Source organism: Camelus bactrianus, chromosome 31, assembly GCF_048773025.1.
Source record: "Camelus bactrianus isolate YW-2024 breed Bactrian camel chromosome 31, ASM4877302v1, whole genome shotgun sequence".
NCBI lineage: Eukaryota > Metazoa > Chordata > Mammalia > Artiodactyla > Camelidae > Camelus > Camelus bactrianus.
In genome coordinates, this window is record NC_133569.1 from 23,577,410 (window position 1) to 23,713,751 (window position 136,342).

General features: G+C 43.9%; 2 protein-coding genes, 1 non-coding gene and 2 pseudogenes across 3 annotated transcripts; 2 read left to right on the plus strand and 3 right to left on the minus strand.

Moving 5' to 3' along the window:
• Nucleotides 1–10,051: 10,051 nt before the first annotated feature.
• Nucleotides 10,052–36,874, minus strand: LOC105065430 (serine/threonine-protein kinase MRCK alpha). Its single transcript, XM_074355559.1, has 13 exons — nt 36,869–36,874; nt 33,577–33,687; nt 30,803–30,886; nt 29,099–29,204; nt 27,391–27,527; nt 26,610–26,749; nt 24,667–24,748; nt 22,808–23,024; nt 21,604–21,666; nt 18,363–18,959; nt 13,204–13,301; nt 11,656–11,740; nt 10,052–10,304 (listed from the first exon to the last, which is right to left on the minus strand). The coding sequence occupies exons 1-13, from the start codon at nt 36,872–36,874 to the stop codon at nt 10,174–10,176; spliced, it is 1,857 nt and encodes a 618-aa protein (XP_074211660.1). The 3' UTR covers nt 10,052–10,173.
• On the minus strand, nt 35,099–45,401 carry LOC123615544 (fibroblast growth factor 2 pseudogene; annotated as a pseudogene).
• Nucleotides 45,402–59,436: 14,035 nt separating this feature from the next.
• On the minus strand, nt 59,437–59,599 carry LOC123615555 (U1 spliceosomal RNA). Its single transcript, XR_006723212.2, has one exon. It is a non-coding gene; the product is annotated as a U1 spliceosomal RNA (small nuclear RNA).
• A 4,281-nt stretch (nt 59,600–63,880) lies between these two features.
• LOC105065446 (profilin-1 pseudogene) lies at nt 63,881–65,939 on the plus strand (annotated as a pseudogene).
• Nucleotides 65,925–113,045, plus strand: SPTLC1 (serine palmitoyltransferase long chain base subunit 1). Its single transcript, XM_010950524.3, has 15 exons — nt 65,925–66,070; nt 68,622–68,729; nt 71,299–71,393; nt 80,224–80,317; nt 80,894–80,966; nt 87,847–87,979; nt 89,983–90,112; nt 93,552–93,641; nt 98,159–98,266; nt 100,376–100,471; nt 100,827–100,923; nt 102,037–102,091; nt 106,627–106,744; nt 109,771–109,844; nt 111,611–113,045. The coding sequence occupies exons 1-15, from the start codon at nt 66,014–66,016 to the stop codon at nt 111,702–111,704; spliced, it is 1,422 nt and encodes a 473-aa protein (XP_010948826.2). The 5' UTR covers nt 65,925–66,013; the 3' UTR covers nt 111,705–113,045.
• Nucleotides 113,046–136,342: the final 23,297 nt, after the last annotated feature.

Here is a 136,342-nt window from a genome sequence, read left to right on the forward strand (position 1 = left end):
CCCAAACAAACGCCACCATTTCAGGCGACACTGACCCTATGACACATTTTCTAGCTGTCTTTCCACTGCCTTGAGACCCTGTGCCCCGCAAGGAACCCATCTTGGATACACGACCAGCGGGACCCAGCCTTGCCTCACCCACCCCCCAAGGACGCCAGGCTGCTCTTTTTGTGGCCACCTCAGGGGCCAGGATGCCCCACTCCTGACCCCCCACCCCACCCCATCCAAACCTCCTATTTGTCGATTTTATTAAATCCTTATTTAATCACTTTTCCATATTCCCAGATAATTAAGATTCATTACTAATTGCAGTCATAACTCAGGACCTAGACTGAATTTCATTAACGTCCTCTTAGTGAAATAGACCGATCACGTAACAATAGATTCAAAGCACTGAACCGAAGTCAACATTGTTAAGATGCCCACTCTTTTCAGATTGATTTATAGACTCAACACAGTCCCTACCAGTTCCTGAGCGCATTTACAGAAGTGCGGAGAGACTGGTTCAATTTGTTTTCAGCTCAAAAATCAACCACTTTGAGGTTGATTTACATATAATAAAACACACTCACTGAAAGATACGGTTTGGTAAACAACGGTGAATACATACACCTGAGTAACCATCGTATCAATCAAGATGCAAACACTGTATCATCCCCAAAAGTTCCTTGCACTACAGTCTCACCTGCCCCCAGCTCTAGGCAACCACCTATCTGCTTTCTGGTGCCCGAAGTCAGATTTGCCTCTTCTACTTGTATTTCACATAAACGGAATTATATAGAATATACTCTTCTGTGTCTGGTTTCTTTATCTCAGCAAAATGCTATTGAGAAATCTTTTTTTTTCCTTTGTTTCTTTTTTTAACTTTTTTAAATTGAGTTATAGTCATTTTACAATGTTGTGTCAAATTCCAGCATAGAGCACAATTTTTTAGTTATACATGAACATACATATATTCATTGTCACATTTTTTTCGCTGTGAGCTACCATAAGATCTTGTATATATTTCCCTGTGCTACACAGTATAATCTTGTTTACCTATTCTACATTTTGAAATCCCAGTCTGTCCCTTCCCACCCCCCCTCTCCCTTGGCAACCACAAGTTTGTATTCTATGTCTATGAGTCTGTTTCTGTTTTGTATTTATGTTGGGCTTTTTTTAATTCCACATATGAGCAATCTCTTATGGTATTTTTCTTTCTCTTTCTGGCTTACTTCACTTAGACTGACATTCTCCAGGGACATCCATGTTGCTGCAAATGACGTTATGTTGTCGGTTTTTATGGCTGAATAGTATTCCATTGTATAAATATACCACATCTTCTTTATCCAGTCACCTGTTGATGGACGTTTAGGCTGTCTCCATGTCTTGGCTATTGTAAACAGTGCTGCTATGAACATTGGGGTGCAGGTGTCATTTTGAAGTAGGGTTCCTTCTAGATAGATGCCCAGGAGTGGGATTCCTGGGTCATATGGTAAGTCTATTCCTAGTCTTTTGAGGAATCTCCATACTGTTTCCCACAGTGACTGCACCAAACTGCATTCCCACCAGCAGTGCAGGAGGGTTCCCCTTTCTCCACAGCCTCTCCAGCATCTGTCATTTGTGGACTTTTGAATGACGGCCATTCTGACTGGTGTGAGGTGATAATTCATTGTAGTTTTGATTTGCACTTCTCTGATAATTAGTGATACTGAGCATTTTTACATGTGCCTGTTGATCATTTGTATGTCTTCCTTGGAGAACTGCTAGTTTAGACCTTCTGCCCGAGAAATCTTAATGCCCCTGCCTGCATCAGGCATTTGCCCCATTTCGTTGCTGAGTAGTACTTCACTGTGCTGACAGGCCACGCTCTGCTCATCCACTCCCCTGCTGATGGGCATTTGGGTTGTGTCCTGTTTTCATCTGTGACAAATAAAACTGCTCTGCACGTCCACGCACGTCGTCATGTGCACGCACTGTCATCCCTCTCGGGTAAATACCCGGAAGGGAGTGCTGGAGCAAACTCAGGTGGTAGGTTTACTTGCCCAAGAAATTAGCAAACTGTTTTCACACAGTTTATGAAGATGATGAGAAAGACATTGCAGGGAGGGACGAGAGCAGCAGGCCCCCGGGGGAAGGGGAGAGGCCCCACGCCTGGATTCCTTGAGGGGCCTCCTATCTTCCCTGGAAACAGCGCAGGGATCCTGGCACATTTGACCGTCTTTGGCTCCCTCTTGTGGACAATCCCTGCACAGCAAGCATTTCCCTTCAATGGATGCTGACCAGATCCACGATTCTGTTACACAGACAGAAATCAAACGTTTAGGTAAAATAACTATGACTCAAAAAAAAAAAAAAAAAGTGTTAAAAAAAAATCATTTAGGAGGCCAGCCAACAAAGAAAAGTGGGAAAAGGCAGGAATCTCCAGGGTCCAAATGTAACCTTTTGCTCATTACGCCCTCATTTCAATAAAATTAGCCTTGCAGATCAGAGGTACCCATCATGCGCCGACACCATGGCACTTCGGATCCAGACTAAATGAGGACAGAAACCCCTCCTCCCTCTGGGAAGGTGGGGCTAGGATGAAAATCAGGGACTACGACCCCCAGCCCTTCCCTCCCTAATGAATATTCCACCCATTTATTCTGACACCCTGTGTAACCAACTTGCCGAAGAAACTCAGGGCCACCGCTCACCGGAGCCTGCCCGCCCTCCCCCTGAGAGTGTGCTGTCCATCCTTTAATAAATCCCCACTTTACTTTCTTAACCTGCACGTCTCGTCTCTGAATTCTTTCCGGGACGGGACAAGAACCTGGACATCGGCTACATCTGCCGGCGACACGTCGGCTGCATCCTTCCCTCTGTGGAAGTTTAGAGAATATTCCATTGCTACCCCGACAAGAGATTAAAAACATTTATAAACAAGCATTTCTAACTGCTGGCATGCCGATAGGCTTCAGCTTCAAATTTGGAGCCCCTACCCACACCTTCTCTGTCTGCATAGAAGCCAAGGACACACAAAAGGACCTGTCCTCACATGTGCTCTCACGGCCCAAGCTGCCCGCTCTGCTGAGGCCAGTGACACTGGGGCGAGGCCCACACCAGGCCACGGCGGAGTCCCTCAGAGCGCGCAGGCCTTGGGGACGTGCAAGGCAGAACGACTCAAAGGTGCCCTAATCCCTGGAAGGTGCGAATGTGGCATCCTAGGTGGCATATGTGATTAAGGTAAGGGTCTTGTAGGAGACAACCCCCCCGTACCTGGGCTGGCCCCGTGCAGGTCATCAGGGTCCTTATAAGAGGGGGCGGGGGGGGGGTCTGATCACAGACAGAGGGAGCGACATGGACAGAGGGAAAGAGATTTGAGGATGCCGTGCCGTTGGCTTTGAAGGGGGAAACGGACCATAGCAGAGGATGCGGGTGGGCTCTGGCGGCCGGAGGAGGCAAGGAAACCGACTGTGCAGCCCCCAGAGGGAACGCGGCCCTGCCAGCCCATTATATGTATTTGTTTTTTGCTGTTTATTTTTTTTTATTGACGTATAGTCAGTTTACAACGTTGTGTTACTTTCTGGTGTACAGCACAGTGATTCAGTTATACACACATATATATATTCTTTTTCATATTTTTTTCATTACAGGCTATTACAAGGTATTGAATACAGTTCCCTGTGCTGTAGAACCTTGCTGTTTATCCATTTTATATATAGTAGTTAGTATCTGCAAATCCTGAACTCCCAATTTATCCCTCCACCTTCCTCTTTCCCCCTTGGTAACCATAAGTTTGTTTTCCATGTCTGTGAGTCTGTATTTGTTTCATTGCATTTTTTTAGATTCCTCATATAAGTGATCTCATATGGTGTTTTTCTTTCTCTTTCTGGCTTACTTCACTTAGAATGACATTCTCCAGGGACATCCATGTTGCTGCAAATGGCGTTATGTTGTCATTTTTATGGCTGAGTAGTATTCCATTGTGTGTATATACACCCCTTCTTCTTTACCCGGTCATCTGTTGATGGACATTTAGGTTGCTTCCAGGTCTCCTGCCAACCCATTTTAGACTCTGACCTCCATACTGTGAAAGAATATATTTGTCACAGCAGCAGTCAGAACCTAATGCAGGCTTGAAAGGGTTAAATGATGGACTCTCTGTTTACTGAAAGGAGAGAAGGACGTGCTCCTCCCCCACCCTCTCCTTAGGGTGTCTCCTTGAAGACACAGTAACAGCCTCAGTAGGACACCCGACATCCCAGTTCTATAGTTCAAGGTCAAGGCCTCTGACCCTTGGAACCGTGGTCACACACCTCCAAAATTAACTTAGGGTCACTCACAGGTGTGCCAGAGACAAGCAACCACTCGAATATCAAGAATATTTCCACTGTTTTTTCCTCTACTTGTACAAATGTGTGTGAAATTCTCAGCAGACTTTAGAAATCTGCTCACACTCGCACAATAATAAACCCTCCCTCCCTCCCTGTGTCTGCCTCTCCCCACCCGTCCCCCTGCTGGTCCAGAGGACGGGTCTTCTGGTGCTTTCTTCCCCCACCAGGGCCCCATGGCCATAGGATGTCCAATACTCCTGAAGTCACACAGGGCCGGCCCAAGACCCAAGCACAAGGCATCATTTTCAGATTCCCCGGGTGAGAGCGGTTGGAGGTGAGGCCCCCAGGTGTTTCTGCTGGAACTCTAACCTGGCCGTCTGGGGTCCCCGGTGCCTCTCCAGGCTCTGCCAACAACAGGAGCAGAACTCCAGGGAGTCCAGCCTTTTGGGGGATCCCAGGTTCCTAAACTGAGAGAGATGGGTCATTAGGGGGCCTCCGCGTTCCTGCAGTTTGCAGACCCTAACAGCAGAGGGCTGAGACGGAGCGAGCACCTCTCTCTCTTGAATCTGGGAGCCGACAGCCCTCAGGTGGCTCCACAGGCCACGCCCCCAGCTGACGGCGAGGGGTCCTGGGCACTGGGTCCTGAAGTCTGAAGGGCAGCGGGGGCAGGGCAAGCCCAGGGACAAGGCTGGGACGAATGGGTGCAGCCCACAGGCCCGCAGGCCCCTCTGACCCAGACAGACGTGCGGTCGGGACAGCAGCACATTCACCTGAGGACTCAGCACAGGGAGCTCACGGTCCCCCTCAAAGCTGTTCACTGCCACGCGAGTGTGGCTAATAACAGAGTAAACTTGAGAAAACACAGTCATTTCAGCCTGTGAGTGAAAACCATTGCCAGCCACATGAGTAAACAAAGAATGCTGCCACCATCGCGTCATCAGGGGCTACCGCCACCCCAGACAGCGAGCAGAGCGAACTCAGGATGGGGACAGGCAGGCAGCCCGGCCTCTGCAGCTGCCCCAGCGGTGCCCCCGAGGGGACTCAGGATGGGAAAGATCAGGACACTGGCCCTGGACAGCTAAGGGCATATCAGAGGAGTGATTTCAATGAGCCCAGACCTTTGCACCTCCCCATAGGCAGAAAAGTGTTACATTCCTTAACTTGAGATAGCTGGTTTCCTTTAATTAACACTAATCTTTTGATGTTCCGAATACCTGGGCTTTGTTGCAAAAGCTTACATATCCTGGCTTCTCCCTTGCCACCTTGGAACAGACAGACACTTCGAGCGATCTGAGAGGCTGTGTCTCTGGCTTGAGTCCTCAGAAAGTCTGCTGAATAAAATAAAACTCTCAGCTTTCAGGCTGTGCATTTTATTTCAGTCAACAGGAGGGATCCCAGGGGCATATCCTCAAAAAAAAATACATTGAAAACAGGTGTATTGTAGTCAGATCTGATACTGTTTTGAGTGCAGAGGCCCAGGAGTGACCCAACGCGCCCCGCTGCACGCAGAGGCCCCGGGCAGCCTCGTTGGGTGATGACGGTGATGGTGATGATAATGATGACACAGGAGGAGGAGGAGATGATGAGAGTCATGGCATTAAGCGTTGTTGATATCTGCCATCCATTCGCTGGCCCAGCAGGCATCTGCCGATCACGCACGTAACCGGGTCCTGCCTGGGCAGCACGGGCGAGGCGCTGTGTGACACCGCCACCTCGTGGCGAAATGCTTCATTACAAACAACCCAAAATGAAATTCACATTAAAGATCTTCCAAAGAATCGTTAACCATTGAAGCAGCTAGACATACACAACACACACGCAAAGACAGACGGCCTAGACATTTCCATGTTTATAACACGTCGGGTACATTTTAATATTTTGTGATGTGTGGAGCTTTATATTCCCGAAAATCTAAAGCATTCCATTTCCTGGAGTTAAATTCTGACAGGTTTTGAAAAGAACGTGACGCAGAAAAATATCGCACACCTCTTACCCTCCCCACCAGCTCTGCTTTCCTAAGACTTACGGCAGGCTGTGTGTGTGGTGCATTTTAATCACTGTTTTTCTGTTTATAAAAGCCGTACATGTTCATTTCGGAAAATGGCAGAATTTTATTCTTCTGGTTCCAAATCCTCTGGGAGCATTTCCTGCATTGGCGGTGGTGGGAAGGGATGCTTTCAGGATGCCCTGCACACTGGCTTCTCCCTCCCACGTGCGGGTCCCGGGGCCCCGGCTGGGCAGAGGGGACTGGAGATGCTCCCACGCTGGGGTCCAGGGCTGCTCCTCACTCCCGTGCGCCTTCCCTCCGCCACCTGAGCCTGACCCGGGCTCTTCATCAGTGAGGAAGGAGGGTGACTTCCAGAGCACAGGGCGGAGGATGCTTCAACCTCAGCCCGGTCTGAGGGAGCAGGAAGCCAGCTCACACACCGACTCCCTGATGCTAAAAGTGTCTGCTGATTCTTCCTTTGCTGAGAATAGCTTGAACCCGGGGGCTGCGCTCCGGGAACGAGGTAACACACTGATAAGCTCCGAAGACTGGACGGACCCTCCAGAGTCCCAGATTCCTCGAGGTTAAAGGGAATGCTCCACCCTGTAAAACGCCCTGATGGCTATCACCTTTTCTGTTCCATCCAGTTTGTCTGTAAAACCTCAAGACCCCGACCCCAGACGGATTCACAGCCTCTGAGGCATTAGCCCGCTCTGACTCCCGTTTGCCTGGCAAAGCAATCAAGCTGCTCTTCTTGGATTCTCCCCAGACTCTGCCTCTGAGTCTTAATCCATCTTCTGGGGTGCAGAGGCCAGCTTTGAGGCACCTGAGTCTGTGCAATACTCAGAGAGAAAAGCCACAGACCACCGGACCAGAGCTGGCGAGAAACTGAAATGGGGTTCATTCACTCACTCGACAAATATTTGCTGAATTCCAATCCAATGCCAGAAACCGTGTCTAGGACACAGATGGATGGGATGGCTGGAGGTCTAGAGCTGTAATCACTGAGGCGGCTCAATGACACTCAACCACAAACCATCAGAGATAAAGTGAACACTAACAGACAACAAAGCAGAAAGAGAAAGAGATACAAACTCCTGACTGATGTGTGCGAAGCAACACTGCTCAGCGATCGGCGACCTTACCACCGAGTGTCTAACTGCCGTGGAGCATAGCCGTTAGGACGCACACCTACACTTCTACCCGTTCCAAAGTGCATTTTGCTAAAAAAAAAAACACTGCACGATGAAATACATGAATGTTTCATTTTTGCCTGCTCAGGTTTACTGTTTCATATTCATGGGGTGTAACTGTCATTTCCAAATTAAAAGAGAGCTGGGGGGTATAGCTCAGTGGTAGAGTGAGTGAGTGCTGAGCAGGCACGAGGTCCTGGGCTCAAAAGAAAAAAAAGACAAATGAACATAAATACAAAACAGAAGCAGACTCATAGACATAGAATACAGACTTGTGGTTGCCAGAGTGGAGCGGGGTGGGAAGGGACAGACTGGGAGTTTGAAATTTGTAGATCCTGACAGGCATATGCAGAATAGATAAACAAGATTACACTGCACAGCACAGGGAAATAGATACAGGATCTGGTGGTAGCTCACAGCGAAAAAAAATGTGATAATGAATATATGCATGTTCATGTATAACCAAAAAATTGTGCTCTACACTGGAATTTGACACAACATTGTAAACTGACTATAACTCAATAAAAGAAAACTTTTTAAAAATCCCCAGTACATCCATTAAAAGTAAATTAATTAATTAATAAATTATAAATAAAAGTAAACCTAATTACGTCTCCTCACCCCACCCCCAGCTGAGGGCTGGGAAGGGAGAGAGGCAGGGCAGGGAGGCAGGGAGGCGGGGAGGCGGCGGGGGTCAGGCCATGCTTAGCCGCAAAGATCACCCCATGTCTTCCTACTCTCACATCTTGATCCATCTCAACCTATTTGGGTTTTGTTCTGCCTTTGAAAGTATAGGTTTGGGTCTTTAGCGAAATTTGGGACATTTGTGGCCATTGGTTCCTTAAATACTCCTCTAGTCTCTCTCATCCTCTCACCTCCCCTTCTCAGACTCCAATAATATGCACGCTAGTTCTTTTTTTGGTAGCCCTGTGGGTCTCTGAGTCTCTTCATTTCTTACCCCGGTCTGTTTCCTCTCTGTTTTTCAGACTGGATAAATTCTGTTACTCTGTCCTAAAATTAACCAATTCCATCTTCTGTCACCTCCACACTACTACTGGGGCCATCCAGAGAGCGTTTGCTTTGTTTTTATTGCGTTTTTATGTTCTGCAATTTCCATTTGAGTCTTTATTACAACTTGTGTTTTTTTTTTTAATTGATATTTTATTTTTTAAATGTGTTTCAAGAGAATCCATAATTGCTTCTTGAAGTGTTTTTATGATGTCTGCTTTAAAATCTTGGTCGGATAATTCCAACATCTGATTCCTTGCCACGGGGGTGAATAGTGATGGATGGACTTCTTTCATTCAAGTTGTGGCTCTCCTGGTTCTCAGCGTGACTAGTGGCTTTCCATTGTGGCTCGGACATTTGGGGTGTTGTGTTAGAGACCCTGGATGTTATTCAATGTCCTATTTTAGCAGACAGGCCCTACACTGAGGAACAGCATGAGAGCCAGGCAGGTGTGTATGTTCAGCATCCTACAAGGACTTGCTGGCACCACCCGGGCAAAATTGGCACGGTGACTCCCATTGCCATGCTGCTGAAGGGTGGGCAAGATGTCCAGCTCCCTCCTGGCTCTACTGACACCTTCCTGATGGAGGAGGGGCACTCTTTCCACCACCTGTCCCACCTGTGGGCACCCAGCTGGGGTGGATGCTCAGCTCCCCACTGAGCCCCAGGCATCGTTCATAGAAAAAAGTTCCAAAGCGACCAGACTGAGTTACTGCACACACAGAAACACCTCAACATCAAACACGTGCCTGGGAACGAGTTCATGTTTGCATCCCTCGACGTGAGAACAGGCCCGCGTCGGGTGGGGCGGCCGACCCCAGCTCTGCCTCTCCTCTGACGACAGAAGAGGGAAAGGATGGAAGACACCCATTTAGATGAAGACTTCATGAATCCTCGTGCTTGAGACGAGAAAAGCCTCAGCTCCACTTTGGAAAGTACTACTTCCTTAAAAATTATTACTTGAAGTATTAATCAGCAAACCTGCCCCTGCAATTAACTTTAAAAGACGAAGACAAAATGGTGCTGGTGACTTTTTCAAGGGCAGCTGACAGGTCTGGCCAAGTACAAATGTGGTGGCTGGAGAGACGATTCAGTTATTCTACGCTCCCCAGATACTTTTTTAAATTACATATCTTGAAGTTTTTGGTTGAAATCACATGGCCGTTAACCGCCACAGACATCAGAGAAGCTTCGTCCTATTATATATATTTTTGTGTAACTTTTAGAAGATCCAGCATTACTCTGAAAATGTTTTTATTTGTAATCCAAAGAAGGTCAGCATATTTTTCTACCTATTCAGTTATAGAAATTACCACTGAGTGATGGCTCATTAACAAAGGTTCTCTTCAAGTCAAAGGAAGGCACGTTCAGGGTCAGAGAGCAACCAATCCACGTGCAGCGCAAGACCGTTCGTTCCTTTGCAAAGTGACTGAGGGACGGACGCTCTGTTTGCATTAGGCGGCGGCTGACACGCCGAATTTCAATCATTCCACCTTCACAAAGAAACGCACGCCACTTCCATTCATAAAGGTTTTCTTTAAAGTCGCACCGAAAAATAAACACGGCGCTGCTGTGAACAGATGTCTCTGCCCGAGCTCCATAGGTTTATTTCTTTCCTTTTCTTCCAAATTACAGCAGATACCACGGGGCCATCAAGTGGTCCCCCCGGCCCACACACGAGGGGGTGAAGTCACAGCCCCGAGGACGGCTTCGCTTTCCCTCTGGGGACCCTAGAGGAGGAAAGCCGCTTGCCGCTGACGTGTCGGGTCATCTGCTCCTGAGGATTCTCTGATGGTCCGGGGAACACCAGCTCATCTCCATCTACACGTATTTTAAAACAGACAAAACAACGGCCTCCTTTAAACTGTTAAGATGCCTCCCATCCCTTAACCTCACATTTTCTCACATGAATCCCACAAATGCACAAATGTCACACCACTCTGGTTTTTTGAAGTTAGAGATAGATGACTGTGGCGAATGTATCAGGAGTATAAACAGAGCGTCCATGAACAGAATTTCACGTTCATTTTAAGCCATCCTTAAAAACAAATCTAGCGTGACATTTATCTCTAAGACGACATCATGTCACTGGAAGGAGAGAACAGTCGTCTTGGTCTCTTTCCACTTTGACTTGCCCTCTTATTTCTATGCTGCGTTTTTCTCCTACTGGTTTTTGTCACTAAAGGATATCAAAATAGTCTGTTACGTGGCAGGGTAAAGTGTAGAGGGCGATCATTGTGTAGATGAAACTTTTTGCAATTATTGTAACCAAGCAACGCATTTCTCCTGGAGGTGAGAGACTCTGCTCACTGCCTCCTTCCATCGTCTTTAGAACCCACAAGCCCACGACCAGCTCTGCTTTAGGTCTTTACATCTAGAAACCAACAGACCTGCCACTCAGAAACCCGCAAAACTGTCTTACACTCCAGAAAGAAAATAAAACAGCTTGTGGTGGGTTAAATGGTGTCCTCCCCAAAGATTCTGAAGTCCTAACCCCTCCCCTCATGCAAGTGAATGTGAATTTGTTTGGAATTAGGACCTTTGCTGATGGTCAAGTTAAGATGAGGTCATGGGATGGGCCCTAAGCTAATATGATTGTGCCCTTATAAAAAGAGGACATTTAGACACAGGACACACATGAACTTATTTACAAAACAGAAACAGACTCACAGACATAGAAAACACACTTCTGGTTACTAGCGGGGAAAGGGGAGGATGGAGGGATAAATTGGGAGTTTGAGATCTGCAGATACTAACTACCATATACGAAATGAATAAACAGCAAGGTCCTACTGCACAGCACAGGGAACTATATTCAATACCTTGTCATAACCTATAATGAAAAAGAATATAAAAAGGAACATACATGTGTGTAACTGAATCACTGTGCTGTACACCAGAAAGTAACACAATATTACAAACTGATTATACCTCAAATTAAAAAAAAAAAAAAAAGTAACTGGAGTGTGCCACAAGTCAGTGCTTTTATCTACAAAGTTATCCGGGGGTGAAAGAGAGCCACCCTTCGTCACGAGCACATCCCGGGTCTGGGGGTGAAGGGCACAGGTGCCCCTGACAGGCCCTCTCCCCTCGCTGGCTCTGCGGCCCGGGGCCGTCAGCTAGAGGCGTGGGTTCTTAGCAACAGGTCTACTAAAAAGAAATTGTTTCTTACCTGTCTTCTTATTTCTGAAATATATTAATCTAACTGTCTCCAAAAGTAAAATATTTAGGGATCCTTCACTATTCAAGGGTCGAACCTAAAATAACAAAAGACACGGTTACCATCTTAACACAAACTTGTGAAAAATTAAGCTGTGAGACTATTTGCTTATGTATAAAAAATTAAGTAGAAGGATAGTCTATTTAAACTGCCCCCCTCAAAATAACGGTGTCTCAAAAGAAACACAGAAAAATATCACTTAAAGGGAATAAATGGTGTTAAAAACTCACATTGATAAAGTTTCAGAAATTTGAATACCCTAGGTTAAAGAAATTAGAACATTACTGACTTGAATAGAAATACATTTAATTTCCAAAATGACTTTTTAAAAGTTATTAGTAACTAAAAGTTTATCCTGAGATGCATCTGCCTTGTGAATTCATTGTATCAAACAGCAAATGTGACTGATTCGTATTCAGAATGCTGGAAATGTGTATTTTAATGGTGTATACAGTGGGACAGTCCTTACAAAATCTTTTCCCACTGCTGGTGTGGTTCAAAGTGGAGCGGAATCTTCCAGGGCACCTAAAAGGAGGGGCTCCAACCTTTTATGGTGAACTCGGCATAATACTGACACTCCAACCTGACCAAGGTAACATACGACGAAAAGGAAATACGTTCCGATCTCATTTCTAGATATTGATGCAAATAAAACTCTTCCATCAAACGTCAGAAGACAAACTCCATGTGGGCCCTCTGTACGATTTCTCCTCCCCTGAGTCACTGTGGACTCTCAAGTATTAATAAATAAAAACGCTGTCAACTTTGTGTGTATCTCCCTGGGGAAAAAAAATAAAGTGGAGCAAAATCTCACACATAACTTGACTATTTCGTCCATCCTACTCCTGCATCAGCTCCTTCTGGATGAGTCATGCTGTGTACAGGCCACATGTTCCAGAATTTAATTATTCTTAGATCTTCAGTGGTTTGATGAATTCCATTAAACCACTTCAGTTCGCTCTTAACAAAATAGCAGGGTTTTTTTACTTTTAATTTTTTATCTATATTTTAAATTATTTGTGGTAGAGATAGAAATGTTTTTTATTTTATTGTGAATCTGTGAAATCCTGACTGATGATCCTAAAACACAGCTTTGTGTAATATACTTTTCCTGGTTTTTTTGCCAGTAAAATTTACCTTCTCAGGATGCAAGGTTATTCCAAGTGAAAGTTAGTGATACATACAAGCAACTAAACTGAATGTGGGAGGTAACAACCACATTGTATGATGTAAATATTCACCTTATATTATCTGTATAAACAGTACATTTATTTATATCATGACAATCCTACTTTAAATAATGCAACTAAATATTGCAAAATAGCTCTTGTACTAGTAATAAAATTAACCAATTTGATTTCGGTTGGCTAGTTTTACTTTTAGTTAAGCCTCCAAATGACCAAGGACACATTAGCAAGCCCAGCAAATGCACAATTGAGAAGTCCTGCCTCCGTTTTCCGTCTGTAATTCATCAGTCACATGGTCTCAAGGTCAAATCACCTTCTTGAGGGGGATGGTCTGGATCCACTCCATGGAGTTCACATCAAAGACGTCCACCGCATTTTCACTGTACACTGAGAGATACGGGGCCTTGTAACCTGGGAGAAGAGGAGGAAGCGACATCAAGCGTGGGCTCCATGATTCATTTTTTAATTGGAATTTTTATTAGCATAATTTTAGATTCGCACGCAGTTGTAAGAAATAATACAGAAGGATCTCTTGCTCACTCTGCCTGGTTTTCCCCAATGTAACGTTTTGCAAAATGAGCATGCTGACATTGACAGAGCTAATCTATTCACCTTCAGGCAGATTTTCCCAGTTTTACTAGCACGTGTGTGTGTGTGAGTGTGTGTGTGTGTGAAGGTCTATGTGATGTTATCACCTGTGTAAGTTCCTATACCCAGCACCACAGTCAAGATACAGAATAGTTTCAAGGATTCCTAATGGTGCCCTTTGATAATCCCGTCTATCTCCTTTCTATCTCCCCCTCCCTCCTTAATCCCTGGGAATCAGTATAACTTGTACTCATTTCTAAAATGTTGTCATTTCAAAAATGTTCTATAAATCAAATCATACAGTATTTGTGATTAATTATATCTGCTAAGCCCAAATACATTGAAAAAAAAAAAAGCCATCAGGTTGGAAATTGAAGAGACTCTCATTATAATATTCTAATTTTCATAGAGTAGCTGCCTCAAAATCTTTTTTTTTAATAGACAAGGCTGACATTAATAAAAACAGCAAATAAATGATGCACATGGGTCAAATTACAAAAATCTCCCTAACATCTTCATCTAACAGCAGCTTTAAGTCATTTCATAGCATTTCAAAATCTGTAGCAGCTAAACCAGGTCAGCTCACAAGAAGAGTACGGTATGAGATTTAAAAAGTATGTGTCAAAAAAAAAAAAAAGAAGAAAGAAAGAATAAAGAAGGATGAAAATGTGGACATGAAATTATAAAACACAATTGGGAAATTTCTGCTGTTGCTGATGGCTCTTCTAAAATTATATTATGTATATTATAAAATTAAAACATTCTAAAAAATTTTTTTTAATTTTTAAAAAGCATGTGTGGAGAATGAAATTAATGAACAAAACAGTGAAAACTTCCAGCCAGTGACATTTTTTGGACCTTTCTATTTTATTCATAACAACTCTTTATGAGTCCTAAACACTCACCTCACCATGAATATGTCTCCCCATTAAAATAACAGCAGTATAACCAACAAACCTTCCTACGCTCACATGACGCCATCTCTCTCCTTTTTCCTGCAGCCAGTTCTTGAAAGTGTCATTCACCTTTCCTGTCCTCCACTGCTCAGCCCTACCGACACCTCCGTCCATGGCAATCTGACCTGTGCCTTAACGTCTCCGTTGAAATGGCTCTCACTGCAAACCATCAACCATCAATGGACACATTTCAGTCTTTGTCTACTTGACAGCTCAGCGATCCTTGCCTCCCAGAATTCTCCTTCTCAGTTTCCTTTATGGGCCTCTCGCTCTCTGACCATCCTCCTAATATTTGCGTTTCTTGGTCCTCTGACCTTCACCCTTTTCTCTTCTCACTCTGTCTTAACTCTCGCACCGGCAGGACAAACAGCATGTCCAAGGAATCATGCTGACGATGCCAGAAACCAGTCACTGATTTCATTACCAGGAGTGAGATGACCAGACATCGTGTGCCCTGACGTGCTTCCGTGTGTCGTACACAAAACTATTCCTAGAGTATTCCTACCAGAGCCTTCAAAGCTCATTGTCAGTTGTAGGAAACTCAGGATGTCGAGGAAGAAGTTAGAAAGCACCACGAGGAAACAGACAGATCCAGATTGTAGAAAGCCCCACGGAACCACAGATCAGCGGCACAGACCACCGCCCAAGATTATGCGATACTTAAGAGGGAACTACAACATGCACCATATGCACCATTTTTGGATTCCGATTCCAAGAAATGCACTGTCAAAAGAGATGTCTTTGCGATAACCAGGGATACGTGAATATGGACTGTTAGGTGGTAAGCAAGACTCACTGGTAATTTCTTCAGGGGTGATAACAGCAATGTGGTTTTGTGGGAAAAATTCCGTCTGCATTTTCAGAGACGAATGCTCAAGAGTATAGAGCTCAAGTGAATAGACATTATAGAAAAGAATGTCTGGGATTTGTTTCCCAGTACTTCAACAACACAACAAAAGGGGAAAAAGTTAAATGATCAAATCCATTCCCCTCCTGCCCATCTGAATCCTTTCCACCTCGTGTTTTATTAGCTCGGTAAATATCAGTGGCATCCACTCATTTGCTCAAGAAGGAAAGCTGAGAATCACTCCTGATTCTTTCATCCTTGAGCTTCCGCTTCTGATCAAGTGTGAAGTTTTGTCGATTACAGCTCCTCCACATCCCTCCGATTCTCTCCTTTCCATCCCAACTGCCTCTACCGCACGTAATTTTAACCCACAGTTTCTAGAGTGACCTGCCTCCTAGTTGGTCCCTTGGGCTCCAGCCTCACCTGGCATTATCTTTAACCTCACCATTGGAGCCTAGGGATTTTTCTGAATGCAAATCTGTGTCAGTGCTTCTCTGACCTGGCTCACAAGAACCTTTCCACTTGAACCCCACGCCTAAAAGACTCAGTGTTCCTCACAAAACACAGCGTGGCTGGCCTCTTCCAGTTACGGCAGAGTTATCTGCAATTGGACTTACCCTTCCACCATCAATAATTCTAAAACTAGACAAAACATATGAAATAACTGTTTTTAAGCATTAATTCATAGACAGCACAGGGCTGCCATCCTTAAAAGAGAAATGCATGAAGTGGGTTCCACATGCCCCTATTTTTCTGCCTAAGGGAAAATCTCCAAAACAGCTGTGTAGGAAAACGGAGCCTAAGAAGAGAGTTGACGTTTGCCAGACAGAGGAAAAAAAAAATTCTAACAGGCCTGAAATTTGCAAGGCGGAGCACACAGAGGGAAGAGACATCCACACGCAGAAAACATCCCAGAAATCCATGCAGCGCTGCCCTCGAAGTTCCAGGCCAAGTTCAAAGCTCCACGTGGACAGAGCAAGACTCCACGACACCTGCTAGGAGCACTGAGAGATGAACAGAAATTTCACAGGCAGTGCAGTGCTGGAAAGGCTTTAGATTTCTGACCCAGGCAGAATGGAGAGACATGGGTAAAAACCCTGGGCATTCTGCTGAGACCCAGAAAGGCCATTCTTTAGGTGTAATGACTGAATGAAAAGCCACCCCAACAATGTCAAAACCCAAGTCTCAGCCAATCTAAGATAATCCATCAGCCGATCAACTGCCTATCAGAACAAAACACAGAACACTCTCTAGAAGAATATATAACACAATCCAGAGTCCCTATATCATAGCATTCATAACCTCCAGCAATGGATAAAAAAATAAAAAGACATGTGAAAAAGCAGGAGAATAGCATCCTTAATCCAAAAAAAAAAAAAAAAGTTTAATAGAAGCAGACCCACAGATGCCATATGTTGGAATCATTACAAGTAAATTTAGAAACAGTTCAGGACTTTGTGAAAAATATAAACAAATTAGCAAAGAGGAGAAGTTCAGCAAAGAAGTGGAATTTTTTTTAAGCACTTAAAATTGTAGAGCAGAAGAATATAATACCTGAAATGCTGATCAATTCCTGAAAAAAAACAGGGGGAAAAGGTCTGCAGAACTGAAGACAGAGTCAATATCAATTACCCAAACTGAAACAGAGAAGGAAGAAAGGATTTTTAAAAATCAGAGCCTCAACAATTTGTGGAAGAAACTCAAGAGGCCTAACATACATGTAATTGGATCTCCAGAAAAGAGAAAATAAGTTTTTTTTTTTAAGAAAAGAGAATGCAAAAGTGTTTCCAAAATGAATGAGGTATCAATCTTCAAATCCAAAAAGTTTTGAAAACCCCTAGCAGAATATATACAAAGTGAACACATAATTGTCAAATTGCTGAAAACCAAAGACAATGAGAAGATCTTGAAGGCTGCCAAACAGAAAAGACATAAAGGACAGTGAAAACGGTTGATTTCTCATCAGAAGCAACGGGAGTCAGAAGACCACAGAATGACGTATTTAAAGTGTCAAAAGAAAAAAAAACTCCTCTCCTCTTTTTTAAGCCAGCCTTCCCTGACACCCCCAGTTTAGACCAAGCGCCCCTCTTCTGTGCTTCTGCACAATGCTGGATTCCTGGGTCACAACGCTTGCTTAATTACTGCTCTCATATCACGATTGTGATCTCCATGAGGACACAGACCTTGTCTACTTTACCGTGTTTAATATTGCGCCCTTATCCTTTATCATGGTAAACTCCTCACATTAAGTGCTCAATGACTATTCTTTAATTGAATTTTTAAAAGGCTATATTTAACTTATAAAATGATGGCCTGTACCAATAAAATATCAAATGGGTTCAAGTGATCTAGGAGCATTAAATGTATAAGGTATAAAGTAATTTACTTAGTAGCTGTTCCTTATGGTTAATGAATGCCTCTGTGATTTTCATTGATCATGAAGACACCTTTTTAGGAGCTTACAAAAGATAACAACTTTGAGAATATAGTCAAGGTAAACTATCCTATGGATATAGTAAAACATTAAAGGCTAAGGTATTTCACATAGACTTAGATATAACTTCTTTAGAGCTATTCGCCTTAAAAGGCAGAGACAACTTAGGAAACATTTTTAGCAATGCTGTTTTAAAAACTAAAACCCATCATGAGGGAGGGTACAGCCCACTGGCAGAGTGCATGCCTAGCATGCACGAGGTCCTGGGTTCAATCCCCAGTACCTCCATTAAAAAAAATTTAAATAGATAAGTAAACCTAATCACCTCCTCCCACAAAAAAAAAAAAAAAAAAAAAGAAAGAAAGAATTAAGTACATAAAACCTATCATTAGAGGGGGAGGGTATAGCTCAAATGGAAGAGCACATGCTTGTCATGCACAAGGTCCTGGGTTCAATTCTCCAAAAATTAAACACACCTAATTACCTCCCCACCTCTGCCAAAATAAAACAAATAATACAATAATAAATAAATTGAAGACTTTTAAAAAACCTATCATTAACAATATTTGGCCATAGGGTATAGAACTGCAATAACAAGGCTGGAAAGATACAGAGAGACAAGGAAAGAAATTGCAAGGTGGCCTTACGGCAGTAGGTTGGAGCTGCTGGCCACATCAGCTCAGTTGGCCTAGACCTGAGGCCCCTGCTGTCCGTGTAAATTCCAATGCTCTTAAAACATAACAGATACTCAATACTAGAGACCTCAACGGCACAGAGAGCATCCACCGGCTGATGCGCAATAAACGACAGTGTCGGGTCATGCGCATGCAGCATCCTGTACGGAGCTCCTTCTCTCCTCAAGGGGTATCTCAGGAACCCCGACTGGAATCCCACACACAGCTGCTCGCTGCAGATGGCCATCCATTGGACGTTGGTTGGGGTCTGGAGCTCTCTGAATTTCCTGTGAGACATTTTCTGGCTCTGAAACAGTTCATAACAGAAGACTTGGCTTTTCCTAGCTACGCAGAGGCATGTATGAGCCCCCTGGCACACTGTTCCGGAAGTCATGGTCTGGCACCCTCTGGTTTCTGCCAGTTTGTGAACATCAGCCTTTTGTCCATCCAGAGCTGACATGGGAAACAGGTGCACGTGGCGACTTCGCCCCGAGATCACTGCAACCATCTGGCCATGGGGGATGAGCTCAATCTGATGAATCTTCTTCATGTCACCCACTCGAACAATTTCTACACAAATGAACAGATTTGTAAGTAGCGGTCAAATCCGAAATAATTTCTATTTATTTAATTCAGCTGTTCTCCAAGTTTTACCCAAAAGCAATTAAGAAAGATCCCAATATAGACTGGGATTTCAAAATGTAGAACAGATAAACAGGATTATACTGTGTAGCACAGGGAAATGTATACAAGATCTTCTGGTAGCTCACAGAGAAAAACAATGTGACAATGTATGTATGTTCATGTATAACTGAAAAATTGTGCTCTACACTGGAATTTGACGCAACATTGTAAAATGACTATACCTCAATAAAAAAGTTTAAAAAAAAGGTCCCAATAAAAATGATCTGATAAATTTTAATGTCATTAACTTGAGTAATTTCTCTACAAATAAGATGACAAGTCAACTTCAAATTAGCAATGTTTCCTTACTTTTCAAAATTTCCTTATTGAGGTATAATTGACATATAAAATTATACTAGTTTCAGATGTACAACATAATGATCCAATATTTGTATATATTGCCAGATGGTCACCACAATAAATCTAGTTAACATCCAACACCAGACATAACTACAATTTTTTTTCTGGTAATAAAAAATTTTAATATCTACTCTCTTGGCAAATTTGAAATATGAGATAAAGTATTATTAACTATAGTCACCTTGCTGTAGGTTACATACCCAGGATTCATTTATTTTTTTAACTGGAAGTTTGTACCTTTTAAACCCCTTCACCCATTTTGCCCACTACCCCCACCTCTGACAACCACCAATCTGTTCTCTGGATCCATGAACCTGTTTGTTTAGATTCCACATATTAGTGAGATCATATGGCATTTGTCTTTCTCTGTCTGATTTATTTCACTTAGTTTAACACCCTCGAGATCCAACTGTTTTGTCCCAAGTGGAAAGATTTCATTCTTTTCATGACTGACTAATATTCCATACACACACACACGCACATACACACCCCTTTATCTATTCATCCATCAGTAGACACGAAGGTTGTTTCCATACCTTTACTGTTACAAATAATACTGCAATGAACATGGGGGTGCAGATATCTTTCCCAGCTAGTGTTTTTTCAGAATAAAAATCCAGAAGTGGACTTGCTGGATCATATGGTAGTTCCTATTTTTAACTTTTTGAGGAACTTCCATACTGTTTTCCACCTGGCTGCTCCAATATAGATTCCCACCAACAGTGCACTAGGGTTCGCCCTTCTCCACACCCTCACCAACATTTGTTGTTTCTTGGCTTTTGGATAACAGCCATTCTAACAGGTGTAAGGTGACATCTTATCATGGTTTGGATTTGCATTTCCCTGGCGATGCTGTGCACTTTTTCCTGTACCCGTTGGCCACCTGTACGTCTTCTTTGGCAAAATGTCTATTCAGATCCTCTGCCCACTTTTTAATCAGATTGCTTAGTTTTTCTGCTACAGAGTTGTATGAGTTCTTTATATATTTTGGAAATAAACCCCTCATCAGATATATGAGTTGCACACATTTTCTCCCATTCAGTAGACTAGCATTTCATTTCATTGATGGTTTCCTTTGCTGTACGGAAAAATGTTTTCCTATTTTTAAATTCTTTCCAATTATTACTCCAATAGATTTAAGTCCGGTTCTAATAAAATCACAGACATAAACTCAAAGGGTAGGTCTGAGAAGGATAAAAAAAGATACAAAGAGAAGGATAAGAGATCAAAAATCACATGGATTTTAAAACAGGTAATTATTCCAGAGATAATATAATTACCTTAATAATAAAGCACTAAACTTAGTCCTAAGATTCCAGAGAGCAAGATTCCAGATCTCTCAATGTCTGACAAATGGAAACATATTACTTCTTTGAGGAAAAAAGTCTTATTTTTTTCTGGCACTAAAATGATCCTTATTTACACAAATGTTTGTTGAGTGACTGCTATGTGCCAGGCACTGGTTAAGTGCATGGGAATCATTGCTGAACAAAATAGACAAGTCCCTGCTCTCATGCTGGCCCCTAGTGGACCTTCCACGGGCCTCCTCACCAGGACTGGGTCACCCACACAGCATGGGAGGCCTTCAATGGGGACCACAGCTAATGTCCTTCAAATGAGCATTCTTTTTTATCTCACCTACATCAGAATGCCGGACATCCAAGAGAAAAACAGCTATATTAGTATGCCTCCTCTTCATTTCATCTACACCCCCATTTCTCCCTCCAACAACCATGAGATCCTAACAAAAATAAACAAAACACAAACCAAGAACTCTGCTGTCTTCTCTCAGAAATAGCCAATTTCTGGCGTCCCTATTTGTGGTGTCAGCTTACTAACGGCGAGAAGGGGAATCAAGCAGAAATGTGTTATCTTTCATGCACCAACGTGAAGACCATAAACTAAGACCTCACAGTGCACGTGTTATAGGAAATCGCTTGAGAAGCTAATGCAGGCTCTGGGCGGGCTATAGATCTCTGAAAGCACGGAAGTCATCATTTGACTCGAATGCACATCAAACCAGACGTGGAAAATTTCTTTTACAGGAAAAAAGAAAAAAATCTGATATTATTATTATTATTATTATTATTATTATTATTATTATTATTATTATTATTATTATTATTATTAGAGTTTCAAGTTATTCCAGGTCAGTAAAGACTCTCCTTACCGTCTATGGTAACGTGGACAACAAACAGCCCTTCTTCACTTCCCAGAGCGATTCTTTTGCGATCTGTATTTGACACATAGATAAAAATGTCAAGGATTTTGGGGGGCAAGCATTAAGTGAAGTTAATAGGATACACTGGACAAATGTATCGATGTTAAAAAACTTTAGAAGACAAACTGAATACATACATAGCAATATTACAGTGAAAAGAAACATAATAAGAATAATTAACTTGCGCTACGATTTTTCTTTCAGATTACAGAAGTAAGCGTAACAAAACATATTTCTCTCAATTAGAAAGATCATGATAAAGTAATCTTTATGGACACTCAAAAAAAGTATAATATTCAAGTAACGATATACTTTCAAATTTGCTATTAATAAGTGATGTTTCATGAATGAAAAACGTTCCTAAATGAATTTGTCGGTGACCTTGGCCTGAGCCGTCACAGCACAGGGTTGGGAGGTGTCAGAACATAGGGAGAGCGAAAACTTTAAGCGCAAAGGGAGCATTTACCGAGGGAAGGTTCTGAGTCCAAAGCACAGAACTACGTATATTAGCTCAAATCGTCGCCACGACTGAAAAACTGGGATTATCTGCATTTAATACATGAAGTTTAGTAACCAGCTCCATGTCACCCAGGAGGAAATAGCTAAGTGGCCCTCACTGTCACCATTATCTGATGCAAAAGAAATGCTGCTTGAGAAATCCAACTGCTCTTGTTTATTGCTACAAAGTTCAACATTGACCTTAGCAATTCATTCACTGATTCACTTGTTTTTTTTTTTTTGCTTATTTACTGAGTACTGGGCGGGGGCATATGCAAGTCTCTGCCCCCCGGGTAGACAGTTCATAGTCACATTCATGGCCATGATCTTTATGTTTGGGGCCAGATGTGTTTGGGAGCTCAGAATTTTTCAGACAAGAAAGATACGACTGTAGATGAAAGAAACACCCTTTTAGGCAGGGCCTGGGAACCATCATATAATCAAATGCGCTTTTGCAGAGAATCCTACAAGTAGCCATGGGATGGAGGGGGAAGGACCACACCCCCACCCACCCCCCACCCCCACCACCGATGGCCTCATTCCATCAGGTTTTGCTGACAAGTGGGTTGTGAATAAAGTTAAGGGTTTCAGATTCCGATGTGGGGACTGTGGGGAGGGGTGCAAACCTAGCGGGATAAATGCTGTAAATCCGTACCTACGATTGCAGCTGTCTGGGTGGTTTTGATCAGGGGCAGACGGCGGTCACAAGCCTCTTTCAGAGCATAGACTGAGCGGTCTCGGGGATGGCTTTTCCTCAGCACCTCGTGCAGCTCACTCAGCGCTCCCACCCACTCACTCTTCTCATTCTCGCTGTCTGCTAATATTGCGACTGAATATCTGTCACTAGGCGCTGAGAGCTGGGAAGCTGTGACCTAGAACCATTTAAGGAAGAGCTAGGTTATAAGAAAGCAAACACGCTTTATGCCAGCCTGTTTAGCAGTTCTCATGAAACTTACCACTAGTAAATGACACTTCCAAGAATATCACCCTCTTCCTGGTTCCTAGCATAAGTGATGGGAGGAACATGGAACCCAAAAGCAAAATGTCAGAATCACCTCCACTTTGAGCCTCATAAAAATACCAGTGTTCCCCGACAACCTAAAATCTTAGACTTCATCAAATGAAAACAGTTACCATTTGTCGAATGCTTACTCTGTATGGACTGTATCCTGAGAGCTGACGCTGTACTGGGAACGGCTCTAAGAAATTTACATGTGTGTTAATGGATTGAGTCCTCACAGAAACCCCAGTGGGTAGGTAGATATCATTCATTCCCTTCATTTTATCAGTGAGAAGACGGGGGCACAGGGGGGTAGAGTGCAGGCGATCTGATACCACAGCCTCCACTCTGAGCCGCTCAGCTCAGCTCTAACACACAGCTTTGCACCTACAGACATGTCTGAATCGGCAACGTGTTTTGCCGTTGCAATCATCATAATCAATTGTGATATGATGAAAACGCTCAGGAGTTTTTTGTTTTTAAGTTAGAAATATTCAGAAATACCTATGATTTCCTGTCTGCTGCATGCTTGTAACCTACATCACTACTAGTAAATGGCAAATCAAATTTCAATTTAAAACTATATCATCAGGCTAGGAGAACTCTAAATTGATAGAGAAAACTGTCTTTGGGGGGAACACCCAGTGAGGAGCAGTGACATAATGAATTCCCACTCTGTAAGTCGCAGTTCTAACGGCCAGGTCTTTGTAAGCTCTCTTGGCGGTTGGGTGGGGTCTAAATAGACGTACATCCATGACTAAGGAACTGAGTATCCTCCTTTCTGGCCTTTGTCAACACACAAGACTCACAGGCTGACTGTAACCACGTGGGTTCACAAGAGGACAGCAGTCTTTCGCTTTCTCTGTCTCTTTCTTTAAGTGACATTCCAGAGTTGCTTTAATTTTCACTTTAGCCCATTTTTTTTAAGAGATTGCAAAACTATATCCCTCCCCGACTTTTCCACTTTGTTCTTGGTTTGAATCGGAAATATGACTTCAAAATGTTGCCTCAGAGGGAACTTATTTTACAAATGCCTCTAGTTTTAGAAACGGCACATTCATGCCACTGCGGGTCCATGAATGGTCAGCTGTGTCCGTCTGCCTGGGACGTATGTCATCTCTCTTTCCCTGTTACTGTTTTTTCCCCTCTTTTTTCACCACCCATCCCGCTTTGTAAGCTTCTAGTGTTTTCAGCTCTGAATCTGAGCTCTGTCCTGCTACCTCAGTGTAGAATGAATGGACACCCTCAGGAACATTTGCATTTTAAGTCTTCAATTTAACTGTAGGATGAAAAGACCGTAACACATGCAAAAAGCTATTATTTATAGTATTTTTGAATAAGCGGATAGAGTTCTTGTGGCAAGTGGGAGGGAGGTGGAAATGATCCCACGGCTCTTTTAAAACCTCAGCCTCCAGTGACCTTCAGCAGCCCAAGGAGCCTTGACCCCTGTGGACAGGCAAGGAAGGGGTGAAACAAAACATTATAAGGAGGCCAACAGAAGCATGCAGGCTTACTTTAAACATACGAGGCATTTCCCTTCTCTTTACGGGAATAAAATCTGAGGGCCAGACTGAACTGACAGAAAATGCTCCGTCCCTGAAGGAAAAACAAGATACTGGGCGTGAGCAGAATCACCTGAAAATGAGTAAATGATACATTAACATAATCCTCGATTTTAATCTCCCTGATTTTTATTCTTTTCGGTAGTAACTGACAGTGATCAAAACACTGTAGCCGCGGGACCCGGCCCACTGAACGTGATCAGAAAACCCTCGTGGTTAACCCTGACTCACAGTTCCCGTGGGAACGGGGATACGGGCACCTGTCTGACCCCAAAGCCACAAGAATACGGGCCATGTGCCCTCAGGTCAGCTCATTTGTATATTTTTTAAATGTTGCTGAAATATACTTGACACATAATAAGCTATGCATATTTAAAGTGGACAATTAGATGAGTCCTGACTTATGGGTGCTCCTGTGAAACCGTCACCACGGGGGAGACAATGAAACAGTCCATCACCCTTGAAAGTTCCCTGGTACAGCTTTGTAACCATTGCCGTCCCTCCCTCCTGGGCACTCCTCCCTCCTCCCCCACACTGATCTGCTTCCTGTCACTCCAGATTCGTTTGCATTTTCCAGTATTTTCTAGAAATGGAAACAGACAATATGTGCTCTTTTTGTCTGGCTTTTTCTCATCATAATAATAATGAGGTCCATATGTGTTGCCACACGGATGAAAACTTCATTTCTTTTTGTTGACGAGCAACATCTCACAGCCACAATGTATCCATTTGCCCATGAATGGACATTGGGGTTGTTTCAAGTTTGGGGCTCTGCTATGAATGTTCATGCACCTCTGTATGGACATAAGCTTTCTTTGGGGGAAATACTAGGAGTAGAATGACTAGATCATATATTAGGTGTGTGGTTAACTTTTTAGGAAACTGCCAAGCTTTCATCCAAAGTGGTTAAATGACTTACAAAGCAATGTTTGAGAGATCCAGGTCCTCCATCTGCTGCCAACATTTGAAACAGTCTTTTTAATTTTAGCCTTTCGTATCTATTGATCAAGTATCTTGCAAATTTACTGAATTCATTTATTCGTTCTGACAGCTTTTTCTGTAGATTGCACAGATACTTCTGCATAGATGTTCATTCTGCCTATGAATAATTTTGCTTCCTTCTTTACAACCAGGATGTATTTTATTTCTTTCTCTTCCCTGTCCTGGATCTCCAGTACAATGTTTAATAAGCGTGGTGAGACCAAACATCATTGTCTTGTTCCTGATCTTACTGAGAAGGCACTGAGTCTTTTGCCACTAATTGTGATGTTCGCTGTGGGGTTTTCATAGACACCCTTCATCAGGATGAGGACGCTTTCTTCTAAGTGTGTATCAAGAATAAATACCTGATTTTGCCAAATGTGTTTATTGTATCTACTGACAGGATCTTTTTCCTTTATTGATATGGTAAAATACATTGATTTTTGAACATTAAACCAGCCTTCCCAACACACACCACACTGGCTCCAGATGCCGTATAATTTTTACATAATATTGGATTCTTTTTGCTCACGTTTCGTAGTCTTCCTCACATGCATGTGCTGATCAATGATCTGCTGAATCCTTGAGCCAGATCCTCTGTAGATCTGTGCAGAGCTAGGGCGCTCCCAGTGAAAATTCACTTCCCCAAGGGGCACTTACAGAAAACAATTAAGTGCAAGCATTTTAACGGCACAGCTGCCGAGGAGGTGTTTAACAGTTGGCAAAAATAGATCAACAAAAATATTAGAAGGAAACGATAGAAACTGAGATATCTACAGGGGCTTGGCAGTGCAGAAAATTAAGAACTTAGCATAAAGTTAAATGACAACACTATTTAAAGAAAATATCAGAAAGCATTTTTATTCCCAATTTTTTTTTTTGGATAAAATAATATTCTCCCTTTCAAAGCTTACCTTAAGTCAATCACATGACTTGCTACAACACTGGGTTTTGAGCCTTTTTCTTCATCCACATGATACAGGAAGAGTTTGAAGTCACAAACTACAGCCAGTGCCCTCTGCCATCCTTTTTTCATTCCTGCTTTCTTTGGGATCTTTAGTTTTTAGTTTGCAAAAAAACAAACAAAGGCAATCCAAGTCGAAACATCAAATACTATGCAATGATTATATATAAAACTCAAATAATTATACTATGTTATAAATCTGCCACTTTTCCTTGTCAAAGGTGGGAACAGAACTAGATCGCATAAATGAAATTTTTAAAACAAAGGCAATCCCTTTGAGGACTGGATGATTCTTGCGTTGTGAAAAGAAGATTAATACCATTTCACTGAACACTAGCAGTTCATTCACAGTCACAGCTTTGCCGTGACGTAACATTAAATTCAAATTTGGTAGCCTCAGATTCAACTCAGATTTTAAGTATTTCTCAAGAAGATTCTCTCACCCCCAGTCTCATAATTTATGACTGCTGGCTGGAAGTCAAAGGTACATCACTAACAGGGATTTCAGCCATTGTTCATCGCAAGGTGGGGTCTAAACAGAAAACTTTGGGACATGTGGAAATATCCTCTTGGGGACAGCTAAACTTTGCTCTGAAATCATCTTCTTAGGATGGAAGAAATATTTTCAATTGTATATAATTATTACTGTACAACACAGCATAAATCTTTCTGACAAGTGTTGTGCACACATTGTGAAAAGATTCATATGAGCCCAAAACATTGACACTTACCCAGACGTGGCCTTCATAGGCTGTTCCCGTGCCTTTCTGTGGGTCTAGACAGAAGGTGCCTTTCTTCTGATGCAAAGGCACTGGACAAGCTCTTGGAGCTTTTTCTGCACAGGTTGTGTGACATGAGAACCCACATACTTTTTGGAGGAAATAAAAGAGAGGTAACTGTGAGGATACAATGGTCTGATTCCCTCGACTCCCACTGCCATTCCGTCTACTCTTGTAGAGGCCAAAATGCTAAAAACTACATTTCCTGGACTCCCTTGGAACTAAGTTTTGGACCTTAGAAGCTCCGCTCAGAAGACGGCTTTCTATGAGATGCTGAGCTGGGTCATGCCGGGTGGTGCTGGAGGCACCACATCCATCTTACTGGCTGGGTCTTGACAGAGGGAGTGTGAAGCCACGGCTGCAGTGGTGGCTTCCAGATTTGGTGCGCACTTTCTCAGTTCTGCAGCAGCAGGGTCCTTCCTGGCCCTGGCAGAAGTTGCAGGTTCTGGGGTCTGCAGCGGTGGTGGCCGTGGGCCATCTTTATGCACCAGCAGGGGCAGCAGCCGTCCCAGGCTCAGCAGAGGCTGAGAGATGCTCCCGTGAGTTCAGCTCACAGCCCGGCTCCGCTGCCCTCGGAGGAGTGTGTGAGCACATGACTCCTCATTTTACATCCCATTTTGTTCAATGTTTTAGGATGTGTTCGCAGTTAAGGCGCCTCTGACTGTCACAGTGCTGAGTGCAGGACAGTTGTCTTGCTCAGCGCCGTGCATCCCAGAGTGAGCATTTGACAGGACTCACTGAGGAAACCAACATGTGCAGAATCGGCTCCCTCGGGTGAGGAACGAGGTGTCTGTGCGGCACAGGGATCCACTGTTCGACATTTGCAAAAATATAGTGCTTTCCTTCAGCAATATTCACCGTAATAAACTAAACGAGTCAAGTAAAAGGATGACAAAGGACAGCATTCCGTTTTCCTGTCACGTGGGCCAGTGGATGTGGTCCTCAAACTCTCCCAGTGCCACAGAAAACAAAATGTATCTAAATACATTTTCCCAGGGAGTGGGGCCCTGCCTGCAGGCTACACAGCACACCTCCTGGGGGCACTGTTCACACAGGCTGTGAGGGCAGGAGGCCCTCTGGAGTTGCCCAGTGCAGAGATCCCCCCAAAGGCTACCCACAACTACAGGTCCAGTCTTTCTGATACGAAACACATTCAGAGAGATTTTTTAGAGAAGTGATCAGGACACTGTGATGCTTCTATAGTTCCCAGAGAGCACATTTCTGCTTAGTCATTTAGTGCAATGGGCTGGATGTTTGGATTCCCTCAAAACTGGTATTTTGCAATGCTAACTCCCGCACCCCGCCCTGCCCCACCCCACCATGTGACGGTACGAGAAGGTGAGGCCTCTGGGAGGGGATTAGGTCCTGAGGGTGGAGCCCTCGTGACCGGGATTAGCGCCCTTAGAAAAGAGACCCCTTGGAGCTCCCTGCCCCTCCCCCTTCCACCAGGTGCAGCCTGGAGGGGGCTCCTCTCCAGAACCCAGCCATACGGGCGCCCAGATCTCAGACCCCCAGCCTGTGAGGAATGCAGGTCTGTGTCTAGAAGCCACCCAGCCTACGTGCTTGGTTACAGCAGCTGCCTAAAGCACCGAGCTGAGTGAGAACACTTAGGTGTGGGTGCCACGGCTCCAAGCGCACACAGCCCCTCCTCAGGTCTTACCATCACAGGAGCAGCCCTGCCTTACCAAACCCACCATCAGAGATGTGCACTGGTGGCACTTGGTAGGGGCCGTGAAGGATGTGAGGAAAAACCGGTGGGTCTTATTCTACAAAACAAAGAGACCAAACATGCGTTGATGGTAAATAACACTCATAGATGCAGTAAACGATTTTATGATAACTGCGGGAAAGGGGATGAGAGAGGAGAAATTGGGGAGTTTGAGATTTGCAAATGTTAACCACTGAATATAAAAATAGATTAAAAAAATCCTTCTCTATAGCACAGGGAACTATATACAAAATCTTCTTCTTTAATGAAAAAGAATATGAAAACAAATACATGTCTATACATGTATGGCTGGGACACTGTGCTGTGCACCAGAAACGGACACATTGTAACTGACTGTACTTCAAAAAGTAAACAAATAAATAACATTGAAAAGGTGATTCTGGTGATTCCTTCAACCCATCCTGCCCAAAATACCATTTTATATGTATATGCAAGAAAAGCAGCTCCCTCCTTTCTCACCAGCCCTTAGGATGCTTGCCTCTAATCACTTCCTAACTGGAAAATACTGATTAAGTGATCCCAAAATTACCAAGAAGAGAAAGGGGAGGAGAAGGAGGAGGAGGAGAATTATTTAGAGGTGATCAAATGTTCATTAATACTATTTGGAACCAAATAAATATAGCCTGGGCTTTATATGGGCTGATATACCCTGACATTAAAATATTGTAGATTGATAAATTCTTCAAATGATTTCTTAACAACAAATGGAGTCAGAATTGCCTGTGTTACATATTTTTATTGAAGAGGGGTAACAAAAATAATACGGTTTCTATCCCTTCTTTAGAAAGAAAGAATAATTTCAAAATGTGCTTTCTAGAGCACATGATGTGTTTCACTTTCTACTATCAATAAAATAAATCCTGTTCCCCAGGGACTGGAACACTCCTGTGAAGCAGGCTGTATTGTACCTTCGAGACAGAAGGCACCCTGAAATTTCTAACTGGAACCCTGACAGCTAAAACTCCAGGTGTCTTCCCAGAATTGTCAACAAGTGGGCAATCCACTATGGGTTTTCTATTTCTGTACCATGCCTCTCTGACCTGAAATTATTGTTGTCATAAACGAGCAATATGTAAACTGTAACAAAATCTGGTTCTTCCAAATACAAGTTGGTAAATTTTCTCCCCTTCGTGTCTCTGTTTCCTCATCTGTAAAACAGACTGACTGCAGTCCCTGCTGTGGGCACTGTGTGTGCACGGGAGCGACTTGCTCTCATTCAGATCCTCAGTTTACTCCCCTGTTTTCAGCACTGCACATCACCCCTTCCTCCGGAAGGACTTAGTGTTGCTAGTCCTCGAATCCTTGTAGGCTTCTGAGATGCTAAGTGTTTTGTGGCTTTTTGGCAAGCCCTCTCTAAGCACTTGACATTCAGATTTCCCAGCCCTCCTAACCCCTCACTCAGCCTCTTCCACCTTCCAAAATTATGTAACTTACTTTTCTTTTTATCGGTTTAGAGGATTTCATTAGAAAGTATGCATTTTTGAGTCTGCTATGTTTAACCAGAAGTCTCCAAGAGGCAAGCAAGGAAGGAAGGAAGGAAAGGAGGGAAGAAGGGAGGGAGGGGTGGGTTGAAGATGAAAACCAACTTATTCTCGGTTTTCAAGGACCTGCTAAGTTTGGAACTTAATCAAGTACCTTTGCTGGAAAGAGGATTCTATTGTGACAGTCTCTTCTCTTTATTGTTGGGGTGTGAACTGGAAGGTGAGCAGAATCTGTAATCTGAATCAAGGACATAAAAATAAATGTAGGCAAGCAGTCCATATCACCAAAATTATAAGAATTAAATTATTTCTCAAGTAAGACAAAAGAATTATACGTGTTAGACAAAAACACAGGAAAGCTAAAATTCTCACAGTGCTGAATATACACTTTAAGTAATTCAAATATAAGCCTTCCATTTCTACAAACAAAATATATGTTTAGTTCATATACTTTATTTCAACTTGGCTATTTTAAAATGTGTGTCATCACATGCAGACTACATTAAAAGAAGAACATTGATCATAAACATATTTGAAGAATACTTTTAATGAGTAGGTATGTGATTAGAATCTTCAAAAGACTTTTGGACTACTTGTCTTATAAATGTAGAAAGGATTTGTGACCGTAAGTATGTAGAAATATACTAAAATTAATTATAGGGGGTTCATTAAGGTTTTGCAAACACTAATAATCTAAAAATATGCTCGGGTAATTTAGATGACATTTTTAAATTAGACTTCAAAATCATAAAATTTAGCTGTCTATATGAAATACAATTTTTCTTTCCTAGGGAATTATAGAAAATATATTCTGAAATGGAAAGAATCAGGTGCTCACAAATGTTGCTGGGGGTAAAGTATTACACAATACACAGCCCTTTCAGATTGGCATCAATCACTTAGCGATATGCGTTTAAGACTCTTCCATGTCTTTTCATGTCTTCAAAACTCATTTCTTTTTATCATTGAGTAATATTCCATTGTCTCGATGTTGTACCGCAGTTTATTTATCCATTCACCTACTGAAGGACATCTTGGTTGCGCCCAAGTTTTGGCAATTATGAATAAAGTTGCTATATATGGACAGAATTTTGTGTGGAGATCAGTTTTCATTTCATTTGGGTAAATATCAAGGTGCGTGATTGCCGGCTGTGTGGGAAATCGCTAAACTGTGTTCCAAAGTGGCTGTACCGTTTTGTATTCCCACCACTGTGTTCTTTTGCTATAATGGTCACATGGGGACAGTTGGTGAATCTTGAAGGGGTCTGAGGATTAGATGACAGTAATGTATCAATGTTACTGATGATGGTTATAGTGTGTGTGTGTGTGTGTGTATATATGTATATATATATATATATGATGATGTAGGTGAACATTCTTATTTGTAAGAAGTACAAGAGAAAGCATTATTCAAGGTGATGGAAAATCAAGTGGCAACTTTCAAATAGTCCAGGAAAAGTAATTTTATACTGTGCTTGAAATATTTCTGTAAAATTTATGATTGTTTCAAAAAAATTAAATAACTCAGCTGGCAAAATCTTACATTGACAATATGCATTTCTACTAGCCAATAGCTAACAAATTCTCCCATGTGTATATAGGCAAGCAGGTCCCAACAGGCTCATTATAATAGAGAAATTATAATGTGGAAAAAATGCATTAATTCATCAAAAGGAGCATGGTTATGTGAACCTAAGTATATTTATACAGTGGAATACTACACAGCAGTTAAAAATGAATGAATAGTCTTGACATGAATAAACAGTGTGAAAAAAATAAGTTGTAAAGCAATAGGGATAATATTTGTGTATTTAATGCTTTGTATTTTAAGCAAACCAAGCAATCCTGTGAGCTTGAAGGATACTTGCCTAAGATGCAAAGTATGAAAAGGTGGACAAGAAGAATGCACACCAGGTCAGAAACAAAAATGACAACTGTTTTGCTAAATTTGTGTGTAGTAGGTATTTAGGTTTGTGGTAGACTATTTCTTATACCTTCCTGTGTGATGGAAATGAAAATTTTTAAATTAATATTAAAATTTGAAAACAATAAGATAAAATAAAGTTATCAAAATGTTAGAGGCTCTGGGCAGAATTTGAAAACAAGGTCTGGCCTGGCTATAAACCACACTGAAGTTTTCCAAACCAAATTGCATACCCTCGTGAGAACTCTCTGCCCGTCCCGAGGATTCCAAAGTGGGCAACAAAGCTTGCGCGCCCAGATGAATCATGGTGAGTGAGATGCAAAGAAGGAAGGGAAGAGCATCTTTGAAGAGGGAGAATACGGTCTGGGTGACACTAAACCCTTTGACCTCTGGAGGAAATATTTCCTTTTGCAGAGTGTCACGCCCTCTGATTAACATGAAGGGCCAATGAAGAGTTATTTCATGTACCATTATGTAGGAGGTATGAAGTTACCTCTAATTTTAATAAGTGCAGTCACAAATGTATTTTAATATCTTACTAATTGTATCTAATACCAGCCTTGATGTTATGATGATTACGTAAAATGTTCCTGTGACAGCATGACTCTTTAATATTAACTGAAGCAATGTAAATAGCAAGGGAGTTGTCCTTGCCAGACCACGTCCCCTCGTGCTTTGCACCGCAGGTTTTACTGACCATTCCAGAATTCACTGAAATGTGCTCTCTGCTCTTTTAAACCCTCACTTCATCGCAGGAGCCCATCATTAAGTTCTTTGCTCAAGAATTTGGTAGAATTTTGTCTTCTTTCACTAAGTTTCAGGAACAGTTTTCTCATTTGAGTTTCAAATCTTGCTGTGTTATTAGGTAAACCCAATACTCTCTACAGACTGTTCCTGAACTAAACGATACATTCGCTTAGGAGAGAAACGGCACTATTTCTGATAGGAGTCATTCTCACTTTGCAGGTGGAAAGTTCGAAGGCAAAACTACCCCACGGAGGCACCTTAACCAGGTCGGCTTCGTCTCCACTGTGTGAGGACAGAGATGTGGACCTGGAACCGATGTAAAACTTGATCTTTAGATCCTGTTCAGATACGTTCTCCACTGGATCAGCCTAGAAAAACAAGTTTGGGGAAACAAAAATTCAAGCCATCACTGCATAGAATTCAGGACTCTCGATGGAAGTCATGAACATTACCGTGTTTCTCAATGATGGGTGGCAAAACTGTAATTTTAGGATTTTTGTTAGAAGAATGTCAACATGCAAGACAGTGGCCACGACACTACAGAAGCAGGTGCAGCTGCTCCTGCCTGCACCTCTGAGCGATTCACTTCAGCACGTGCTGTTTCTCATTCATCACTCCATCCTGTGTGGAATACCATGGAGACAGGAGGACGGGGGCAGGGCACAGCCATTAAAAGAATGGCAAAGCTGTTGAGGAAATGGGATGGAATAATTTGTTCTTCAAAAGCATTTTTAATTTCTTGGCCTTTTGCATTTCCATATAAATTGCAAATTCCATGAAAAAAAAATCGGTATTTTTATTGAGATTATATTGAATCTTGATATATTGTATCAAATCTTCAATCTTGATGGAATCTTGATTGAACTGATATACTATCAGTTAAGGGAGAATTAATACATTTATAATATTGAGCCTTTCATCTGGAATTTGAGTGTTATTCCCTATTTAATTTAGGCCTTTTCAAATGTCCCTCTTTAAATTTTATAATATTTCTTCCTAGAGAATTCATTTAGCTATTGTTAGTTTTATTTCTAAATACTTGATTTGTTATGCTATTGTAAATGGTGTTGTGTTTAAAAAGGTAATTACCTACTATTTCTTCTTGGCATATATAAATGCATTTAGTTACAGTTCATTGACATGATATATATTTATTTCTATGTATTGACATTGTAGTCAATGTATTTTGTATATACGATATACTCTGTATACTGATTTTTGTGTATTGACATAATAGTCAAGCACCTTGCTAAACTCTGTTAATTCTAATAATTATTTGAAAAGGCCCTCCATTTCATCTTGAAGAATAGAAATAGTCATAGTAGGCCTATTTGTCTTGTTCGTAGACATAAAAATGGGGAATTTTCAGTATTTCACCATTAATTACACTGTTTGCCATGGATTTTGTCTCCAGTACCCTCCATCAGATTAAGAAAGTTCTATTTCCGGCTTGGGAAGAGGGGCTTTGCTTTTCATTTTGTATCATAAAAGTCTTTTGAATTTTATCAGATGTTCTCATGCTTTTATTGAAGTTATATGGTTTTTATTTTTTAATCTGTTAGTATGTTATACGGATTCATTTTCTAAAGGCAAACTTCACATATCTGGGATCATAACCAAACTGGCCATGCTGTATTATATTTTTTATATACAACTGGGTTCCATTTAGCAACTTTTTTTTCCCCACAGTTTTTCCTATTATCTTTTATTTCAACCTAATCCTATTAAATATCACAAAAGAGAAATAACAAATATAAACTCCATTTAAACGCACTACGATGTATTTAAACATATCTTCCAACCAGCAAAAATAAAAACAAAACTCTCGATTTTTCCTGTGTTTTTCAAACCTATAAAATAGTAAATGTCATTTCAGTTTACCTTCCAGTACATTAAAATAATAATGGTACAAGAAAAATAATAATAATGATGTTACAAGAGAATAAAGCACTGGAACTGGATACAAAGTTTAAATTTACGGTAAAATCCTTGGAAAACAGATTTCGATCTTGAGATGGAAGGGTCCCCTCTAGAGACAGAAGTATTACGTCGCCCATTCACTTGTTGGTCTAGTCCGTGGTACCATGATGCAGATTAAACTGATCAAACTACCCAGGCCACGCTGATTTTGAATCAACAGCTGTGGTCACTGCTGAGCAAGATGGATTTGCTCACTAGCCCCAACCTGTGCTTCGATAACCCACAGGCTAGACTCAGGAACCAAAGGCCAAACTCTTGATTAGCGGTACTAGGAGTTAAACTAGACCCCGCCATGGTCAACTTTTCAAAGCGGTTAAATAAAAATAAGCATTCAGATTAAGTCAGATCAACAAATAACAAGTAAAACTCAAGATCAGTGCCACAATCTGTAACAAACTGAGTAACAAACATGTATACCACTGAGAATTATTTTTCCTATTAAGGCAAGTTTTTTCTTATAAATTATTTTATGTTTATAGTTTAAAAATGTAATTTCTAACCATGCTTAATCTATAGCAAATCTCAGTTATGAGGGGAGTCAGCGCATAATTTAAAAAAGACATTTGTCTGCATTTTTAAACTCTTTTTACTCTTCTTGTGTCTATTTCCAGAGCTGTTTCTTGGTGGGCGTAAACAAGAGCATATCCAGGGAACTGGTAAAATAGTCTATTTCAGAGCACACAGGAATTGAGACATTTTCCCCTCACTTTACCTTCCTTGCCTGTTCTTCACCAGCAGGACTATTCAAAAGGTAAATATAATTTACAACTTGACAGACAAGGAAATGGAGGCATTAAAGGGTATTTAATTTAAGGGCTTCTCGTAAACATTCTGGGAGACAGTGACGAAGCATCAGGGTTAGAGAAGTCCCACGTAGGAGGTTCATCTGGATATTCAGAAAAAGCACTATAAAAAATATGTTAATGGCAATAAAAATACTGCCCCAGAAATTTGCCTATTATTAAAAAAAAATCAGCCTTATAAAATGTGAAGACCCTTGCTGTATTATAAAATTCTATAAATTGCAAGTTTTTAAAAACTTCTGATGAGATAAAGGACTGTGGCATTTTTAGTGTTGGAGGAACGAATCCAAGTTCTCTGGAATCTCAAAACACAAAATGCCAAAAGTTACCACAGTGGGATCCCACTGGCAGGACAGCCAGAAGAGCGTGACCAAATGGTTACAAAGGAATCTGCTCTACGACTTCAGAAGCTTCTCAGACACACGGTGCTAAGAAAATTCTTTGGTATCTCATCATGTCCAGAAGGCAAAGAGTTATATCAGAAACTACTTTCCTAGGGTAAAGTTTTGCTTTTGAACCCTTTGGTAATGCTACTTTATCTGAAAATCTTGGTGATTAAATTTCTAAAAATGTGACCCTACCTTTTCGGTGTTTTTTTTTGTTTGTTTGTTTTTTGTTTTTTTTTCTTTAGGAGGTACAGCAGTTCGAGAAGTTTTGAAGAGATTGGTATAAAATCAGAATTCAGGTCCCTCCTGAGTATTTGGCAACAACACACCAATCCCGGAGCTTTTGGGAAGTCAAGACGTGTGTTTCATCTGCCGCCTACAGCCATATTCATTCACCATAAATTTTGGCCAGCAAGAATGCTTACGGTGAGTGGCTGGGTCTCAGTGGCCTGGTCAAGACTGCTGTGTGGGTACACAGAAGGATTTGACAGGATTGATCTGACCGTGGAAGAACTTCCAGCAGCTTACACAGGCTAGCTCCATAAACTCTATCACAAGGAACTGCCAGACGATTACAAAACTGTGACAGGAATGTGTTAAATTCATATTTATAAGTAGTGGACATTTGGATTAAATATCTGACTTTAATTTTCTAAGGTCTATGATTTCCATGAAGAAAACTTGTGTGTGCACATTTTAAAAATCTCTTTTCAAATGAAGCAAATGTATGAAAAGAGTGTAGCTCTAAGTAAGCTTCACTGGATAACGGCAAATGCTATATAAAAAATGGAAATCTATACATTTTCCAGGAATTTTTTAAATTAGGGCAAAGATTAAATATTTTACTATCAAAGGTTATCCAGCCAGTTATCCAAACTGAGCAGATAGCTGTACACATTTTTCTCCTTTCATTAACAACTTTCTAAAATATACCTCTTCTTTCACGTGAAATGATCGGATGCTGCCATTAAGATCAGCTCTTAGCAGACATTGGAAGAAAAAGTATAACTTTCTGCCCAGGTCCTGTTTTGGGTCCAAGTTTGCACCGCCCGGTTCGTTTCAGTGCCACAGGCCAACTGGAGGATTTCCTTGACCGGTGAGTATTGTAGTTACTAGATTCCAATCGTTTGAAAAAGAAACTCTGGTCTATAACACATTTAGAAGCCGGGGATCTTCCATCTCCCTTCACAGCAAGGTAACGGCTTGCACACGCTCCTTTGATAGACGCCACCCCTCTCTCTTCTGCTGGCAGTTGTAGTTTGATGTGAGGGCCGCTCTACTCCCGCACCCCGTCCACTCGGCCGTCGGGGTGGGTGCGCAGGAAGAAGCCCCAGCCTTTGCAGGACAACCGCTTGGGGTCCTTGAAGTGGCCGGGCGGGGAGGCCCCGCTGCCGCCGGCCTCCGGCAGGGCGCGCAGCGCGGTGATGCTCTGGGTGATGGCGCCGCGGCCGCACCGAGGCCCTGCCGGGATGCCCAGGGCCCTGGAGCTGCGCGGGGAGCCGCCTCACCCCCCACCCCCACCCCCCTCCACCCACCTCTCCCCCCACCCCTCCACACCACACACCCCACCTCCCACCTCTCCCCACCCCACCCTGCGACCCTGGCCTCCTACTCGGTCTGGGGCGCGGCCCCGCCCTCCCCAGCCTCCTCCCCGCCCCTCGCCCCCCCCCCCCGCCCCGCGGGCCTGCAGCCTCTCCCTGTTCCCAGCTTCCCTCTCTGCCGGCCCGGCCCCAGAGCTGGGTGAGCCCAGCGCCTGGGCCCGTGGGGGGGGGGGGGGGGGCGGGGTGAGGGCCGAGTGTCTCCGCGGCCGCTGCCCTCGGGAGGGCCGCCTCCCCAAGCTGCAGAGCCCAGCATGTGGTTGCAACCGCAGGCACCGCGTCCGCTGGTCTCGCCCCATTTAACAATGCTTTTTAAAAGAATTCTTTGTTCAGTATTTCATGGGAATTCCCATTGTCTAGCTAAGAGTGTACAAAAGGTCAGATTTGATATGTGTTTTATGAAGTTGTTCCACCTTCGGGCAAAAATGATGAAATATGCTGAAAACCACTTATGAGTGGTCTTTGAAGCGTTCCGAGGAACGCCATTGCTGTCAGCACTGTCGAAGCCATGCACGTTCCTGTTACAATTCAGACAACAGTTCAAAGAATGTTTCTGTATTTTCTCCAGTAAATATATTCCAGATATGAATAAGAGTTTCAATGACACTCCCCATTTGATGAAGCTTCAATAAACTGCATGCTCCAATATCTGTGTGCTTCTGCACAGATCGAACAGGTCATTAAAGGAAGGTTGACAAAGACACCTAGCCCTGCATTTTTCAAATCTTCACACTACCGGCTGCAAACTGCCCCCAGGACGTTGGCATTGCTTTTGCTTTACTATTTGCATTAGTTTTCTACAGCTGAGTGACAATTTACCACACACTTGGCGCCTTAAAACAATACTCATTGATTATCTGACAGTTAGGCATGTCAGGAATCTGGGCCTGGCACAACGGGGTACTCTGCTCAAGGTCTCTCATGGCTGAAATCAAGGTGTCAAAAAGTTTGCCATCCCGTTGAAGGCTTGGGGCCCTCTTTCCAGCTCATGTGGCTATTAGCAGAACTCATTTCCTTGCAGCTATAAAACTCACAAGGTCAATTGAACAGCATCTCTCTGATACTCACACTTCTTATGGAGCCTTCACCTGATTATGTCTGGCTCACCTAGGATAGCTTCCCTTTTCATTAACTCAGTCAACTGATTAGTAATCTAATCATTAGAATGAGATGCTGTCACCTTCACTGGTCCTGCCCACACTCAAGGCGAGATCGTACAGGGCATGTAGAGCAGGTGGCAAAGGCCTGAAAGGTCGGTTAGAATTCTACCAGACCAGCCTAGAGAGAAGGTCTCAGGGCTTCCACCTGGCTCTTCCTCCCATAGTAGGCCTCCCTCACTCCCCAGGCTGCAGGGATCATGCGTGGATCATATCACTTTTTTAGTGTGTTTATTCCCATTGTATGTTCAGTAACTGCAGGTTAGATCCATGGTCACACTGAGTCCACTGCGAGACAGTCCCAGCCCAAAATGTCATTTATCACCTGTATGACATAGCTCCGAGCTGACTGGTGGACATTACTGGTGCTTTGGGTCCCAGAAATTAGCATCAACACAGAGCCATGCTCATAATCTCTGTAAAGCCTGGGTGTTTCCTCTTGTCTAGGGCACAATGGCTCTGTAATTGCCCACAGAGCTCTCCCTGCAAGCACCAGTTGGTTCTCGTCTGCAGTTCCCTTCGACACTCTGTGAACCAACCCCGACATCTAAGCTTCTAGGTTCTGAAACCCCAACCCCTTCGTTTTGTTTCTCAAGCTCCAGAGGTGACAGCTGCTCCTTGCAACTTCCACCTGTGTTACCTCACTGTTTGCTTTTTGCCTTCTTAGTCCTCCGTTGTTTGTTTAACTGATGCTCTGTTTTCCAATGTCTCCCCTACATGAGCAAACCCAGAGGACATTATGCTTAGTGAAATGAGCCCGTCACCGAAGGACGGACACTGCATGACTCCACTTCTATGAAGACTCTAAAACAGTCAAACTCAGAAGCAGAGAGTAGAATGGGGGTTGCCAGTGACTGGGGGGGGGGAGGGGGAATGGGCAACTGGCTGCCAATGAGCATCAAGTTTCAGTTCCGCAACGTGAATAAATTCAAGAGATCCAATAGCTAACAGTATCGTATGAGGCACTTAAAAACTCATTCAGAGGGTTTGTCTTCTACTAAGTGTTCTAACAACGGCAACAATAAAAAAGAAACACAGTGAAACTTTTGGGGGTAATGGAAATACCTACTACCTTGATTGTGGTGATGGTTTCATGAGTGTATGCATATGTCCAAACTCATCACATTGTAGACGTTCAGTATGTACATCAATTGTATAACAATTGCACCTAAGTACAGCTGTTTAAAATAAATAAATAAAATACAATGCCTCTATTAAAATAACTGTTACAGTTCCTATTTGACTGGCTGGAGTCAGACACATGGCCAAGGGTTCTGCAGAAGTAGAATGGGTTAATAAACTACAGTATATTCATATAATGGATCGTTATACTGAAAGGCAGTTGAACATTTTATTGCTGTAAGTGGGTGAAACTCACAAACTCAATGCTGTGACAAAAAGAACGTATATGGGATGATTTTAGAAACTTACCTGCATTTTAAAATGAAATCCTCTTGTTTCGGGACGCATGTACTGGGTGTGAAAATGTAACAAAAAGCAAGGACATGGTTACCATGAGCCACAGAGGAGCAGACGCCCCCTTACTGCCGACGGGAAGGACATGCTTCTGCGGCATCAGCCATGTGTCCCGTCTTCTCCCGAGTGCGGGTTAGAGATGCTTTATACCCTTTGCTGTCTGTGTGTCATAGCTCACAATGTGAAATGTTTTGTTTGTGATTTTAATTCTAATACAGATGACTTTACAACTTGAATGAACTTGCAGCCTGAATTTCTATGAAAACTGTTTCTTTCCTATGTGCTTATTTCAAGCCCTCAGTCCTCTGACATGGAAATATGATATTAAAACAGTTTTAGTGCAGGAAGAAAATGCTGTTTTGAGAACATCACTGACTTCTGAAGTGGCTGGAAAACATACTTAAGAAGCTTGGTACTTACTTCACACTGAGCCACAGCGTTGGTGGTTGTATTAAAAAGTGCCAAGGAGGACGAACTTGGGTCTGGCTGCATTAAACCTGGAAGACAACAGCGTTTTTTTAACTAAATTGCAACTAACGTTCATGCCTTTGTTAGCCTTAGTCTCTTTAAAATTGTTCTCAGACCATATTTTTGGGGATCATCTGATTTATCAGCTATACAAATTTCAATCAAACTACGTTTATATTTATTTTTATATATTAAATACATTTAATATAGCTAAGCATTCTGCACCTCAAATGAAACAACAGTTTTTAGCAAAGTTATGGTAAACTTATAATGAAAGTGAATAAATAAATTATGTTAAGTTTTCAGGAATTAACTCCGGTATGTCAAATCATTGCTTTCTTTTCCCTAATAGTATTACATGTAAATAAAAGCTGCAACATTTTTGGAAACCCCAAAAGAGGATTTAAGGCAGTATAGTCATGCCAATGATGGCGACTTTTTCTCTGCTAGTTTCTCCCCACTCCAGGAACCAATTTCAAATTATTCCTCCCAGGTACCTAGCACAGTTATCCCTCAGTATTCACAGGGGATTGGTTCCAGTACCCCCCGTAGATACAAAATTCCTCTGATGTTCAAGCTCTTAGTATAAAATGATGCAATATTTGCATACAACCTACACACATCTTCCTGTATACTTTAAATCATCTCTAGATTACCAACTGTACCTAATACAATGTAACTACTATGTAAATAGTTGTAAATACAATGTAAATTCTATGTAAATAGTTCCTGGTGTGTGGCAAATTCAAGTTTTCCTGTTTGGAACTTTCTGGAATGTTTAAAATATTTTTGATCTGTGGGTGGTTGACTCCACGGATGCAGAACTCACAGATATGGAGGACCAAGTGTATGCATTTCTTAACTTATCTATAAAAAGAACATAGGCAGATATAAAACAAATATTAATTATACTTAACATTTTTATCATAGTATCAAGGTTTTATTTATTTAGACAGAATAAAGCACCCAACTACAAAATATCTTCCCTTAAAGGAATTTTTTTAAACTTCCATACGTTATCACTTGGCAATTGTACTAACTTTAAGTATATGGTATGCAAAATGAAGTCTTAAGGTATGGCTGTAATTGTATTTAACTATTAGAGAAGAAAAAGCACAAATCCAGACTTTCTCTAACAAGCATAACTTGAGCAACGGACATTGCCAGGAGTGTGAATTTTTCAGCTGTAAATTGCTAACACACATTGCCTAATAGTCAAATAAGGAAGTGTGTTCATAAATGTCACATAATACCGCACAAGGATTTTATTGCTCTGCAGCACTCAGAGGAAAAATGATCGTAAAAATAAAACTCCAGGTTAAAAAATTAGTTTCATAAAGCATTGTGATAATACGGGGGCTTTCTCTTTTAGGTTCCTTCTTAAAAATGTCCAATCTATCACTACCCCCACCTATCAGAGTTTTGGGACCCGAAGAACCCCATCCGCTGGTGTTCGGTAGTAAGCAGTGCTCTAGCCTGGACTTCTTTGCTGAAGGACCCACCCCTGGGCCTCCAACACCTGAACACACTACATCATTTATCCTACATTCAGTGCCTCCTTGCACTTCTCTTGAGTTAGAATCTATCTTGGTTCTCAAGTTGCAAGGGTACTCAAGTTTTCTTTAACTGTTTCTCCTATTGCCCATAAAAAAGTTGACCAGCAAATATTTATTGGACAAATATTTATTTCTCGAGTTTGCCTATCCTGAGTCCCTTAGTGCCCTCCCCTCCAGCATATCCACCAGCTGGTGTAGGCTCACCCCAGTCTGATCCAGTCCAAGGTGAACCAAAAAATTGCAGAATGAAAGGAAAGGGGAACTCAGACATGCAGAAGCTCCACTAACTCATTTGCCTAAGAAATGGCTTCTGTTAAGAAAATACAATATCCCTTCAGTTACAGGTAACATCCACAGCTAATTTTCTATTATTAAATTCTCATATTATTAATAACCTCATAATGAAAAATATTTAAGACATTCATGTATTTAAAAAAGGGTGACACATTCTTAGTTTTCAGATTCACCGGGAAATGTCCAGGAAATCTTAATGGAGAAAAAAAAAGTTTAATAGCTGAAAAGGGCTTAAAGCAGGCACTCTGAGACTCAAAAGTGGAGGATGATCATGAGCGTCCCAATGCAAATCCGAGGGAGCCTCCCATGACGTCTCCCCAGTCTTTCCAGTTTGGACAACAGCAGCCTTTCACATCGCCGGAGTGGCTTTGCCTCACGCTGCAACACATGGGAACATTCCCAAACTGGGGAGTGATTGGTATGAAATGAAAATGTTTTCATCAACTACGGAAATGTTTTTATGGGCTCTTTCATGATGCTGAAGAAGGGCAGCTCCACTTAAAGCAAAATATGATAGAACAGTCTCTCAATTGTAGAAAATAAAACCAAAGCAAATGGCTGTTCAAATGTTTTATCAAGAGTCAATACACACACACACACACACACACACACACACACACACTAACCTTGGGCTCCAGCCTGGCTTATGAGAGCTAATTGCCCACCTGTGTAGTAAACTGGCCCCGTGGAGCCAGCTGGACCCATGGTACTTGAGTGCTGATTTAGGCAACAATTAGACCCACACTCTGTTAGATCTGAGGTCCTCACCCTTATTCAGGTGTTCAATTTCTAACCACAGGTCGGATTGGTACTTCTCTCTGGCTTTCATTTTACTAAAAGAGGCAGAAAGAAGGGAAGACGCCATTAAGTACTAAGTGCTGGAGACTGGTCTGTTGTTGGAGCGCGCATAGCTAGAACGCGGGGTAACGCAGCTAGAACCTGCAGTCAAACTGAGTTTCACATCTACAACATTCCAGATAAGACAGACTTGACAGCTGCATCAGAGTTTGTTTCACGGGGAACCAAAACAATGGAGGAATGGGATAGTACATTCTTTATATATTATATGTTTTTAATAAATTTTACAAATTTTATTTTAACATTTTAATGTTATATATAAATTTCATATGTATATTATATATATAATGTATCATTTTCAATCTGATTCTCATGCCTACTTTTGGGCCAATGTGTGACTTTTGCCCTTTGCATGAGATAAAATAACATATTGATTCCAGAAGATTACACAGAAGTTACCAGATAGCTCTTCACAGAGTCTCATTCATATGCTGAGAAATGTCTTTTTCTTTTCATGTTTAACGTATACTGGTCTCATAACTGGATCATTTGTAACATTTAAAGCTTTTTGGCTTTAAGTAATTCAGCTTCTTGCATTGAAGTTGATCCAAATGTTAATGATTACAGTTAAGTGAATAAGGCTTTAGGTATGAAAGTGTCCCTGAGAGACTTATGTTTGCTTTCATCTCTCTTAAAATGACTGTTCCAGGGCACATTTATGTAGGAAACAGGTATCGTATTTATATTTTCACACAGGCTTGAATTTTCTTTTTGTTTTCCTTTTGCTGTTCAATATTGCACCACCTCACCTACACTGATGTGTTCATTCGCTACATTTGCGGTCTATTTGCATGATTATCATATTGTCATTCACATCGATGGAGTTTAATTTGCTTTATTTTTGTAGTAGGAATAAAATAAATTGCTCCACTAACCAGAAAACAGAATGGGGAGAGGCACCCTTTAAAAAATACACTTAATGCAACACGCAAGTCACAAGCCATGATGAAAACTACGTGGACACCAACACCAGTAGACCCTCTGGAAGTTAAAGGTCTGCGGGAAATCAGCCACATTTTGAGTTTGCCTCATTCTGTTTTCGTTCAAAGCATGTTTTTCTACATATACAAGGTATTTCTTACTAGAGGATTTTGGGTGCCTGTCAATCAAGGAAATTTTGTAAATCAGGAGAAAACAAGAGAAACTTTATTCACAGATGATTCAGTCTCCAGTATTATTTGGTATTATTGATACCATTTTGTAAAGATGCTGGAATCAACTAATTCCTGTTGAAAGTAACTGATTGCTTTCAAATTTTCATTACTTTTTACTTCATAGAAAAAAAAATCTATTCTTTAAAAAAAAAAACCCTGAACTTTATAACATAGGAAGAGACTAAACACGTAACTTTAAGTATTTTGCAACTGGATTATGGATCAGCCAAGCTCACCAGGTTAGAGAGATTGGAGCAGCCTCTGGGGGGATCTTCCTGGAAATTCGCTGTCTGTCCAAAGCCGACTCCAGCTTAAGCACAGCTGACATATGCAATTTATCAAGTCGCTCCATTGCCCCTCGCATTTTCTACAAAATCAGGTAAGTAGGTTTTGATTTCCATCTTTATAGTCACAAAATTTAAAATCACATCTAAAAAAACAGGAGGTTCTCAGGACCATTACTTTTCTTGAATAGCAAATAGAAAAACTGCTAAAATGTGTAATTTTTCATTAAATTTGGGGATAGTATTAAAGATTCATATGAACAGTTCTCATGAACAGTTCTCATATGAACTGTTTGCATGAATTTATACTTAAGGCTTTTATACTTATAACTATGATAGCTGCCCACTCCCCCTCTCCCCCCCAAAAAGCAGGGCTGATTTCTTATGAAAAGGCTTTTTGTAGGTTGAGATCTGGAGAAACGGACATTATTCAGCAACTTTATTATCATCGATTTTAGCTTTCCTTTTTTCATTCTATGAGCCTTCCTGGGCTGAGACTGACCCTCACTCTTGCTCCTGTAACCAAGCTGGAATTTCTTAAAGATTCCACTTCTTTGTTCTCTTCTAAGATCAAGTCTTGAGCATCCTTTTCATCCTTGATGCTAGAATATAGAAAGTAAAAGACAGATGTAAAATGCAAAGATGGGAAAAAATAAATCAACCTAAAGAAAGATATAGGAAAGATATATGACAGCAAATCTTAGCATAAGGCTATTTAAGGAGTCATAAAAAAATAATTTACAAACAACAGAAAAGAGTGTAAATCTAGAGATGCTACCAAAATATATACCTGGGTTTTCACAATGCTCTTGGAAGATGTGCAGTGGCTGGCTACACTTAAGGCACATTGGGTGGAAGTAGGCAACTTCCTAGGTTCAGATATTGTAGTTGAGGAAATCATTATTTCAAGGAAAAGACAGTTTTATTGACTTAAGAAAAGTCACTATTCCAAACTGTTTATTCTTTTTTTTTAATTGAAGTATAGTCAGTTTACAAGGCTGTGTCAATTTCCAGTGTACAGCATAATGCTTCAGTCATACATACACATACATATATTCCTTTTCAGATTCTTTTTTATTACAGGTTACTGCAAGATATTGAATATAATTCCCTGTGCTATACAGTAGAAATTTGTTTATCTATTTCATATATAGTAGTATTTGCAAATCTCAAACTTTCCATTTATCCCTTTCCAGTTTATTCTTAATTAGAGATTAATTTAATTATTAACGTAGGCATTGAAAATCTGCACTATGCCCACCTGTGGCATAGCTTACCGGTAAGCATCATGTACGCAGCACACCACTTATTAATGTAACAGCATTAAGTCTTCATTCCCAGAAGAATTGCCCAGTCACTGAGCTGGTTAGCCCTACACTCCCTAGCAAATTCTGAGGCTGGCAAATAAAAATTCAGGTATAGAAGCAAACTGAAGTTACTTTTGAACACACAAAGAGATAGAAAATTTACTATACACAGACTTTCCTGAAAGAATTAATTGCTCCAGGATGCACGCTAGTGCAAAACAAAGACTGAATTCACGAAGAGGGAAACATGGGACAACGTAACTGGTAACTTATGATTAAGCCTAAAATACTGTCAATAAATAACAATCTGGATCTAAAATTCCAGATGATATCAGCACGAGGACTAGGGTGGAACCATCAAAATTCTTGACCAAATGCAGGAAGAATACAGGAGCCCTACTGCATCTGATCTTCGTGAAAGCAGCAGTCCTCGTAGGATAATGACACTTAGAGCATCCTGCATCCTTAGCATAAGAGGCAACATCACGGATTCTCATATAACTGAACCTGGTGTACCTGAAAAATACATTTCTTCGAAGCTGATCTACAGAAAGTTTGTGAGGCTCAATTCTGATGCTTTTGTGATAAGTGTAATGATAGTGGGACTTATTGAAATAAGGCTGCATTTCAAATATACTTGCATGTAATACACGATATATAGGGCTTCCAGCAGAAAAAAATACATATTTTCTGGGGCGGGCTTTCCAGCATGTGAATAATCAAAGAAGGAAACTGGGCACAATGTTTGAACAAATTCTTACGGAAATTAAAAGGAAATAACTGCCCGTGAACAGACCACAATTAAAGGTAAGTTTAGACAAGACAAACACAAGCCAAAATACGCACAGGAAAGAAACACAACAGTGAAAATAATGTAGGTATCGGGTCACATATTCCTGAAAACCAATTTGGTTCTAGCTCCTAGGATTTATGTGAGCCTAAGTATGCTAAAAAAAAAAATCTCTGAATAAAGACACAAAATGGGGTATTCATATATATGTATTTAACTGGCAGAGTAGTTAAAAGGATACGAAATATATACATTCAAAAAATTGTGTGTGTGTATACACAACAGGAGATACAGAGATAGACAGACAGACAGACAGACACATCTGCACGTTGCAGGCACACAACTTTTTGTTCTTATTGCTAAATATACACAAAAAAGAGTTAACTTACAGAAACTGTTATAATTTGAAGCCTCAGTCAAAACTTTAGACTTGATAAATCAAGAACGTGAGGTGAGGAATGTTTAACAGTAATAAACACAGTTAATTTCCTAACTCATTAATTTCATGATGTGTTTTAAACATAGTGCTACCTGTGTGTCAAAGCACCATCTCCCATTACAATTTATAAGAAAAGAAAATGGAAATTTATCTAAGGAAAACTATTCTTTTGAAAGCAGAAGCCCTGAAACCCAGCTCTAAGAATAAACACACTTACATGTTTTTTTTTTCAGTGTACTTGTGTTGTTAGTGGTAAATTTAATGGAAAAAACACTGCAGGCGTGGGCTTTACATACCTTCCTGAGGCATCCTGTAGGGGCTTATAATTGTTCATCCGACAGAATAAGGGAGCTCTGTCTTTGCTCATAGTGACACGAACAGTCCCCGGGTTTCCCCTCCTGGAGGTCTCGGTGGAGCAGGGAGGCCTGACAGTCGAGCTCCAAGCCTTCCAGCAGTCCAGAGAAGCTGCCGGTGTGAGGCCAACTGCTGCTCCCTGGGGCTGGAAGGGTCCTGCCCCAGGGTTCCAAAGATGGCTCCAGCCTCAGGGGCAGTTAAATGTCAAGACGCAGCTGTGCAGGCTTGATGGCCACCCGTGTGTCACGGCCCAGCCTGTGGGAAAGGAGGAAAGCCTTCCCTGTATCACAGGGTGGGAGAGACCCGGGAGGGCATTCTGGTGCGGACATCATGATACCACATCATTTAACACGGCCTCTGAACTGTGAACTTCAATACACACACACACACACACACACACACACACACACACACACACACACACACACATAGTTGAAATATATATGAATAGATATGTATATAGGATAAGTAGGAATTCCTACAAGTTGTTTTATAATTTTTTATTACCTTTTGTTTTATTGAGACATTTCCTTTTGGTAACCATGAATTTTGATAAAATTTCAAACTAGCAAAAAAAAAAAAAAGTGTAAGAATGGACAAAGATCTCCTGTAAATTCTGTATCAAATTTACCATTGTAACTATTTTACCCCATTTACTTCGTCTTTCTCTCTCTCTCACTGTCTCGCACCATGTTTGGTTTATTTTTCTGAACCATTTGAAAGTAAGTCTCAGACACCTTGTCACTCCTTAAATACAGAAGAAGAGGAAGAACACTTCTTACAGAACAACAGTACGGAAATAAAAACCGGGAAATCCGCATCCGGACGACACTATTGACTAAACGTAGCTCATATTCACATCCAGTTAATCTTCTGAATAACGTCCTTCGTAATTATTTTTCTGTAGGTTCAGGGTCGAATCCAGGACGGCTCGTTGCATTTGGGTGACACGTCCTTTAATCTGCAGACATTCCTCAGTCTGTCTTGTCTTTTATGACGTGGAGACTTTGAAGACTACAGATCAGTTACTTTGTTTGGTTTCCATGTGGTTAGATCCATGCTAGCAGTTTGGGGAGGAATCACCTAAAACTGATGTTCTGTCCTATTGCACCTTGTAAGATGGCACACACCCTGGGGATATTTGGTGTCTGTTTGTCCCACTCTTGGTGACATTCACTTTGGGTAATCAGGCTATTTCTTTAATTCTTCGTAAATTTCCTTTTTTTCCTTTTGTAACAAATAAGCTGTTTTATAGGAAAGTGTTTCAAAATTAAGCAGTTATCCTGCTCCTTATCAAACTTTCATCCACTGATCTTCCTTACCTGAATGTTACTAACAGGCTGTCAAGACAGAACTCCAATGTTACTATTCCTTCTACATTTACTAATTGACATTCACTGTAAGAAACAGCTTTTCCTTTTCTCTCCCTTATTATTTATTCACTAGTTGATTTATATCAGTATATACTCATGGGCTCCTATCCCAACTTATTCCTAATTTATTCTGATGCTCAGTTGTCTCCTGTGTTAGTCATCTCAGGTACTATAACAAAATACCATGCACTGGTTGACCTGAACAACAGAAACTTATTTCTCACAGTTCTGGAGGCTACAAGTCCAAGAACAAGGCCTCGTAAAGGTAGGTTTCATTCTGAGGCTTCCTCTGGTGGCTTGTGGGTGGCTGCCATCTCACTGGGCGCTCACATAGCCTTTTTTTCACGTGCACCTGGAGAGAGAGCGAGAAACAGAGAGCTTCTGGTGTCCCTTCTTATAAGTGCCTCACTCTCATGACCTCATCAAACCTAGTCACCTCTCCAAGGCCCTGCCTCCAAACCCCACCCCATTAGGGGTTAAGGCTTCAACATATGAATTTGGGAGCAGACAAAAATATTCATCCCATAGCATCTCCTCCGGACAATTCCCTCCTGTTGGCCAGAGGGAAGCGCTTCAAGCTGACTCTTAAGTCCTTTTCACGAGCTCTGATGTTATCCGAAGACTTTATTGTTTTCTGGCATGAGATGTACTGAGGTTGTCTTGTTCTTTTTCTGCCCTAGATATGGAACCAAGAATTTTCCAAGGACCCATTTCTTTTTACGGGGAGTGGTATTTAGAAAAGAATTTGTGCACGTTTTGTGTGCTCATTGCTACGGGTGTGTACACATAATACATATACACATACCACACACATACACACACCACACAGGCACACCCATACATACACCACACACCAGCACATGCAAAGGCACATACATACATATGTACATAAACTTTGTAAAAAAAAATAGTAAAGCGAAGCACAAAATAGGCATTTTATATCTGATTCCTGAACCTGACACTCACAGAGTGAGATTTTTCACTCTGTGCTATTTTGCATCATGTAAATTTATTATCAATTCTGTCTACTTAAAATTTGTTAGGAAACAGTGGAAGTTTCCAGTGCTGTTGAAGATAGAACTAGCACCTTCCATCTCATTCAATGCAAATAAAATCCTTGGACATAATACATGGAACAGCTATCTGAGGACCCTGAAATGAAGTGGTAAAAGGTGAATTGAAGAAAGAAATCAGAAGGCAAGTAAGAATAATTCAGCGGTGAGGTTCTGAGGCTTTTGTTCCCCTCCGAGGTGTCTCCTGGCCTGAATTCAAAGTCAGCTTGAAACCTCAAATTGCATACCGGGTGTAAATAGAATGAATTCCAAGAGAAGCTTTTTTTTTTTTTCTTCTTCTAATCTACCTTCAACAATAAAGAAAGGATGATTCAGAGGAGAGACTCAAGGGCCAAGAGGTAGAGCCAAGAGTTATTTCCAAGCCTTGAAACCGATGTTTATCTGCCTGGATTTCAGAACTTGTATGGATAAGTGACTCCTCGTTCAACCTTCCATTTTTCCCCCCTTTTTGAGCCGGAACGTCTCTGGCTGCCATCCTGTGCCCGCTGTGATGTTCTTCTATAATCTTATTCTCTTGAAGGTGGGTGGGACAAGTAACCTGCTTTTAGCCTACAGAACGTGCCAAAAGTGATGGGTTTTCCCACCTGTAATTATGCTGCGTTATATAAGATTCTACCTTGCTAGCACAGATTCTCCTTCAGGGCATGATGAAGTAAGTACCCATGCTGATGAAGCTCACATTACAAAAGCAGACAATCTGCAATATCCGAGGGCAGCCAGCGAAAGCCATAGAGCTGCAAGAAAATAAGTTCTACAGACAATATGAAAGAACTGGAAGTGAATCCTTCCTCAGTTCAGCCTCCAGATGAGAACACAGTCCAACCAACACGTTGACTGCAGCTAAATGAGACCCGGAGCAGAAGGGTCTAAATTGTGACTGGACTCCTGGCCCACATGAACTATGAGCTAATAAATGTGCTGTTTTAGCCACTAAATATATGGTCATTTGTCATGCAGCAACAGAAAACTGAATGCAGTGGATTGATTGCACCACAGAGAGAAAAATAGATTGGAAAATAAAAAAGGAACAGAGCCTCAGACCCATTAGACAATACCAGAAGTTTGAAAATTTGTGTCCCTGAAATCCTAAAAGAGAGTGTGTGTGGAAAAAAGAACTTTTTTTTTCATTTGGGACTCAGAGAGGTGGGCCACCTCTTAAAGAAATATCACCAAATAGGAAGCATATCAAAGTTATCATGACCAAGAACAGACACACAGGCTTCACCAGACCATTCGTGCTTTTATTCCCTCCTGTGTAACTTACATAAATTGCCTTTTGGGGAGACAAGGGTCCAGCCTCATGGTATTCTCGAGTGACAGCTTAGCAGATCTCTCTCTTCTGCAATGAAAGAATTGCTACAGCGCAAGTAACCAAAAGTCTTGTCCTGCAAAGGGGTATTTTCCTAGGGTCACTGAGCAGCAGGTGTGCTTGAGTTGCCTTAATAAAGTCCTGAACTAGTGTCAGTGTAGCTACAGCCAAACTCAGTTCCAGCTCTGGCCTCTGGCCTCTTAGTCCCCCAGCCTCCAGCGGGCACCTTAAACACAGCTGTCCAGATGTTTCCACTTTTGTGGCCTTTCCCCAGCCCCCACATTTGCTTTTGTCTTTCCTCTTACTTCATATTTGCCCCTGTTCATATTCTAGTTTCCTCCAGCCTTTTCCTACCCAGCCCCTACCACTCCTTCTCATCCCCCCTGCTCACTTTTTTTCAGAATTTTCACTTAATCCATTTTCTCCTCAACGGTCCTTTTCTGTTTCTCTGGTCCCTCCCCATCACTTGTTCATTGATCCTGAAACATTCATTGAGAGAGATAATAACAAGTGTTGACAAGGATGTGAAGAAATTGGAACCCTCATACCCTGCTCCTGGGACTACGCAGTGGTGTGATTGTTGGAGAAAAAAGTCTAGAAGGAGGAATTCAGGGAACACAGTAGAGAAGGATGTGCCAGGAATCTGTCTCTCCACCTAGACAAAAGTTGCACTGACAGAGCCTGTCTGATGTAACTATTTTGGAAATCTGGAGCCTATTGAAGGCTTGCAACTTCTGGGGAAAGTCTTGGATGGTAAATTGCTGTCAATTTTGGGCAATTTCAGCTCTTAACACAGTAGCATCTACCCACCCCTCAACTCCAGCCATGTGGCAGGCAGATGCACACCTTTTCCTTGAGCAACTTGAATACAACTTGTGTGAGACAGGATGAGCAAAACGGACTCTATGTTCCAAATGTGGGAGATCTGTGCTCTGATTGTTGATAGCTGCTTCTGATTACAGAGACGCAGTTGAAGAGACAGGGCGCCATTGTAGTGTCATCTCCTCCCATTGTTGCAAGCCCCTCCTCCTTTGGCTAATGGGATTTCCAGATTTCAATGGCTGGTACCATTTTATACCCAATACATTTTTTGCTTTTCCTCATTCAGGAGCCAGACATTAAAGACAAGGACATTCAAAAACAAGTTTACATACAGGAAAAAATTAGAAAGTGGCTGTGCATACCCAAGGAAAGACTCAGAAAAGCCGAAGAAGACATTGATTTTATACCACAGGCTGCTTCTCAGCACAGAGAGGCCAGATTAATATTTTTAAAAATAAACCAAAAGAATGACAAAAGTAGCAAATGCTGGGGAAGGAGGAAAACCTTGATTTCCAGTGTTGCCAGATTATGAAATTCAAATTGTCCAATTTTGAAAAAAAAAATTACAAGGCATAGAAAGAAACAAGAAAGTATGGCCAATTCAAAGGAAAAAAAAATCAGCAAAATTTGTTCCTGAAAAACACTTGACAGAACATATGTTAGACAAAGACCTCAAAATAACAGGCGTAGAAGACATTCCAAGAACTAAAGGAAGAAGTGGAGAAAGTCAAGAAAGCCATCTATGAACAAATTGGAAATATCAATGAAGACATAGAAAACCTAAAAAGAAACCAGAAGGAAATTCTGGAGCTGACAAGTACAAAAACTGAAATTAAAAAAATTTACTAGAAGAATTCAAAGACAGTTTTGAGCAGGCAGAAGAAAGAAACACTAAATTAAATGTAGGACAATGGAAATGATCAAGGCTGAGGAACAAAAAGAAAAAAGACTGAAGAAAAACGAACAGAATCTAAAAGAAATGAGGAACACCATCAAAAGAACCAACATATGCATTGCAGGAGTCCTAGAAAAAGAAGACAGATAAAGAGGCAGAGAGAATACTTGAAAAAATAATGACTAGAAGCTTCCCAAATTTGCAGAAAGACATGAATATAAGCATCCAAGAAACTCAGTAAACTCCCAACTAAGATGAATTCAAAGAGACCCACACCAAGACATACTGTGATCAAACTTTTGGTATTTACTCAAATGAACTGAAAATGTATGACCACACAGAACCTGCACATGGTTGCTTAAGCCCCTTTATTCCTAATTGCCAAAAACTTAGAAGCAACCAAGACATCCTTAAACAAGAGAATGTGTAAATAAACTGTGATACACTGAGACCGTGGAATATTATACAGCACTAACAACAAATGAGCCATGAAGCCATGAAAAGACATGGAGGAATCTTAAATGCGTATCACTAAGTGAAAGAAGCCAGTACGGAAAGGCTACAAACTATACACTTCCAACTATGCGACATTCTGGAAACGCAAAACTGTGGAAGCAGTAAAAATATCAGTGGTTGCCAAGGGTTAGAAGGGAGTGAGGAATAAGTAGCTGGGGCACAAAAGATTTTTAGGGCAGTAAAGCTGTTCTGTATGATACTATAATGGTGGATACATGTCATTACACATTTGTCCAAACCCACAGAATGTACACAAAAGTGAACCCCAGTATAACCCTTGCGCTTTGGGGTGATAATGATGTATCAGTGTAGGTTTACCAGTTGTAACATACCTCTCTGGTGAGGGATGTTGATAGTGGATGAGGCTGTGCCTGTGTGGGGACAGGGGATATGCGGGAAATCTCCGTACTTTGTGCTCGGTTTTGCTGTGAACCTAAAACTGCTCTGAAAAATAGCTTATTCTTTTTTAAAAAAAAAATAACCACAAGTAACAAAGACATGAACAACATTGTTCTATTATTATTTTTATGGTGATTACATTGCTGATTCTCCTTACAGGGAATGCGGAAGTGTTTTAGACATGGTAGCAAATTTCTAACCATCGGCTCATTCCCTTGGAAATTTGAAAAATGTTTTAGAACTCTTGCTGTCAACAGGAGTGGTTTGGCTTGAGAAAACAACTTACTCTCCGTAGAAATGTAGTTTTAGGGAGGTGGAGGGTACAGCTCAGTGATAGAGCACGTGCTAGCATACACAAGGTCCTGGGTTCAATCCCCAGTGCCTCCATTAACAAAAAAATAATGAAATAAATACTTCTTTTAAAAGGAAATGCAGTTTTAATCTAAAGCTACATTTAACCACAGGGATAAAAAGGAACACAGTACTACAGTGGGCAGCCTTGTAAACCTCATAAATGCCACTGTGTGAACCTTCCGTTGAGAAATCCAGCCCAGAGGAATCCAGCAAAGGAGATCGGGATGCTGTCAAACTTGTCCTATTCCTTGTGGATCCGGAATGTCTGACTCCAGAAAACTGGCACTTCATTTTAATCAGGTCTTTCAAGAATCAGGACATTCCTCCTTCCCTTGGCTCCTTCACCATTTCCCTCCCAAACAAGATGCACTCTGGGCTCAGGACAAATGTTGCCACACCCCTGAACACTCATATGCTTGGAATGAAGAAAGAGCGGTTACAGATAAAAAAAAAAAAAAGTACAATGGGGCTTCATTTAAAAAATCAAACTGAATCCAGCTCAGTCCAGACTCTGGGTGAAGGAAGTATTTTGGGGCTCCACCTTGGGAGAGTTTAGACCTTGGATTTGGAGAGCAATTTGTACAAGACGGAGAACAAGTCGACTTTCAAATCAAGTGATTGTGAGGAGTGGGCAGGGTAAGGACTACAGGGGTTTAGAGCCCCCCCCGGGCTCCCTCAGCACTGCCCGCCTTCCATCACCTCCTCTCTGAGCCCTTCTCGGAGGCCCTGCTGCTTGGACCAACACGGCAGCTTGCGATGGGCTGTTACGTTGCCCTGCACGCCCTGCACACTTGGCTCGCTCTACCTTGTCTCCCAGGCTGACTCCATTCATTTCAAGCAACCCTGAGGCTCGCCCAAGCAGACAGAGTTCGCTGCGGTGGCCACAGAGGCAAGTCAGTGGGGAGTGGTGAAAGAAATGTTCACCTGTTGCGGTGTGTGGAGGGCATTCCGGCTTATACATAATTTGGCTTGAACTTTGTGCTAACTAAAACACAGGCTGTCTTGTGGCTTATCAAACGTGCACTGAATGTCAGTTTTATCCATTAAAGACAAGGGGGCATTGTCCAGGAGTAGAGTGTCCGTTCTGAAGACAGGATGAATTCCCCCCTTCCTGGGACGTCATGCTCTGATGACAAGGCTCCCTTTCCAGGCACCACGGCCATACTGATGCTCTGTGTATGTGCCAATCTGACTTTTGCGAAACCTTGAAGGACTGTGTATCTATCATGTTTGATATTCTTTGTTCTGACAAAACGTAAAACTGTCCTGAAAACCATGGTTGACTGGAGCCCTCCCCGGAGCTCTCCCCAGGCTGCCCACTCTCCTCTGTTCTTACTGCAGACTGGTTTGTTGATTATCTCCACCCATCTAAGCAATCTTAGCAAGCACGTTGTCAAAGCCCCTTCAAGTACAGATCGGGAAACTGAGGTCAAGAAAGTTGGGACACTCACCCAGGCACGTGAAGCACCAAGCACAGGAGGGAGCGCAGCCACCGACAGGTCACACTTGTTTACTGTGACAAAGCCACCTGTGCCAACTCTCTGCCTCCTTCCTTTTAAACCTTTCTTGTTGATGTGGGAGGGAGAAGGGAGGTGAGAGCAGAACCATGACCTGGAGATCTTTTGCATTATGCTCTGATCATAGTTTTGTTCAGAGTACCTGTGACTGCTTTCTTCAGCCTAGAACACCCAGATGAAGCCACTGGAATGCATGCCTGACCCTTCTCAGCCGGAGACCCAGGCCGGTCACCTGGTCACTCCCTGAACTGGCTCTGAACGCATCCTCCAACTTTCTGGTAATGGCTCCCCTGCCCTTCTGTCCCCAGTAAAACTGGAACTTCTCCAATGATAACAACTGCCAGTTATCACTGTCTGTCACTGCGCCAGGTGCTTCATAGTTATGAAACCATTTTATCTTCATGATAATCTAAGAGGACATGGTCATTCCTGTGGTACAAATGGGAAAACTAAGAACGCAGAGGCACTTTTTTTTTTTAATGTGCTGAGAGCCTTCAAGCTAGGACAGCAGCCCAGACCCGGCCAACTGGGCTTGGGGTACACTTAGTCCTCAGCTCTGGGGACTGCGGCCTCCTGCCCCCACTGCAGCTCTCCTGAAAGACTCAAGCTTAATTTTTTAAAAATATATTCCATGAACACATCCCACCTGGAACCTAAGCTGGATCCAGAGCCCAGGCTCCTTGAAAATCGAACATGGAGGACCGATGAGATTCCTTTCTTTCAGGGTCTTCATCTAATAAAGAAATGTAATAGACGGAAAAAGAGAGGAAAAGAAGTGAGGAAGAGAGGAAGATACTAAAGCAGAACTTCTCTGTATCAGCACATCTCATTCCCCTGGGAGTATTCATAGCAGTGTGTCAGCGCACACATGCACACATACATGGACATGGATGCACGTGTATGTGCAGTGGTGTGCAGACATGAATACATACGTAATTTTATACTTAACTCTGATATACAGAACTGGTAAGGACTGCTAATACGTGATTGTGGGTCATTGAAATGGAAACGCTAACCACATGTGAAAAGCTGCTCCCTGAATGACAAATCCAAATCATGCGTCTCAACCAGTGAAACAGGAAGAGGGGACACCTGGGCATCCCCGTGACCACCGGTGGGACATGAGAGCTCTGATTTCTCTTCTTCCCAGTCACCGGGGAAGGTCACTGACTGTGCTGGGTGGAAAATGCCCATCCCAGCCTCATGCCTTTGCTCACGCTGTTCCCATCTCCTAAAAACCCTTCTCAGTTCGTCCTCCTCCTCCTTAAAAGGACCAGCTTAAGTCTTTCTGTTCTAGGAAATTTGTTCCTGACCAACACAAGCTCACGGTTCTCTTCTTGTCTGAATCCCCGCATGACGAGTTCTGCTCTCCTGTCACTGCTGAGGCTGTGATGAGGAGTTATGGGGATGCACACGCCAGATCTTCATTCTTTCTTTCCTTCCCCCTGAAATTAGATTAGTTATGCCTTCTTTTGGCCGTTTGATTTTGACTAAATTTTGTTTCCTTTGAAGGAATAGAATGGTGTTCATACTTTCAAGCAGGTAAAATTCAGTTCTCCGCAGGGGGTGGAGTGAAGTTCTCCCGCGGAAGCCAGGGCAGATCTGGCCAGGAATGGCTGGCGTCAGGTCAGCTGCGGTGCCCGGTGATTCAGGGTCAGACACACTGAGCAACTGTCCATCTGGGCGATGAAGGTCCATGACTGCTGCTGCGGTGAGTCTCCCTGGGGGCCCAGGCACGTTAGGGCCCGGTGCTCACGCCTGGAACTCTAAGCACTGCCCTGCTGTCTCCAGTCCAGACACGGCCAGCTCACTCAGGGGTCACACAGGGCCCATTCGGGGTTCCCCTACTTGCCTCAGTGAACCCTCAAGAGAAGTTAGGCCACGAGGGTCATTGTCTGCACTCCAGATATTTATCTTTTATGGCCTTTGAGCTCTTTATAAAGATATTCTCTTTAGATGCTCAGTGGAAATACTGAAGATCGCTGATTTAGAGAAGACTGGTTCTCATTAAACACTAACAATAGTCATCCGAAAGAATGTTTATATTTTACTCACTGTAGGGAACAGAGGCAGAAATTTGCTAAGGACCCAGGACTCCCGACCTTGGGTCCTCGCGGTGACCTCAGAAGCAGGGGGGGGCCTCTGCCCCAGGGCTCCCCAGAGCAACGCCAATCCATCGGCTCCTACTGAGAGGACCAGAGAAAACGCACCGTCTGTAACAGGCCTCCTAAGAGACGGTGAAGGGTTCAGGGGTGCTAGTCCACACAACTGATTTACCCCTGCTTCTCTGTACCTGGATGGGTGGCAGCCAGACCACAGGAAGTAACTGCAACTCCTAGAAAAAAAGGAAATTACAAATTAACACAATGTCAATATAATAAAACAAAATCTGTTACCATAAAACCAAGAGGCGGACAATTGCTTTTCTTTCACAACACGTCGCCGTCTCTAACTAGCTGGGTGACCTTGAACAGGTACCTTTATCCCCTCTCCTTCCAGCCCGGAGTTGTTCCCTCTGAAAAATGGCTGAACTTGAACTTGGTGGCTTCTGAATGCCCTTGGTGCCCTGCAGCCGCAGGCGCTCTGGACGGCTGGGCAGGGACGATGGCTTCCTGGTGGCCAAGGCGTTGAGTAAGAGCAGCGTGGTGCACCAGGTGTTTGCAGCCACGACTTGATTTAATTTAAGGAAGTAAAAACTTGAGCAATTGCTGCCAAGCGACACAAAACGGTGCCCCGGGTGGGCAGCTTCTGTTCATTTCTGCCAGGAGTCGTGAGAAGACCTTTGGTGAGTGATCCAGAAACTGCCTATAGAACAAAAAGGAGTGGTACACACAGCGAGCCTACGACCCCGGGAAGAATGGACAAGAGCTCGCCACTAACTGTAAAGCCGAGGGGTGCCTGCACGGGAAAGCAAAAGGACACACAACAACAGCTCTATTTTCTGCACCGCAAAATCAGGGGAAAGCGCAAACTCAGTCCCCCACAGCCACAAGTCATGCGGTCGAGTTTCCCACGTTTGGGAACATCGCAGGGGTCAGCACGTCTGGAGTGCGATGGATAAGGCTCGCCCTGGGAGAACCACCTTTGTGATCATGTATCTCCCCTGCCAGGCAGATTCGGTCTTAAGAACTTGTGTGCCAGGCATCAGAGCCGTTTGCTATTCACTAAATGCTTCTTGCTTTTTTCCAGACACGGGGTAAGGTCACACCCCTTTGCCACGTGAGCAGAAGTGGCTTGTCACCTTCATGCCAGAGCACTGACAGCCAGGGTGAAACTGACATCACACCATCACAGGTGAGCTGGACGAAGCGAGGAGCCGTCCTACAGAGACATCCCTTGAAGGTAGAGCGGATAGGACTTCCCGCTGTGGGGTGGGAGAGAACGGTGGATCGAGGATGCTCCAAGGTCGTTAACCGGAACCGCTGGGTGAATGGCATCACCATTTTCTAAGACGGGGAAGACTGAAGGTGAGCAAGTTTGAAAGCGGTTGTTAGACACCCACATGGAGATGTCCCACAGGCAGGTGGATGTTTGGACCTGAGTCTAAGAGGTCAGGAATAGAAGTGGACATGAGTACAGATACAAAGGCTTTGCTTTAGGGCACCCTAAAAATTTACTTTAAACTTGTCCCGTTTTCCCTATTAATCATTTTTCCTTAGATATTACTTCTATTTGATCATATCGGGTATTAATTTCTAGTATACTTGGAAAAATATTTCAAAAATCTAAAAACATTTTCTAAAATTTTATTTTTTTCCTACCTTGGACTCCTGCCCACACAGACACACTGAATAAAGTTAATGTTAACATAGTGACAGACTTTACCGTAGTCTCTGAGAAGGCTTTATTAAAGCCCAGTGAAAACCCATTTCCTTTATAAATCAGGATTTTCCTAACTCTTAAATATAAATACTTACCGGAGAGTCACCACAGAGTTGGAAAAAAGCCTTTAACATGAAAGAAAAGCACCGAAACAAAGAACCAAAAGAACTTGGCACAACTGGCTTTTCAGTTGTGACACTAGCGTAAGCTGTTTAATGACAGGGGACCTGGTTGTGAGTTATGCAGGAACTCTCTGTACTATCTTCACAACTTTCCTATAAATCTAAAACTATCATAAAATTAAAAGCTTACAAAAATAATTTGGGGAAACAGGGTTACTGTGAAATGAAGAAGGAAAAATACAATGAATATTTTTAGAAAAATAAGAATATGTTGCATCCATGAGGCAAGAGCCTTATGCTGTACGAAGGAGTATCCAGTTAACAAGGAAGACCTCTTGGGAATTAAAAATATGGAAGCAGAACTGAAAGAAGGTACTAAAAATCTTGAAAGATAAAGCAACGTCCTGGGAAGTAGAACAAAAAAGCAAAGAGAGAGAAAACAGGGACAAAAGACACACGGATGAGAGAAGCAGCTTAGGAACTGCACGATGCAAATACTTGAATTCCAGAAAGACAGCACGCGGGAAAAGGTGGCGAGGGAGCAACCTAAGACATAACAGAAGAAAATTCCCCAAAGGACGTGAGCTTCCCGATTGAAAGATTCCCTCCAGCTTCCAACATACTGATTATAAAAAGCCCCGCAATTCGTTGTACTATTGCAAAGCTAAAGGAAAGTGAAAAACCAGAAAGCTCCTAAATCTCCTACAAGGAGGGACAGAAGGACAGGTCACATAAAAAGGATCCACGGAAAGACGGCATCAGGCTTCTCATTAGCAGCAGATCGGTACCTCCCAGCTTCTCAAGCGAATGACTTCCAGCAAAGGAGTCTATCGTGAACTGTCAACCAATAACACAAGCAGAACGAAGACGCACGGTGGACCAGAATACTGACACCAGGAATTTTACCAAAATTAAGCAGAAAAGGTCAAAAAGTGGAAATTTGGGGGGGGGGAGTTAATTTATAGAAAAGATAAACATATACATATAAAGAAAAAGGAGTTCTTCATTGTGGCAAAACACACATACACAACAAAATTTACCACTGTAACCACTTTTAAGTGTATAAGTCAGTAGCATCAAGCATCCTTTTATGTGCTTGTGGACAAGAAATGTCTGTTCAAGTCCTTTGCCCATTCTTAACTGGGTTGCTTGTTTTTGCTGTTGTTCAGTTGTAGGAGATCTTTATATAGTTCGGATGTTAATCTCTCATCAGTTATGTAGCTTGCAAATATTTTCTCCCAAGAATAGATTTTTTTCCCCCAAAAGATAACATATATAATGAGGCGGAAGTAGTCAACGCAATTGTTCAAGAACTGAAGAAAGACATCATTCTTCAGCTTGAAAGAAAGTACCTAGTACCCGGAAGACTAAACTTTAAAATGTTTAACATTACTATGTATAATGCTTGTGTGTGTGTGTGTGTGTGTGTGTGTGTGTGTGTGTGTGTGTGTGTGTGTGTGTGTGCTGTGTTAGTCTATTGATAGTGAAGCTCTTGGTTAAGGATGCCTGAGACACTTGCCCAGGGCCTGTATAGTAGCCAGCCCCCACAGATTCCCTGAGCCAATGGTGTGACTGGTCCAGTCCTTGTGATTCTTATTAAGATTGCAGGATGCACTTCAGCAAAAACCATCGGGGAACTTTTAGGAGCAAGATTTATTACTCATAGGTCTTGGAGGGCACACAGTGTGCTCCAGGGTGACATTGTGAAGTCATGGGAGGCAGGGAGACACAGAAAGAGAGAGAAGGAGAACCTGGAACTCAGCCTTTGCTAGGGTCCAAGGGTGGGGTGTCTAGGACTCTGTAGGTTCACTCTGTCAGGAGGAAGACATTTTCCTCTACCTTTTTAGAGTCTTCTGGTGGGTCTGAGAATTAAATTGGCATGAAATAGATTAACAGGAGAAAATTGCACAGAAGTTTAATAACCTGTCTGTGTGGGAGAGACCCGGGGTAACTGAGTAACTCACCCAAATGGCTGAAACCGTCCCCTTAAAGACCATCTTCAGCTAGAGACAAAATAGGATTTGGAGGGTAGTGGTTTGGGACTGCAAAGGGGGGAATGAAAAGCAAATGTTTGGCAAACAAATGTTTGCTGGACCAGGCAGAGGCAGCGGGACACAGAGAGGAACTTTGACAAACAGACCTTGCTAGTTCCTCCCTGTCTGCACACCCAGTTCTTCGTTATCTATGGTGATAGAAAACTTACTGAGACATTCTTTAGGTAGTTAGGAGGATGGTCAGAGTTTCTTCCCGAGTCTTTTGGGCTTCAGTTGTTTTCAGCTCACAGTAATCTGCAAGCCAAAGAGACACCGTGGGGTGATAAATTTTGCTCCTCTGCAGTGATGCCTTCGAAACTTCTCTTAAGAAGTCTTCACAGTCCAGAAGTTTAGTTGATAGATTGCTTTCTACCTTGTTGAACCAGCCTCTTAGTCCTGACAGTGGGTCGGTTCAGTTACTTATCTCAGGAAGCGGTGAGGCAGGTGAGCTCTCAAAGTTAGGTGGATAGGGTGTGAGCAATCAGGTGTTTAATAAGAGGCATTTCTATGGCGACAAAAGAAAAACAATGGTTAATAATTGGAGCAAATTATAAACCCAGTGTCTGGGTCCTGAGTGCTGCTAGTCAAGGAGATGTCAGGGTTGTGGACTGAAAAAAAAAAGCACAGCCTAAAAGTTGAGAATTATATTTTATTCTGCAGGCTTTCTGAGGACTCAAGCCCAGGAGGCAGATAGCTCTAAGGGGCTGCTCCAAAGAGGTAAGGGAGGAGCCAGGGTATATAGGAGGTTTTGCAACAAAAACCATTTAATCAGAACATTAAAAGATTACTACTAATTACAGAAAACCAGACATCTCAAATTAATGAATTTGGTGATTTTTCTATGTATGGCAAGGTGCAAAAGTCTGGGCTCACTGAACAACAAACTTATTGAAGCATGGGAGGAAAATGCAAGTGTGGTGAAGATGGCCTTTCTAAGCAAGATATAAGTCCACAGGCAATAAAGGAACTGACTGACACATTCCATAAAATTTAAAATGTAGGTATGAAAAAAGACACCATAAACAGCTAGACAGAAACTGGGCAAAAATAATTGTCAGACATGAAATAGGAAAATATAAGATATTCAAGATGTATGAAGAGCTCTTATAAATCCACTGGAAAATGAAAAATAACTAATAGAAAAATGGGCGAGGGGTGTGGGTTGATGATTCACAAAAGGACTACAAATACTAAGAAACATATAAGAATAAACATGAATAGTCAGCAGTGTGGAAAATAAAACTCAGTGAGGCATCATTTTATCTCCGTTAAATTGGCCAAAAATGTTAAAAGACTAATAATATCCATCACGGCTACAGTGCGGATAGTCAACTGAAAAAAGTGCACACCCCAGAAGTTGAGAGTGATGTTCTATTCAGCGCACATTGCTGAGGAATTAAACCCAGGACAACAGCCTCTCAGATGGCTCTGAGGGACTGCTCTGAAGGGGTAAGGGAGGGGCCAGGGTATAGATGCGCTTTTGCGAAAAAAGACCAGGTAGTCAGAGCATCAAAAGATTATTGTTAATTAAAGAAAACCATGTATCTCAAGCTAAGGAATTGAGCACTTTTTTACGAACGGAAGATGCAAAAGTCTGGGTTCACTGAAAACATTCCTTTGATATGCACTGAGGTATGTAGGGCCATATCCCTTTCCTTCCCATCCGGAGTTCCCTCAAGGGGCACCTTTGGGGGTGGCTGCAGAGGCCCAGCTGCCTGCATGTTTTCATCCTGAGGTCCCTCTGGCTGGCCCTGGGGTGCAGCAGCAGTGGACGATGACTTGATGGCCGCAGCAGCCTTTGTTTACTGAAAAGGCAGGCAGTATTTTTAATTCATAATACACTTTCAAACGTTTTAAATTGGGTTGAGCCATTCTGGACAGCCGTATGGTGGTATTTATCAATATTAACAACATGCATATTCTTTGAGTAATATTGTCAGAAACTATCCCAGCATACACAGAAAGGCACATGCACACTGATGTTCCCCCACGGCATTGTTTGTAATAGGTGAAAAAGTGGGAAAAACCTAAATGTTCAGCAATGTTAAATAAAACGCAATGAGAAATACACACAACAAATTATTCCAAGAAATAGGCTTCTTCACGAGATTTATAACCAAAAAAAGGAAACAATAGAAAAAAAGCAAATTGTAGAATATCGTCCCTATTTTCCCAGTTATATTTAAGAAATCCAACCAGAGTGTTTGTGCACACCACGTTTGTTTGCGTAGGCTCTTGAAGGTTGCACACCAAACTTACACGACTTAATACCCCGCAAAGCCTTAGGCTATGCCTTATGCACGGTGTTACATGAGAGTTAGCTTTTTTTTTTTTTTTTTTTTTTGATAATACATTCCTAGATCACTTCTGTAATTTAAAAGTAAAATACGTTTAGCGGCGGTGCGAGAGCGGCTGCACACAAGCTCTCCGCCTTCCCCCGCCCGCCGGCCCGCGGCCCCAGCAGCCGCCCGAGATCAGCCCCAGCAGCCGCGCCCCGGCCGGGTGGAACGCCTGCACGGACCACCTCATGCACCGACAACCCCCCGGCGGACGGCACCTGTCGGGACGCGGCCATCCCGGGCCATAAGGACTCGCCCTCCGTCTGGGCCGCCGTGCCCGGGAAAACCCGCCTTAACGTCACGCCTGCTGAGGTTGGTGTCCTGGTTGGCAAAGACCGGGCAAGTTTCTTCGTGAACGGGCTAACGCTTGGGGGCCAGAAATGCCTGTGATGGAGGACTCACTGCTGCAGGACGGGGAACTCACCACGGGTCTTTGTACCAAGAGCACCGGCGGGGCCCCCACCTTCAACATCACTGTCACCATGACAGCCAAGACGCTAGTCCTGCTGATGGGCAAGGAAGGTGTCCACGGTGGTAGAATCAACAAGAAGCGTTGTGGAGTGGCCTCCCACCTGCGGCGTCCGCAGTACTGACCCCGTCTGTCCCTTCCCCCAGCACTCCCCACTGCACCCCTCTCCTACACGCGCGCGCACACACATTTTTATTTGGGGGGCCATTACCCCACACCCCTTATTGCTGCCAAAACCACACGCGCAGGGGGCCAGGGCTGGATGGACACCTCCTCCTACCCATACCCTTCCTGTATGTGGTTGGAAAACTTTTTTGTTTTGGGTTTGTTTTTTTTTTTTCCTGAATAAAAAAAGATCCTACTCAAAAAAAAAAAAAAAGTAAAATATGTTTGCGATTACATTAACTCCCCGCACCCAGTTGCCCGCCAAGCGCAAGGACATTTACTAAAGTCCCTGCCCCCTGAGAGCCCAGCACGGGTCTGACACCTACTGGCCCCCAACATGTGCACGAGGCCGCCGCTTCGCGCCCCTCCGCGAACCCAAGCGAGACCCTAAGGTCAACGTCAGCCCTGCCAGAACGTTAAACCCTCAGCAGCCCGAGCTGCCTCCGGCAGCCCAGTACGCAAGCGCGAGAGGGCGGTACCCAGCAGCCCCGCCTCCCGACGCGCAGACGTCACTGGGCGGCGCCGCGCAGTGTCTGACGCGCCAGCGACCCGCCTTCCGGAAGGAATCCCCAGCGGCCAAGTATGGCGGCCGTCGCGGAGCAGTGGGTGCTGGTGGAGATGGTACAGGCGCTGTATGAGGTGAGCTTGGCGGCCCGCGCGGCCCGGGGCCACACTCAGCCCCCGGGAAGTGGGACGTTTCGAGTGGATTTCGGGTCGGAGGCCTGGGCGGGGCTGGCTAGGGTCACGCCCGGACCCTCGGCGCCCGTCGCTGGAAGGGCTCCCGGCGCACACACTTCCCGGCGACGGAGTGTAGGGAGAGGCTCGGGTGGGAGCCGGAAGCGGGAGCCCGGTTTTTGGACTCTGGCGAACGCAGGGCCTTCTCTAAGTCCTGTCAGATGCAGAGAGGCTGCCCAAAAACCAGGGTTGGGGCTGACGGTAAAGCGGGGTGGTGAAAATAGAGTGGAAAACCTCATTCTGTAGGGATCCTCGGGAAGTAGGGTCCTTGGAACTGCGGAGCAGGTAACAGGGCAGAGAACTGTAATGAGCTGGAGTTTGTTTTGGCCGGGAGCTGGAGTTCGAAAGGAAGACGAATACTTTAGGTTGGTCATTCTTCCGCATACGTCCCGTTTTCTATCTTGTAAAGATATAACTATTTCAGTGAATGTTTAAAGGAAGACTAGTTAGGGTTGGTTTTTTTTTTTTTTTTTTTTGAAAGACCAGCTGTTTCGGGTGTGTAAGATAATATGAAATCAAAATGCCAGTCTTGGAGGGTGTCCATTCATTTGACATTTGGTGAATTTCTCTGCGCTGTACAATAGAACTTTCTGCGTGTTCTCTATCTGAGCTGTTTGGTACAGTAGCTACTAACCACATGTGGCTCTTAAGCACTTGAAATGTGGCTAGTGCAACTGAGGGGCTGAAGTTTTCATTTAATTTAATTTAGATACATATTTAAATAGTTGAATGGTGACTGGTGGCTACAGTATTGGACAGCACAGGTCTAGATGCTAGAAATAGTGCAGTGAACAAACAGGCAAAAGTCTCTGGGCTGATAGAACTTAAATTCATTTAAAGTGAATCTCAGTTTTCTTTTGATAATTTCCTTAAAGCTTAATATCGCTGCTTATTGCCAGGGGTGATGATGCAAGGAATATCATTGCAAGACCTATGAGGACTTTTTGAAAAAACAGTTAAGAGAGCAAATCTGGGGTTGTCCAACCTTAGGCTAATTAAAATGACTTAAGAAGAGCCACTAAAATTAAAGATTTCTTTTTTTTTAGAAATGAGTAACTTCTATGTACTGTTGCTGTCTATTTGAAGACTGCCCTATGGTTATGTAACTTCTTATACCCTGGTATTGACCATGAGTGAGTCTTGAGAGAGGTCCTCCTGGATATAACATTTCCTGGGGAAGAAAAGAAGCTGTATTTGTGATTTTTATTAGTTCACTAAACATTTCAGGTTTTCTTAGGATGATTTTTTTGTGGAGTGGAATGTTTAACTAGTCACTTGGACCTATGTTTGCCTTCTAGAATCCAATTATTGAGAAAACCAAAAGGATTTTTAGAGTCCTTATTCTTAAATGAATAATATTTGGGGAGGATCAGCAAGTTTTAAAAATAATCTTAGCTTTCTGTTCTTGCTTCTAATTTCTGTGCACCTTGTGTGTAGAATTTGAATATTCTTGTGTACCCATACGTCTGTAACATGAATGTAGTTTTAAAGTTATTTGTACATTGACATGAAAGTTTATATATGAATATGTCCTCAGTTTCCTTGTCCCTACTTTTGAGGGTTTTTTTTTTAAACTATGGTGAGTCATCAACACTTTCTATCTAATGCTTGAAAATAATTTGTAGTTACATTTCTAAATACCTCTTTTAAATGACTTTCCAATGATAACCTATTGGAATATAGCACCCCATAACTGACTGATGGAGGGTTAGTTGATATCTGGAATCTTATACGTGCACTTAGTGTGTCTAGTTATATAAAACATAAAAGGCACCCTGGTCTTTATCCTGGAAATGCACAGTTGAAAAGAAGACCTGACATGGATAATTTCACTAAGGTACCTTTATGCCTGTTTAAATGGAAAACACTACATACTTTTGGGGAACTATGGCAAAAAAGAGACCTGCTTTTTCTTTAAGCATTTATAAAGCCTTTTTTTCCTCTGCCGTGTTCCAAGGAGGATTTAAAGAGGCTTACCAGGGATACAGAAGATATAGTAAGATGTGCAGAACTCTTTAAGAATTGTGGAAACAGGTTTGCAAATAATTGTCAACTCATTATGGTACATGGGGATGGTGGAAGCCTTGTGATGCTGTGAAATATTTGTTCCAGTCGTTTCCTACCAGTAAAAATACAACTTACCTGAAGGATCTGATAGTTGATATTGTTTGACTTCGGAATTCTGTGTCAGATTTTATTTTAAAGATTAATTTTTATTCCTAAAGCTGCAGCTTTAGAGATTTCTCATGTTGGGAGACATTGCTTTCTGTTAGAAATGGGAAAAAGAATGAGTAGAAATGAAGCGAACTCTGAAAGTTAGTTTTAAGACGTAATAAATAGGTTAAAGGCAGCAGTATATGCAGGTGTGTTAAATTTTTTATGTGTGGGTTTTGGAAATGTTTATTTCATTTCTTGTTTTGTTGTTGTTTTGCTCTTGTTTTTGACTCACTCTCAGGCTCCTGCTTATCATCTTATTTTGGAAGGAATTTTAATACTCTGGATAATCCGACTTCTTTTTTCTAAAACTTACAAATTACAAGAACGATCTGATCTTACACTCAAGGTAAGAAGTTAAATCTCTGTTTTATTATTCGGTGTATGATGATAGTTGCTACATCTTTTAGAAAAGAACTTGTGGTGGCTCAGCTATAGATGTTGAAATATTTTCTGGAATGTAAAGAAATCAAGGGGCGTGAAATATCAGGGTAAGTAAAGTATGGGGAAGCCAGGGATTAAATAAATACACAAAGGAGTCACGTGTTACAGGCCGCTGTGCTTTGCTGGGAGTAAACTGCAGCCTGGAAACTAGCCACAGGAAGGGAAGCTTAGGAAACTGCAGAACTTCGGATGTCTGCAGAGTACATGCGTTGCTCAGGAAAAGCACCCCTGAAGCCTGCATGAGCTCCCCCCATGGTCTCCTCCATAAAGGAAGTTCAGGAAGAATTCTCCCCACCCCAGGCCCAGTTCTGACGGGTTCTGTGTGGTGAGGGGCCCAGCTCAAGCCCAAGCCAGGTGAACCTCAGGAAGCAGAAGTGTCCGAGGAGCTGGGGTGTGGCCCACCTGGGGCCTGTTAGTATGAGGAACCCCAGGGGTTTATGGAAAAGGAGCGTGTCCTTCTCACGCAGGTAGGAACGCTGAGTAACTGTGCCTCAGGTGTGAGGGGAGAAGCAGTTTTGCCTTCAGTGTGATTTCTGTCTCTTGGGTGGTTTCCCCAGCCATCCCCTATCGCAGTGTGCCGGAAAGCTTAGGGTAGACGGGTGTTTTTCCCACAAAAATGTCTAAAACTTTGGTTCACAAGGGAGCACCGAGTGCAGCCCAAAGATGGAGCCCTGCGCTGTTCTTCACTTGCTGGAGCGTTTGCAGGAGAAAGTGCAAGGGGAATAGAACCGCAGGAACGTGGCAGCTGTTTCCCTGGTGTCACTGACTGGGCCCCGCTGTCCTGATCGTTAACATTTATCATGAGATGGTGAGGCAGTGTCCGCCCAGGGGACACGCGGCACATGGTCCTTAGGGTAATTAAGTTTCGGAAACCTGGGTAAAGCAGACTAAAGAGATGTCATGTTGAGTGATTCCTTATAACCTTCAACATGCCCATGGGTATTTAAACCTCTGCTGGGGGAGAGATGCCCTAAACTTGACCTCAGGTCCCCACTCCCCCCTTTGTTTCAAGAGTGCCACGTGGTTTTCCTCCGTGCCACACGTGTGCCCTAGAGCACGCCGTGACAGAGCACAAGGCTGGGTCACCCAGTCCAGGGATCCTGCCTCTGCTTTTCCCCCTTGGTGCTTAGGGGCTCCTTGTGAACGATTCTGTGGCCGCGGGACAGGTTTCCAGCCCGAGTTTTTAAGGGGTTGTTCATTCATAATATTCTTAGTTTTAGTTTAAAAATATCGATCTGCACAAATATGCATTTTAAAAAAGTGATACCTGAACGTAATTTTAGAGTAACCCTCTAAAAGCAGAGCTTGGCTAGAGCAAGATTCAGTAATCACTGACATCTTACCCTAAAAGCTGTGGAAGGAAAAGAAAAATCACGTGAGTGTTTTTAAAGCTTAACTTACTGTGGCACAGAAGAAATGCCCGTCTCAGTGGTACCGGCCCGCAGAGTCGCTTGAATACCAGGCAGTCTTGAGTCGATTCTCCAGTCTGTTTCCGCGGCAGCAGGCGGGCAGCGTGCATGGTAGGCCCCCCGGGCCTGCGCGGGCTGTGCAGCCACTGACAGGAGCAGATGAGGAATTCGCTGGCTGATTTATTCAGCCAGCTCTTCTGAGTGCCTGAGCATCGGGTGAATATGCTCTCGGCCGCGCCCTGGCGTTGCGTGTTAGGAGGAAAATACACAGAAGCATTTAACGGAAGTGTGAAAATGGAAGGACTGAGAGCGGGCTGTCTGTGAGGCAAGCCTCGCCGTGGCTGTCAGGTTCATCAGGCGCGTCATCTCATCCTGTACGCCCAGACTACGTTTTCAAGATTACATTTTTGCCTAGTTCAAGAAAAGAGAAAAAAGCTCAAAATAGTCAAAATACTTGTAATGCATGAGCTAACGGGTAAAAGGAATAAAATGGCTTTTTATGAGTTATTTCCGGGCAACTAAATCCTTTTACAACAATTATTATGAAAGAGTCTTTCTGTATATTTCAGTTACTTCTGAATCCGTACGGGTGGCTTGTGGAAGCAGTGCTCTGGGCTCTAGCTGGTCCCGTCCCACGACGTTCATGTCTGCAAGAACCTAGGGTCTAGCCGTCTGTGATCCCGTGCGACACAGGCCGAGCTCCCTTACCTGCAGCCATGCTCCTCCCCTTTGTGTTAGAGATTTTCTTTTTGTTTTAACACTGGTGGCAGTTATCCTTCCTGCTTCCCACAGTGAAAAATCCTGACCATAGAAATAAAATTTTACAAAATTTCCCAGTCACTCACAGAGCTGTAGGGTAAAAGAGCCTTCCTCCTAAGATGGGGAAAGAGGTGAAGTGGTAAGCACACAAAACTCCGTAGTGAGTCTGTGTCATTTCCAGCCACAGCAGCTAGACCTCTGTTTCTAGTAAGGCGCTCATTGTGACGGCTGCATTACAACAAGCAGTTTGGGTACTGCTGCAGCTGCTGTCCAGTAACGAGCACTGTGCCGTGTTTCCTCCTGTAGGAAAAGGAAGAACTGATTGAAGAGTGGCAGCCGGAACCTCTTGTCCCTCCTGTCTCGAAAGACCATCCTGCTCTCAACTACAACATCGTTTCAGGGTAAATTGGTTTGCTGTTCAGGGACTTGTGTTTGGTTTCCTGTAGGTAAACTCGCCCAAGTGGTTTATATAGTGTTCCTTTTTAAACTGAAATAAGACTTTTAGCAATTTCTGGAGATCAGAAATGAACTGCTTTAGTTCCTAGTTTAAAACTTTCTTTTAGATACGGTGTGGGCATTTTTAGCAGTCTCCAATTTGGGTATTACAGTTTGTCCCTTTTTTCTTTAGAAAAAATCCATTTTTCAAAGTAACACACACATATAATATTTCAATGGATGAGACAGTTAAAATGGAAAGCAGCATTCGTGCTTTTTACCCCCCTGGTTTGTTTCTGATTTTGGGTCTGTTGTAGGTTACCTTCATACCTGGCTATTAGTGGTAGGCTTACACAGCTATTTCTTGATTGACTAATGGTAGACAATGCCTGTTGACTCTCCGAGTATGAAGTATGAGACTTCAGCTCATTTATGCTACCTCCCTCTTGGCTTCCAATGTTTGATCTGTTTTTATTTTTAGCTCCTCTACTTAAGTATGCAGAAAATATCCCATATGTATCCACCACCCAGAAGTAATGGTGTTAACATTTTGGTATCTTTACTTCAAATCTATTTTTTTAAAAAGAAATGGAGCATTACAAATACAGCCGACCCTTGAACGTCATGGGGGTTAGGGGCGCTGACACGCAGTGCAGTCGAAAACCTGCATGTAACTTATAATGGGTCCTCCAGACACACGGTTCCTCCAGGTGTGCGGTTCTGCGTCCACGGATCCAGCCACCTGTGGATCATGCAGTACTGCAGCATCGCTACTGAAAACTGTGTGTGTGAGTGGACCTGCGCAGTTCAAACCCGTGCTCAGGGTCAGCTGTGCAGATAAAGAATCCCCTTCCATCTGTCACTTACTCTTGCCTCCGAGACGAGAGAGCCACTGTCTTGAAGTCGGTGGATGCTTTCCCTTTACTCATGTTTGCACTTCTGCCACATATGCCTGTTGCCATGAAAGTACTTAGTATTCTGTTTAAAAGTGTGAAGCAACATGTTCTTACTTCCAGTCTGATCAGAGAGAGGCTTGTATTGTTCACTTGTGTGAATTTCTTTGGTCTTATGAAAGTTTTAGTTGTTCTGAAATCAAACTTACCGATCATTAACGTTAAGGGAATGAAATCTTTCTTACCACAAAGATCTGATTTGCCTGTTTTCCATATGACAATCAGTTGTCCCAACATGTATTAGTTGTATAGTCCTTTTTTTACCTACTGATGGGAAATTTCCCTTCTTTTGTATATCAAGGTCCCTTATTAAATAGGGTCTATGTCTGGCTTTATTTTTATTCTTTCTGTGTATTTGTTTCTGCTTGTGCCGGAACCTCACTTACACCACATCTTAACAGTAGGGCTTGGGGGGAGGATGTAACTCATGTGGCAGAGTGCATGCCCAGCATGTGGGAAGGAGGTCCTGGGCTCAATCCCCACTACCTCCGTTTAGAAAAAAATAAAAAAATAGACCTAATTACCTCCCCCCACCAAATCAATCAATCAATCAATAACTGACAGAAAGGATAAATAATAAAAGTAAATTTTAAAAATAATAGGGCTTGACTAGAGTGAGTCCTTCACCTCCTTGTTCTTCAAGATTGTTGACACTATTCTTGACTCTTCACTGTGAGTTTAAGGTTAGCTGATCAGACTTGACCAAAAAGCGGGCTTGGGTCTGTGATTAGGAACACATTACATTTATGGATGAATTTGGAGGGAGCTGGCGTACTGCTGATACAGAATCTCATGACCATGTGCCTTGTGTGTCATTTGTACGTTTAGACCTTTTATGTCCCTCAGTAAAGTTACATAACTTTCTTCATAAAGACTTTACTTATCGTTTTTTTTTTTCTAGTTTTTATTTTGAAATCATATAGAGTTCACATGCAAAGAGATTCCACGTACCCTTCATCCATTTCCCCCAATGGTAACATCTTGCTTAACTGTAATACAACACCACAGTCAGGAAATTGAAATTGCATAAATTTTAATAGATTCATCTCTAGGTACCGGAGAGTTTTCATTTCTATCACAAGGAGCATCATTTTCTTCTTGTTGCTGTGTTACTGCACTGGCTAAGATACCTCCCACGCAGCACTGAATAGGAGTGGTAACAAGGGCCTCTGTGTCCTGTTCCTGATGGCTTTTAAGGGATTACTTGTATGGTGTTACAAGCCTTCCTTTCTCTTCCTAGTTTGCTAAGAGAAGTTTTTGTTTTAAAGTCAGAGTGTTAAATTTTGTTAATTTTTTTAATCTATTCAGGTGATCATGACTTTTCTCTAATCAGTTGCTATATTAAATTGCACTGATTGATTTTTTTAAATTGATTACTCATATACATACATTTTAATGAGGAAAAACTGCAAGCCACCATGCCATTTGTCCTCACTCCAGATTCCCACTCTCTGGACTTAGAGAAAGATGGGAGATTTACTCTTGGGAAAGGCTAAATGTAAACTGAAAGTCCTAAGGATAAATGAGGGGACGAGTGCCATTCTGGAAACAGCGTTCAGGTATCAGCCTCGTAGGGAATAATGGGACGCTGATGCTGCGTCCTCCAGGTCAGCTCTCAGAAAGCTGGAAACCAAGTCTGTACCTCATACACACCCCCCTGGAGGACTCCTCTTTGGTGAAACTCAAAGTCAAGAGAAGGAACACAAAATACCGAGTTTAGGGTCTCCACAAATGAACAAACAAGTCCATGTCTGATTATCATAGAGTGAAACCCACCGTCAGTCCAGAAGCTGAGCCCATTTACACTGTGCTTACAATGAGCATCTCAGGGCCTTGTTCTTAAATGAGTAGACAACCTCATGGTTACGGCTGATTGATTTGCAACAGAGTAGCAAGACAATGCAATAGGAAAAGAATAATGCTTTGAAGAAATTGTGGTGGGACAGGTGGATGTACACATGTGAGAGAATGCTAATGGGGCCTGACCCCTCCAGCAAGTGTAAAAATTTATCTCAAAATGAATCACGGACTTAAATATAAGAGCAAAAGCTATAAATTCTTAGTTTAGAAGAAAGAAAACAAAAGAGTAAATCTTCATAGTCTTGGATTAGGCAAAGAGTTTTAGGTATAACATAAAAGCATAAGCAACTAGAAAAATGGATAAACTCCTCTCCATTAAAATTTAAAACATTTGTGCTTCTAAATACACTACCAGGCAAATGATTTTTAAAAACCACAAAATGGGAGAAGATATTTTCAAGTCATCTATTTGGTAAGAGGCCTGCACCTAAAATATAAAAAAGAATGTATAAAAAGAATTCTTAGGACTCACTGATAACCTCTATTTAAGCATGAATATTTGGTTAATTTTTACACATTGCTAGATTGGTTTTGCTAATGTTTGGTATTTTTAGCATCAATATTGAAAAATGAGTTTAGACATTTACTTTCTTTTCCCTTAACTGTGCTGGCCCAGCTTTGGTATCAGATGTTAGTCTCACACTTTTTCTTGGCAACAGTGTGTATTTGCTGTGTTGTTTGTTCTGCCGAGCATAGATTTTTAATCAAGAATTTAATGTCCTCTGTGAGGTTTTAAAGCTGTTTGCATTCCGTTCTTGGGTGAGTTTTGGTTACTGTCATTTACTAATTGTTCATTTCTTCTTATGTTTTCAAGTGCATCGGCATGAAATCGTTCATAGGATTCTCCTGGGCAGTTACGTGTAAAATATATACGTAGAACTTCATATACAGATGTTGACAGCAGCATATCTGTGGGATTTGTGTGTCCATTGTGGGCACTGCTTATTTGTGTCTCCTTTCTCACTCAGATTTGCCAGAGGTTTGTCTTCTGGTTTAGTTGAGTCTCTGTTTTATTTTCTTCATTTTGGGCCTTCCTTGCAGACACAAGGGGTTAACCCTCTGCTCAGTGCCACTGTCATCAGCACCCATGCAAGGCGGTGTTGTCGCTTGCTTATTCCTTATTTCCTCCACCCCCAGCGCCCGCATCAGTGCTCCTCCCCAGTGAGCCATCCCACTGTAACACTTGTGTTACGCTTTCTATTATTGTTTTGTTATTAAAATCATACATTTTATTATTTTTCTTATTTATGTACCCTTGAAACCATATAATCTTAATGTTTTATAAATTTTTTAATTTTGTGCTCTAGACTTCATTCTCATTTTTTTTTCAAGCTTTTTTACTCAGCACTTAGTTTTTCAACTAATACTTGAGTGCCTGCTGTGTTTGAGGACCACATCAGAGTCAGCTCTCTTGGGGCAAGCGGACCGGGACTGAGATAAACGTAGCGTTAGTTCGTGTTCGGCGGTCTGATGGCATGTCAAGCAGGGTGGACAGAGAGGGGGCACTGCTGGGTGCGCTTCCCGGTCATGTCTTCTGGCCGCTGTGTATCATCGCCTTGTGGCGACCACCATGGCTTCCTTAGCCATGTCCTTGCGATGCACAGCTAAGCTGTCCCCACTCCTCGCTGCCACAGAGACCTGGTGCTTACTGCCCTCTTGTGGACTTGTTTGAGTCTCTCTGGGGATGTGGAACCGGGAACTGGGCACTGATACATGCCTGTCTCATCTACCTGGGGGCCTCTTCTACGTGGGGACCCCTGAGTGAGCAGGGCGGGGTTCCAGTTTCCCACAGCCGTGTTTGGCAGTAACGTTGTTCTATTTTGCACTTCTCTGATTGTTGGAGCCTTCAAGTGTCATCTCTTCTGCTTATTATTATATTAGCTGCTGGCGTCCTGAGAATGCCTGTTCACATCTTTTACTTCTTTTTCTCCTTGATTCCTAGCCTGTCTTTTGATTAGCATGAGTTCCATATGCTGTGTAGGCGTTCGTCCTCAGTCACGTTTTGAGTAGTACCCTTGTTACAGTGACCCTAAGGAACACTTTTCTTTTTTCCTATTTTAAAATCTCTGAGATGGGTATGACTCTTAGAGCTGCTGAGTGTCCCTGTCATCTGGGGGTGGGTGGGGAAGGTGTCGTTACCTGTGTCCCCGTGAACTTGGTCATGGCTGTGCTCACTGCCAGCACCTCAGCTGAGTTAGTTAAGTCAGTCCCCTGATGGTCGGAGAAAGGGCCCGACACCTCTGAACAGGTGAACAGTGGCTGCTCGACTGAGGCTGTGAACATGCCTTTGTCAAACTCATGCTGCCTTTGGATACCATCAGCTTACTTTCTAGAAACATGTGATTCAACTGGGGAAAGATGAACCTAGGAGTTTGGTTCAGTAGTAGAGTTCCAGCATCAGACTTAGAGAATGGGTGATGCTGACTTGTCCGGTAATCGCAGAGATGACCGCGGAGCATCCTCCCAAGCAGTGCCAGGGTACACTCCTGTTAGCAGGGAGCATGCATCCCCCGTGATACCCATGACGGAGCACAGAACAGACAGCCAGAGCTCAGGTAAAGAGGTTACGAATGTCTTGCCTGATTTGTCTTGCTTATTTTTCTTTCATAAGTACAAAAGTAGGAGGACGGAAATCTGCCAGGATGCCTTTTCAGGAAATATAAACCGAAATCTAGATGATAAGAAAACATCCTTACATTTTACTTGGCAGTGGTTTTTTTTTCCTTACTGGTAGATAAAATACAGTTGATGCCATCTTTGATTCATGACATACAGTAAATCTGTTTATCGCCCGTCTGTTAATTTCATCTTTGGTATCTTCATTGAACCAAAATTCTTCACTTTGACTCAGTCAGGTTCATCCTTTCTGGCCTCATGGTTGTATGCTTGGGCACTAGACTTGTTTCAGAGATCATTTCCTACTCTGAGGTCCCAAAGGTGCTTCTAAATTTTCTTGTGTTATTTCCAAAATATTTTTTAGGTTTTTTAATATATCTGGAATTCACCCTTGTACATGGTTATTCAACTTTATTTTTCTCCATAGAAAAAGACCTATGTGTAACTTCACAGTATGTGAGGGCAGCTGCTGTCATTGGCCAGGTGTTAATATATAGACTTACCTCATTTCATTATACTTGGCTTTGCTGCACTCCAGTAGAGCTGCACTTTTTATAAATGGAAGGTTTGTGGCAACCCTGTGTTACCTCACTATGGTTAGCATTTGTTCACAATGAAGTGGTTTTTAAAAATTAGAAACAAAAAAATTTCGAGTTTCATTGAGATATAGCGCTGTGTAAGTTTAAGGTGTACAGCTTAATGGTTTGGCTTACCGTGAAATGATTACCACATTAAGTTCAGTGAACATCCATCGCCTCACGTAGATACAAAATCAAAGGAATAGAAAAAAAAATGTTTTCCCTTGTGATGAAAACGCTTAGGATTTGCTCTCTTAACAATTTTCGTATATGACTTACAGCAGTGTTAACTATATTATGTTGTACTTTACATCCCTAGTACTTACTTATCTTATAACTGGAAGTTTGCACCTTTTGACCACCTTCATCTGGTTCCCGCTCCTCCCACCCCGCCTCTGGTGGCCGCAGGTCTGGTCTCTTCTATGAGTTTGTTTATTTGTTTCTTTTTGAAGTATAATTGACTTAAAACACTGTGTTCATTCTTGCTACACACCATGGTGACTTTCAAAATGGTTACCACATTTCAAATGATCACCACAATGAGTCTAGTTGCCATCTGTCAGCATGCAAAGATATTACATAATTGTTTCTGTACATTTCATACCCATGATTTATTTATTTTGTAATTGAAAGTTTGTACCTCTTAATTTCCCTCACCCATTTCTCTCCTACCCTACTCCCCTTCCTCTGGCAACTACCTGTTTATATCTATGACTTTGTTTCTGTTTTGTTATGTTTGTTCATTTGTTTTGTTTTTCAGATTACACATTTAAGTGAAATCATACATATTTTTCCTTCTCTGTCTGACTTATTCCATTCAGCATAATACTCTCTGGGTCTATTCATGTTGTCACAAATGGCAAGATTTTATTTTTCATGGCTGAGTCATCAGAAGTCATCAAGAAGACCCTGGAATTTTGTGGTGGTTTTTATTAAATGTGTATTGTTGTTGGCTTCTGAAAATTTCGAAGATGTTGTTAAATAACTGTTCAAATGAAGATATGACTGGAAATGGCATTCTGTTCTAGGAAAAGTCAGGGTGGGAAAGTGCAGCAGGGGAGCCTCTCTTCCCTTCTGTGCTCATTTTCTTTTCTGGGTCTGTGTGCTTTCTTCACTTAACAGTTAAGATGTTTTTATTGAAAGGAGCACCTTTCTTCATCCCTTAGCTGGTTTGGTGGTTAAATTGTTTGTATTGGAACAGATGATGGGAGTTGATGTCCAAGACTCCTACAGCTGGAAAGGATGTTTACACTCTGATGTTTCAGTATCCCAGCTATTCAGAGGACTAGACAGCCCAGAGAGGTTAAGTGATTTCCTCATGATCACACAGCTAATTTCAGTCCTAAAACTAGAAAACGCGTGTCCTGATTCCCAGTGTATTCCATTGTGTATATACATCTATACCATATCTTCTCTATCCATACATCTATCAGTGGGTACTCAGGTGCTTCCATATCTTGGCTGTTGTAAATAATGCTGAAATGCCATAGGGTTGCAAATGTATTTTCTAATTAGTGTTTTTGTGCTGTTTGGATAAATACTGTGGAGTAGAATTGCTAGATGGTATGGTAGTTCTATTTTTAACTTTTTAAGGAATCTCCATACTGTTTTCCATAGTTGCTGCACTAGTTTACATTCCCACAAACAGTTCATGAGAGTTCCCTTTTCTCCACATCCTTGCCAGCGTGTGTTATTTGTGGTCTTTTTCATGGCAGCCATTCTGACGAGTATGAGGTGATAGAGATCTTGTGGTTTTGCTTTGCGTTTCACTGATGACGGTTTCAGGTCTTATGTTTAAGTCTTTAATCCACTTTGAGTTTACATTTGTATATGGTGTGAGAAGGTAATAGTTTGATTCTTTTGCATATAGTCGTCCAGTTTTCCCAACACTGCTTATTGAAGAGGCTGTCTTTTCCCCGTTGTATATTCTTGTCCCCTTTGTCATAGATTTTTTTAACATTTTTTATTGATTTATAATCATTTTACAATGTTGTGTCAAATTCCAGTGTAGAGCACAATATTTCAGTTATACATGAACATATATATATTCATTGTCACATTTTTTTCTCTGTGAGCTACCATAAGATCTTGTATATATTTCCCTGTGCTATACAGTATAGTCTTGTTTATCTATTCTACAATTTTGAAATCCCAGTCTATCTCTTCCCACCCCCCGCCCCCTTGGCAACCACAAGTTTGTATCCTATGTCTGTGAATCTGTTTCTGTTTTGTATTTATGCTTTTTTTTTTTGTTTTTTTGGTTTTTTTAGAGCCCACATATGAGCGATCTCATATGGTATTTTTCTTTCTCTTTCTGGCTTCCCTTTGTCATAGATTAATTGCTCACATAAGCCTGGGTTCTTTTCTAGGTTCTTTATTCTGTACCATGGATCTGTATGTCTGTTTCTGTGACAGTACCGTATTGCTTTCGTTGCTGTAGCTTTGTGGTGTAGTTGAAATCAGGGAGTGTGATCCTCCAGTTTTGTTCTTCTTTCTCAAGATTGTTTTGGCTATTTAGGATCCATACAAATTTTAGAATTATTTTTTTCTAGTTCTGTGAAAAATGTCATTGATAAGTCGATAAGGATTGCCTTGACTCTGTAGATTGCCACCCCAATATACCATTTTCTAATTGTACTCCTTAAAATTTAAGAGGGGTGAGAAACCAGTATGCAAATAGAGTAGAATGACAACCCTTGTGTGTCCTGTCCACGTCCGGGACAGCGTGATAACGTGTGTCCTGTAACACAAGTGACTCTAAAGTGTACCACTCTTGTCTTTTCCCCCAGCCCTCCGAGCCACAACATTGTGGTGAACGGAAAAGAATGCGTCAACTTTGCCTCATTCAATTTTCTTGGATTGCTGGATAACCCTAGGGTCAAGGTAGGGAGCACACATGTGCAAAAGTGGGCAGATAGCATGGCTGTCTGAAGAAACTGGACGGAAAATAAGACACAAACGCAGAGCGTCAGAGAGGGCTCTGTGGGTGTCTGTCATTACTCTTCTCTGACAGAGCTATGACTGAGCTTCCAGCAGAGGAGTCAGAGTGTCTCATGGGGCGCGGTGCTGGGTGGCAGCCAGAGGACTGAAGGAGCCAGACTGGGGAACAGGGAGACGCGTCCGGGGGACTGACTCTTCTCCTGGGGTTGTGGGCCAGTGAACATTTTCTGAGGAAAGACTTACGCTCACAAATGCCAAAACCTATGAATGTGTTGAGTTAACCAGGTTTTGACGATCAGGCTGATAAACCTTTTTCACATTTTAAGTCATAACACTGAAGTCTCACCTCCCTCTTTTCTTTACATCCTGTCAGAATTGTCTGAGTTCTAAGAAAGGAAAAAAAGCTGGAGACCGGGGAGCTATGTGGATTCAAGAATAGGAAATGGCAGTTTTGAACTCTGAAAGATAAAGTATTAGAATTTAATTGTAATGCTTTTACGTATTTTTTTTTCCGCACAGGCGGCAGCTTTGGCATCTCTAAAGAAGTACGGTGTGGGGACCTGTGGCCCCAGAGGATTCTATGGCACGTTCGGTACGTTTCCTGTCATGCTTCTCAGACTTCCGCTTGCAAGAATTAAGATACAGTTTGATTGCAAAACTCCTTGGGAAAGGTGTCCTTGATGAATTGTGGTCTTCAGCTGGTGAGCTTGGACCACTGGTGGGGGATGCTTGGGTCTGGGGCTGACTGTCCCTTGCGGAGAAGAGCCGTCGGTACAGAAGGTGCGCCGTCTCGGCAGGCGAAGCCTGAGCTGTTGCTGCACTTGCCCCAGGAGGCAGAGGTGTGAGGAGACAGTCTGTGCCTGCCACGCATGACATTGTTAGGGGACGCATCCAGTAGCGAGCGGCTCTGCTCTTTTATTTATTTTTGGGGGGGGGATAATTAGGTTTATTTGTGTATTATTTTCATGGAGGTACTGGGGGTTGAACCCAGGACCTTGTGCGTGTTGAGCATGTGCTCTGCCACGGAGCTGTACCCTCCCTAGCTCTGCTCGTTACAGTTGTTCAGGAACCCGGATCTTCCGTCTCGTTGCTCTGGTGCCGAGGGCACTGTCGCTGTCCGCGGCTGAAGTCAGGCGATGAGTATGAGGGAGCAGGAGGGCAGGGCAGCGGTACCCAGTTTGGTGGGCAGGCGGTGTCGCACATCGGTCTGCCCTCGCTCCACTGGTGAGAACGTACCCCAGGTCACGCCTCTCTGCAGATGGACTGGGAAACTGCTCTGGCTGGGCAGCCACCACGTGCCGGGAGGAAGGCGAAAACCGACGGGCGGGGCGGGTGGTGATAGACTGTGTGGCCCTTTGCTTTCTGGAATGAAGATGAAGGATCACTGATTTCCTTATGTGTGAGTGACCCGGGGATGGGCTGACTGCAGAGAAGGATGAGGGTGTGACTTTCAAGCACTATGAACTCCCTAAATCAGAGTCATCAAGAAGACCCTGGAATTTTGTGGTGGTTTTTATTAAATGTGTATTGTTGTTGGCTTCTGAAAATTTCGAAGATGTTGTTAAATAACTGTTCAAATGAAGATATGACTGGAAATGGCATTCTGTTCTAGGAAAAGTCAGGGTGGGAAAGTGCAGCAGGGGAGCCTCTCTTCCCTTCTGTGCTCATTTTCTTTTCTGGGTCTGTGTGCTTTCTTCACTTAACAGTTAAGATGTTTTTATTGAAAGGAGCACCTTTCTTCATCCCTTAGCTGGTTTGGTGGTTAAATTGTTTGTATTGGAACAGATGATGGGAGTTGATGTCCAAGACTCCTACAGCTGGAAAGGATGTTTACACTCTGATGTTTCAGTATCCCAGCTATTCAGAGGACTAGACAGCCCAGAGAGGTTAAGTGATTTCCTCATGATCACACAGCTAATTTCAGTCCTAAAACTAGAAAACACGTGTCCTGATTCCCAGTCTTAATGGCAAGACCAAAGACTTGAAGAAGAGCTCAGGTCGGAGTCTCCTTTTTCCCTCTAGCCTAGTGCAAACATGAGTTGCTTGCCTGCTTTTTATTGGTAGGCTATTATTTCCTTGATAAGAACTGGAAAACTAGAGAAGGCTTTTTTTTTTTTTTTTTACAGAGTTGTTTGTTGTAATCTGATCAAGGTTTTTTTCTATGATCTGCTTGCTGGGGTAAAGACATTGCTTTCTTAAAAGCCTCTTTCTAGTAGATTTTATTTGCATGTGTGACCTTAGCTCTTGCTGGGGAGTTAATCAGAGAAGACAGGTAAGAGATGTATTGCTAAATCAAGCAGTTGGGGGGAAAATGTTTCAAATCTTCAAGACCCGTTTTCCCACAGCTACGGAAAGGTGCTGTCATAGCCCAGTCAGCCTCCGTTTGGATCACCTGAAATTTAATGTGCATAATAGGATATTATGTGCTTTCAAACTTGAGGGTCTTTAATGGTTTTTAAATCAATTTTTTAATTGAAATATAGTTGACATACAAAACTGCATTGGTTTCAGGCGTGCTATATAGTGATTTAACATTTGCATGCATTATGAAATACTCACCATGATGAGTCTAGTAACCGCCAGTCCCTAAAGTTATTGCTCTATTATTGGCCATGTTCCTTATGCTTATATTACATTCCAATTGCTTATTTTTATAACTGGAGGTTTGTACATCTTCTCTTCACCTAATTTGCTAGCACCCCTCGTCCCTTTGCCCCCCTGGCAACCACCCAGGTTCTCTATGAGTTTATTCTCATTTTGTTTATTTTGTTTGTTTGTTTTTAGAGTCCACATATAAGTGAGATCATATAACATTTGCCTTTCTCTGTCTGATTTATTTCACTTACTATAAAGCCCTCTAGATCCATGCTAAATTAATTTTCTTGATTGAATAATTCAGTCCATGTAAAGTTTACACAGATGAAGAGTGAACTCTCCTCCCCGCGGCCATCCCACCCCCCAGAAAAGACAGCTACTATTGTAGTTTCTTGTTAATTCTTCCAGAGACTTTCTGCAGCATGTGCGAACCACTCCCATACATTTTCCCCCCAAGTTTTGTAAAAATGGTAGCAGACCACATACATGTTCTGTACCTTGCTGTTCAGATTTGTTTTAAATTTAAATTGGATTTGATCTTTCAGGTGTCAGAATGGGCCACCAGAAGCAGTGTAATGAACACAGTTATGTATCAGCTCCTCTGTAAACCGCTTTATTGGTCACTGTGTCATCCTTACCCTAATGTAGTTGAAGGTTCGAAGAGACTGGTATGTGGACAAAGGCAAAGGGTAGTTTGCAGCGCGATAGTTTTGTAGTGAGACCCCACACCTGCAACATGACGTAATGCGCAGCGTTTTCCGAGTACTGTCATTCTTACAAACCTGTTTCCTTCCTTCTCAGCAGTTGCCCGTGCTTATTTGCCATCTTTCTTCCTTTTTTTATATGTATATGATACTTTTTTTTTTTTTACTTCTTGGTTTTCCAGCAGGATATTTTCTGTTTTTCCTTATTCTGGAATTAAACTTAAATAATTGTAGTTATATCAAATTACCTTGAAATTTCAGCGTTACGTAAGCTCAGGGAAGCTACTTGAGGTCAGCTAAGGCTGTATTTTAAATCTCTAAAATACCCTCAACCACTAAATTATTCTAAATATTTAGGCTGCATTTGCCCTTTGCGCTGAGCAGAAGGGAAGACCCCTTTCCTCTCATCTGAAGTTGCTATGTATTCATGAGGCTGGGGTCTCGTTCCCTGGACCACCAAAAGTTTCCTTTTAATTTTATCTTTTTTTCACCCCTGAAAGTATCACTCGGGCATCTATTTTCAATGATGAAAATAATCCCTTCTTTTAGCGTTTTTCTCAACTTTTCAAATAACAAATGAAAGTCACTTACTGTAAAAGTAAATTTCCTTATTAAAACATTCTCTTTTTACTGTTTCACAGTTAACATATTAGATGATTAATACAGAAAAGGGAAACTGATGGTTGAATTAAAATCCGTCTAGTTTCTTGGACTGAATGTTCCGCCTCCGAAAGACCCGGCGATTTCTTACAGGCTTGTAAGGAGTAGGTAGATCAGAAGTTTTCCCACCTTCTCATCGTCTTATTGTTTCAATGTGTGTTTGAGAACCAGTCAGGTGGTTTTATTGGGTCATGAAGCCTTCCTCTCCTCTGAGGCTGATGGGGTCCCAGTGCACTTTGGTGGTTTCTCTTGGTGACCTGCTCTGATTGTTTGTTTTGTTTGTGCCGCATTCAGATCTCACTTACCTGCGGTTTATCCCGCGTGCCTGGGATCTGCTTTGCGGGCATAGCGCCAGGGAATGGCCTTTGCACATTTTGGTAAGAGTCACATAAGATACTCCGTGTGGAAACATTCAGCACTGTATTTATGTTCTAATGAGGGCATAAGTGAAATCTGTACTTTTAAGAAAAATGGTCCAAGTCTCCAGGGATTTAAAAAAAGTATGTAACACAAAAATACGGAGCTCTTAAGAGAAAGAAAATACGGTTGGTTGTTTTAGACTTCTCTAAAGTTGGCTGTTTTATGGTCTGGCCTGTGGAAAGCGACCTAGAAGGCCATAATAGCTCCTATTGTTCTGACAAATAGGAAACTGAACAAGTGACTTTAGTGTAAGATAGTCCTTAAATATGCAGGGTTTGGATTACTTAATTAGGAGATAGTATTACTGTTTCTTCCTTCTGAAAGAATGCTTTTTCTTCTATTCTACAAATATTGATTTAACTGAACAAACACACAGCGTATGGCTTTTTCCATGCCAGGCACTGTTCTGAGTGTTTAATAAGCATTAACTCTTGCGGTTCTCCCAACAGTCCTTTGAGGCTGGTGCCGTTTACCATTTGACAGAGGAAGGACCTGAGAGGCGCAGCCGTCACAGGCCTGTCCGGGGTTCACACCTGGCAATGAGGGATCCCAGATCTGAACCCCCTGTGATGACCACCTTGGCCAGGCCCTGGGCTTGGTGTGGGGCGTTGTGCACGGGCCCTGCCTCCCATCTGTTATGTTCTGGTGAGGGAGCAGGTGCCAGAAAGTGTAGTGAGTGCTGGGAAGACACAGGCTTTTCTGGTCACCTCCCTCCGCGACCTCTTGTTTACCATGTGTGCTCGTAGCAGTGAATTAGAGAATGTAGCATCTGGTTTGCACTCCATGCAGATCTATGGCACCAACTGTTGAAATGGATCATACACACAGAAGACAGACGTCCAAAGTCAAAGAACACGCCCTGGCAGCGTTTCTCTGCTGCCTCCCCCGCCCTTGGGTTGAGGGGTTCTTCATTGCAGGGTGGCTGTCATATATCAAAAGAAGTTACGCAGCTAACCGTGTTTACCTGCCATAAAGCCTGCTTTTCAAGGCTGATGTCAGCCAAAACCCAGTGCCTTTAGACAGGAGGAGGAAAGGCCAGTCTTTTTTTTTAACTTCTGGACTAGGCGAGAACCAGTAAGTCGTTGATTTACTGTAGAGAGATTCTTCTTATGACTTCATGACAATGACGTGAAAATGGTCATGAACACACGCACTGAGAATACGCCTGACAAGATTCCCAGCCAGCTGACTGACTCCGAAGCCCTGAAGCAAAGCCAAGACTGTTTGGCTGTTCTGTTGCTGGTCAGTGAAAAGAGTCTTTTAGCGCTAAGTGTGCAGAATGACTTAAATCCCTTTTTGTAGTTGGCAAAAGCAGTTCGTCTGTATACAAAGCATGTTTTTCTTTTTGAAATGGAGATACTGAATGAAAGCGGTTCTCTGTGACTTGGGCTGTCCGTCTGCTAGCTGAATGGTGGAGATTTGGAGTAGGTGAGACCCACTTTAGAGGCAGCGGTACAGTTTGAAGCCTCCCACGGGGACCATCCCCTCACGTCTGCTCAGAAGCGAGAGGCAGCAGGGCAGTGGGGACCTGTGTGCAGGGAGGGTGCCCAGAGGGCATCGACGAGGAGGGAGAAGATGACACGCCCAAGGCACGCGCACGCAGCCGCGTGAAAGGTGGCTGCTTCTCTGATGTGCCACTGCTTTCCTCGTTCCTGCCAGATCTTGCCTGAAGCCTCTCCCCGGCAGCGCCTCTCGTGGAAGGGCAGGCAGGCGGGAGCAAGACCAAGTCCTCAGACTTGGCAGTGTTGATGTCACAGGTTTGATGCTTTAAGAGCTAAGTGCCCCTCTAGTGCCCTTGTGGTCACCTGGGAGGCATTCTCCTAAACGTTGTTCCTGCAGCATCCTGTGTCCATTTAATGTTGATATAATGACGGTGTCAGTTCTGTAAAAATGACTGTGTGTGCTTGTAGTGGAAATCAAATGGCATTTCATGTGGTTTTTGTCAATGGACTGTTGATACATTTTAACTTACAAATAGGAAGAAGCACGCCCAGCTTTTTCTCGTTCCTTGATTGGACTGGGATAATTAGCTTATTTCCACAATTTTGTATCATCCTTTAAGAAGTCTACACAGTGAAGTGGGCTTCAGTTTATTTTATTTTTTGGATGTCGCTGGTAAATTTTATTCCTCACTATGCGTCTCTTGCCATCAAGTTGGGGTTTAGTTTGGACCCTCTGTGTCTTCTCATCCCTCATTCAACAGTGGGTTCCTACCCCAGCTTTCGGTTCACAGTCGAGGGTCCTCTGTGTTTAGTCAGACATCCTCCCTCCTTCCCAGGGTGTGAAGACTCTTTGCTTAGCCTGGGAAGGTGCAGGGCTATGAGGAACCATGATTTAAGAGAGAAAAAAAAAATACCAGTTTAATAATTACAATTTATCCCCATAATTACATCAACATTCTTCTTAAGCTGCTTCCATAAAAGGACCGTATTTCTCTTTGTACTATACTTTAAATTCACCAGTACACGTAAAAAACAGTTCAGACAGAGGCTCAGTCCTGCGGAGTGACGGCAGGTGCCACAACTGAGTGCTGGCACAGACTGTTACAGGAGGCAGCACCGCAGCTGAAAAAGTCTCTGTGTTTTGATGCAGAGTATACGTGGGGTTCTTTTTAAATTAACTCCTTTTCTTTCTTCTTTCTTCTTTTTTTTTTTTAAGCTGGTTGACAGTTGTCTTAATGCCTGGTTTGCTCATTTCTGCTAAAATGCAGAAAGGCATTAATAACTTAATAACGTACGTCGTATATTGGTCAAGCTTCAGCATTGTTGCTTGAGGGACGTTAAAGCAGGCAGAGTCACTGGGCCCTGAAGCCGTGCTAGAGTGCTGTCGAAGCAGAGCCCAGAGTCAGCCGTCCTGGTCACATACTTACGGATGGATGAGTAGCCGGTTCAGTTCACGGAGTGTAGAAATAGTTTTGGCCCAGAAGTATCTTAATAGACATTCTATAACTTATAACTTAAAAACAATTACAGTTTGACCACCGGGTGACAGTGTTCATAACTAAACTGCTTATGTTCTTTTCTTTTTTCTTTAGTTGAAGGACAAGGGTTGTAAGGTGGTTTAACCATGTGATTTTTTTCGCTGTTGAAATAGATGTGCACTTGGATTTGGAAGACCGCCTGGCAAAATTTATGAAGACAGAAGAAGCCATTATATACTCGTACGGGTTTGCCACGATCGCCAGCGCTGTCCCTGCTTACTCCAAGCGAGGGGACATTGTGTTTGTGTAAGTGGCTGTCACCTGCCTCTCCCGTCAGAATTCCCTTAGAGATAACATTGGCCCTCCTAGAGAGTTCCTTCGATGGAGGTCATCTGCCTAAAGAAATACTGATTTTTTTTTTTCATTTTTAAAGAAATACATAGTTAACCCGCCAAGTAGTTCCGCAGAGCGCGTGAGACCTCCTCTGGAAGGTGCCTGAAGGTGTCGGTGCTTGATCATTGCTCCTTATGTTTTTTCTCTTGACGCTGAGCAGGCTGAACGTATGCAGGCCGGGGCCACCCACCGGCTCTGTGACAGCATGGTGCCCCTGTGAGTCTGTGGTCACAGCCCACACGGTCACTCCCACTGCCTGACAGAGTCGCCCCGCATCGCAGCACCCTCACCGCAGCTCCTGGTCTCTGCCAATCTTGCATCGTGACTTGTTAGGAACATAGAAGCCATGAGTTGGAGGAACTTCCTTAACCTCCCACGTGCAAACCTACACACTTGTGTCCACATGCAGTGGATGCGTGCTGTTGCTGTGGACTGTGGAGGGAAGGGCGGAGAGGAGTGGTGTGAGGGCTGGCAGAGCCCAGGCAGCTGGTGACACCTGTCGGAAGCACCTGCCTTTAGCCCGAGCCTTGGTCATCTTTTGAGCGGACGATTAAATGACTCTTAATTTTAGGTCTCAGATTGACTTCTGTTTCCCCTTTTCCGTTGTAACACCGTAGCCAGAATTTTAAAAATGCAAATCTGATTTTGTCCTACTCCATTTGAGAGTTTCCACTGTTCCTAAAATAAAGATCCAGGTCCTTATTACGATCTTGTGGATTCCAGACTTCCTTTTCAGGCCCATTTTCTACCATTTTCCCTTAGGTGTTCGTGCCGTGCAGCCTCACTAGCCTTAGGTGCTCGTTTCCTCTCACCTCAGGGCCCTTGCACTTGCCAAGTCCCTGTCCCTATAGCATCGTTCCTCCTCTCGTCTCCTGCTGAACTCCCGCTCGTCCTGCACGCGCGCCGCCTCTGCAGGAAAGCCTTCCCCAGGCTCTCAGGCCCGATCAAGGCCCCTTGCTGCGCGTGGGCAAACCTGTGCCGCCGGAGGAGTTCGGTGCCCTTGTGGATCCAGGCCCACAGAAACCCCTGCGTCCTGTCAGAATCACTCTTCTCCTCAGGCCTCCCTGATTTAGAAACGACACGCGCGTGCACACGCCCTGCTCTTTGCTCGTCTTGCCCCGACTCGCTGCGCCCTTTTTTTTTATAGCACTCTCAGCAGTTTGTACCAGCCCGTCGCCTAGGGTGGAGTTTGGCATTTATAAGTGCTCAGTAAATACCAGCTCAGTAAGTGAATGCCCGGAGCTCGAAAGAGGGGTCCAAATCGCTGTGACCTCAGCGCCTGCCCCGTCCTGCTGCTTCCCCCTCGCTGTCGGGAGCCTGTGGGACAGCAGCTCAGGCACGGGCTGCTGGCTCTCCCTGCGGGTTTCCAGGGCGCTTGTGGCCCGTTCTTCCCGCGGCCCTGCAGTGGTTACCCGGGTGCGCGCCAGCACGCGGCCTGGGCTCTGTCTAGGAGGTCTTCCTGACGTTTAATCCGCATACTCAGAGTTCTCTCCTGGGTTGTGTACACTCAGCGATCCAGTATTGCTTTTCATGGCAAAGTAATGGCAGAGTCGTGTGGCAGCCAAACCAGAGATGCCACTGGTGGTGAGATGCGCCAGTGTTTCATTTATTTTTCAGGAAGAGAAAATTACTGTGAGTGGCTGATAGACTATCCATGGCGAGATGCACGGTGATTTCTCAGAGGTCGAGATGTGGCACGAGTGTGCTTCTTGGAACAGGATCAATGTGGTTACGTGGAAAGACTTGCAGAGCGAAGTGTAAACAATGACGTATTAGGGTTCAGACATGCTTTATTTATTTGCGGTGTTCAATTTAACAAGTGGTTGTTGGTCAGCTTACAAAAGCAAGCACTCCTCTTCTGAGAATGCTGACAAGGCCCTTTAAACCCTAATTTGATGGCTCTCTCTTCCTTGCAGAGATAAAGCTGCCTGCTTTGCTATTCAGAAAGGATTACAGGCCTCGCGCAGTGACATTAAGCTGTTTAAGCATAACGACATGGACGACCTGGAGCGACTGCTGAAAGAACAGGAGATTGAAGATCAAAAGGTATGATTCTTTTGAAGAAAATTATACGGTTCTTTTGTACTTTCTAACCAGCTAAATTATAAATGAAATGGTAATTTGTCATGAAAACTTGCCTGTGGATCACATTTGAATATTAAATAAGGGGGCTTACTAAACGTACCTCAGGTCAGAGAGCCACGTCTGATAGTAATTGCCTCATCGTTGCCATCATTACAGCTGGCACATCTGGAGGAAGATAATCCGGCAGAGAGAGAGGAACGCTGCGCGTTTCGGGGGAGGGGGCTGTGTACTCCTGGCTCTACAGAAATGACACCAGAGCTCCTTGGGGTGGGGACAGGATACACCCGGTGAATTCAAAATGGGTTTATTCATATCACAGTAAACCATGTGTCAATTAACTGGAAGAAACAGTGGCAGCAGATCTTAATTTATGAATTTATGAACAAAGGGAGGCCCGCTCTCCCTGCCCGCACTGCACCCCGGAGTGCTGGTGGCTGCTCCCTGTGGGGACAGCGGCCCCGGGCGCGGTCCTTCCGTCTCGCAGCCCATTCACACTGCTGCTCCCCAGGCGCCTGCAGAGCGCCTGCTCCTCGGTGTTCTGACCGGAGAGTGTGGCAGGGGGAACGCGTTCAAAGCGTCGCTGTTAGCACTCGCATTGCTTTTCCCCCGACACGTTGGATGGAGAAGGCAGCTCTGCTCCGTGGCTCTGAAGCAGCTTGTGGGGACTGCACTGGGCGCCTGGCACCACAGGCTTTGTCTCAAACACCACGTTCAAGTGGACTTTTCCAGGGCAACTCGTTTATAACTCGAGTAACTGATAAAAGTGCTCATCATATTCCTTAGTTTTATGTTGATTTCCACTTTTCCGGATGATTTGCGTTACTCCTTTCGGATTCTGTCATCTTTGTTTAGATGATCGCCTAGGAGCGGCGCCTCATGAATGGTCACGTTCTTGTGGTGAACACGCATAGACCCCCGCTGTAGATGTGCTATAGATAGGTGTGCTGGAGGCAGCATTTCATAGTTACACAATTTAGAAAAAGATCTATAGGGAAGATCATAAAATTGAGACCCTTCCGTTGAGGAATTCTTTCTATAGATTGTCAAAAGATGTCCCTTGTCCTGGGTCAGGGGTGGAATGCTGCCACGCTGAGGAACACTGCCTTAGAAAGCGTGACCAGCGAGCCAGCCTGCTGCAGGGATCTTGCCACGTTAGCACTGTACAGGTTTGGAAGACATTATTCAAGTTTTGTGTGTCTTTTATAAGATTTATAACGCGTGTAACTTTTTTTTTTAATGAATAACAAATCAAATTATCTTAAAATTCATTTCCATTTTATAGTTTTTACCTTTTTACTAATTAACTTGTACCACATTTTCCTGCCCAGAGTGGGCTTTTCTAAATCACTTTACATTTTGGTTTTTAGAAATAATTCTTTTTCAGTTTTATTTTCACAAAAATAATAAACACTGTATTTTAAAATATATTCTACTTAGATGCTTATGTTTTCTTTGGAAGTGAATTAAAATGCTGTGCTTTAGTCCGGGTTTGGATCAAGCTCTTTCTGTCACTTTCCCAACTGTTGTGGTTTGTATGTTTTTCTCATTCCTTTTCTTACAGAATTTTCTTGTCCCATATTAATTCTTCTTTGGGGGGGAGAAAAAAAAAAAAGACAGTACCCAAGAACAGCAGTTAGAAGAAATAAAAGTAACTATGAGCAACTGAAAAATAGTCTGACGTCGCTAACAGTTAGAGAAGTTAGGGTGGGAGTTTCTGCCTGTCCAATTAGGGAAAATTTTTTTTGTAGTAATAATCAATGCCACACTGACGTGTGATAAGACAGGATTCTTAAATATCCATACCCTTGGGCCCATATCTGGGGTGCTGTCTTTGGAAAATAATCATAAATAGTGTCAAAGATCGAGGAATATTCACAGTGTGATGTAAAAAAGCAGAATGAGGGAAACAGCCAGAATCCAGCACTGGGAATAGTTCAGTAATTCATGGTGTATCCTCAAGGTGTGCTTTTAGCTCTCCTCTAAAATCATGGTTTAAATAATGTTAAATAATGTGGAAATGCTCACAGTGTCGTGTTTTTAAGACTCACGTCCTAAAAATATTGCAATAAAATCCTGATTTGAACAAAGTAATGTACAAGAAGGCCGAAACTGATCAGCGTGGGTGTGATGAGCTAATTTGTTAACTTCTTTTTTGTACTTTTCCATTTTCCAACATCCCTTCACTGAATATTTTAAAAATCATAAGAAAAGTACTTGATTTTTGAAAGGCAGAGAGAGGCAGGACGCCTCCCGTGTCCTTGTCTGTGACCCCAGCAGACCCGCGGCCTTCAGGTTTGAGTCAACGACAGAGTGAAGATGACTGAGAATGCTCAGTGACGTTAAGCTGCCACATACTTCAGCGGACACCTTTCTGAGTGTTCCCACCGTGGGTTCTAAAATACCCCTTCAGGAGCAGCTCTGATATTTGAGTTTCTAGCTGTTCATTAGACATAGGCTTAGAGGCAGGAAACCTTTGAGTAGAAAGGTGGTGGCAGACTTTGCTTGTGGGTTCAGTATGTTTTCAGTGCAACATACGTGAAGCAGCCACAGATTCAGCAGTGGGAGGGTTAATTGGTGGCTTGACGTCAGTGGGGTGTGGGAAGGCATGTGTTATTTGGAAAAGTCCCTCCACCCGACTGCCTTCAGACATGGCTGGATGAGGTCATAGTCCAGTTTTACTTGACCCACTAGTGAGGAGGAAGGACGGAAAAGGGTTTCATCTGTTTTTTGGTAGACAAGGGAGAGCAGGGTTTGTCTGCCTTTTTAACTTTTTATTAGGAAAGTTTCTGGCACATTCAAAGGCAACACAGTAGTATAGTGAAGCCCCCCGAACCCTTCTCCCAGCTTTGTTTTTGGTATTCTGCCGTTCTTGCATCATCTGAGCCTTCACCTGACTCCCTGCTCCGTCTCTGCGATGCTGATTGTCATTATAGATCTTTTTATTTTAGGTAAAACTTACAGACGTTGAAATACATAAATCCTGGTCGTACAATTGTGACCAGTGGTTATACGTTTGTAGCCCAGGTATCATGGCCCCATCATGACATAAAGCACCCCCATCTCCCCAGAAAGTCCCCTTGCGTCCCTTCCCACTCGCCCTGGGCTTACAGGGTTTTGTGCTTTAATGTATTCGGTGTCTAAACAGTTTGTGTGTGTGTGAGGCCTTCTAGTCGACCGTGTGAATTGAAAACGTGTCTGAGAGAAGAAAGCACTGTTTTTCATTTCAGAATGACAGGATCTCACACCTTGAGCTTGAAATTGATTTAGTCTATCTGTCTTATCTGTTTATTCATTTATCCTGGGGAGTAAATCTTGTAAGGTGGAAGTGCCTGAGAGCATGTAACAGATTTTCTCTCTGGAGTCACTGAAATTTAAAGTGTCTGGTTTTTCCCTCTTAAAGAATCCACGCAAGGCTCGTGTAACTCGGCGTTTCATTGTCGTCGAAGGGCTGTACATGAACACCGGGACCATTTGCCCGCTTCCGGAATTGGTGAGCAGCCGTGTTTATTCACTGTTTTAGTCTTCAGACTCTTTGGCAGTTACGCCTTTTGTTTATGACCACTTTGAATGTATAACATCTTCATTGCTTTGCTAAGCAGAAATCATAAACTCCTTCGAATCATACCAGGGAAGCAGATGAACATTGAATGCCAGCTCTGGCCTTTAAAGAGTATTTAAGGGGGGGGTGTATCTCAAGTGGTAGAGCGCATGCTTAGCGTGCACGAGGTTCTGGGTTCGATTCCCAGTACCTCCTCTAAAAATAAATAAATAAACCTAAGTACACCACCCCCCCAAAATATTACACACACACACAAGTAAAGGGTAATCAAGACTGAATTTTTCAAAACCAAATTTATTGAGTATAATTGACACACAATAAAATACACTTACTTTGTACAGTTTGAGAAGTTCTGATAGATGTACCACCACAGTCAAGATACGGAAACATGTCTGTCACTCCAGAGGTTCCCTCATGCCCCTTTGTACCCCGACCCCTGGCCCCAGGCCACCATGGATCTACTTTCTGCTCCTGTACTTTTATTCTTCATAGAATTTTATATAAATGAAAGCACACATATTTTGTAAAACTTAGCTTTTTAACAAGGGGGAGCAATACGCAGTTTTTAGAAACCATGAGTATTGAGATTTTTTTTGTAGGTGAAATTCACATAACATAAAATTAGCCATTTTAAAGTGTACTGTTCAATGGCATTTAGTACATGCCCAGTGATGGGCACCCATCAACTGTCCAGTTGTAGAACCTTCTCGTCACTCCCAGAGAAGACCCTGTACCCGTTCAGCAGTCACTTCCCACTTTCCCTTGTCCCTAGCCCCCACCAGTCTGCTTGCTGCCTCTATGGGATTTACCTACTCTGGGTATTTCTGATAAATGGAGTCATGTGATACATGACCTTTTGTGTATGTCTTCATTCACTTATCATCATGTTTTCATCATTTATCCAATTTGTCGCATGTATCAGTACTTCATTCCTTTTTAATGCTAAGTAATATTCCACTGTGTGGATGTGTCACATTTTGGGGTTTTTTGTTTGCTTGCTTGTTTGTTTAATGAGTATTTGGATTGTTTCACCTTTCAGCTTTTGCAAACAGTGCTGCTGTGAATCTTCCTGTACACGTATTTGTTTGAACCCCAGTTTTCAGGTCTTTTGTGTGTGTGCCTAACAGCATAACTGCTGGACCGTGTGGTAACTGTGTGTTTACCTTATTGAGGAACTGCCATGCTGTTTCCTACAGTGGCCGTATCACTTTACATTCCCACCAGCAATGGAGGAGGGTTCCCGTTTCGCCGTATCCCCACCAATATGTTCCTGGTTTTTTTTTTTCAGTCTTCACCGTTCTAGTAGATGTGAGACACACGGGTATGATTTGAATTTCTTACCTGACCGATGACATGAGCCTCTTTTCTTGTGTTTGTTGCCCATTTGTATTGTCCTTGGGGAAGTATCTGTAGACGTCCTCTGTCCATTTCTAAATTGGGTTGTCTTTTTTGTTAAGTTGTAAGGGTTCTGTATATATTCTGGATCCCAGACCTTTATCAGACACATGATTTGCAGGTCTTTTCTCCCATTCTGTAGGTTGTCTTTATATTTCTTCGGCAATATCCTTTGATGCACAGAAGTTTTAAATTTGGTAAAGTCCAGCTTATGTAGTTTTTAGTTGTTGCTTTTGCTTTTGGTGTCGTATCTAAGAGACTCACTGCCAAATCCAGTGTCATGAGAATATACCCCTGTGTTTTCTTCTAAGAGTTCCATCATTTTAGCTCTTATTTTAGGTCCTTGATCCATTTTGACTTAATTTTTGTATGTGCTGTGAAAGAGGGGTTGACCTTCCTCCTCCTGCGTGTGGCTCTCCAGTCCCTGCACCATTTGTAGACGAGACTGTTGTTTTCCCATTGAATGGTCTTGGCACCCTTGTGAAAAATCCGTTGACTGTAGACACAGGAGTCTCTTTCCGGACTCTTGGTTTTGTTCCATTCATCTGTATGTCTAGCCTTATGCTAGTACCTGCTTAATTACTTAATTTCTGTAGCTTTGTGGTTAATTTGAAACCAAGACATGTGAGTTCTTCATTTTTGTTTTTTTTTTTTCAAGATTGTTTTGGTTACTTGGGTCCCTTGAAATTCCATTTGAATGTTAGGATCAGCTTTTCCATTTCTGTAAAAAAAAATGCCATTGAGATTTTTTATAGGGATTATATTGAATACTTAGACTGCTCTGAGAAGTATTGCCATCTTACTGATACAAAGTCTTCTCATTGATGAACATGGGATGTATTTCTATTTATTTAGGTTTTTCCGTAATTTCCTAAAGCATTATTTTGCGGTTTTTGCTGTACAAGTCTTGTACCTCTTTGGTTAAATGTATTCCTAAGTACTTTATTCTTTTGGATGTTAGTATAGATGGAATTGTTTTAATAATTTTTTGGGGGGTTGCTCATTGCTAGGTGTAGAAATACAACTGACTTTTGTGTATTGATCTTATATCCTGCAACCTTTGCTGAATTTGTTTATTAGCTGAAATCCCACTTTTGTGGATCATATTCTGTCTGTGGGACCATGTCATCTGTGAGCAGAGACAGTTCTACTTCCTCCTTTCCAATTTGGACGTTTCTCTTTCTTGCCTAATTGCTCTGGCTAGAGCTTCCAGTACAGTGTCGAGAAGTGGCAAGAGGGGCATCCTGGTCTTGTTCCTGATCTTTGGGGAAAACTTTCAGGCCGTCACCACTGAGTACGACTGTAGCTGTGGATTTTCCGTAAACGCCCTTTATCAAGCTGATGAAGTTCACTCTTATCTCGGACTTGTTGAATGCTCTCATGAGAGGTTTGCTCTGCCAGATGCTTTCCTGCATTGGTTGAGTTGATCATGTGGCTTTCCTTCATTCTATTAATGTGGCGTATTACAGTGATTTTTTTTTTCCTGTATTGAACCACCGTTGCATTTGACCATTGAAATCCAAATCTGAGTGAGTCCATCAGTTGAATAAGGATTCAAAACAAGGGTTCATGGCTTATTTTTAAGTTTTTTTCACTGTTTCCTGAGGAAATCTAGATACATTATAAATGTCAATAGAAGACATGACTTGTTTTCCTCTCCTTCCGTTTGTGAGTGTCAAAGACTGACAGAGTAATGTGGAAGAGAGACTGGGCCGCGAGATACTGGAAGTGTGTGTTATAGGGGTGTAATAATAAAGCAGTGCTAGTGGGCAAATATGCAGCCAGTGAAGCAAAATACAAAGTACAGGAACAAATCAAGTATATGTAAGTAGTAAGCATGTACAGATTACAGGATACAAATTAGGGCTTGACAAAGGGACTTCTGTTTTGTTTCCCTTATTTGTCTATTTATGTACCAGCACTGTAATAATAATACGAAATATTTTCTAAAGCATGGTTTTTAAAAAGTATCTCATTCATACATCTCATATTACTGGATGGGAAAGAGTCAGTGTTGAGAAGATGTAATTCTCCCCAAATTCGTCTGTTCATTGTTAATGAAAATCCAGCTACAAACCCAGTGGGCCCCCCTCCCAACTTGATACTGATTAGCAAGATTAGCCTGTAATCTTGATGGTCGAAAAATAAATTATCAGAGGCTCACGATGTGGGACATCAGACCATCCCACACATTCTGTGCCCCGTTTCTGTAGTTTCAGTGGAAAAAGAGCTTAGTGGTTAAACCTTTAACAATTAAAGGTGTGATTCTGGCACCAGAGAGGGTTATGTGAGTCACGGAAGGATTTGAGAGCCCAATTTCTCATGTCATATCTATAAAAACTTAATGATTGATAATCACTACTTTAATTCAGTTGTGAAACTGATCACATACATATCTTATGGGGGGTGAATCAGTTAACCATTAGGGGAAAAATTCCATACGCATGTTCAACTTCCCAGCATATAAACCAGGAAGATTGTGAAACACTTAGAAGAACATAGAGATAAATGTACATCTAAACCTTTGATGGGAAGGCACTTTCTTACAAGCCTGAAAGCAAAGGGAAAAGAAAAGATTAAAAAATACATTAATGAAAACTTTTTCCGCGTTTAAAAATGAATCTAAATTAAAACACGTTGCCTCTGAGGGAAGAGTGTGTCCCTCTCCCTAGGAGTTTGTATGTATGATCCACCTTATTTAACAGATTACTTCAACAACAAAACCACAGAATGCAAAAAAGGTGGCAGTAAATAGAACATGAAGGGGACACTTGTTTATAGTAAAATCTGAAGCAGTAGCCTGTTAACTCAGCTGGGAAGGGGCACGTTAGGTGCCTGAAAACCTTCACTAGCTGTGGGAATGCCCTCAGTATTGATTTTGAGGTTACAGATAAATTTTAACAGGTAGGCATTTTCACGGGTATGAACTCACCAATATTGAGGATCAACTGTCCATGCTTTTTCTTCTCCTTTTTAAGTTTAATTTTGTTCTCCCCATGTTCTGTGTGCTGCTAATCCCCAGCATTTTAAAGTTGTGTGTATTTGCCACTCAGGTTAAATTAAAATACAAGTACAAAGCAAGGATCTTTCTGGAGGAAAGCCTTTCGTTTGGAGTCCTGGGGGAGCATGGCCGAGGAGTCACGGAACACTTTGGAATCAATGTAAGTTCTCCTTTTTCAGAACGTTGCCTCAGGTGGAAAACACGCAGTTCCCCCTCCTGGGCACGTTTCATGGACACGAGACAGTGCTCCGCATCCGTGTGCAGGGTGCAGCCTTGGTGTCTGTCGCTTCCCTGAGCCCACAGAGGGTTGGCACAGCCAGACCACTGGCCCCATCTTCCCGTGGTGGCTCCTCATAGAATTTGTGTTGTTTTCATGGTAACATTTGATCCCAGCTTTCAGTGTCTCTTCTCTAGACACAGTTAAATTTGCCTTCCAGTTTTTCCTCACAATCAGTGAGGACTCCCTGAGTAGTTCTTTAGAAAGACGCTCTTTCTGCTGTTTAGAATTCCGCATGCTCTGTAACGCGTGTATATGGGGGTGAGTTTTGTACGTGTGATGTCAGAAGCAGCGCTGGCACGGACGCAGCAAAGCCCCTCGCGGTCCCAGACGACGGGAGGGAGTTTGTCACGTTTGCTTTTGCTGACGGCAAAGGAGCCTCGACTGGCCTCAGTCGTAGTGGCTTTGCTGGTAGAGCCTCAGGGAGGAGAGCCATGGACCCACCTGCAGAACCTGTCTTCACCCACCGGCGTGTGGTTGGGTTAAAGGAAGCTTTTCTCCGAATCCTGTGCATAAAAGTTTGCACCTGCGTGAAGAGTTGAACATGAAACATAAAATCACCTAGATTATCTGCACCCCTGCACCCACACAGACCTAAGAAGAGCACAGAGCGGGGCGGATGTCGCACGAAGCTAACTGAAGCGCACTCCTCAAAGACAAACTCACATCCGGCGGTTAAATGCACTGGAGAGTGTAAGGTCAACAGAAACGTAAATTCAAATAAAATTTACACTAGAGCAGTTTATGAGGCTTGACAGTTTTAAAGAAGGAAGAAGCACCGTCTGCCTTCACTGCCCCAGGTGTCTGACTGCTCTCGGCAGCTGCCACGACATGGTACTCATCGGTAGGAGTGCAGAACGTGCGGGCCTTGTTTGGGCCCTGGTTCGGACAAATACTGTAAAAAAACAAGTTTTGTGAGACAGAGATGGTCAAACACTCAGTATTTGATATTATGAAGTTTTTGTGATTGTGTTTTTGAAAGAGTGCATATCTTTTAGAAGTGCACACTGAAACATTTATAGACAAAAACATATAAAGCCTGGGATTTGTTCCAAAGAAATGATGAGGGCATTAGGGGGCTATCTGTGGAACAGGATTGTCCGTGAGTTGACAATTATTGGATCTGGTGATGGGGAGTCTTCATTCTCTCTACTGTTGTGTATGTTTGAAATATTTCATAGTGAGAGGTTAAAAAAGAGTGAGAGTGCACAGGTTTCCTTGTTGTATCTGTGGATCACTTAGAAAAACACCAGATGAGATCTGACCAGTCATGATGTCATTGTCATGGCCACCAGTGAGTGAGCACTGAAGGCTGCTGTGTACCAGGTTGGCACTTGGTGCTGAGGGCTGGAGCAGAAGGTGAGGATCGAAGGAATGCTGAGGCTTCGAGAAGACAGTGGGAACTCAGGAGCCCAGGGCACACGTTAGGTTTATTCTCAGTTGGTCCAGTTTGGTCAAAGCATGCATTGCCGTGATGTTTGGATAAACTGATTTCATTTTTGAAAAGATGAAAAAGGTAAATGGGATGTAGGAATAAAGTGCTCAAAACTCTGATAGGTTGCTTTTTATTTCTCTCAAGTACCTTCTGCAGGGAAGGCCAGCTAGACCACTGTCTTAGTGAGGAAGGGTCTTATCTTGTACCCCTGAACATTTTTAGCATCAAATAGCTTTAGATTTCATCCTTTCGCTGTCTGTTCCACTGTAAATAAATTGTCAGTGCATAGTGAAATGGCAAAAAGTGCGACGTCAGACACCTTCAGAGGCCGGCTTTGAAATGTCATTCCTTTTAATGACTGATTTTGTGTGGCTTTTCCTTTACTGTCACATAGCTGGCTTGTTTGAGTCCAGATGTGGACATGACTGCTGCTGAAATTCTGTCTCTAGACTTCACTTTGGCCCCTTTTATTCTTTTCTTTTTCTCTCTTTAAAAGCCTGGGGTGGATCTTTTCTTTCAGTTGAGGACTGACTACCACTGTCCCCCTTTGCTGGCAGATTGATGATATCGACCTGATCAGTGCCAACATGGAGAATTCGCTTGCTTCCATTGGGGGATTCTGCTGTGGCAGGTCTTTCGTAATTGACCATCAGGTGGGTTCTTTTTAAAAACAAAAGCAAAAACTGAAACTGATTGCTCCTCTGGTCACCAAAAAATGTAAATACTCGTTACAGAATTTCATTCTAACTTTAGTTGATCACACATTTTTTATTTAGAAGTCAGTTTGTTAAAGGATCACCCAGAACACTTACATTTAGAAATGATCGCCCTTTAAAAAAAAAAAGTTTAGTTTCCGTCTCATGGGTAGCTCCTGTCCATGCCTGGATCGTCCCACCTCACCGTGTGTACACACTGTTTGGTAGGTGGCGCAGAGATTTGGTGCCTTTAGATTTTTTTAGGCAAAAACAACGCTAAGTCTGTGTTTTTAGCTTGTTTGTTTCTCCTCAGCGACTCTCTGGCCAGGGGTACTGCTTTTCTGCCTCGTTACCGCCCCTGCTGGCCGCTGCTGCCATCGAGGCCCTCAACATCATGGAAGAGAACCCAGGTACAACCTTTAAGCCCAGGAAATCAGAGACGGCGCATGTTGCGTCAGCCATGCTGCCGGGTGGCCTCTGGGGAGGAATTAGCTAGAGGAACTCGCACACCAGACAAAGCTGCGGCTCAGCATCACATCATCGGGCATTCGTGGGAAGAGTGGCAGTGAAGACACTGCCCCTGCCTCAGGGTTTCAGTTTAGAACTTCTCTCCTGCCTCCGGAGATGAAGTCAGAGCCAAAGTGGGGCTGGCTCCGCTGGTGGGCAGAGGTGCCTGGAAAAGGAGGGGTGAGCCCTGGGCCAGTCACCATACGGCTTGTCGTTTCTTTGAGAAAGCAGCTGACGTGTGCTGCTTTGGGGTACGTGTAATGTAGCTGTCGTCTAGTTTTCCCCTAAAGCTTCTGAAGCATCAGTTGTGCTGAGGCCAGGCTGGTTTACCTGCCACTGACACCAGCTCACCGGGCGGGAGCTAAACTGAAAAGTGTTCTGAGCCGTGATACCGCCTTCTTGTCAAAGCGTGAAACAGAAATGGAAAAGCAGGCCTGGGGTTTCTAAATTTTAAATTTTCTAAATTTCTGCAGTTTCAGCATGGGTTTTTAATTCAGAGAATCAGTAGACACAAGCGTTTCCATGTACGCATTCATGCACTCACTGGTCAGGCAGCCCCGCATCCCCATCTCCCGCTCACGTGCTTCAGTTTGTGACGTTTCCTTCAGGAAAGGGAAAGGACCCAGGAAGAGATCTCCGACAGGACCGCAGTGTCAGGCTCTCCCCACGTTGTTGAGGCTCCAGAAACAAGTAATAGACATGTACCCTTTGATTCTTAGCCAGATTACTTGCAGAATTTACAGACTCTTGATAAGAACAAGAGCCACTGTTTTGCTGTGGAAAACCTCATCCCAGATTTTACAGAAAACGGGTGAGAAGCAGGGAAGGTGCAGCCAGGATGTACCAGAGACGGAAGCTGGGGCCTCCAGAGGCGTTGCCAGCGTCTGTGTGTGTGCTATTAGCAGGTGGAAGGGTTTGCAACATTTTAAATGGATGAACCGGGTCTTTAAACTATTTTTAGGTTAGTAATATCAAATCTCCCAGATACACTATCAAATGTATTTTTTTTCATTCAGGTATTTTTGCAGTGTTGAAGGAAAAGTGCAAACGAATTCATAAAGCTTTACAAGGGTAAGTTTGACGTATTTTCAACGAATGTAAAGTTTATCTGCACCACATTTAAATGACTCATGACAAATTTGAATGGTGCATTTAATAAGCCTCGGTCAGTCTGACTGAATTCCAAATAAGAAACCAAAAACTCAAATCACTCAAATTGGTCTGCGTGCATGTAACCAGAGTGTCCATTTTGTCATCGTTTTAAAGAATCACAACTTATTTTTCTAAAAATGTTACAAGCTCACTAGTGAAATATTACAGCAGTACAGAAGGTAAAGATGGAAATAACACAACGTGCTACCCCCAGAAATAACCAGCATAGATGCTGGAGAATCTCTCCACATCTGTACGGATAAAAGGATGTAATTAGATGATAGTGAGTTCATACTGTCCATGTTGCTTTTTAGAAAATTACCAAGTTTTATTTTAAATGACTTCAAGAAAAAGAAACGAGTGAAATCGAAGTGAACCTTATGAGTGTTCTGGTTTTTGGTTTGGTTTGGTTTCATTTCGTTTTAACTGCGTAAGAGTAGTTCTTTTAGGTTCCTCTTGAGAAGGAAACTGTTGGTGACGTCTTCAGGCAGATTTCTGGTCTTACAGCAAATGATCTCGCCTTACCCACTTCATTTTGCCTTTCCAAGGTGAAACCTGCCTTTTCAGTCACGGAAGACCTGTTTTCTCTTGCCAGATACAGAAACTAGAAACTTTTCTAAAAGAAAAGGACAGTTGATAAATAAGTAGGTCACAGATGTTCCAGATAAAGTTAAAGGCAGAAGTAATTAAAGTCTGAGTCTGACTTCACGATCGTGATGAAAGTTCTTACATGATTTATGGTAGAGAGAGATTATGGTTGTTTCCAGTTACATTGGTTTATGAAATATTAATAGACCAGCACAGCACACTGGAGACACTATAAATTCAGTAACATCTGCCTCAGATGCCTTCTATTCTGTCTAGCAGTATTAGTATGTTTAAGTCCAATTCTCTACTTTTCCCAGTTCTTTCACACCTTTTTTTCTCTCCAGAATCCCTCACCCCGTCTCTCTCCACCCCCCCTTAGCTGACAGCCTGCTTGGTGCTGTCACTTGGGAACGCCCTCATTTTCCTAACAAACCTGTACGCCTGCGGTATCGGAACCAGTTGTCCCTTGTGTCTCAGCCAAAGAGATGTTCCTCCATCCATCACAGCTCTGTTGGGTGTCCCCTCTTCTTTCTCTCCCGTCTCTCCCCTTTCCTGAGTCATTTGATTCGCACTCGGGGACACTCTGTCCTCTCTTGCCTTGAATCCCGCTTTCGCGTGACCCCACACTCCCCTCTGGCAGGTGGCCAATGCTCTGCCTCTCTTCGTGGCCAGTCTTTCCGGCGCTGTTTGTGCCCTCGCCGCTCGCGCACGCGTGGGGCGCCCGCAGTCCCGCCTCCGCTCCCGCGCGAGCAGACGCGCCGCGGAGGCCGCGTGCCGGCCTCTCAGGGCCCGTGTTGCCGAGCGCGGTGGCTCCCGGCGCAGCGGCCGCCCTCCCTGGGTTCCGTCGCACCGCACTTCCGGTGCTTCTCCGGCCTCTTTGAATTGCTTCACCTTGGCTCCTCCGAAGGCTTTCTCTTACCATCCCTCTCGCTAGAGCTTAGTCCCTGCGCCTCCTTCCTCTCTTACCTTCTTGGAGAATTGCCGTCTTCCGCACCTGGAGTTACAGATCGTTTCGTGACACCCGTGTGTAGGCACCTCAAAGAATGGTTTTCTCCAGTCGCTCCCTCTTTGGGCTCCCGGTGTCCCATCCTGTGGCTTCCTCCCCAGCCCCTCGTACCAGACGCGCAGGAGAGGAGTGGCTGCGGGTTGTGCAAGGGCCAAGGGGGAGCAGGAACAGGACACTGAGGCGGCCTCTGTGGCAGGAGCGGGGAGGTGGGGGCGTCCATCCAGGCCGGGGCCTTTGGATTTGCTGTAGTCTGGGATCAGCTCTCTTGTAGCTGTATTATTCCTCCTATTTTTATTTTTGTCATTTTCTTTTCTTTTTTTAAATGGAAGTACTGGGGATTGAACCCAGGACCTCATGCATTCTAAAGCATGAGCTCTGCCACTGAGCTGTCCCCTCCCCTCTGCCTTGTCCTGTCATTTTCATTTTTATGATACTCTTTCCAGGACTTTGCCTAGCACAATTTTTTAAGTTCAATTTTGTTTGTTTTTTACTCATATTTTATTTTCTTTTATTGGTTTCTAACTTATTTTTCTACTTTCTTGTTTCATTGAATTACGCTTTTGCTATTTTTCAAGACCTTTACATTTAGGTTATTGGTTTTATTATTTTCCAGTAAATACCTTAAAGGTAAACATTTTCAAGGGCAGTATTTTCAATGTTGAGTTCTACATAAATTTTTTTTGGTCTCCTCTAACCTGTGATTTGCCTCTGCCATCTCGGAGGCTGCATTTAGGAGAGGAAATCAGCAGTCTGTGCTAGTTTGCCTCCTTGCTGGAGTCTCGAAGCTTCCCTAAATCCTGACAGGTAGTTGTTGCTGTCCATGCTCTCCCGTCACTGTAAGCACGTGCTGGAGACCACGGCTGAACTGTTGACTGTACGTCTCCAAGACCCAGACCAGTGCCTAGTAATTACAAATTTGGTAAAATAATATGGTAAATAATATGTTCTCCAAAATTTTGTTTAAAGAATAATAGGCTTTGAAACACGGCTCCTGTGTGTCTGAACTCGAGTTATGATTCTGTGTCCACGTGGTTTTAGTTAAACTTTAATCTGGCATTCAGCATCCAGGGAGCCAGAAAAGGAACATTTTGTTTCATTCCTTCTGCCACCAGCTTGCTCCGCCCATGCGAGGTGAGCCCAGGTGTCAAATAACAAGCTGGATTAGGCTGCAGGTGCCTTGTATGTATCAAGGGAAATCCATTTAATTCAAGTGAAATGCTACTTGAAAAGTTTTAAGTCCATGTTTTAAGTTCTCCCCGGGAGTACATGACCTAAAACAGCTGATACTTCTCTGTGTACAAGTTCAGCACATTCAGGATTCACCCAGGAAATGGGTTGGAAAGCATATTTTTTAGTCTCTACATGAGTAAAACAACTAATCTATGTAAGGTTCCCCTACATGCCAGACGCCCTAGATTCTAAGCTTCCGTGACTCAGACCTGCAGCCTGGTTCTTTGAGAGATCCTAGCACGACGTATTGCATTGAAAGAAAAGAGACACACACAGTCAGTGATGTTCAGGGACAGCCTGGGAGGCAGGCGAGCGTAGCTTCCCCACCGCCCCTGGTGCCTGTCCCACAGCTGTCACACGGTAAAGCGTGCTGAGTCGAAACGCGTCTGAGGGATGGGACATGCTACCAAGTGCCTTTTGTGCTCGCTTCATGCTAAGGGAAGAGCAGGTCTTTCTGGGTAAAGCAGGCTAAATGAAAGCAGTCTGAGATGTTTAGCCCAAGGAAGGTGGCTGTATTCAGTATCTTGCAGTAACCTTTAATGAAAAACAATATGAAAACAAATATATGTATGTGTATGTATGATGGGGACATTGTGCTGGGCACCAGACATTGACACATTGTAACCGACTGTACTTCAATATAAAAAATAAATGAAACAAAGTAAGATAAGATAAAAATAAATAAATAAACAAACAAACAATTTAGTCCAATATCAAATAGACATTTCTGTCCTAGGAGATAGGTCCAAAAATCCAGCCATATTTTTATTATAGGATAAAAATGGACTTTAAATGAACCTGCTTAAATAACATGGCCTGTATTTCTCATGACGTCTGTAATAAACATTTGAAAATACAGGATTTCACCCCCAAGGAAATCTCTCCCCCTCCCTAAGAAAGGAGAAAATAATAATTTAAGTAAAAGTGAAAATTTAACATGCAAAGAAGAATGCAGCTTCACAATCAAAATATATTACTGGTGGTCATGATATAAAATTTTAATGTCAGAAATCATCCCTGTAATTCCATGAATGACAAGATGCAAACCAAAGATTTCGATAATTAGCAAGGAAGCAGCCTTATCAATTAGAATAAGTCCTTGAAGGAAGCAGAGTCAGTAACAGAAAACGGTGGTGCAGAGGCTTGCCTAAAATGGGTGATGAGGGAGGCCCCCGGGCAGTGACCCTGGGGCTGGGAGCACGCGTGGAGCAGTCAGAAAACGGGAGAGAGTGGATGAGGAGAGGAGGCGACGGGGCCACGGCGCAGGGTCCAGTGGGCCTGCGAGGGACCGTGTGAGGAGGGGCCACCCCAGCCAAGCTGGGTGAGGCCCGCGGACCTCCTGCGGGGAGGCTGGGGACGACGGGAAACGGGAGCCCTCATGTCCACTGGCTCGTGGCACCAAGCTCCCAGAAGCAGCCCCGCAGGGGCCTGGACTCGGAAGCGCTGCGCAGAGCAGGCATGTTTCCCTGGCTGCTTCCGACTTGGACTTCCACCACGTGCTGGTTCCCACTGAAGCCCCGAGTTCCTGTTACATTCATTCATGCAGGCTTTATTTTAAAATCATTTACATGCGAGAAGTCTGGGCTGGGCTGGGCTGGACTTAGGCTTGTGTGCGTGTCCCCCATTCCAGCATCCCTGGATTGAAGGTGGTGGGGGAGTCCATCTCGCCAGCATTTCACCTCCAGCTGGAAGAGAGCACTGGGTCTCGAGAAGAAGATGTTAAGCTACTTCAGGAAATTGTCGACCAAGTAAGTATCCAGTCACTCCTGTGAATCGCCTCAGATCCTTCTGCCCTGAACCCAGGCGGTTTTTAATGTCAGTTTTAAGAACCGTCTCTTTGCCCCAGGAGATAGGAAAACAGAAGTTGCTGGTCGCCCCTCTGGCGACATGGAGCTGTTCTAATGCCCAGCCTCCCCGGCATGTGTCCCTGCCCCGGGCACACCTCTGCTGGCCGGCTGCAGATTATCCCATTGGGTCAGTTGTCAGCTCACACTGAAGCTATGTTCTGTGCCACACCTCGCTTCCACTCTGAATAATCAGTCTTCCAGAAAACCCCCTTGCTTACCACGTACAGAGCCAGGCTTCTGTACGTGCAGGCGGGACAGTGTTGTGTGCGGCAGTCACACACAGCACTGGACAGCTGACTGCCTGGGGCTGAACCCTCAGCCTAGCTCGGAACAGGTCACAATACTCTTGTCACCAGAAAAGAAGAAAGAAAAGCCACTTCGTTACCATGCCTGCCTTGGGAGGCTGATTTAAGTGTCTTTACCTTCTGAAAGTCACTTTACTACTAACTGTACCTTAGTTATTAACTAAGAAACGCGTCACTGGGGATGGTCACTTGGCCTTTTCAGCTGCACTCCCCCAGGTCCTCTGCCCTCACTCTCCCCCTTGTGAGGGGCTGTCAGGTGGCCCTGCAGCACGGGGCACACGTGCCCGCCTTGTGCTTGAATCTGACATACACGCCGTTTGTATGTGAGAATGAACACAGGCTTCATTCTGCTTCCTTGTCCTGATGATTCTTTCTGGAGGCCCCTGCCCCAAGTGCGTGCTGCCAGGGGTCAGGGTGACAGTGATAGTGCTGCCTTCGCCAGGCTGCGGCGCAGCAAGGTCAGGCACTTGGCCCCTCCGCGTGGAGACGGAGGTGCGAAGCCAGCCTCTGCCTTCACGGCTCGCTCCACCATCCTGTGTCCTGCGGTGTGCGAGCCACGTCACCTGCAGCGGTCTGTTCATGGAGAGCCGCTCGCAGCTGTGGCCTTCTGGAGCCAGCTGTCTTACAATAAAAAATAAAGCCAACCCAGAATCTGAGATTCCTAACTGAGGAAACGTGTCGGGTCCCGAGTGATCAGGCCGGAGTGACTCTGGCCTTGCTGAGTGTCACAGGTGTCCCCTCAGGTACAGCTTTGCGGACACGAAAAGAGACAGATTCTTAAAGGGCAAGGCGCCCCACAGACCTCTTTTACTGCCTCGATGTTTTTGTGATTCCGCTTCAGTGTGAACAGATACAAGACGAAGCATAGCGTCCTTGTCATTAGGGCTCTTACACAATGTGATACCAAGGCAGATTTATAAGTTAAATACAAGCCCAGCGGACAGGCCTAGTAAAAGACGCATGACACGTGTTCGCGCGGCAGCTGCGTTTGTTTTCTGAACTGAGCTGCCGGGTGGTGTGGCCAGTGCCGACCGCGGCAGAGCGTGCCCCCCAGTGTCCGTGGTGACACCCTCGGCCCCCCCCGGCGGCCCCTCCGGTCTGCACGCCCCTCGTGTCTCAGGCTGCCGGGGCGCCGGCTGCGCGTCAGCTCCCCTCCTGCTCTCCTCTCCCTGGGGAGCAGCAGTGCGCCCTTCCTGCCGCTCTGCTCCGGGGGAGACCGAGCAGGGGCCGTGCAAGGAAGGGGCCGGAGCCTGCGCTTCCAGGATTGGCCTCAGGACGAAAGGGGAGAGTGGGAGAGTCTGTGTGGTGGCTCACGGTCCCAAAAAGACGTCTCTGGGCCGCGCTCGGGACCGGCTGCCTTCGGGAAGTCATCTTGGGAGTCGGATGAGGGGGACGTCTCGGGGTGGGAACAGGACACTCCCGGAGTAGGAAGGGAGAACAGAGGCCTCACGGTTCCTTGCATCGTCACAGCTTCCATCTTAGAGGCTTTCTGTCCTGTTCCTCTTTGCTTTTTCTTTTCAGTACTTGAAAGAGAAAAAAAGAATGGTGGTCCCGTTGCTCTTGTTTAATTTAAGCTTTGTAGGACTGAGAGGTTTTGCCAAGTGTTTGTTGAGTTGCTTTATAAAACAACTGTCTTCACAAACTGAGCTATGGTTTCTGTTTCCTGGCTGCCAAGACTAGAAACAGCCCGTCCAGACGTTTTCAGAAGGAATTAGCTTCTCCAGGGACACTTCCAGAGTCTACAGTCAGCAAAAGCCATTGCCTGGTGGTGGTTCCCACCTTTTCCTGCCATGCGGCTTCCAGAGTGGCCCCTCTTCGGGCAAATGCCTGCACCGCCATACACTGGGTTTTGGGGGGTTTTGGGTTTTTTAGTACCATTCACATACCATGAAGTTCACTCTTTTAGAGTCTCCACCTGAGTGGTTTTAGTAATCCTCCCAAGGAGTCTACAGTCTAATTCCAAACCATTTCACACCCCAAAGAAATTTCCATAAACCATCCCCTTGGTCTAACTTGATGCCTTCTCTGTTTTGATAGTGAATGTTTTTAACTTTTTAAAAACGTTGACAAGTGGCTCATATATGGGAAAGCTGAGCAAAAGTGCCACCAGACTCTTCTGTGCCTGGTAGCAGCAGGCCCAGGTGCAGCCCCCGGGAGTCAGATGCCCTGCAGATGCCTGACATGGGAGCAGTTTCTCTCTGAAACGATTCCTCTGGCGTTAGACGTCCGGCTCTGGGTTAGCCTGCAGGCTTGGCTGGTGCTGCTCCCCCTTGTCCTGACTCTGCTTTGCCTAAGAGGGTAACCACTCGTTACCCGTGACTGTGTAAGTCAGATTGAAAGGCCAGCATCGCGGTGCACCAGCCATATCTCAGGGGGCCCGAGGGCCACTCGGGTCCCGGCTGCCGTGCTGGACAGCGCAGGGTGAACACCTCCGCCACGCAGAAAGTTCTAGAGGACAGTGCTGCTCGAGATGATCTTGCCGCATTTTGTTCTGCCTTCCGGCAGTTACGACTGGACAAGTGAGTTAAAGCTACCACTGAGGGTAGCACCTCAGCGTCCCTTCCCGTTGTAACTGCCGGCGTCTGCAGCGCGGGTGTGAGCACATTCCTTTTCTTCTTCCAGTGCATGGACAGAGGCGTCGCGCTAACTCAGGCGCGCTACTTGGAGAAAGAAGAGAAGCACCTCCCGCCTCCGAGGTTGGTTAAAATGCGACCTGAGTTGCTGTTTTCTGCTTTCAAGTCTGTATGAAATATATTACGTTTTGAAATTTTGTTGGAAGACTATCACAGGGGAAGGAAGAATGTGTATCATTAAAAGGTAGAGAAACCTGTTTCTGGGCTTAAACTGGGCGTTTTCCAGTTTGAACTGAAAAGCCCCTCAGGACTGCGTACCCCGCCAGTTAACTTAAGGAAGAGCTGAGATGCCCCGCAACGAGCTGGGACAGCCCAGGCTCCCCTCGGCCAGGCCCCGCGGCTGCGCTGCGCTGCAGAGCCGTGCCAGCCGTCCGCTCCACGCGGGCGGCCCCGCGTCCTGCGGGAAGCACGGTGTCCCAGCCCAGGCACTGTGCGGTCTTCATCTGGCAAAGGCTTGTTAAACACCCGAGGGAAAGCAAAGTGATGGTGGGGGAAATCTAGGGAGCTTCAGGCCCCCCTCTGGGAGACGGCGCCTCAACGCATGATTCAGCATTGGTGTTCGGGGCAGCCCAAGTGGTAGAGCGCATGCTTAGCACGCACGAGGTCTGGGGTTCAGTCCCCAGTCCCTCCTCTAAAAATAAATAAAACTAATTACCTCTCCCCTCCAACAAAAATAGATAGACAGACAGACAGATGGATAAATAGATAATAAAATTGGTGTTTACTCAACAGAACTTTCTCATTCGGCCCCAAAGCACTTACGGTGTAGTCGAAGGAGGTAGACACCCAGAGCGTGAGTGTTCAGGGTCGCGACACAGGGCCAGGAGGTCACGGAGGAGGAGGGTGTGGTTAGTTCTGGCCCAGGAGGGACTCAGGCTTCCGGCAGCAGGCGATGCTTGAGCTGAGCATGGAGAATCGCGTGGGTCCAACAAGCCAAGCTGGGTGGGCAGTCGGGACCTCCAGCAGGGTCTGCAGTGGCCTGGAGACCTCTGGGTGCATCTGGGGGGCCCGGAGCACAGGTGCGAGCACCATGGAGACGGAGTCCGGGGGAGGCCAGGGAAGACCCAGCGGAGCACACAGAGTCGGAGGCAGTGCTGTGCAGGCGTGGACCGCCAGGCTGGGGCCTGGAAGAGCGCTCTGGCAACAGCTCGGATGTGCCCTAAAGATCCTGCTCCCTCAGCTCTGATTGCATCCACCCGAAGTTGTGTCCTGTGTTTCACAGGGACAGGGGCCGCCCTCGTTTTGTGCCCTCGGGACTCCACGCCCAGGAGTGACTGTGTGTCCAGTGGACAGTGCGGATGTTTGCAGAGGGGAGTGAGAGGGGCAGAGGCAGCATTGCCCTGTCAAGCTGGTGCTTCTTGTCTTCAGTTTCCAAAAAAAACTTGAAAGTTTCTGCCTTGCATCACAGTATTGCAGAACTTCCGTGTGACTTACTGAATTCAGTGGTGAACGGCCGTGCCCTCGTTAACTTGAGAAACGCTGAACCCCTGCGTTGGGCCTGGCACCGCTTGCAGCGGTGGATTATTTAAAGGGCAGAGTTCCCTGCCGTCCCCGGGCAGAGCCCTGCTGCAGGTGACTTTGATGAGCTCGCTGGCAGTCCAGGCGGGGAACGGCAGGCTCGGGCAGTGGCCAGGTGGCACGTGCTGTGGGCTCGCGGGACAGCAGGTCCTCGCCACAAGAGCCGGGCCGTCCCGTAGTGGTGAGAGGGCGGCGGGGACAGGGGGCCGCGTAACAGCAGAGCTCGATTCGCAACAGCACATAGTGAACTGGCCCTTGATACAGACTCTCATTTGACAATACTTTTGTGTGTGTCCCTTATCCCCTCTCAGCATTAGGGTTGTTGTCACGGTGGAACAGACGGAAGAGGAGCTGGAGAAAGCCGCGGCCACCATCAGTGAGGTGGCCCAGAGCGTGCTGCTTTAGTCCGCGCCCGGGGCCCGGCGGCCGCTCGCCACGCGACACGCAGACCGGCCCCGAGGTCCCTGCGGAGCGAGCCGGAAGGGGGCCTGCGGGCGCTGGACGGGGTGTCGCTAGACGGCGTGGGTGCCAGCTCGTGGTAGGACCCCGAGAAGGGTGCTGGTTACTTTTTAAAAGAAAACACATCTAAAAGCCCAAGAACTGATTTTTTTTTAAAGAGGAAAACTGATGACAGCATACAGCTGAGGTTTAAATTGTGCACTTAGTACTGTTTAAATGGTTTACTAGCACTAGCGTTTTATATTCTTGCTTTTGTTGTCATTGTTTAAGAAGCGGAGCATCAGTTAATCTTCTTCCCCTTCTAATAGCAAAGACAGTGCAAGCACCCCGTAATACTTCACAGAACCGTGTCCACGACGCGAAGGCTTACAGGCGCTGCAGCGTATGTGAAACAAAGTGTGTTCTTTTGTTTCAAGGTCTAATTCAGCCACACCTCGTTCAGTCCTCGTCTCGTGAAGCTCAGTGGTGGCTAATATATAAAGGAACACTTTTTGTGTGATTATTATAGACTTTCATTATAATATATTTGACTCCTGGAATTTTTATATGCACTAAATACTGATGTTACACCGTTTGTAGCAGTGAGTCCTAGCACCCTGACCGGAGGACAGTTGTTTTACTTTCTAAGTGAGCAATAATGTAAATCAAATACTACTTTATTTTAATATAATGACCTTTACATTTATTATGTGTTGACTTCTAATCTGTTTTTGGAAGAGGGTTATTGTAATGATCCCAAAACAGAAACCGTGTCCTTGATAGTTCAGAAGATCTTGAACGTACTGTTTTTTTGTATAGTGGGTTTGCTTAGATAAGGCACACAACTACAGGCTTTTTCTAAGCTAAGGAAAAACAAGACCTTTATTTCTTTTCAGCTTATGAAACTCCAGATATCTAAAAAAGATGTGAAAGCACTAAAAATAAAATTTTTAAGCTGTGCTTTAGCTGTTTTTTCGTTAGCAAACCAGGTTAGGTGGTAGAAATGTGTGTGACACGTGCCACGAGACAGCAGACAAATGTCATACTGGTATTCCTTCTGTTATTAAAGGTAAAGAAATAAAATTGTAAAGAAAAAGAAAAAGTCATTTTTATAATCTATGTTCATATTAACAAATGGTCTTCACCATCTTTTTAAATAACGTATATTTTTTAATGTTTAGTTTCTATTTTGCTTGAGGTATTTTGTACGTATGTGCCTTGTGATTGCTGCTGCTTTAAAGAATCCAGTGCTCTTTGGGGGATGGATCTGTTTTGTTTTTTAATGAAATAAACCTACATTCCTGATAATCAGTCTATTTGCACATGCAGTGTGTTCAACAGAAGAGTCTTGATTTTAAATTCTGTAGACCTAGGGTAGTACTGTGTTGGAGGGAGGTGTTGTTCAGAAAATACTAATTTAATTCCTTAGTGCCTTTCTTCTTTGTATAGTATCTGAATTCCTTGGTTCCCACTGATTTAAGCCATGGCCACTTACGACTGTAAAAATACTAGACCTATTATTTTTATAAGCAGATAAGGGTTGTAACTTTTCAGATACTTTTATAATTCTTTCTGAGTCAAAATTGCAGTATCTAGATGTTTATTGCTACTTTTAAAAAATGACTGGAAGTTCCTGGAAAAGATGGTGGAGCAACACATATCATTTAACATCAGTCCTTGAAACACATCATCCACATGAACCAAAAGTAAAGACTTTGTAGTCACTCTATAGTTTTAACCCAATCCAGTAATATACACCATAAAAAATATCTACTAGAAACCAATGAATTTGTATAAAACAAGCAAAATGTTGAGAAACAACAATTATCTCAGATCTGAAGCAGGTGACAAGTTTCTGTTCTAGAAGGGTTCTGAAATGCTCCATCAGTGATGCAGTGTTTAGGGAGGCAGTGGCCCGGGAAGCAGCGTGGAAACCATTTGGAGCCTGTTTCCACTCAGCAGTGGCTCCCCGGGAGGCAAGAAGCCACACGACTGCTCCCTTTCTGTTGTCTGCAGGAGGTTCCAGCTCAGGACAAGTGGGGCTTTGAGGCAGGTTAGGACAGGTGGGCCATGGGCCCAAATATAAAGCCAAAACTTGTAGGAGAAAATATTTCAAATCTTTGGGTAGGCAAACATATATATATATACCAAAAGCATAAGCCATAAAAGAAGAAATTGATAAATTAAGCATCATTAAAATATTTTGCTCATCGAAAGACACCATGAAAGACATGAAAAGCCACAGGCTGTGAGAAGATATTTGCCAATCGTACATAATAAAAAATGTGTATTTGTATATATAAAGAACACAACTCAAAAATAAAAATCAAAAAACGTAACTTAAAAATGGTGAAAGACAACATTTTGCTGAGATACTCAGATGTCTAAACCCATGGAAACATTTCATCGTCATTAATCATCAGAGAAATGCAAATTAAAACTACAAAGAGATACCATTACACACCCACTAGAATGACTGTAATCAAACAGCTAATACCAAATAATTGGCGAGATCTGGAAAAACTGGAAACCTCATACGTTGCTGGTGGGAAGGTAAAATGGTACAACTACTTCGGGAAACAGTTTGGCAATTTCTTAACAAGTTAGTATGAATTTGCCATATGGGCCAGCAGTCCACTCCCAAGAAATAAAAACATACGTTCATGCAAAAAACTTGAACAGAAGTATTCATAGCATTATTCGTGATAGCCAAAAACAAATCATTCCAAATGTCTGCCAGTGGATGAATGAGTAAACAAAATGTGGCAGATTCATACAATGGAATACAATTCAGCAATAAAAAGGAACTACTGACACATGTTACAATATAGATGAATCTCAAAAAGAAAAAATTTTGGTAAATGAAGAAACCAGATGAAAATGACCATGTATTATGTGATTCCATATATAGTCAATGTCCAGTAAAAGCGAATCTAGAAAGGAAATAGGTTAGTGGTTGCCTGCAGCTGGGGACAAGAATGGGACGGACGGAAGGAGGCCAGCACAGGGCACCTTTCTGGGTGATGGAGATGTTTGAAACAGGATTGGGGTGATGGTTGCACAACTCAACATACTGAAAACCATTGAATCCAGTATGAATCTTGTCTAATGAACACAGCTACTGATGAGCTAGCTTTCTTTCAGTCATTACAGCAGAGAATTTCTTAACCTGTGTTGTCCGTGATGAACGTTTGCCAAGTCTATGATGTGGACGAGGTGGCGCTCTCAGCAGCAGAGGACAGGATGCCACAACTGAGAGCAGGAGGCAGCTCCAGGCAAATCCGGAAACACCCGGGACTGGTCCTGGCTCATCAGCCCAATAGCCGTGGGTCCCTGGACAAGACCCCACCTCTCACTGAACAAGTTCCTACCCGTGAAACAAAAGTTTGGGCTCAAGGACTATATTTGAAGTATCTTGAATCCTCCTGCTCTCCTAGTGTTTCCCAGGCCAACCTGGAAAGTTCTCATGGGCTCCAGACAGATTTCCAGCACTGAGAAAACTATCCGTGCACACCTTTCCCAAGGGAAGCGTGTGAAGGCCCTTTTCTCTCTCACGCTATATTGATGAAAGTGCGCAAGCAAGAAAGCTTCAGATACTGGGTTCCATACCCCTGACTTTTTAAAAAAATTTTATCTTACAATCTGTTTTTTTAATTTTTTTTTTCCCACTGGAGGTACTGGGGATTGAACCCAGGACCTCCTGCATGCTAAACATGCGCTCTACCACTGAGCTATTTCCCTCCCCACCCCCAACTATTTATTGCTACTTATTTGCAGGGTGTCTCTGTCCCCCAGAACCCCATGCCATCCCTCCCTTGCACAGTGACTTCCAAGAACTTTCCTTGAGGCATTCTCTCTGCTGCACATCACCATGGGGCCCCTTTGTCCTCCCCACCTCGTTTATTCCACAGACCCTGTGACATCTGAGGAGGCCACTGAGGGATACACGCACAGCCTAGAGGAAGCCACAGAGTTAGGGCACCTAGCAAGGACCAGCATCACCACCTGCCTGGACGGTGGCTTACTTAAACTGACTGTGCCTCAGTTTGTCCATCTGCAAAATGGGAATAACTGTGCCCAAGCCGTTGTGAGAATTAGGTGAGATGCATGCAAATATGTGGAAGTGCACCTGATGTATAGTAAGTACAAAATACATGTTATTACTGATGATGATAACAATGTGACTGAGATGAGTTGGCAAAAAGAACTCCATACAGGAGTGCAGACTTCTTACCTCTTACGTGATCCAGTAGGAAGTCACTCCGGGAGGGCTTGTGGCTTATGTGACATTCAGCTCCGTGATTTCTCCTGCAACTGCTTTATGGAAGCTATCCCGAGTACTGAAGACTTCCAGGAAGAAGGGGTATTTCTGGCCCCTTAATTCACATCCACCAGCTTCCTGGATGTTCTGTTGAGAATCTGTATCTCCTGGCAATCAACTCCAAGCCTACCCCTCTATCTCCCACACGGGCTGATAGAAAACAGAAACTGACGGCCCCACCCATCCTGGGGGTGGGAGCTGAAAAGAGGGACCTCTGTTCAAATTCAGGGTGCGTTTCTTTAGGCCCTGAGGCCACTGAGAGGGAAAGAGGTGGTGGGGAAGGGTGGTGTGGTGTGGGGTTTCCGGCTCCTTCCAGGGAAGCAAGACTTGCATTTGCACTCAGCCTTTTCTCAGCTCACAAGCTCCAAACAGGCGAGGTCTGGAGGCCAGGCCTCCCCGCAGGCTGCCTCTGTGCGGGCAGTCCTGAGTCCCCCGCTGGGATGATCTCAGCTGCCTCTCTGCTCATCCTGCCTGCTGCTGAGCTGGGGAGTTAGAACAGGGCCGAGCTGCCGCTTCCGTGGCCCCAGACCTGCTGTGGGTGATAGATGACGTTACGGCTGTCACATCTGCCTCGTCCACATTCTTGATTTCCTTTGTTCAAGTGAAGAGAAAACCCTCCTTTGCCCTGTGCAGTCGACCCAAAGTCTGCTTATAGCTGAGCACCAGGGAGACTTGTGAGCGCATGGCCCACCGTTCGCCCACATCTGTTTCCTGTCCCCTTAGCATCTGCGTGGCCTCCTGGCTCGTCTGACTCCCCAGCTTAGATGGACTCGCAAAGTCCTTATTCGTCGTCCCTGGGGACCAGAAGCCTTGCTTTCTCATTGTTTACATTTTTTGTTTGTTTGTTTACACTTTGAAAATTACGCACGTGATTATATGTTCAAACTAAATGTCTGAACAATACGGAAGCAAGAATACAACTTGAAAATCCTATTTCCACCCAATTCCTATCCCCTCCCCCAGGCTAACTCTTCTCCACAGTTTTAAAATTCTTCCAGGAATGAGTTCTCTTTATCTATATATCCATGTTCAAACAGGCTTATAAAAACACAGGAAAATGGCGTGACTCTTGTTCTGACTTACCGTAAGCATTTTACCATATCAGCGCCTCATTCCTTTCACTTTGTGCAAGAATATTCTGTACTTTGGAGGTGGTACAATTTTTAGACCAAGTTTTCTTTTTGTTGACATTTAAAGTTCTTATTGTTTTCCCAGGACAAACAATACTGACATGAACATCCTGGAACGTGTAACTTCACATGCCTCTGCAGAGATGTCTGTGATGCGGACCCAAGAGTTTGCAAAGTCTTTCTTTGGAGAAGATACCAGCAAATGTTTGTATGGTATCGATACCGCAAGTATTGTTTTCTTTCCGTTCTGGAGTTTATCTTTCTGTCTACGACGGGTTCAAAGTTTTATGCCAGCAGATCTGCCAGTCTCTCCCATTATGGCCCGGAAATGTTGCCTTGCTAAAAAGAAAAAGGTGCCCCCACTCCAGAATGGTAAGAAGGCCATCCTTTCCCTTCCAGACTCTTCCCAGGGTTCCGTAGCCGCTTGGTGAGCTGTCTTGGTTAATACCAGAACTTTACAACGACTGTTGGTTCCTAGTACATTTCCACATCTGGTAGGACAAGTCTCCTTTCTCTTGTTCAAAGTATTTTCAGCCATTCTTACACTTTTTTCCTCTTCCAGAAGAATATTAGAATCAGCTTTTTCCATGTTTTAAAATTCGCACAGTTGTGTCTGCACCATAATGTGATTTTTTTATTTTTATTTTTTAATTTCCTTTGAGACTTCTTGTTTGACCCATGAATTATTTGGAAGTGTGTTGTTTTGTGTTGTTTTGAGAAATGCCTTTTTATTCAGGGCATTTCTGAGAACTAGAGCCCAGGAGCAACCTCTCAGCTCTAAGGAACTGTTGCCTAGAAGTGTGCTGTTTAATTTCCAAGTATTTGGGTCTTTTTCTGTTGCCTTTCACTTACTGATTTCTAATTTGACTTTATGGTCAGGAAAACATACGCAGTGTTGTTTCAATTCTTGCAAATTGGTTAAGGTTTTCTGTGTGACCTAGGACGTGGGCGTCATGGCAGATCTTCCATGAGCACCTGAATGGAGTGTGTGTTCTGCTATGGCTGCGGGGAGGGCTCTGTGAACGTCAGTGAAATCCAGTAGCTGATGGTGCTGTTCACTCCTCTGCATCCTTGCTGATTTTATCTCTGCTCATTCTATCCAGTACTCCAAGCTGGGTGTTGAAATACCCAACTACGACTGCGAATTTGCCGGTTTCTCTCTTCACCTCTGTTTTTGCTTCCTGCGTTTTGATGCTGTGTGCTGCACACACACTCGGGGTCACTACATCCTAGTGGATTGATTGATCCTTTATCATTATGCGGTGTCCACTTCTGTTCCTAATAACTTTCCTTGCTCTGAAGTTTATTGGATGTAGTATAGTCTCTCTAACTTTTTTCTTAATTCCTATTTATATGATACATCTTTTCCATCCTTTTATTTCTTACTCATTTATGTTATTTTTGAATTCATTTTCCTATTCTCTATGTAGCTGACTCATGTGTATTATTCACTCTATGTCTGTCTTTTTTATTTTTAATTTTTTCCAACTTTACTGAGGAATAATTGATCTCTATCTTTTAATTGGTTTACTTAAACCATTTACATTTAAATTAATCATCAACACATTAGAGCTGAAGTTCTGCTTTGCAGCATTTATTTTCTGCTTGTCCCTTTGGTTCTCATTCCTCTAGGGTTTTTTTTTTCTTCTGGGTTTTTTTTTGTTTTTTGTTTTTTGTTTTTCTTTCTCATGAGTTACTTGAACATTTTTTAGCATTGCAGTCTTTTTTTTAATTTTTTAAAAATTTTTTCTCTTTTTAAAACTTTTTAATTTAACATTTTAATTTTTTATTTAATTTGGGGGGGTGGTAATTAGGTTTTTACTGATTTATTTTTAACGGAGGTACTGGGGATTGAACCCAGGACCTTGTGCGTGTTAGGCATGTGCTCTGCCACTGAGCTACACCCTCCCCCTCCCGTCTTCCTGATCCGTGACATTTTTTCATGTACCATTTTGTATAATTGGATTGGTGGTTGCTCTAGATACTACCTGACGCCTCCGTCATTTATCACCACCTGTGGTGTCAGGGTTTCACCCTTTGAGTGAAGTAGAGAAACCCTGTTTCCTTTAGATCCGTTCACCCTTTTGAAAATGGAAACAGGAATGACCACTTGACTCCAGGGCTGCAGGAGGCGCTGCCGGGCCTTGGTGCAGAGTGGACACGCTCATGGTTATCGCTTGAATGAATGAATCAGTGGAGTTTTCATTCTTAATTTCAGTGGCCTGAAAGCATTCGCAAGACGGAGCCCTATTTCCCTGACTTCCCAGGACGCTGAGTCTTCGTCGTCCTGGGAAAAGACGACAGCGAACCGGTAGCCTGAAGATAGGAGGTCGCTAGTTTCCAAAAGCTGATGCTGCCACTGTTTGCCTCTGTCCTTCTGTCCCTCTGTCCGTCTGTCTGCGTGTATGTATTCATCTATCTGATCACCTTGAGGATCACTCTTCTTTTCTCTTTCCCCAAAAGAAGAAAACTTGCTATTCAGTATCCAGACGTACTTGCATAGTAAGTCAGGACCCGAAAACACCCCCTTAGCTAGAATCTTTCTTCAAGAAAAAGGCCAGCATTTAAGACACAGCAATGATAAAACTTTAAAAATTTTGCCCTTCGTAGCATCGGATTAACCTGGCAGCATGTCAGTACTTTTTAAAGATGTTAACGTTAACACTGAGAATTCAATGAGATTTCCTTCAGCTCCCAGTCCCTTTTCTCTGTGGATATTATAACGCCCCTCAGATGTGGCTTTTTACATGAACGCGTCTTAATGAAGCAGTAAAATAACTCTACCGTGAGGGGGTCAGCTGCGAGGGGTGTGTTTCGCAAAGGGTCACACCCGCAGGTTTCGTTTCGGGAAATCTGAATTTTCCTCCCCAACGGAGACCCCACTTTTTGTATTCAAGAGATGAAATACATAAGGAACTCATTAAGAAATCAGGCTTTGGTGGGACAGCTTTGATTTGACACTTTTGAAATATGATCCAGGTCACAGCGGTGAACGGCGCAAACCTCTTTTTTGACAACAACATCTGGACTTGATTATTTTAAATTAGGTTGTGGGGTACTGGCACCCCCCCCCCGTAAAACAGCTACTGCAGACAGCCCTTGTGTCCTGAGATGATATGGGAAACTAGACGAGTTCTGAAGACTTAGAAATAAACCTTTATATCCTGTTTTTATAAGCTTTTAGAAGATGTCACCTTTTTATGTTTCGTTAGTAACGATGGCTTTCATGCCAAAGATGAATTAAACCTGCAGTGTCTTATTTATATTTGACTGCTTCCCTAAGAACCTTATTTAGTAAGTGACACTAAATAGGTTCTTCAGTGAATATTTATTAAATGAATGGAAAATCACTCCAAAATAACCTGCCCGAGAACATTCGAGCGTGTTCTGGGAGGTCCGTGGGCAGCTGCCTGCTGCTTCGCCTTCCAGGCCCCTCTCCAGTTCCGCCTCCTGCGATCAGGGGTTCAAAACCAAATGTCCCTCTCACTCCACTCTGCAGCAGTCAAACGAGGAGGTGTAAAATTGAGTTTAAACCCAGTTGTCAGCAGCCAATATGTACAGTTTTCTGATTTCAGGAATGTTAACATCTGAAAGTTTATTTTTCAGGATCAGAGTTTGGTTAAAAGAGAAAGAAGAAGAAGAAAAGAAACCAGCTCTCTGTATGTCCTCTTTTATGTTGTTTCAGAAACAGCCACACATTTCTCACGTAATTTCATAGACACCAAATTCCACGTGCATTTATGTTTCAAAGATGAACGGGTTATTTTGATGCGCTTTCAAATTTGAAAGGGCTTTATAACAAATATTTGGGGAAGTGATTCTATCCCCCAAAAGATCCAGAATGCGAATCTTCCGTGAGGGGGAATAGCTCAAATGGTAGAGCACATGCTTAGCATGTGTGAGGTCCTGGGTTCAATCCCCTGTACCTCCTCTAAAGTAAATAAACTTAATTACCTTCCCCCCCAAAAAATTAAAAAATAAAATAAAGTCTACTAAAAAAAAATACTGACTGTACTTCAATTTAAAGAAAATTAAAAAAAAAAGACAGAATGCGGATCTTCATTCGTACACACACGTGTCAGGGTGACACAGATGGATTTCACTTTTCTCCCAAGACTTAGCTTAAAAGCATCCAAGGATGTAGACAATTAGTATCTGCAGTGTTATGTCTCAGAGCTCGCCAAGAAACTGCCACTCACTGAAACCCTCACAGAATCTACTTAAAGATGAGAAAAGAGACAGGGGCGGGTAACTTGCCTCTGGTCCTGTAGCCAGAGCGTCTCCCAGACCTGCTCTGGACGCCTCCGAAGAACCTCCTTTTGCTGTTCTTTTCTGTCTACCACTCAGCAATCCAAAATGGGCTGAAAGTAGCCCTGGAAGATAAAATCTTGGGAAAACAATAATTTCCAAAAGGGTGCTTGACTCTCCCCTGACTTCTAACCCAACGTGACTTGACTTTGTTCCACTGAACACGCTTTGTGGTCTCACTCACCACCTTCTACTTCGACGTTTGGGATTTTTCTTTTCCCCTTCAAGTGATGGTGTTGGTTTTTCCCTTTTGTGTATCAGAAATGACTCCTATAAATCACAAAGTGAGAGAAATTAATTTATTTGTTAGAGAAGACGTGTTTAGAGTCTTGGGAACATGATTAGTATTACTGGGCTGTTGTTTGCAAATCACTTTTCAGCTGTTTCTGGACAGGCAGAGCAGACTCCTCCATGTCAAGAACAGAGGACTTGGGAGTCAGGAGGACAGAATTTCCGGAAGGGCCTCCTAGTTCCCAGGCAATGTTTCGAGCCTCAGTTTCCCGTGCTGTGAAACGGGGTGAGACCCGCTGCCTCCCGATGCTGTGCGAGGATTCTGCGGGGGAGAGGTGATAGCGCACCCGGCCCACTTAGGGCGAAGCCCCGATTCCAGTGGCAGCCAGTCAGCACTGATGCCCACGCCCGGCAGCGAGCTCAGCTCTGAGTTAGACGGTCCTGCGGGGTGTCTAGCTTGGTGTCAGCTGAATGTCCATTGACTGGCTGTGGCTGAGCTTGGGGTCCCTCAGAAGCAGACCCTGAAATCAGGGTTAAAGTGACAGCAGTAAATCTGGGAGATGATCCCGGGAAGCACCTGCAGGGGAGTAGGAGGCACTGACGTCGCCCCAGGGATGGACGTCAGTGAGAGGGTCCCCCTGTGGGCGGCAGGGGCTCAGTCCTGCCGGGACCTCCCAGTTGACTGCTTGGCGAGTCAGAGGCCAGTTAGTGGCCCCACTCCCTGCCCTCTGGCTGAGGGCTGGCTGCCCAGCGCCCCCTTGCCCACCCTGCACGAGCTCCTGCGGCCACAGGCACTGGCTGCAGAGGGCGCGGACCGGCAGACGTGAGCTCTGTGGGAATGTGGCACTGGCAGTGTCTGCTACAACTTCCATGACAGGTTTTGCAAAAGAGAACTCAGCAGTGACCGAGGCCCCAAAGGGACGCTGGTCACCTTCAGCGGAGAGTTAAACTTGGGACTTCGGAGGACCCAGGAGCTCCCTGCCGGGCTGTACCTTCCCCTCTGCTCTCTGCATGGTGTATGGTGTGCAGATAGGACCTGCTGCTCAAGTTCGAGGCCGGGCACAGACAGCAGGTGTTCACCTCCATCAGGCACTGGATGGGCCGCTGCACTGAGGTCAGGGGCTCCCTGTAACGGCGGCAGACCCTTGAAGGAGCTGCCTGCTGGGGGTAACAAGCCCTTCCTGGAAGGAGTAACTGGATGGTGTGTCCGTCCAGTACAATCTAGAACTCTGGCAGGCAGGCTCTCGCTGCCCAGGGCCACCCCCACCGAGGGCCCTTCTGTGTAGAAAAAACCTCCAGGTGCTGCCACGTGGAGTGAGAGAACTGGCCACCAGCCCCTAAGTCCCTCGCACACTCAGCCAGCCAGCTTCTCAGCCCCGACTCTTGGACACGGGCAGGTCGACGAGGATTACCGTCGCGGGAGGGACCGGCACGGATGAACAGACAGTCAGGTAAAGAATTATTTACACATAATTACTTATCACACAGTTAATAATTACACAATTATTTATTCTTGTCACTGAGTATCATCAGAAATAGAAAATTCTATATTCATTGAATTGCGAATAATCCTCAGAGACCAAAAAGAGCCTGAACTAATTTTTTTTTTACAAGCTCGGTAAGTGGGTGGAAGGGGAGGGAAGGTTTATAAATGAGGAGATGTCAGGGTCAGAGGGATGGAGAAGCGGAAAATGGGAGAGAAAATGTAAGAAAGTTAAAGAACCACTACAGGAGGAACAGTATCTAACTAACTGAAGGCATGGAAAGAAAGAACGGAAAAAACATGTTGAATGTTAACCGATTTCCATTCTCTTAGAGTTTTTTTAATTAAATGCTTCGGCTTTAGCCAAAGCTGAATTAAAGAATATGGGACTTAGGAGGGGGAAAAAAAAACGACAAAAAAAATTTTTTTTAATGAAAAAAATTTATAAAGAAAAAAAAAGTGGGATTTAGGGTTGCCTGTGTCTACCCAGAACACCAGAGAATTGATCATCTTGAATCTTCAGAGAGTGAAACACACAGGTCTTCTATTGTGACAGGCACTGCAGATGTCCCCAGAACAGAAGCTTCAGTATGGCCCCTCCTGGGGGAAGAACCACGTCCAGGCCAGCCATGGTCGTTAGGGCCCCTGGGCCGGTTACTGGACAGGCTGTGGTGTGGCATAGCCCTGACCAAGGAAGTGCAGGGAGGCACCTGCTGGGGATGGTTTCATCTTGTTGCTAGTTTCCCTGCTGCTCAGGCTGTGATGTTTGGAGCTGGTGCAGCCGTCTTAGCCCAATGAGGAGCACCATTGCTAACACCCCCAGGATGGAGGAGCAGAGCTGGAAGGAGTCTGGGCCTTTGGTGAGCATGGGAAGGTTCCAGTCCCGCCTTGGAACTGCTTCCTTCTAGACCTCTGGTTGAGGGAGCAATCAATGCACTCATGCTATTTTTAGACAGGTGTTATGTTCTGGGGTGGGGAGTCAGAACAAGACACCCCAAAATATGCCACTTTGGCATAAGGATTATTTTGAGCTGAAGGCAGTTGAGAAGCAGCAGACGGAGGAAAAGCTCTCTGTCTTCCCCCTTTCTGCCTAAAAACGGCATAAATTTCCCTTCGTGAAAGCGTTCCTCTCTTCCGTACCAGGAAGGAAAGAACATCCCTGGAGACCAGCAGCACCGAGACGAGTCTGCAGAAGCGAGCTGTCCTGAATAACCCGCATTTTCCGTTCCTTTCCCCTGTGTACTTACCTTCCCGGGATCTCCTGCCTCTGGAAGCCTAAACCCCTTTCCTTCCTCCAGCTGCATCTCCGCAATTTTTCACCCTTTGTTACAATGACGCGTAAGCCCCCAGGTCTAACCACCCATAGGGGTCTTTGCTTATGCTCTGTAAGGGCCTCCACGTGCACATAAAAATTAACATCAGCTAAGATTTGGGTGCTTTTTCTCCTGTTAATGGATCTTTTGCCACTTTGATTTGCAAATGTAGCTACAGAAACGAAAAGGATCGAGGAAAAGCGTTTCCTCCCCTACAGCTCCTTGCTACTGTGAACGAAAAATATTGCAAACCGTATCAGTAAACAAAGGATGCTGAAGCCTTCAAGTCATCACTGGCTGCTACCGCCACCCCCCAGTGAAGACCAGCCTGCAGCCACTCACAGTGGTGCCCTCTGGGGGACTCAGAACAAGAAAGGACAGTCACTGGCCCTAGACAGCTAGGTGCTTGTCAAAGGAATGAATTCAGTGAGCGCAAATGTTTGCTTCCTCCCACACATAGAAAAGCGCTAAATTCTTGAACTTGAGATGCCCGGTTTTCTTTAGTTAACAAGTCATCTTTTATTGTTCCAACTACCCAGTCTTTGTTGTAAAGCTCCTATACATCCTGGCTCCTACCCCACCTCTCCGGAGCCGTCCCTCAGAGCCACCTGCGGGGCTGTCATCCCGGCTCGAGTCCTCCCGCCAGATAAACATAACTCTCAACTTCTAGGCTGTGCGTTGATTTCAGCCAACACAGCAGTGCGATTCGATCGATGCCCTTACTACCCTGATTTTACACGTGAGAAAACTGAGAGACTGAGAGTTTAGGATCCTCGCCCAGGACATCCTGGGCACGAGCAAAGCAGGATGAAGTTGCAGTTTCTGCTCTTCCATCAACTGGGAGGAGCGCTTGCAACAATTCATTATAAAAAAAATGTTACTTAGACTAGGATTGGCCTGGTTTACAGGAGACCTTTGTAAACTGATAACCACCCCCACCTCAGTGAGTGCAAGCACATCTCAAGTTTCTAAAAGATGACTGGGTGGGACCCTCCCGTGGGACCCTCCCCAGGGCCCGAGGAGGAGCCGTGGACCCAGACCCGAGGTGTCAGCTACCGCCTCCTCTCACGCCCGCAGCGCCCCACGCATCGTCCCCTGACCGGCTCCTGTGAGTTAGCAAGAAAAGCCTCTGGATGCTGTAAGGAGGGCCTGCCCACCCTCATTATACGCAACTGGGTTCTAGGAGGAGAGTCCGTAACTTCCAGCAGATTCTCCAAGGGGCTTATCGTTCCAGACAAGGCTGTTTCACCAAGCAAACCACCAGTCTGAGTCTTCAGCTCCCTCCAAAACCTGACAGATGGTAGTTCTTTTCTGTTTGCTTTTACAGTGAAGAGAGTTCCAGTGTCGCTGAGCTGCGAGGACTCCCTGAGTGAGCTTTACTCAAGATAGATAAAGGGAAGTCAGTGGATGATGCAGGAGACATGAAAACAAAACAAAACAAAACAAAACAAAACCCTTTCCTTACACTCTCTTATGTTCAGTTCCCAGGACCCTGAAAATTTAACCAAAAAAAAAAAAAAAATTAAGAGGAGGTTTATTTCATATCCATTTGAAGGGGTCTCACAGAAATGAAATGAAACCCCGAAAGTGATTGGACCTGAGAGTCTTTATAGCATTTTGAGTGAGAGCAGTATGTGGAAATAAGACAAAGGAAAAGGTGTTTGTGCGTCTAGAGACAGAACTGAAGGAGGATAAGCACACGGGGGAACCTAGCAGAGGAGAAGGGTTGTTCCAGGCAGGTTTGTAGGAGGGGATCCGCCCTGGCGTTGGCTCTGTCCCAGCTGATTAAAATGTTCTCTCCCTCGCATGAAGGGGCACTTGATCCCTGGGAATTGATGACCTGCTTTTAGGTGGAAAGGAGGCGCTCAGGGAGCCTCTTCCTGCGCCTGCTGCTTCTCAGATGCTCAGAATGATCAGTAAGCCAGAGGGGTGTTTTGGGGGGTGGCATGTTCTGATCCCTTCGCAGAGGGGTGTGCCCCATGCTTCCCTGTCCCACCAGGCTTCTCCCAGGACAGGATCACTAGCTTTCTCAAGCCAGTATTCTGTGCACATAAGTGCTCTGGGGATGGAATGAGCTGCTCTAAATGACGACAAGAAGTTGTGAGGCCCTGGGGTTTGGGCCCCTGGTTGGGGGTGGGAGTGGGGGGGGCGCTGTCTCAGTGTCAGGGCCTCCCCAGCCCCTCCAGTGGGCTTTCCCTAAACCACCAGGGACACTGTTTACCTCCACTTCGTTTATTCCATCTCAACTGGAATTCAGGCTGGGCGGCTAGATTCCACATGTTTTCTGGAATAACAATGCCTTCAAGGTTTATTTCTGTAGAAAGCTCTCTCTGGATTAAACCCATTTAGGTTGAAACTCCATTCAAGGCTTTAACAGGGCTTGGTGAACAAATGCGGTTTTAATGCAACGCTAGTACTCCTCTGCAGTTACACGGAGGTGAGGAAACTCGACTTGTTGAATTTAATCCAGCACTTGGCCCTCGGCGCTCTCAGGTCTTGAGGGAGTTTGTTTAAGCAACCCAGTTCCTCAAAGCCGAAACAGAAGTAAATTAAAATTCTTTACTGTATTGGGGAAATTTTAACACATCACATTTTCCTGGTGGTACTATTTTCAAATGGAGAACGATAAATAAAATTGTGTGTATTTTACAAGCTAACAAAATAATCTCCCTAACACCAGTCTGATGTATAAACAAACGAGTACGTGTGCCCAAGGGGGAAGCAATTGTGCGTTTTCAAAATGAGGAGCTGAAAAGGCAAAAAAGCATCCTGTCTCTTCAACGAAGTGAGATTTCAACTTCCTTTCGAGCAGGGTTTAAGGGGTACGTTGGGTCTAAATATTTTAAATAACATTTTATTATAATAGAAAAAATATATGTTTTTCATTGTATAAAGACTAGAAATGTTCAGGAAAGCATCAAGGTCAAAAATCACCCTCAATCTTGCCACACAAGGTCATCGACCAATTATGACTAATGCTTAGAGGCACTTAATTAGTGATGGGGTTAGTTCAGAGGGTAGAGGAGCAATTTTTACAGAAGAATGATTGAAGATGGCCCACTTAACACTAAATGATAAAATTTTTTTTTAATCTCATGGAGTAGGTATTCTCCCCATTGGATAAATTAGGAATTTTTTTCTGAATGAATTTCTGCCGGCATCTTTATGAACTGTCCCATTTATAACAACGCGGCTCCTGAGTGATTAGAGCAATGACAGTGGTCGTGATCAGCATTTAATGCGCCACTGCACTCAGTCGAGCACTTACTTGAGTCTCTTGAAAACCAGGCAAAAAAATCCCATGAATCATGAACTTTTTTATGACTAAAAATTTAATCATTAAGTCAAGATTAATTAGCAGGATATTATATTAAGATATTAGAAAAAAAAAAAGTCTGGTGCCTTTGGCATGGAACACGCATTGGAATGGTGACAAACACAAGACAGAGGCTGCCTCTGGTTCAGCATCAGTTAACACGCGCCAGGAGGGAGACAGTGCACCCGAATCAGGACTCGGGGGTGACGGACGGAGCAGCAGAGTATGTAATGGCGTCTAACCCTTGGAATAAGTAAATATCCGGAAGTCTGTGCTGGTACAAACAAAACTTGAATAAGGGAACAAATGGGGAAGCAGCAACAGCTCTTCCTTACAGGTGAATCCCAGTCGGTGTCAGGAACGAGGGAAACGGAAAACCAGCATGAGGCAGATACCAGCGTAATAACTGTTGCAGGCAATGGGTGTGAGGATGAGCGTGGGGAAGTCCGAGGAGAAACAGGGTGTTTGCACTGTCTCAAAATCTCCCCCCTCTAGTGATGGCGCTGCACCGTGAGGCCCCGGACAGGCAGTCTTGCCCCGAGGACTGAGGGTAACGCCACCGAGGATCAGACAGACCCACGCGGTGAACCCGGAGAGGGCGCCTTGCCCTGAGGAAGGCACAGGGGTTCCAGCTGAAAATGTGTCACCTCGAGCTCATCGTGAAAAAGCACCAGACAAGCTCCCAAGAGACGTTCGATCTAAAAAAATTTAAAAGGCACTTATTTACAAAACAGAAACAGACTCACAGACACAGACAGCAAACTCATGGTTACCAGCGGGGAAAACTGGGAGTTTGGAATTTGCAGATGCTGACTACTATATATAAAACAGATAAATGACACGTTTCTCCTGCATAGCACAGGGAACTGTCGTCAATATCTTGTAATAACCTACAATGAAAAAGAGTATGAAAAGGAGCACATGAATGTATATGGATGGCTGAGACATTGTGCTGTACACCAGAGACTGACACAACATGGTAAACTGACTATACTTCAGTTAAAAAAAAAAAAGAGAGAGACATTCTATAGAAGTAACTGATCAGGGCTCTACAAAAGCGTGTCAAGGCCATCAAAGACAAAGAAGACTGAGGAACTGTCCCAGAACGGAGGAGACCGAGGGGCGGTGACCACGAGGTGCAAGGTGGGATCCTGGAACAGAGAAGGGACACGGCGGGAAAACGGGTGAGACTCGAATGAGGTCGGTAGTTCATCTAGTTAGCATCCTGGCAACACTCATTTCCTGGGTTTGATCATCGTGGTTTGGAAGATGTTACCATTAGAGGAATCTGGACGAGGGTACACAGGAACTCTCAGCCCTACTGGACAACTTTCCTGCAAGTCTAAAATTACGTGAGAATTAAAAATATGAAGAAAAGAAGCCATGGTGACGGAATGGTTTCCTCCCACTTGAGCACCAAATCCCGAGGCCCACGGGTGGCGCCCTCCCGCGGCTGGCATGGATGTGTGATCAGCGGTCAGGCTGCTTCTCTCGCGGGTGACAGGAGCCGTCCCGGGGGAATCCTGGTTGAGGTCTATTTAGTCTTGTGTGACCCAGGAAGGTGCCAGTTATTAACAGTTAAGAGAACTGGCCTCTGCTCACCAAGACTGGCATATAATTGAAGTAGAAAGTTGAATTGAGGAATCTTCAAGGATATGCCAACATATCGACTAAAATGTATTCATCATGTAAAATGTAAGGCATACACAATGTTCTCAAGCTCATGTTGAGGTCTGAAGGCGGCAGCAAATAACGCCCCTCTTTTCTTCTGAATTCTGAACCAACTGACAGTCAGTCAGTGATCAAATGATCAGTTTCACGAGTGTTGCCGCTGACTGGAGAGGGTTCTCCCTCTACTTCCTAAGGGCTTTTTCTGAATATCCTCCCCCAGCACCCCCCCCAGTCACAGGCAGATCTGAGCCACCACAGCCCCTGAGAAGGCGTAAGAGCTCAATAACCAGATCTGGGGCGCCTGCTGTGGACGATCCAGGCACCACCAGCTTCCCCCAAACGCCCACCCAGGGAGCCCCCTCTTCCCTTGTGCTGACTGGAATGAAGAGGGGTCAAGCTCAGAATGCTAGAGAAGAAAGAGAAAAATGACTTCCCTACAGCTTACACCTAAAAGTTTAGCAAAAGTGCATGACATGAATTAAGGTTGCAAGGAGGAGCCTGGGGGGAGGGGTGGCTGCGGAGTTAGCATTTGATGGAGACAGAGTTTCAGTTTTGTGAGATGGAAAGGGTTCTGAGGAGGGAGGGAGGGGGGGATGGTGGTTCACATGACAGTGTGGATGGACTTCATGCCACAGAACTCCACGCTTAAAAAAGAACGGTTAAGGTGATAATTTTACATTATGTGTCTTTTACCCCAGTTAACAATTTTTCTAATTAAAAATGAAAGAAAATGGTACATGAAGGGGAGGGTACAGTTCAGTGGTAGAGTGTGTGCTTAGGATGCGTGAGATCCTGGGTTCAACCCCCAGTACCTCCACTAAAAAATAAATAAATAAAAATAAATAAACTTAATTACCTCCCCCCTCCCCTCAAAATAAGAATTTTTAAAAATTGAAAAAGAGAAGCCATTATGGGGTGAGTCAGGGGTAGAGCGCGTGCTTAGCATGCACGAGGTCCTGGGTTCGATCCCCAGTCCCTCCATTAAAACAAATAAATAAATAAACCTAATTACCAACCCCGCCCACCCCCCCAAAAATTATTTTTTAAAAAGTTACCTGAATTCATAACAGAACCACAAATCAATGGTGACTTCTGTCGTACCCGTACTATTCAAAAGCAGAATAAAATGTTGTCACTCCAGCTTTTAGCTTTATGTCTGCTCTGGAGAGAGACAGAAAACGCTCTCACAAACTTTCTTTTCACTGCTGTCTCTCCAGGACTCTTCAAGCAGAGAGATGCCCGGAAAATACCCCTCTAAGGCTTCCTACTTGCTTCAGCAGTGAGTGGGTGAGAGGCTGCTGTGAGTTTCCCAGTAAGGAACAGGGAAGAAGCCAGTGTGGGGTCGTGGCAAAGCTAAAGTCGGTGGGGACAAGAGACTGGGGGGACGTCACTCAGGATGGTGTCTTGTTCTGCATCAAAGGTGCCGATGAGTGAACTGGGCCCTGGTCAAGGTCGCGTGGTGTGGTGGAGGAGGCCCCCGGTCCCAAGATCCCGTCTTGACTCCTCCAGATACAAAGTGGCGCTGAGACGGCTCCAGATGGACCCTGAACCCGTGACCTCTCCGCATAAAGACATCATGACACCCACCCCGCCATCTGGGGCTCATAAAACCACATTCTCTATCTTTTCTTGGCTCGCAGGCTAGTCGAAAGCTGCAGGGCAATATTTGGGACCGCTCCGGTTTATTCGTGGGCTTTAATTCAGAACACATTTCCACAAAGGGAGGCAGAACAAAGCACAATGGCACTGAAGTTCAATTTACATTCTCAGTCAGTGAAACAAAATGGAAATAAAAAACAGTTGTGCGCGAGTCATTTATAACTCCAATGTGAGTCCAACAGCGCCTTCCCTCTAATGTCATGGAATAAAAGACATTTTTAAACCACCGGCAAGGAGAGCTTAAGTGACCAAAAAAGGAGAGGTGAAGGCTTTACAGTAAAAGAAAAAAGAAAATCGAACTAAATTGGAGCGCCGATGACCGCGTGCAATCTCTCTCTCCAGATCTGGCGGATGCGAAGTTATTTTAATATTTCCGGACTGGAAGTCTTTTCCTCCTGGTAACGGTTGGTTTTGGTGCCGCCTGTCATCGGGAAGGCGATGCTGTCCCAGGAAACTCGGCGCGGGAAACGCAGGCTACGCCGCGCAGCTTGGAGAGACTCCCCTAAGGCCATCGCATCTCGTGATTTCCAGGTACAAGTTTGCCGTAGTGAGTTCCGTCTGGCCTGTTCTGCCAAAAAAAAAAAAAAAAAAAAAGGTGCCAAGTGCTAGCAGATGGCTACAATCCCCGGCACCGCGTCTGCTCCGCCGTTAAGGCCCCGCGCACGGAGCAGGCGTGTCCTTCCAGGATGGGACCGGTTCTAAGGCGGCCGCGCCTCATCAAGCCGCTCCCCGAGTTCACTTTTCAAACTTGATCTCGCCCGGAGAACCAGCAGCGGAACCAGAAGGAGGCTCCGGCCTCCACGTCTTGCACATCTTCCGCAGGGCGGAAAACCGGACATCCTTGGGGGCGGCGCGGCCACACCCTCACCAGAGCAGTCACCTAAAAGCCGCTCCGCGGCTTCTCTGGATACCAAGGTGCCCTCAGCACCAGCCCTTGGCTTCCGCCGACTTTTCTCGGGACCAGTTCTGGGTCCCCAGGCCAGATGATCACTCCCTGTTCGGCGTTTCTTTTACGGGAGCTTTCCCACGTTGTGCTGTAACTTTATTTACAGGCCTGCTTCCACTGCGGTACTGTAAACGCTCTCGGATGTGGAACCTCCTTCATTCATCCTTGTCTCCAGGGATTTCCGCCCAGCGTTTGGTGCGTAGTCAGAGCCTTGCCAAACGTCTACGGGAGGAATTAGTGCTCCATCCATACTAAACATAAATTAAGTGGTTTTTTTTTTTTCAATTTTTTCTTTTCCTTTACTCTGTGTTTGGGTGCCTGCTAAAGAAATCGGCACAGAAGATGCATTTGACAATGTAGGAAACGGCTGGAGGTCAGACCTCCAGAACCCAATTCATAACCTCTCCTCCTCTGCTGGCCCCTAAGAGAGTGCAGAATGGCTCAAACCTGGTTTCCCAGAACTGCTTGCAGCTCGGTGTACCGTGGGAGCGGTTATGGCCAAAGATATGTCAGTGGCAGGCCCGTGGGAGGCGCCCCCTCCTTCTTACACCGGAGACCACTGCAGCTGCCTGCAGACAGGAGGCAGCAAACCTGCATCTGAACCATCGCACCAAGGACGGAGGAGCAGGGAGGCAGAAAGGCCCGGGATCCCGGAGGACCTCACGGAGCAGCTGAGGCAACTGCTTTCTCCAGACTTACTGTTCTGTAAGAAAAATAAGCCCTTCTTCTTCTTCTTCTTTTTTTTTTTTTTAAGCCATTTTTAGCCCAAAGGTGGTCTGATGTCTGAATATTCTCAATTCGACAAGAAATAATGGAGCTGTTGCTCTGAGCAGAGCACTGACCTGGTTTGAACAGAAAGACACAGCTTGACTAAGACAAAGAATAAAAAAAGATGCTCTTTGGAATTTACAGGACAACCTATTTGAGAGTATTGTCAGGTCTTACTATATGTTGTTTTTTGCTGCTCTGACTGCCCAACCTCAAGCTGTATGTATCTGTATACACACACACACGCACATATATACACATGTATTTTAAGTACAGTTACAATGTTGTGTCAATTTCTGGTGTACAGCGTAACAGTTGAGTCCTACATATACATACCTATATTCATTTTCATACTCTTCCTCATTATAAGTTGCTATATACTATGCTGAACCATTATAAAATAGGTTACAGCTTTCGTGACACTTGGTACCTGAATATTTCATCCTACACTTGTAAAAAAAAATCAGGATTTTCTCCTCTAGAATTATGATGTCATTTTCATAGTAATTCTGAAATGTAATCTAATGCTCACTCCACATTCAAATTTCCCCAATTGTCCACCCCAGATGCCTCCCCTGGTTTTTTTAGAACCACGATCCAAGCATCGCATTATGTTTTTAGTTAAACTAGCCCTCCCCAGCCCTTATTTCTTCGTGGTATTTATTGGCTTGTTGGAGAGGCCAGGCCAGCTGTTACGAAAAGTGTCTCACTTTAAGGATTTTGTCAGATTGTTTCCTTCTGGTGTCATTTTTATTGTTCCTCTGTCCCTGTATCTCTTGTAACTAGACGTACATCTAAAGGTTTGATGAGATTTGAGTTTAAACGTTTTTAACAAGAACACTGTAGGAGGCCCACGTGGGTGTTTCTCAGGGTTTCTTCTCGCCGCAGAGCCATCCGCCACCTTCCACTCGCAGGCAGGCTCCTCAGCCGTTGGTCCTGCGCCTCCTCTCCCTGCTCAGAGCTTCATGCTCTCCCTGTGCCTGTTCTGATGCGTCCCGCGGCCCCGCACCTCCCTGCCTCTGTGCTGTGCGCCCTCTACAGGCCATCTTTCTCCTGCAGGCATGGTCTGTAGTCGCAGGCACAGTAGACATGGCCCTTGTGCGTGGGCAGACCTGGGACTCGCTTCTGATCAGTAAAACACCACACAGGTGAAGGGATGGCATCCCGTGATTAGGTTATGCACGATGGTAGCGTTCCTATGGCCAGCCGACTCTCTCTCCTGCTGCCTCTGATGAGGAAAACTGCCATGTTGGAGAAGTTCTGAACACAGCGAGGAATGAGCCCCTCGGTCCAACCGCCTCAAGGACCTGAAGCCTGTCAAGAACCACGAGAACCTGGAATTGAGTCCTTCCCCATTTGGGCCTCAGGTGAGCCCCCAGCCCTGGCTAGTACCTTGATGGCAGCCTCATGGGAGAACCGGCACCAAGATCGCCCAGCTAAGCTGCACCAGGGCTCCCTGCCCACAGAACCTATGAGATAATAAATGTGTGTTGTTTTAAGCGGGTAAGTTTGGGGACACTATATTCAATCACAATACATAATGACATAATGAACACATCCCCAAATATCTCAATTCCGTATTTGAAGCCTAATGGGTCTTCAAGGACCAACCTCAACACTTCAGTATCCTCAGTTCCCTGAGTCCCTGTTCATCCCTCACTGTCAGAACCATGCAATTAGTTATCTCAGACTACGCCAGGACCATCAGTCTGATCCCTCCAACCGAACCAGACGTTCTGTGTCGGCAGGAGCCACGTTTTGATGCTGTATCTCCCGCATTCTAAAGCATCACGTTGCAGGAGAGACTCACTGAACACTTCTTATTAACAACGGCAGCAATTATCATATTCAGTAATCTGTGACAGTGTACGCTCACTGTAGTCCTGGCTTACCAAACGGTGGGAGCTGTATCAGGAGCTATAATCAAATAGATCTATAATAAAGAAGCATATTTGGCCCTGCAAAAGAGAACATTGTTATTTGGGATTTCCTTTTTTTTTTTTTTCCACTTCTTGAGGAAACAATACAAATGGAGTGAGTTAGTGACAACGATGTTTTCCAGATGTTCTCTAGATATGGCAATAAAAATATAAACAAAAGTCTTTTCTTCTTTTTTTCCTGAGAACTCTAGTAATAAGTTCAGTGTTTAACCAGTTGACCCTTCCGCATGCTCGTATTTCCCCCCGAAGCTTGGGGTGCCAAGCACAGGAAGGTCTTGAAGAATCCATGTGTTGGTAAAGGCACTTTGGGGAGCCCTGACCATGATATCTATTCCCTTAAGGGTCCCATGACATGAGAAAAAAAATTTACTTTTAAATGACAAATCCATCAGCTTGCTGAAAAACAGCACAAGGGCTTATCAGGGAATCAAACATTTTGCCTAATCGCAAATAAGAAAGTGGCACCAGAGATGCTATCTCAAAACTAAAGCCCCCCAGTTCATTTCTTAAGAGTCTAAACAATGTAGAGATCTGATGGCCTGGGTGGTTTTCCCCTGGAGAAGCATGGGAGAGAATGAGATAATGTTGGACTAACAGGAAAATGGGAGGAAAAATAGGTATCTCACCTCAAGGGTAAGAGATATGTGAACTTACATCACCCCCTGGATAAGAGCATCCATTGATAGCTATGTGGCTCCTTTCCACGCGCACCTGCTCCCTAGCACACCTTCAGGCAAGGGGCCTGATGGGAAATCGTTAAGGAAACACACAAGAAGCCTCCTGTCATTAAAATACATGGAACGTGCATGAAAAAGAAGGACCAAGATGAACAAGCACAACAAACTTGGAAGGAAACAGAGACAATAAGGGGAGCAATAGTGCTTGACAGTCTGTTGCCAACAAGGCGCCGACCGCACTTCCGTCTGTGGTCTTCACATCACAGTGGAGCCAGGAACCGAGCTCCCAGACTCTTCTTTCTTGGATGGTTCCGGAAAGTGTCTGCTCATGAAAGACACATGCAAGAGATTAGGAAGGCAGAAGAGGAGAGGCCGCTATTTCTAGGTGGCAGTTCTAACGGAACATGTGAACAGATGTTGAACTCAGCATTTTCCCAGGTTGCTCTACAGAACCACCCACCTCACTTCTGCAGAGTGGAAATTGATGGAAGTTTCCAAAGATTCATGAGAATTGCAACAGCTTCCTGGCAATCTCCTGAGAATCACCCACTTTGGGGAAGCCAGGCTAAAAATTTTCGTGACTACTTCACTTACCTTTATTCCCCCCCCCCACCTTTTAATAGTCATGTGAACCCCTAAATCTTAACACTAAAAGCCTAGCATCTTATAGATGCTAGCCTATATTGAACAATATACATAATGTTTTTTTTTTTTTTTCACCTGAGAAGACCCTGGCCAATGTGAATTGATTCTTAGATGGATTCAAGTGCATACTACATCAATAAAACAAGAATGGACTGCTAGGAAAAAGGAGCAGTCAGAGCAAAAGTTGTTAGAATTTT

Coding starts and splice junctions, on each gene's coding strand:
- LOC105065430 (XM_074355559.1), bottom strand. Junction 24,749..26,609: donor AGTCATGTGATTGACTTAAG/GTAAGCTTTGAA, acceptor TTTTTCCTTCAG/GGACGGAGCATTTTCTGTCA. Junction 21,667..22,807: donor CCAGACAGCTGCAATCGTAG/GTACGGATTTAC, acceptor TGTCAAATACAG/ATCGCAAAAGAATCGCTCTG.
- SPTLC1 (XM_010950524.3), top strand. CDS start 66,014: ATGGCGGCCGTCGCGGAGCAGTGGGTGCTGGTGGAGATGGTACAGGCG. Junction 93,642..98,158: donor TTTGCCCGCTTCCGGAATTG/GTGAGCAGCCGT, acceptor TTTGCCACTCAG/GTTAAATTAAAATACAAGTA. Junction 109,845..111,610: donor AAGCACCTCCCGCCTCCGAG/GTTGGTTAAAAT, acceptor ATCCCCTCTCAG/CATTAGGGTTGTTGTCACGG.